The sequence below is a fragment of the Hyaena hyaena genome, unplaced genomic scaffold (genome assembly GCF_003009895.1).
Source record: "Hyaena hyaena isolate Hyena2069 unplaced genomic scaffold, ASM300989v1 scaffold_41, whole genome shotgun sequence".
NCBI lineage: Eukaryota > Metazoa > Chordata > Mammalia > Carnivora > Hyaenidae > Hyaena > Hyaena hyaena.
Genome location: NW_024080673.1, coordinates 1,696,770 through 1,840,948, shown reverse-complemented (window position 1 = coordinate 1,840,948; position 144,179 = coordinate 1,696,770). Strand labels below are relative to the sequence as shown.

The window sequence follows — 144,179 nt, the reverse complement described above, 5'->3', positions numbered from 1 at the left end:
CCCTCTCTTTCTGCCCCTCCCCTGCTCACACTCTGTCACTTAAAAACAAATAAACGTTAAAATTTTTTTAAAAAATAAAAAATAAATAAAATAAACATTTAAAATTGGAAAAAAAAAAGATTGATCAGATGTGGGGCACCTGGGTGGCTTAGTCGAGTAAGCATCCAGCTCTTGGTTTCAGTTCAGGTCATGATCTCACGGTTTGTGGGTTTGAGCCGTGCATTGGTCTCCGCACTGGCAATGAAGAGCCTGCTTGGGACCCTCTCTCTCTCTGCCCTTTCCTCACTTGTGCACGCATGCATGTGCTTGAGCACTCTCTCCCTCTCTCAAGATAAATAAACTTTAATAAAAGATTGATCAGATATAAACATTAGGTAGCAGAGTCCTGGGAAATTTGTAAGAAGCTAAATTGCATGGAAATCTCTAGATATCTTTTATTTCTATGGATTTGAAATCTCCCATTATTCTATGTGATATAAAGCATTCCTAAACCTGTAAAATGAAGAATTTGAAGGTAAGAATGTTTGAGAGGCTCCTGGCTGGCTCAGTCTGTGAAGTGTGCAATTCTTGATCTCAGGGTTGTGGGTTTGAGCCCCATGTTGGGCATAGAGATTATTTAAAAAATGTTTGAAAACTTAATACTCCCTTCTTCCCATTTTAGCCATGGTAATTCTAACCACCACCACCCCCACTCCAGGTTTCCCATCTCAGCAACATCTAAAAACCCTGAAGCATCCTGATTTGGGTTTTTCACACCTGTATGCCTATGCTATCAGAAAATCCTGTTGGTGAGACCTTAACGTTGTATTCCTAGTCTGACTTCCCCCTTCCCCCCCAACAGTGTTTTCTAAACCACTGTCATCTCTTTCCTGCATCTGGCTCTAGCACCCACTTGCTCTGTGACCCAAAAAAGGAGGGGTTGGCACAGCTAACCTCTAAGGTCCCCGTTACTACTAAGAGTTTGGTCTAACTTATAGAAGGGAGTAAACTGAGCTCACTATGTCCCAGTTGATCTACCTTTATTATTTCATTTCATCCTCATACCAGCCTCGTGAGGCAGGTATATTCTTCTCCCTTTGAAGAGATGAGGCCATTGACACTCAGACATTGCTGACTGCTCACCCAGGGCTGTTCTCCCCTGCCTCCTTGTTAACAGCCTGACTTCATTGAGCAGTGACATTGAGCCCAGCTCACAGGGAATCAGTGAATCAGAACTAGTAAAAGCCAGTTTGGGTAGCCATATTCCACTTTACCCATGATTGCTACCGACATGGACACAAGATATATAAGGGAAATTCTGCTGAGAGTTCCTAGGAAGGTGTTTTCTCCCTGATGAAAGAGGAGAACCCCTTCATGCCTTGTCGCTGTTGCTTCATGCTTTGGATATTATCAGGAGAAGAGGTGTGCCCGGCAGGTTTGTCAGTCTTGTGGCAGTCATGAAGTGGGGGGATGGGATGTGCCTGAGGATGGAAGAAGGAAAAGATGAGAAAGGTTTAGTCCTTGAGGGTCTCACTGAGCCTGGTACTGACTACCTCTGAGCTTCTTCTCAAGGAAATCATAATGTCCTTCTAAATTAAGCCAGGCTAGCTGAGAATCCTGTTGCATGGAACCCAAAGTGTCCTAACACAGAAATAACTCACCTGAGGACATGCAGCCAGGAAGTGGCAGCACAAGGCTGCGAAGCCACCTGTCTGTCCATAAAGCCAGAGTGGACAGACTCTTGCCTCTGCCCCACCCCTAGTTTAATTCCAACTCTACATCCCTCGAATTGCATGGGCTTAAACAAGCATGCTAGCATTTATCCTCTGCCACAGCTGCTACTGAACCCTGATCTGAACACAGCTGCCCTCCTCCCCTTTCTCAGTGGGGCTTCCTGAATGTCATGCCTGTCACGCCAGGTTCCCCCTCAGCATTGTGGAGACAGTTGTCAGATGAATACACAATGAAACTCATAGAAAGCCACTGGCATCCTCACTCATCTGCCTTCAGAACACCCCCTTCATTTGACTATGCTTATGTCTGGAGCTTGGTTGACTCCATTTGGCCTGTTTTCAGGAGTTAAGTCTCAACAGGTAGATCCTTTACCCAAATGAGCATGTTTATATCAGAGGCCTCAGAAATCAAGCCACTCATTTTTGTACTGGACTCAGAGAGCTTGGTGGGGGAACAATAATTGGAATCGTTATTATACTGGATTCAGAAGGTTTGGAGGGGAGGCGCTATAATTGGAATGTCTTCTCTTCCCACTCCTGGCCTACCCCTGCACCAGAATAAGTTGACCTATAGATGTTCAAGCAGATAGTTCCAAGAGATGCCAAAAGGTCGAGCTACCCTCCAATGTCTTTCCTACTTACCTGCTCCACGGTGAGAAATTCCTACCCTTATACCTAGGAAACAGAGTATTTCCAGAGTGTATCTTTTGTAAAACAAATATATTGCTTAGAAGGGATAGCACGTCATCTCCCTTGCTATACATAAGACTCTCATATATTGCCTCCATTTATGTGGACATAAAACCCATCTCGATTTGGAACTATGTACTTTTTAAATATGACTTATTATTATCTGTTTCTCTTTCTCATATTCTGTGAGCTTTATGAGTGTGAGGGGCCTCATTTGTGTTTACTTGCTACTGGAGTCTGAGCATCTAGGATGCCACTTGGCATTTAATAGGTATTTAATAAATCTAGATGGAAAGAATAAATGAACTGAAGCACAAGAGGGAGTGAAAAGAGAGTAAGAAAGTGGAGATGAGTATAAATAATTCTTTTAAGGAAAGAGAAAAAGAGACAATAGTTGGTAAAGTGGGGCACAGAGAGAAGGGAGATTGTTGTTTATGGCAGACCGGGAAGAAGGGGATGTAGGGAAGTAAGACTTTCAGATCCACGCTGTCCACTGCCAACTCTGGGTGGCATAATTTGCGTCACATTGGATGTGATTGGCACCTCCTATGGCTGTACAATGCAGTGGCCCATTTATGTATGATAGAAGTAATTAACTGATGGAAAAGACAGGGCAGAATAGAGAGCATAGGCTGGCTTTAATGGGGCGTCATCCTTTGAGACTGGGCATGTGAATACATTAGGGGTAAAGTGGGAGGCAGGAAATTAGGGCAGTTCTTGCCCAATGTAAGACATTTTTTGTTTTGGTCATATAGGAGATAAAGCCATCCAACTATGAGAGAATTGGAGCTGTGTGAAAGGCTTAAGGAAATTAACGAGGGTTTGGAAGGGAAGAGAGAGTGGACTAAAGACAAGTAAAAGGATGTAACTAAACCACAAGGAATGTTCTAGGGATCACAGTCCTATTCTGGCACCAATACAGGAATGGGAGATCTGGGGTCACCCAAGAGAAAGAAGAGAAGACTGGGAAATACGGTGGGAGTAGGGGAGGAAGTAGTCAAGGCTGGAGCGATGTCTTCAATGCACAGCCTCTAACTGACAAATGTTTGTAAAACTCATTAAGTAAGTTGTCTAGACCCAGGAAACATATTCCTATTGGAACTACAGTTTACAATGGTTTGATTCTCCAGCCAGTAGCCTGTCAAAATCCATATTCTTCTGAGTCCCTGAAGTCATGAACTAATGCTGTATTAATCCTTCAATGTCATCTCCTACTATTAGTTAATTATAACCTTTCTATGCGAAAATGCATTCCGGGTTACAGATCTGTAGACCAGGAACACCTCTCCCTACCACCATCCATCTCTGAGGCTCTCCCCTAGTTTCTCTGTCCAACACGTGGTCAGAGTTCAGAGCCAGCCTCTTCAGTGGGACCAAAACTCTATACACCATCATTAGTTGCAAAACTTTATACACCATTGTTAGCTGCATTTACTGAATCAGGCACTGGACCCATATGCATTTGGGTCCAAGAGTTCCCCTAGGAAACCCAAATTCCACACTCCTGGCAGTCCCACCACTTGTGCTTGGGGGAAGGCCGTGTTAGGGAAGGGCACATTCTCACACAAGTCTCCCTCTGATGGAGCAGTCATTCCTGGTCATAACACTTCACCACTGAAAGGGCCTTGAGAGTTTGACTCAGCAGATCTATTTCTAGGACTATATCTGGTTGAAATGCCTGCAAAAAGGTGCAAAAATAATGCTCAAAGCTGTTCACTGTAGCATTTTTTGTAATTTTTTAAAAGGTAGAAACAATGCAAACATTCGTCTGGGGGAGAATGGGTAAATTAACTGTGGTATCCTTGTCCCACCATATGGTGGGCCACCATGTGACCTTTAGAAGGATATGGTAGATGGAATACTACATGGCAATGAGAAAGAATGAAATCTGGCCATGTGTAGCAACATGGATGGACCTCGAGGGTGTTATGCTGAGCGAAATAAGTCAGGCAAAGAAAGAAAAATACCATGTTTGCACGTATAGGAGGATTAGGAGGAACTTAACGGAGGACCAAGGGGGAAGAAGGGGGGAAATGGTGGGGGAAAGGGAGAGAGGCAAACCATGAGAGACTCTTGAATGCTGACAAAAACTGAGAACTGATGGATGGAGCGGGGAGGGGGGTTGGGCATGGAGGAGGGCACTTGTGGGGATGAGCACTGGGTGTTATGTGGAAACTAATTTGACAATAAACTATTTGTAAAAAAAAAAAAAAGAAGGATATGGTAGATCTACAAGTATTAACATAGTATATGACTGATATATTCATGATACAGAATTGATTTTAAAAAGGAGATTACAAACAGTGTTATATGAAGTTAGCTACAGCTTTATAACAAAACATACCCATGTTAAAATATATATGTATATGCATGATTTACACATCTACCTATTAAAAATGAACATCTCATCATTAGCAGTGGTTACCTCTAGGGGACGGATTGAAGTAAGGGGCAGGAAGAGAAATGGAACTTTCATACTCTACTTCATATGTTACAGAATTGGCAGAACTTTTTTTACAATGAAAATGTATTATTTCTATGATAAAAACAGCATTTGAACTAATTTTTAAAGGATATTAGACATTGTAAATATGTCAGTGCACCACAAATTAATCTATAAATAGAATGTTTTTCCAATGAAAATACCACAAAGGCTTTGTTTGGGAATATAACCAGCTGATTCTAAAGTTCATATGGAAAAATAAACATACTGGAATAACCAGAAATTTTATGAAAAACAAGAGAAATGAGAGGAGACAAAACCTAGGTATTAAAATGCACTATCAGGGGCCTCTGGGTGGCTTACTTGGTTAAGCATCTGACTCTTGGTTTTGGTTTGGTCATGATCTCATGATTCCTGAGATTGAGCCCTGTAAGGGGGCTCCATGCTGTCAGCTCAGAGCCTGCTTGGGATTCTTTCTCTCCCTCCCTCTTTGCCTCTCCCTCTCCCTCTCTCTCTCTCCATCTCTGTCTCTGTCTTTCTCTCTCTCAAAACAAATAAACATTAAAATATATTATTTTTTTAATGTTTATTTGTTTTGAGAGAGAGACAGAGACAGAGTACATGAATGGGAGAAGAGAGAGAAAATCCAAGCAGGCTCCACACTGTCAGCACAGAGCCCAATGCAGGGCTCAAACTCATGAATCATGAGATCATGACCTGAGCTGAAACCACTTGTCAATGCTTAACTGAATGAGCCACCCAGAAGCCTGTAAAAAGATTTATTTTTTAAAAATGTCCTATCAAAAATTAAACATAAAAATAACTAACTAAATAAGTAAATAAATAAAATGCATTATCAAAGCCACAATAATTAATAGAATTACCTGGGTAGTGGCCTGTGATTAGACAGGCAGCTCAATTCAATAGAAAAGATCCCCAAAATAGACACAAATACTTATGAAAATTTGTTAATGGATAAAGATGGCACTCCAAACCAGTGAGGACAACTCCTTCATGACATGGTATCGGGACAACAAGGTTACCAGCTCTGAGGGAGAAAGAAAACTGAATCCCTCCTTTGATCCATATGCCTAATAATTTCCAGGTAAATCTAGATATGAACATCAAAGATAAAACCTGTAAAAGTATTAGAATAAAGTATGAGAGGCTATAAGAATATTTCACACTATAGGAATGGAGAGTGTGTTTCTAAGCAATATGCAAAGCCCAAAAGCCATAGAAAAAATCACTGATGTATTTGACTTGATAAAATTAAAAATTTTCTACATGGCAACAAATATCATGAGCAAAGTAAAAACAGGCAAACTATAGACTGAAAAAAACACTTGCATAATAAATGTCAGGAGGTTAACTTCCTTAATATATACAGTGATTCTAAATTAACTTTTTAAAAGTTCAATGAACCAATAGAAAATGAGCAGAACTATGAATAGGAAATTCACATAAATATAAATACTGGGGCACCTGGGTGGCTCAGTTGGTTAAGCATCCAACTCGTGATTTCGGCTCAGGGCATGATCTCACGGTTCATGAAATCAAGCCCCATGCTTGGGGTTCTCCCTCCCTCTCTCTCTGTCCCCCCCCACATATGCTCTCTCAAGTGCATGCTCTCCCTCCTCTCTCTCAAAAATAAACTTCAACTATTTTATATATATATATATACATACATATATATGCATATATATACATACATATATATATATATACACATATGGCTATACCTATATATGTATAGATATATATAGACACACACACACACACAAAGGGCTCATGACCACATAAAAAGATGGTCAACCTTGCATGAAACAGTATCATTTTTCATCTATTATCTTGATAAAGACCTTAAGTTCAGTAATAACGTTTTAGTAAGGCCATGAATAAGCAGAGACCCCTACGTGTCAGTGAGAAGGGGAACATCCTCTTTGGAAGGGCACTTGGCAGTACCAGAATACAATAGCCATCCATCCCTTGATACTGCATTCCACTTCTAAAAGTTCAGCCTTTAGATATGCATGTGTGCAAAGATGTACATCTAAAGACTATAGGAGCTAAGACAAGACACAACTAACCTACAGTCACTAGGGGAACTGGTTAAATAGACTGCAGTACACCCAGGTCAGGGAATGAAACATTACACAGCTCTAGGAAAGAATGAGGGAGTTTTATGTTTGCAAATATGGAATAATCTTCACACAATATTCTTTAGTGAAAAAGCAGTGAGCAAAGCAATGTGTGTAATATACTGTCATTTGTGGGCAAAGGGAGAGATGATATCTGCATTCATAGAGATTCTGGAAGCATGCATAAGAAAGCAGTTGCAGTGTTTGCGTCTGGGGAGAGAGACCAAGGACTACAAGTTTGGGGTAGAAGAGAAACTTACTGTGCCTACACTTTACTCAGACTATTTAAATTGTTTCCCAAGCACATTCATTCATTTTTCAGCTAAACAAACAAAATGTCTTAAAATACAGCAGGAGAGATCATTAACTAAGTCCAAGCCTTCCATTCCACAAAGAAAAGGAAGCCCAGCCCATTCATGCATTTCCTCAACAGACGTTTTTGAGTGCCATATTAGGTTTCTATTGCTGCCTAGCAAATTACCACAAACTCAGTGGCTGAAAACAACATAAATTTATTCTTTTATAGTTCTTGAGATCAGAAATCTAAAACAAGGTGCCAGGTCTGTATTCCTTCTAGACCATCGAGAGGAGAATCAATTTCCTTGCCTTTCTCAGTTTAAAGAGGCTGCCCACATTCCTTGGCTCATGGACTTTCCAGCAAACTGCATCATTCTAGCCTTTGCTTCCCTCACTGAATCTCCTTCTCTGACTCTGCCCTCCTCTTCCCTTGCTTATGATGCGCCTCATGATTATGTTAATCCAGATAATCCAGGACAATTTCCCCATCTCAAAACCCTTAATCACATCAGCAAAGCCCAAAAGGCAAAAGGGCCAGGTAAGGTAAGATATACCCCGGTTTTGGAGATTAGCACTTGGACATCTTTGGGGGTCCTTGTTCTGCCCACCACAAGTTCCTTCTGTGAGCAGCTGCCAATTGAGGATACAGCAGCAAAAACAGACACACAATTCCTGCCTCATGGAACTCACATTCCACTGGTGTCAGGGGAGATATGGAAGCAATATCCATAAGTAAAATGAGTAACATTAGATGGTGACTGGTGCTTTTGAGAGAGAGAGGGAGAGAGTAGGAAAGGGGTAAATCAGAGTTGGGACTTGGTGGAGGTGTTTTTAAACTAGGAAGCTCTCCCTGGGAAGAGGACATTGGTGGGAAGATGTGGAGGAGGTGAGGGAGAGGCCGTTCTGTCATCTGCAGGAAGAATGTTCCAGGTAGAAAGGACAGCAGATTCAAAGACCCTGTGGCTAGAGTGCATCTGCCACGTTCATGGAGAAGGTGATACATGTGGCTGGAGAAGGTAAGGGAGATGGTAAGAGAAGAGGCTAGAAAGTCAGAAGGGCACACATGGTGCAGGGTCTTCCAGCCCCCTGCGAGGGCTGCCTTTTCCTTGGAATGAGATGGAGCTTCTAGAGGAATTTCAGCAGAAACAGTAACAAAATCCATCTTTTAAAAATGTTTATTTATTTTGAGAGAGAGCGAGAGCATGCATGCATGAGTGAGCAGGGGAGAGAATGAGGGAGAGAATCTGTCAGCATAGAGCCACTCTTGGGGCTCAGTCCCATGAACCACGACATCATGACCCAAGCTGAAATCAAGAGTCAGACGGTCATCCAATTGAGCCAGCCAGGTGCGCCAAAACAGGGACAGGATCCATCTTAACTAAAATTCTGTTCAAATGCAAGGGAGGAAGCCAGGAGGCTACTGCGGCAATCTGGGCATCAGACAGTTGGTAGTGTGTTCACAGCACTACCGGTGGAGGTGAAGAGAAGTGATTTGCTTTTATGATATGACAGGATGTGACATATATGCTAGCCAGATTTACAGACAGATTGTTTGTGGGATGTGAGAGAAACTGGTAAGTCAAGAGTGATTCTAAGGATTTTGGCCTGAGCAGTTGGAAAGATGAAACTGCCATTATTAGAGAAGCAGGTTTTCAAGAGTAGTGGACTTGAGGGTGATTATTAGTTGAGTTTTGGAAATGTGAATTTGGAAATTCTATTGAATGTTGATGTGGAGCTGCTGAATGCGCAGCTGTGAATGCAAATCTCAAATTCAGAAAAGAGGGCCAATCACAGATTAAAATGGGGGTCAGAGAAATGTCATTTAAAAACGTGAGATTTCAGTTCGTGTGTTCAAGCCCCACACCGGGTTCTGTGCTGGCAGCTCAGAGCCTAGAGCCGGTTTCGGATTCTGTGTCTCCCTTTCTCTCTGCCCTTCGCCTGCTCATGTTCTGACTCTCTCTGCCTCAAAAATAAATAAACTATTAATAATTAAAAAAAAATAAAAATAAAAACGTGAGATTGAACAATGGGCCATCTGTTGTCAAAGCCAAAGCTTGAACCCAGATCCCCGTGCTCCTGCCCTTCTGCATTGGTGATATGAGGTAGAGACTGACTACATTCCTTATTTTTCCATTATAAAAGACCTAATTTCTATTTTTTAACAGAAAAGTATTTCATGTTCAGCTTATAGACTGAAAGCCAGATAATAAACATCAAAAATGCAAAAGACCTATAATCCCACTAACTGTAAATAATCACTCTTAACCACCTGACACATCTCCCTTTCAGACTCTTACCCATGGAAAGGACACATGTTGCATGTTACAAAATGCCCAAAAAGGATTCATCGATTTAGCTTTTTTTTTTTTTTTACCTTGTAAAAAAATATGAAAAAGGAAATGAAGGGCCGCTTGGGAAGCTCACCTGGTGAATATCCATCCCTAAAATGGTCATCACCATCCTAAATGCAGGCTTTCTGCCCAGGGTGCTTCATTTGGCAGGAGGACAGCCAGTGCCTCATCCTGGGCTATGTGGGCACTCAGCTCTGCTGTCTGTTGAGCAGACAAGGGAGCCTGGTTTCCTCACATGCACCCCTGGCACCTGGTGATAAATACATAAATGGGCACTTGGCTGATACGATTGCCTTTTGTATAATATGCCTCACCGCCACAGAGCTCCTACCCTACACCATAGTTGAGTAAGTTAGAGGCTGTTTCTGTGGCAGCAGGAAATTTATTTCTTTACCCAAACTGTGAGGTTCAGGAAAGGTTATTGAGCAGCAGTTTCACAGTGGAAAGAGAAAATTGTCACAGACAAAAGAGGGGGAAAAACCCTTGGGAATTCATTTTGTCTTTTCAGCTCCCAGAACATCTTATTCAGACAGGAACTGTCACCTTTCTATTTCAGACCTGGTATGACACTCAGAACTAATGGCCTGCCTGCCTTTCTCCCGAATTTCTTTGAAAATGTGAGGCCCAAAGAGAGAGTCCCCAGGGAGCATCTGCTCCAAATACTAAATGGCAAAAGGGACAGAGGGTGTGGGGCAAAATTTGTTGGCTCTGTCTCCTGCACGCCCCCCCACCACCACACACACTTTCCCCACTCCCCGCCCCATCCCCTCCCAGCTGCTCCCACTGGGACAAGGCAAAACTGCACCATGACCACTGGGGCCCCACAGCGTTTTCCTCCTCTCTTATCACAATGACTTTAGGACATTAAGTGTCACTCACCCCTGCCAAGAGCCCGGCACATTGCCCTGGTAAAAGCATAAATTGTAGAGGCAACACAACTGTGCTCAAACCCTACCTTGAACAAGTTACACTCAGTCTCTCTCTGACTCCGTGTCCACACCCGCAAACTGGGGATGATAATACCCACCTTTCAGGTCTGTGGGGCAAGACTAAATAAGATGTCTGCAAAGCCTCTCCTCATATAGGGTCACAGAAAACATTACATTCCTTCCCTCCCCTTCACTGAGGCCAGCCTTGTTGATATAGTTTCCCCTTCTGAATCTTCCTTTTAGAGACCTTAGAAGGTCATCTGGTGACACACTTCTCCGTTAGCATCTCCAATGTGTTCCAGAAAAGGAATCACACGTCATTACCTCGACATTTACAGTTGATACTAAAATAGATGTGATATGAAGTGCAAAGATTCAAAGTCACAGTTCGGGGCCTAAAAAGGGTTCAAAATAAAACTGACCTGGGGCAAGACGTTTAATTTGGGAGAATGTGAGTAACTCTCTTTGAGGAAGTATATAGAAGCTCTCCAAAGCTGCCTCAACAGCAAAGTCAGTAGGAGGGAGGCGTGTGGGTGGCCTACGTACAGAAAAGAAATTCCTGTCCTGTCGTCTGAGGGGTGTCCTAAGATTAGAACTGCTACTCTGGTCCAGGTGAGGTCGTCAGAAGATTGTGCACGTGGGTCTCGAGTGGAATGACCGAGCCCTGCTATTGTGGATGGTTTCCTCAGACAATCTTGTTGACACTTTACAGCGAGTCCTCCCCAGAGGAAATGGAAAAGCAGGAGATAAACGATCTCATCCTTTCCTACTCAGGCATCATGAGAAGACACGCAGAGGACAGCAGTGGTGAATAAAAAACAATTTTGATTTAAAGTAAAGATCTATTTTTAAGATAATTCATACAAATGAGTATTAAATGCATAGGGTGTGACAGGTAAGATAGAGACCAGCTCCTGAACTTGGCGGGCTATGCCCCTGCATCCTTCCTCTGCTTGCTCCCTACGCATTGTCCTGCACTTCATTCACTCCCTCGAACACACGTGTCTCACACACTTGTGCACCTGCACAAAAACCCTTCATTCTTCCTATCTCAGCTCCAGGGGTGAATAGCGGTTGCATCCAAGGCCAGTCTTGGTGGATCCATCTCTCACACAAGTCATTGGTTTGGGTGTCGCCCTGAAACACAGTTGGCAAAGAGATGGAAGGGAAATGTGTTAAAGGGGAGAGAGGATTCAGGAAAGAATTTTCTTCACTGATTAAACAAACTGGCACATTAAACAAAAAATTCTTCTTATTCTGCCAGACATTGTCATACCTGTGTGTGAAACTTTGGAAGCATGGCAGTCATTTTGTGACAGGGAGGGTGATAAGCAGATGTGATGAGGACTGCAAAGTGGGAAGATGGAAAGAATGTGGGCTTTTGACATCGAGTCACTGTACTAATAAGCCCAGCAGCTGCCTTATTTCAGGACATCTTGCTAAGTAAGAGCATACATTTCCCTTACAGTTGTAGCCATCTTGGATTTTCTATCCCTTGCTACAAAAAGAATCCTGATACATGTCTTGAAGTCAATTTTTAATCACATAAGTTTTAGTAATATATATAGTTGCAAGGCTAATTAGTCTCTCTCTAAATTTTCTAGTTTGTTTTTTGAGGGCGTGGGGGAAATTGAGGGCACAATGAGGGAGGGAAAGCCCAATCTTTCTTGTCTGTCTATAAACTAGTGTTTGCATTTCCCTGAATGTTCCTGAGGAGATGAACAGTTACTTTTCTACATTGTATTAGCATGTGTGTACGTGTGTGCTTTAAGATGAGGATACACTTGAATAATAATTTATAAAAGCTGAGGAGCTGAGGATGAAGGGAAAATGGGCTTTTTTGGTGAGAGGTTTTATGGGAATCTACACTTGAACAGTCAAGGCCCTCCCTCTGCCTGGCAAAAAAACACCTGACCAAAGTGTCTAGCCCACTCTGTTCAGTTAGTCAAGTGCCCTGGAAGAGGCTGCATCTACCTGGAAAAAGAGGTACATTTTTCCAATCTACACAAAAGTATCATAAGGGCTAGTGGTAGCCTATGGGAAATATTGTTTCAAGGCCAGTAACTAAGTGTGACATAGAGTTCACAGAGCAAGAAAGAGGATCTATGTCCATATTTTGCCCAAGAATGTTCAAGAAGTCCAGAAGTAGGGAATTTGGCAATAGCAGAAGAGAGATCCTTGAAAGAGATGTTCTTGATAACTCCAGGAACATGCTAATGTTTCTTTAAATAGCTTTAAATATTTCATCATAGATCAGGTGTGATTACATATGTGCTAGTTAGTTCAAGTACCATCTCTAAGACTATCAGCTGTCCAAATCAAGAATATGTGTTTTAAGGATGATCACTTGTCTTTATATCAGGAGGGCCACAACAAGCGCTTCTGAAATCAGTATTTCCATCAATGCTTCAATTGTTAAAATAGTGAATGTCAGAAATTGCTTTTCAGAAAAAGAAGGAAGCATGCTCCTGCGAGTGACCAGCTCTTCCTCCAACTGCTTCCAGATAGTTCAATTTGGCAGCATACAAAGACCCTGACCTCACCTCCCAGGGACACATCAAATCTATACCTACATATACAGGAATTCCTCCTGAAGAAGACCCATGGGCTGAATGAACAGCTTCTGAACAACAAATGATAGAAAGACCACATAGAGAAAGGTAGGAGAGACTGAAACACAGTAAAAACAAGAATCCCATCCCTGACACAGTAACCTACAGTAAGAAGGAATATCACTAAAGGTCTGCATGTAGACTCACCTACCCTGGGACACAACAAAAAAGTTGCATTTTTTAAAGTATTTTTTTTTTCTTTTTTCTTTTTTTTTTTTTTTTAACAAATAGTTTATTGTCAAATTAGTTTCTACATAACACTCAGTGCTCATCCCCAAAGTGCCCTCCTTCAGACGTGTGCTCTTCCGATCTGCCCATCCCCCCCTCCCCCCCACATCCATCAGTCCTCAGTTTTTGTCAGCATTCAAGAGTCTCTCATGGTTTGCCTCTCTCCCTTTCCCCCACCATTTCCGCCCTTCTACTCCCCCTTGGTCCTCTGTCAAGTTCCTCCTAATCCTCCTATTTAAAGTATTTTTTAATGTTTATTTATTGATTTTGAAAGGGAGAGAGTGGGGGGGGGCGGAGGAAGGGGCAGAGAGGGAGAGAGAATCCCAACCAGGCTCTGCACTGTCAGCACAGAGCCTGACATAGGGCTCCATCTCACAAACTGTGAGGTCATGACCTCACCAAGATCAAGAGTTAGACGCTTATGGACTAAACCACTCAGGTGCCCCAAAATAGCATTTCAAAAGACAACTAGACCATAAGTGAAAGAAATGGGCAGGAAAATGCTGGAACTCTCTCCAAGATCAGAAGCACCAGTGAGAACCATTTTTTACATTCCGCACTCTCCTCACCTTGATAATGTGGACAGGACCAGGACCAGGCACTCTAATTTATCTGTAAAGAGTTCAAAGTAATGGTCATAAAGATGTTCACGTTGGGAGAAAAAAGAAAGACTATAGTGAGAACATCAACAAAGAGTTAAAAAATATAAGAAAGAGCCAATCAGAGCTGAAAAATATAATAAGTGAAATAAAAATAAATGCACTAGAGGTAATCAATAGCAGATTAGATGGCACAGAAGAATGGATCAGTGATCTTAAAGACAAAGTAGTGGAAATTATCCAATTAGAACAGCAAAAGGAAAAAGGAATTTTTAAAAATGAGGGTAGTTTAAGGAACCTCTGAGACAGCATCAAGCATAATAACATTTGTATTGTGGGGGTTCCAGAAGAAGAGAAAGAAAGAGGCAGAAAATTTATTCAAGAAATAAACAGCTGAAAACTTCCCTAATCTGGGAAGGGAAGAGACATCTAGGACCAGAAAGTATGGAGTCACAAACAAGATGAACTAGAAGAGACCCACACCAAGGCATGCTATAATTAAGATGGCAAAAGTTAAAGATAAAATCTTAAACGCAGCAAGAGAAAAAGAAATTCACATACAAAAGAACCCTCATCAGACTATCAGCTGATTTTTCAGCAGAAATTTTGTAGCCCAGAAGGAAGTGGTAAAATATATGTAAAATGCTGAAAGGGAAAAACTTAAAACCAAGAACACTCTACTCTGCCAGACTATCTTTCAGAAATGAAAAAGAGATAAAGAGCTTTCAAGAAAGCAAAAACTAAAGAGGTTCATCACCAATAAACTGGCCTTACAAGAAATGTTAAGGTATCTTCTAATGTCTTTTTGTAACTTTAAATGTTTATTTATTTTTGAGAATGAGAGAGATAGCATAAGCAGGGGGAAACGCAGAAAGAGAGGGAGACACAGAATCTGAAGTGGGCTCCAGGCTCCAAGCTGTCAGCACAGAGCCTGATGCGGGGCACAAACCCATGAACCATGAGATCATGACCTGAGCTAAAGTCCAATGCATAACCAACTGAGCCACCCAGGCACCCCTTAGGTATCTTCTTTAAGCAGAAAAGGACATAACTGAAATAAGAAAATATACGTAAGAAAACAAATCTAATTGGTGAAAGGAAAATACATAGTAAGGCAGTGGATCAGTCACTTAAAAAGCTAGTATGAGGGGCGCTTGGGTGGCTGAATCGGTTAAATGTCTGACTTTGGCTCAGGTCATGATCTTGTGGTTCATGAGTTAGAGCCCCATGTCTGGCTCTGTGCTGACAGCTCAGAGCCTGGAAGCTGCTTCAGATTCTGTGTCTCCATCTCTCTCTTCCCCTTCCCCACTTACACTCTGTCTCTCTCTGTCTCAAAATAAATAAACATTTTTAAAAAATTTTAAAAGCTAGCACAAGGGTGAAAATAGTAATATACATTACAACTATAATAAGTAGTTAAGGGATATATGAAATAAAAAGATATAAAATATGATGTGAAAAACCAAAAGTTAGGGGGAGTAAAGACGTAATGGTTTTATTTTTTTAATTAAAAAAAACTTTTTTTTTAATTTCTGAGAGAGAGAGAGAGAGACAGCGTGAGCAGGGGAGGGTCAGAGAGAAAGGGAGATACAAAATCTGAAACAGGCTCCAGGCTCTGAGCTGGCTGTCTGCACAGAGCCCATTGCGGGGCTCAAACCAACGAACCGTGAGATCATGACCTGAGCCGAAGTCGGACGCTTAACTGACTGAGCCACCCACGTGCCCCAGATGTAATGTATCTAGAAAGCATTTGAACTTATGCAACTATCAGCTTAAAACAGACAGCTACATATATAGGCCAATATATATGAACTTCATGGTAACCATAAGCAAAACCTCACAAGACACTCAGAAAATAAAGAGAAAAAAATTCCAAACATAACATCAAGAAAGCCATCAAATCACAAGGGAAGACACCAAGAGAAGAAGGGAACAGAAGAGAACCACAAAAAGAAGCAGAAAACAGTTAATAAAATGGTGACACCTATCACTAATTACATTATGTGTGGGGCACCTGGATGACTCAGTTAAGCGTCCTACTTCAGCTCAGGGCCTGCTCTCACAGTCCGTGGGTTCGAGCCCCGTGTCGGGCTCTGTGCTGACAGCTCAGAGCCTGGAGCCTATTTTAGATTCTGTGTCTCTCTCTCTTTCTGTCCCTCCCTCACTTACGCTCTGTCTCTCTCTCAAAAATAAACAAACGTTAAGACAATTTTAAATAATAATTAAATTAACGTAACTGGACCAAATACTCCAATCAAAAGACATAGAGTGGCTGAATGGATAAAAAAAAAAAAAAATCTATGTGCTATCTAGAAGAGATTCACTTCAGATCTAAAGACACACATAGATTAAAAGTAAAGAGATAGAAAAAGCTATTCAATGAAAATGGGAACAAAAAGAAAGCTGGAGTAGCAATATACTCATATCAGACAAAATAGAATTTAAAACAAAGACATTAAGGAAAGGAATTATGTAATGACACAGGGGTCAATTCCAAGAAGAGGATATAACATTCATAAATATTTGTATTTCCAACTTAGGAGTGCCTAAATACATAAAGCAAATATTGACAGACAATAAAGTGAAAAATTGACAGCAATTCAATAACAATAGGGGAAATTTATTAATGGACAGATCATCCAGAGAGACAATCAATAAGGAAACACTGACCTTTAATGACACATTAGACCAAATGGATTTAATAGCTATATACAGAACATTTCAACCCAAAACTGCAGACTACACATTCTTATCAAGTGCACATGGAGCATTCCCCAGGCTATATCACGTTAGGCCACAAAATCAATCTCCATAAATTCAGAAGATTGAAATCCTATCAAGCACCTTTTCCAACCAAAAGAATATGAAACTAGAAATCAATTATAAGAAGAAAACTGGAAAAACACAAACATGGAGACTAAGGAACATGTAACTAAACAATCAATAGCTCAACAAAGAAATCACAGAGGAAATTAAAAATACATTGAAACAAATGAAATTGGAAACACATGCTCCAAAATCTGTGGAATGCAGCAAAAGTAGTTCTAAGAGGAAAGTTCATATTGATACAGGCCTTTCTCAACAAACAAGAAAAATCCCAAGTAAATGATCAAATTTTGCATCTAAAAATTTAGAAAAAAGAAGAAAAAACAAAGCCTAAAGCTAGTAGGAGGAAGAAAATAATAAAGATTAGAGCAGAGATATATTAAATGGAGAATTTTAAAAATAGAAACGATCAATGAAACTAAAGACTGATTTTTCGCAAAGATAAACAAAATCAGTAAACCTCTAGCACAAGATTCATTGTAACAACAACAACAAAAGAAGGCCCAAATACATAAAATCCGAAATGAAAGAAGTTAAAACTGACACCACAGAAATACAAAGCGTCATAAAAATTTACTATAGGGGCTCCTGGGTGGCTCAGTTGGCTAAGCATCCAACTCTTTATTTTGCCTCAGGTCATAATCTCATGGTTTGTGACTTTTAAGCCCCACATTGGGCCATGCACTGTCAGTGCAGAGTCTGCTTGAGATCTTCTCTCCCTCTCTCTCTGCCTCTCCCCTCCTCTCAAAATAAATAAATAAATAGTTTTAAAAAAAAGAATTTACTACAAATACTAATAAGCCAACAAATTGGACAACCTAGAAGAAATGAGTAAATTCGTAGAAACACACAACTTTATATCATGAAGAAATACAAAATCTGAATAGACCAACTACTAGATATGAAATTGTATCAGTAATTGAAAAACACCCACCAAACAAAAGTCCAGGGCATGACAGCTTTGTAGGTGAATTCTACCAAATATTTAAACAAAAGTTAGTACCTATTCTCAAATTATTTCAAAAAATTGAAAAAAAAAAAAAAGAAATGCTTCCAAACTCATTTTAAGAAACCAGCATTATCCTAATATCAAAACCAGACAAAGACATCACAAGAGAAGAAAATTACAGGCCATTATCCCTGATAAACATAGATGTAAAAATCCTCCACAAAACATTAACAAGCTGAATTCAACAATCCGTTAAAATGATTATACATCATGATCAAATGGGATTTATTCAAGGAATGTAGGGATGATTCAACATCTGCAAATCAATCAATGTAATATATCACATTAACAAAACAATAAAGATTATATAATCAGGGTGCCTGGGTGGCTCAGTCAGTTAAGTGTCCAACTTCGGCCCAGGTCATGACCTGATCTCACAGTTCATGTGTTCCAGCCATGTCAGGCTCTCTGCTGTCAGTGGAGCCCACTTTGGATCTTCTGTCCCTCTCTCTCTCTCTCTCCCTCCTACCCCACTCTTACACTCTCTAACTCTCGAAAATAAACATTAAAAAAATCTTTTAAAAATGCTTTTAAAAATCATATGATCACCAATAGATGCAGAAGAAGCATATGAAAAATTCAACATCCATTTGCAATACAAACTAAACAAAGTGAATATAGAGGGGATATACCTTACTATAATAAAGGCCGTATATGACAAGCCCACAGCAAGCATCATACTCAATGGTGAAAAGCTGAAAGCTTTTTCCTCTAAGATCAGGAACAAGATAAGAGTGCCCGGTCTTTCCACTTTAATTCAACACAGTATTGGCAGTCCTAGCCAGAACAATTAGGCAAGAAAAAGAAATAAAAGTCACCCAAATTTGAAAGGAAAAAGTAAGATTGTCACTATTTGCAAATGATACCATTTTATATATAGAAAACTTTAAAGACTCCATCAAAAAACTGTTATAACTAACGAATGAGTTCAGTAAAATTGTAGGATACAAAATCAATATACAGAAATCTGTTGCACTTCTGTACACTAAGAACCATCAGAAAAAGAAATAAAGAAAACAGTCCCACTTACAACTGCATCAAAATGAATAAAACACCTAGGAATAAATTTAATAAAGGAGATGAAAGAACTGTATATTGAAAACTATAAGACACTAAGGAAAGAGATTGAAGAAGACACAAATGAATGGAAAGATACACTGTTCTCATGACTGAAAGAATTAACATTAGTAAAATACCCATATTACCCAAAGTGATACACAGATTTGATGCAGTCCCTATCAAAACACCAACAACATTTTTAAAAAATAGTTTATTGTCAAGTTGGTTTCCATATAACACCCAGTGCTCATCCCCACAAGTGCCCTCCTCCATGCCCATCTCCCCCCTTCCCCTCTCCCCCATACCCATCAGTCCTCAGTTTGTTGTCAACATTCAAAAGTCTCTCATGGTTTGCCTCCCTCCCTCTCCCTCCCTATTTCCCCCTCTTCTTCTCCCCCACGGTCCTCCATTAAGTTCCTACTAATCCACCTATACGTACAAACATATGGTAGCTGTCCTTCTCTGCCTGACTTATTTCGCTCAGCATAACACCCTCAAGTTCCATCCATGTCGCTACGCATGGCCAGATTTCATTCTTTCTCATTGCCATGTAGTATTCCATTGTATAGATAAACCACATCTTCTTGATCCATTCGTCCCTCTGTTGATGGACACTTAGGCTCTTTCCATGTTTTGGCTATTACCAACAACATTTTTTAAAGAACCATAACAAATAATACTAAAATTTGTATGGAACCTCAAAAGATCCTGAAGAACAAAAGCAATCTTGAGAAAGAAGAACAAAGCTGGAGATATCACTCTCCCTGACTTCAAACTATACTACAAAGCTATACTAATCAAAACAGTATGGTACTGGCACAAAAATAGACACCTAGATCAATAGAACAGAATAAAGAACCCAGAAATAAACCCATGCATACTTACTTCATGACAAAGGAGCCAAGAATATACAATGGGGAAAGGACAGTCTCTTCAATCAGTGGTGTTGGGAAAACTGGACAGCCACATGCAGAAGAATGAAACTGGACTCCTATCTTACATCATACACAAAAATCAACTCAAAAAGAATTAAAGACTTGAACATAAGACCTGAAACCATAAAACTCCTAGAAGAAAATATAGGCAGTAAGCTTTTGACATTGGTCTTTTTATTTTTTAATGTTTTTATTTATTTTTCAGAGAGTGAGAGAGAGAGAGCAGGGGAGAGGCAGAGAGGGAGACACAGAATCTGAAGCAGGCTCCATAATCCAAGCTGTTAGCACAGAGCCCAACACAGGGCCAGAACTTATAAACTGTGAGACCATAACCTGAGCCAGAGTCAGACACTGAACAGACTGAGCCACCTAGGCACCCCAACATTGGTCTTTTTTTAAGTTTATTAATTTTTCTTTTGAGAGAGAGAGAGAGAGAGAGAGAGAGAGAAAGCACAATCTGGGGAGGAGCAGAGAGAGAGAGAGAGAGAGAGAGAGAGAATCCCAAGCAACCTCTGCACTGTAGCACAGAGCCCAATGTGGGGCTCGAATCCACAAACCAGAGCCAAAACCAAAAGTCAGATGCTTAACTTCTGAGCCACCCAGGCAACCCTTGACATTAGTCTTATTGATATTTTTTGGGGGATGAGTCTCCTCAGGTGAGAGTAATAAAAGCTAAAATAAACAAATGGACTTAAATAAACTAAAAAGCTTTTGCACAGGAAAGGAAACCATCAACAAAACAAAAAGGCAACCTACTGAATGAGAGAAGACATTTGCAAATCACACATCCGATAAGGGGTTAATGTCCAAAATATGTAAAGAACTTATACAACTAAATATTTAAAAAGCACAAAACAACCCAATTAAAAAATGGACTTGAATAGATGTTTTTCCAAAGAAGACATACAGATGGCCAACAGGCCCTAATAAGATGCTCAACACCATGAATAGTTGCAGAAATGCAAATCAAAGCCACAATAGCCATCATTTCATATCATCTGTCAAAATGGCTAGGGTCAAAAAGATAAGAAATGAGAAGTGTTGACAAGGATGTGCAGAAAATAGAACTCTCATGCACTGTTGGTGGGGAGTGCTCTCTCTCTCTCTCTCTCTCTCTCTCACTCTCTGAAAAATAAATAAAAACATTAAAAAATAAAAAGACCAATGTCAAAAGCTTACTGCCTATATTTTCTTCTAGAAGTTTTATGGTTTCAGGTCTTATATTCGAGTCTTTAATTCATTTTGAGTTGATTTGTGTGTGATGTAAGATAGGAGTCCAGTTTCATTCTTCTGCATGTGGCTGTCCAGTTTTCCCAACACCACTGATTGAAGAGACTGTCCTTTCCCCATTGTATATTCTTGGCTCCTTTGTCATGAAGTAAGTATGCATGGGTTTATTTCTGGGTTCTTTATTCTGTTCTATTGACCTAGGTGTTTGTTTTTGTGCCAGTACCATACTGTTTTGATTACTATAGCTTTGTAAACTCATGCAGCCACTATTGAAAATAGTGTAGAGGCTACTCAAAAAATTAAAAAATAGAAATACCATATGATCTAGAAATTCCAATTCTGGGTATATATCTGACAAAATGAAAACACTAATTTCAAGAGATACATGCACCTCTATATTCACTGAAGCATTATTTACAATAGCCAAGATATAGAAGCAACCTATGTCCCCACTAGTACATGAATGGAAAAAGAAGATGTGATACACACACACACATGCGTGTACACATGTACACAATGAAATATTACTCAGCCATAAAAAGGAATGAAATCTTGGCATTTGTAACAATATGCCAAGGTATTAGGCTAAGTAAGTCAGAATGAGAAAGACAAGTAGAACCTGAAAAATAAAACAAGCAAATGAACAAAATAAAACAGAAATTGACTCACAGATCCACGGGGAAAAATGCTGGTTACCAAAGCAGGATGGGTTGGGGGAGTGAAATAGGAGGAATGGATTAAAAGGTACAAACTTCCAGATATAAAACAAATAATTCATGGGGGTGTAATGTACAACATAGTGAATAAAGTCAATATTACAACAACTTCATATGGTGACAGAGGATAACTAGACTTGTTGTAGGGATAATCTCTTCATGTATAAAAATATTGAATCCTGGTGTACCTGGGTGGCTCAGTCAGTTGAGCATCCGATTCTTGATTTTGGCTCAGGTCATGATCCAGTGGTTTGTGGGATCAAGCCCCACGTTGGGCTCTGTGCTGACAGTGCAGGGTCTGCTTAGGATTCTCTCTCTTCTTCTCTTTCTGCCCCTCCACTGCTTGCTCTCTATCTCTTATCTCTTTCAAAATATTTCATTTTTTTATTTATTTTTTATTTTTTTTTATTTCTAGGAGAGAGAGAGAGACAGCGTGAGCAGGGGAGGGTCAGAGAGAGAGGGAGTCACAGACTCTGAAACAGGCTCCAGGCTCTGAGATGGCAGTTAGCACAGAGCCTGACGCGGGGCTCGGACCCACAAACCGCGAGATCATGACCCAAGCGAAAGTCGGACGCTTAACCGACTAAGCCACCCAGGCGCCCCTATCTCTTTCAAAATAAATAAACATTTTTAAAATATCGAATACTGAATTTAATAGTATATTGTATGTTGATCATACCTCAATTAAAAAGAAGTTGCTTTTCAATGATGACTTTAGTGACTTGTTAATTAACATGACTCACAGTTAGAAACACATTCTCATTAGTGAAAAAAATGGTATTTAAGATATGCAGGCTGGATAAAATATTTCAGTGACATTTCCCATCTTTCATAATCAAGAAGTAAGAATCCTGCACTCTGAGGAAGAATTGTGCCTAATTGGTGTCATATCCAGTCAATGTTTCAGAGTTTCTGGTTGCCAAAGTCAACCCTAACCCTAGCTGAATTTAGCCTCTATAATGTTGGAGTGACTTTCTTGATTGAACTTTTGGTTGAGGATGTGGTCAGAGTAACCTACAAGACAGAGAGCTAGAGCTTCACTGAAATTGCACAAGAGGTTTTAGGGACCTTTATAGTACCTGTGGCTTGCAAATGAAAGTCTGTGTAATAAATGTCTCCAGGGGTGGCAGAGTTTGGTCTCAGGTTTGTTTTTATTACAACAATATTGTGGGGGCCCACTGAAATCTCCCATAACCATCCCTGAGGTGAGTTTGCAATAGAACACCATCATCAATGGCAATATTCAGTGAGGTTACTTTAAGAAGTTTCTAGATCAGTGGATATTGGCCTGTGGGAAGCCAGAACATAATAGAATGTGGAAGGTAAGACAAAGAACAGGGGTGCCTGGGTGGCTCAGCTGGTTAAGCATCCAACTCTTGATTTTGGTTCAGGTCATGATCTTACAGTTCATGGAATCAAGTCCCTTGTCAGGCTCTGTGCTTGGGTCTCTCTCTCTCTCTCAAAATACATAAACTTCAAAAAAGAAGAGAGAGAGAAAGAACGTGGTGATGCTGCACGGTAACTAGTAGACAAATAGGTTTGTAAGCACTTGTGAGGCATCCCTTTAGAGACTTCCAGAAATAAATAGGAGGTTCCTGGTAAGAGACTGCTGAGATTTTAGAGCACAGCTGGTTAAGGCTTGAATCATCTTAGTTTGGGTACAAAGCAAATGTTAACTTCAAACATACCTACTTAAATTTAAAAACTGTACTGGAAAAGCCTGAAATATTAATTACACCCAGGGAAATTAAGCATAGTTATAGAGAATAAATCATTTTAAATGTGCAGTGATTTTGGTTATAAGCTATCCTAGGGGGAAAAAAACAGCTGAGATAATCCAAGAGTGGAGCTTTTGATCCAAGCAATGGCTTCTATAAGGTTTAATGGGGACATAGTGCCTTTTCCTCTACTAGACTTATAAAGAATTTTTATCAACTACTTCCAATAACTTTACATGTATATTCCTGGAGGGTTGAGGAGTGGAGTGGGTGGTAAACATTCTAACAAAGGCTTGTCATGGGAACTTTCTAGCTGATAGTATCAAATAATAATTACTGAGAAGACTGAGAGATTTGGGAGTGTCTTGGATTTTCTTTTCACCTCAAGAGGACATTTTGATAGGGTGACTCTTCAGGAATATGGGCACCCCACAGAAAGAGGAATTTTTTTTTAATTTTTTAATGTTTATTTATTTTTGAGACAGAGAGAGACAGAGCACAAGCTGGGGAGGGGCAGAGAGAGAGGGATACACGGAATCTGAAACAGGCTCCAGGCTCTGAGCTGTCAGCACAGAGCCTGATGTGAGGCTCGAACCCACGGACCATGAGATCATTACCTGAGCCAGAGTCAGACGCTTAACTGACTGAGCCACCCAGGCACCCCAGAAAGAGGAAATTTAGATGCAGTTTTAAGATGGGTGCTTCACTACCACAGGTTAACAAGACTTAGCTGACCTTAGTTGACTGTATCCAAGAAAACAAAATGGAAAGTTGAACTAGTACATTAGCAAATAGGTTTTGTGCTCTTGTTAGGTGCCAAACCCCATGCTAGGGACTGTGACCCAGTCCTGCTATGAATAGTCTTGTTAATACCAAAGACAAAATAAGGCATGTCAGTAGTTGCAAAGCAAGTAAGGAACAAAAGCCTATCCATTTAGAAGTCATTCTGATTGATTTGTTAGTACCAATAAAAAGGACATCTTTAGGGATAAAACTTACTTCAACTGAGCCTTAACATGCAGCACTCTAGACTCTCTCCTCCTCCCTTCCTTTCTTCTAGTAATGGAAGAGTTTTGAGCATCTTAAGATTCTGATGACACAGAGAAGAAAACACAGGTTATGGCCTTTTGGAATTCATAACCTTATGTGTGTGTCTACGGGAAGACTGTGATTTAAAAAAAAAACACCAAAATATTAGCTTCATAAAACAATAAAAATACAGCTTGAAAAACACAGCGAGAATAGTGTGGCCACAGGAAGCTCAGAGGAGATGCATCAAACTCAGAAAATATGTTGAGGCTATAAAGACAATCTCCTTGGTGGCAATACCACTTGAGCCAAGTCTTAAAGGACGAGCCAAGTGCCCAGGGCAAAGGACCAGAATGAAAGACACTCAAGTCATTTGGCAGCATGTGCAAGATTTGTCATTATAACTGTGGGAGGTTGAGGGGGGACAGCTGGGGTACAGGATGCACTAGGGGAAGAGGAATGTGAGGAGAGGAGTGGCATCAGATAAAACCAAAGCTTTAGGCGATCAAAGAGGAAATTCAACTTAATCCAGATGTGCTAGAAAGTCAAGGATTTAAAACAGAGAAAGAACAAAAAAATTTTTGATGATGGAAGAAGACAGAGTAGAGAATAGAGACAGTGCCATGGGAGCGGTTTACATTGCAATTTTTTTATGAGCCCATGCAGGTGTATTTACCCATATCAGTCTCCTCCTATAGGCAGTCTATAAGTAAGATTTTTAAGTTGATGTCTCATTACTCTCTAATACTGGTATTTGAATCAAAGAAATTGCTGGTTACCAGTAAATCTGGTAAATCGCCTGTTTCTTCAGCAGTTCTTCAATGGTTCCTTGCTTTAGAGACAATCAAGAAATCATAGCTCAGCTTTAAGTTTCAAATCAATTTGAGGGCCATAGTGAAGACAATAGTCTTTTTTTTTTTTTTTTTACAAATAGTTTATTGTCAAATTAGTTTCCACATAACACTCAGTGCTCATCCCCAAAGTGCCCTCCTCCATGCCCATTCCCCCCTCCCCCCCACATCCATCAGTCCTCAGTTTTTGTCAGCATTCAAGAGTCTCTCACGGTTTGCCTCTCTCCCTTTCCCCCACCATTAGTCTTAAGAGCTAGGTTTTACAGAGTAATAAGTTTTTTTTCCAAATTCTGAAACTTTCTCTTTAAATAACAAGAAGCAAAGCTTGGATCATAAAGACAAGAACTTGGATAAAGCAAAACATTTGAAAGGGGAAAGGAAGAAAAAGCAAAGGGTTAAATGCTAATGTCCTGGCTTGTCTTGTGGGGTGGAAACTTCCAAATGTGTGTAAGGAGCGAACCGTTATATTTTGAGGAAACTGAGAACACTACAGTTCTGTGCCAGAGGAGACTGCAGGGCATTCAAAGAAGTCCCACAGTGGACAATGGTACTGCATCTGAAGTCTCACAAGGAGTGATGGGGCAGCTTCATTCAAGTGCAGCTACTGACCTCAGTGGACCACAGCCTATATGCCACATGTAGGGCTCCAGGAGGACCCACAAGTACTGATGGTGGATGTGGGGGTGCAAGGAGAACTGGTAGACCAGTGGAGGCCTGGGCTTTGAGAAGAGGAGGCCACAGAGCACAGGGCTGTGTGACTGAAGGCTGTAGCAAGGGCTCTCAACTTCAGCAGTAACATCAAAATTCCAGCCAGGACCCAATACTCCTCAGAATCATGGGTAGTGATGGCCCACAGACCCTGAAGGATGGGGTCATCTCATGAAAGGCAGGGGAAACCTAGAGTCCCCTTTGCTCCCAAGTATCCAAGGAGGGGGGAGATAGAGCCCTGAGGCAGAATGTGAATTAGAATCCACTATTTACTCCGAACTGACAATTTTAAATTGGAATACAGAGTTAAATATAATAAACAATTTTAAGTGTCTTCGTTAGCATAGGTAAGAAAGGGAGCAGTCTCTAGGAGAAGGGCTCAGTTTTGGAATATAAAGTTACTTTTAAAAAAAAATCTGAGTTGTGGTGGGCAAACTTCTATTGTGCTTCATTTATATACCATACACACACACACACACACACACACACACACACACACACACAGGCTTTTGAGTTCTTTCTCTAACAAAATCATCATGTCCAAAAACATGATCCAAAATATCAGACAACCCAAGATCCTGGGGAAGGCTGGCTTTCAAATGAAAGGGCTGAGGACTCACTTATCAGGAGGAAACAGAGTATTAATTAAGACAATGGAGCCTAATGTGTTGTATTCAAACCTTGGTTTTACCACTTATTAGCTGTGACCTTTAGCAAGTCATTTTTATCTCAGTGCCTCAGTTTATTCATCAGTAAAATGGAAATAATAATCATACCGTCTTAATGGGCTCGTTATAAATACTGAGTTCATATCTGGAAAGCACTTCGAATAGTTCCTGGCATACAAGTGATTCCATGTAAATGTTTAACAAACTAACTTTGGTGTCAGAACCTCCTATGCTTGAGGGACTTGTGACTGACAACAGCACCGTGTATAAGATGGTGATTTAGATTAAGATCCATAAGTTTTTTGTCCAGACTTGTGAAACTGGGCAGTTGTTCTGGCCATAGCCCTTCTTTTCACATTAAGTCTCTCTGTCTATACAGTGGATAGATTACTTTGTCTGTTACAGACACTGAAGGACTGTGAAAATTAATGAGGGAGATGTCTGTAAAGTGCTTTGGATTTCTTAAAGGAAAAGTGAATAATAAAGAAAAGGTAAAAGGAAAGATAGCAGTGGAGTAGGAGGACCCTAGGCTTGCCTCATCCCATGAATACCAATAAATAACTATCAGATAATCCTCAATACCTGAGAAATGGATCTGAAGACTGGCAGAACAAATTCCACAATTAAAGGTAGAGAAGAGGCCACATCAAAGAAGGCAGGAAGTGTGGACACATGGTTTGGGAAAGAAATGGATCAACAGCTATTGTGGTGGGGAGGGAGCTGCAGCTGTGGAGAAGGGCAAGAGACAGACAAGTACATAGGGGAGCACCAGGAAGACAATCCTCCGAGCAATTAACTTGGAAAGTGAGACGACCCCATTTTCAAGGGTTTTTGCAGCCAGTGGGGCTTACAGCCTGAGGTTTTAGAGGGTAGCATGCTTGGCTCTGGGAGAGCTCATCTGGGAGAGCTCTGAGGACATTGGGGCTGCTGTGGAAATAGCTATCTGAAGAGGGCTTGGGACCCACGTGGAGAGGTCAGTTGCTTTTCTTGGCGTGTGTCCCAGAAGGCACCATTCACAGAGAGACTCCTCCAGCAACAAAGGAAGTGGTAGAAAAGACCAAAAATGGCAGTACGAAGGTAGAAAACACAGAGGCAGTAAAAATGAATATTTCTGCAAGAAATTAGTCAAGAAACTCACAAAACAAAAGGATGGAAAATATGACACCATTACCTAAAATGTGGGGAGGAAAGGAGTAAAGAATAGACTCTCAATATAGATCCCTCTATGCAGAAGAGTTTATATACAAATCTAGTGGTAACCACAAATAAAAACCACCAATAAATATGCAAAAAATAAAGAGAAAGAAGGCCAAAATATGATTAAAGAAAACCAGCAAACCATGAAAGAAAGAAAGACAAGAAAGGATCAGAGAAAATATTCAGAAGTAACTACACAACAAATAATAAAATGGTAATAAATACATACCAATCAATTATTACTTTGACTAAATGGACTAAATCTCCCAATCAAAAGACATAGGGTGACAGAATGGATAAAAAATAAGCATCCATATGCTGCCTACAAGAGACTTATTTTAGACCTAAAGTCACCTGCAGATTTTACTGAAAGTAAGGGGATGGACTGTCATTTCTCTCTTTGTATATGCTCTTCCATCAGCACTGCATACACCCGGCTCTTTATTTGTAGTTGGGAATTCTGGTTTTATGTTTTTAGACTGTCCTTTGTCTTTTGCATTTTTCTTTTTTCTTTTTCTTTTTTCTTTTTTTATTTTCTTTTTTAATTTTTTTAATTTTTATTATTTGTTTTTCTTGCTTCCACTATTTTTTCTTTTTTCCTTCTCTTTTTCTTTTTCCCTTTCAGTTTGCATTTTTGTTGGATTTGTCTGTGTTTGTGTGCCTTTGTTCTCTGTGTGTTTGTCTATTTTCTTTTCCAGGGCTACCTCAAGAAACAAGCCAAAGTACACATGGTGGAGAGTCCCAAATACCACTACAAGTAGGGAAATAAATAACCAAAGCCTCAACAAGAGAGACCAAGAGACACCATTCAAAGAAAACTTCCTGAACAGACAGGCCCTGGACAGTCAAAGAGCCTTCTTTATTTAATACAGCATTACTCGCAGGTACAAAGTTCATAACAAGCTTTTAAAACTAACAAGAGACAGAAAGCTAACCAAAATGATGAAATGGAAGAACTCTTCTCCAAAGAAATTCCAGGAAGAAATGACAGCTAAAGAACTGCTCAAAACAGATATAAACAACATAACTGCATAAGAATTTAGAACAATAGTAAGAAAATTAATCGCTGGGCTTGAAAAAGGCATGGAGACATCAGAGAAACTATTGCTACAAAGACTATGGAGCTTAAAAATAGTTGTGATGAATTAAAAAATGCTATAAATGAGATGCATAATAAAATGGAGGCATACAATGCACAGATTGAAGAGGCAGAGAGGAGAATAGGTGAATTAGAATACACAATTATAGAAAAAAAGGAAGCTGAGAAAAAGAGCGATAAACTGATCCAGGAACACTAAAGGACAGTTTGAGAGCTGAGTAATACAATCAAACGGAACAATATCTGTATCATAGGGAAGACAGAGGGAAAGGCACTGAAGGAGTCTTGAACAAATTATAGCAGAGAACTTCCCCAATCTGGGGAAGGAAACAGACATTGAAACTCAAGAGGTACAGAGAACTCCCCTCAGACATAACTTGAATCGATCTTCTGCATGACATATCATAGTGAAACTGGCAAAATATAAGGACAAAGAGAGATTTCTGAAAGCAGCTAGGGATAAAAGGGCCCTAACGTACAAAGGGAAAGCTATGAGAGTGGTGACAGACCTATCTACTGAAACTTGGCAGGCCAGAAAGGAATGGCAGGAAATCTTCAATGTGATGAACAGAAAAAATATGCAGCCAAGAATCCTTTATCCAGCAAGCCTGTCATTCAGAATAGAAGGATAGATAAAAGTCTTCCCAAGTAAACAAAAATTGAAAGAATTTGTCACCACTAAACCAGCCCTACAAGAAATCCTGCGGGGCACCCTAGGAGAGAAATGTTACAAGGGATGCAAGGTACCAGAGAAGCCACCACAAGCATGAATCCTACAAAGAACACAGTGACTTTAAATCCATATTTTTTAATAATAACACTGAATATAAATGGATGAAATGCTCCAATCAAAAGACAGAGGTAGCAGAATGGATAAAAAAACAAAATCCATCTATTTGTTGTCTACAAGAAACTCATTTCAGAACGGAAGACACCTTCCGATTGAAAGTAAGGGGATGGAGAAATATATATCATGCTACTCGAAGTCAAAAGAAAGCTGGAGTAGCTATATGTATATCAGACAAACTGGACTTTAAAGTAAAGGCAGTAACAAGGGATGAAGAAGGGTGTTATATAATAATTACAGGGTCTATCCTTCAGGCAGAGCTAATAATTATAAATGTCTATGCACCAAATAGGTTTAGCACTGAAATACATAAAACAATTAATCACAAACAGAAACAATCTTATGGANCAAGAGGTACAGAGAACTCCCCTCAGACATAACTTGAATCGATCTTCTGCATGACATATCATAGTGAAACTGGCAAAATATAAGGACAAAGAGAGATTTCTGAAAGCAGCTAGGGATAAAAGGGCCCTAACGTACAAAGGGAAAGCTATGAGAGTGGTGACAGACCTATCTACTGAAACTTGGCAGGCCAGAAAGGAATGGCAGGAAATCTTCATTGTGATGAACAGAAAAAATATGCAGCCAAGAATCCTTTATCCAGCAAGCCTGTCATTCAGAATAGAAGGATAGATAAAAGTCTTCCCAAGTAAACAAAAATTGAAAGAATTTGTCACCACTAAACCAGCCCTACAAGAAATCCTGCGGGGCACCCTAGGAGAGAAATGTTACAAGGGATGCAAGGTACCAGAGAAGCCACCACAAGCATGAATCCTACAAAGAACACAGTGACTTTAAATCCATATTTTTTAATAATAACACTGAATATAAATGGATGAAATGCTCCAATCAAAAGACAGAGGTAGCAGAATGGATAAAAAAACAAAATCCATCTATTTGTTGTCTACAAGAAACTCATTTCAGAACGGAAGACACCTTCCGATTGAAAGTAAGGGGATGGAGAAATATATATCATGCTACTCGAAGTCAAAAGAAAGCTGGAGTAGCTATATGTATATCAGACAAACTGGACTTTAAAGTAAAGGCAGTAACAAGGGATGAAGAAGGGTGTTATATAATAATTACAGGGTCTATCCTTCAGGCAGAGCTAATAATTATAAATGTCTATGCACCAAATAGGTTTAGCACTGAAATACATAAAACAATTAATCACAAACAGAAACAATCTTATGGACAAGAATGTGCTAATAGCAGGGGACTTTAATACTCTACTTACAGCAATGGATAGATCAACTAGGCAGAAAATCTCGAAAGAAACGATGGACTTGAAGGACATATTGGACCAGATGGATTTGACAGATATATTTAAGACTCTACATCCTGGGGGTATGGAATTCACTTTCTTCTCAAGTGAGCATGGCACATTCTCCAAGATAGATCACATACTGGGACATAAAGCAGCCCTCAATAAATATAAAAGAATTGAGATCATATGATGCATACTTTCAGATCACAATGCTATGAAACTTGAAATCAACCACAGGAAGAAGTCTGGAAAACCTCTAAAAAATGGAGGTTAAAGAACACCTTACTAAAGAACGAATGGGCCAATTAGACAATTAGAGAAGAAATTTAAAAATGTATGGACTGATGAAAATGAAAATACAACAATTCAAACTCTATGGTATGCAGCAAAGGCAGTCCTAAGAGGAAAGTACATTGCACTCCAGGACTATTTCAAGAAATTAGAAAAAGCACAAGTACAAAATCAAACAATGCACCCTAAAGGAACTAGAAGGAGAGCAACAAGAGCACCCCAAACCCAGTAGGAGAAGAGAAATAATAAAAATCAGGGCAGAAATAAACAACATAAAGACCAAAGAAACAATTGAACAGATCAATGAAACCAAGAGTTGGTTTGCTGAAAAATAAACAAAATTGACAAACCTCTAGCCAGGCTTCTCAAAAAGAAGTGAGAGAGCACCCAAATAGACAAAATCATGAATAAAAATGGAATTATTACAACCAACCTCTCAGAAATACAAGCAATTATCAGGGAATACTATGAAAAATTAGATGCCAACAAACTAGACAACTTAGAGGAAATGAACAAATTCCTAAACACACACTCACTACCAAAATTCACACGGGAAGAGAGAGAAAATCTGAACAGACCCATAACTAGTGAAGAAATTAAACCAGTTATCAAAAATCTCCCAACAAATAAGAGCTCTGGACCAGATGGCTTCCCTGGGGAATTCTACCAGACATTTAAAACAGAGTTAATACCCATTCTTCTCAAGCTATTCCAAAAAAAACGGAAGTCGAAGGAAAACTTCTAGACTCATTCTACGAAGCCACCATCACTATGATTCCCAAGCCAGACAGAGACCCAGCAAAAAAAGAGAACTACAGGCCACTATCCTTGATGAATACGGATGCAAACATCCTCAACAAGATACTTGCAAATCGAATCCAACAGCACATAAAAAGAATTATCCACCAAGATCAAGTGGGATTCATTCCTGGGTTACAGGGCTGGTTCAATATTTGCAAATCAATCAATGTGATACATCACATTAACAAAAGAAAAGATAAAAGCCATATGATCCTATCGATAGATACAGAAAGAGCATTTGACAAAATACAGCATCCCTTCTTAATAAAGACCCTCGAGAAAGTCAGGATAGAAGGAATTTACTTAAACATCATAAAAGCCATCTATGAGAAGTGCTCAGCTAACATCATCCTCAATGGGGAAAAACTGAGAGCTTTCCCCCTGAGATCAGGAACACGACAGGGACATCCACTCTCACCACTGTTGTTTAACATAGTGCTGGAAGTCCTAGAATCAGCCATCAGACAACAAAAGGAAATAAAAAGCATCAGAATTGGCAAAGAAGAAGTCAAACTTCAACTCTTCACAGATGACATGATACTCTACGTAGAAAACCCGACAGACTCCACCAGAAGCTTACTAGAACTGATCCAAGAATTCAGCAAAGTCGCACGGTACAAAATCAACGTATAGAAATCGGTTACATTTTTATACACCAATAATGAAGCAACAGAAGGAGAAATCAAGAAACTGGTCCAATTCACAATGCCACATAAAAACCATAAAATACCTAGTAATAAACCTAACCAATGATATATGAGATCCGCATAATGAAAACTATAGAAAACTTATGAAGGAAATTGAAGACACAAAGAAATGGAAAAACATTCCATGCTCATGGATCCAAAGAATAAATATTGTTAAAATGTCATTGCTAGCCAAAGCACTCTACACGTTCAATGCAATTCCAATCAAAATTGCACTAGCATTCTTCTCAAAACTAGAACAAACTATGCTGAAATTTGTATGGAACCACAAAAGACTCTGAATAGCCAAAGTAATATTGAAGAAGAAAACCAAAACGGGAGGCATCACCATCCCAGATTTTAGCCTCTACTACAAATCTGTAATCATCAAGACAGTATGGTATTGACACAAAAACAGATGCATAGACCAATGGAATAGAATTGAGAACTCAGAAGTGGACCCAAAAGTATACAGCCAACTAATCTTTGACAAAGCAGGAAAGAGTACCCAATGGAAAAAAGACAGCCTGTTTAGCAGATGGTGCTGGGAGAACTGGACAGCAACATGCAGAAGAATGAAACTAGAGCATTGTCTCACACCACACACAAAAATAAACTCAAAATGGATAAAGGACCTGAATGTGAGACAGGAAACCATCAAAACCCTAGAGAAGAAAGCAGGAAACAACCTCCTTGACCTCCACCGCAGCAACTTCTTACTTGACACATCCCCAAAAGCAAGGGAATCAAGAGCAAAAATAAACTGTTGGGACCTCATCAAGATTAAAAGCTTCTGCACAGCCAAGGAAACAACCCAGAAAATTAATAGGCAACCAACGGAATGGGAAAAGATAGTTGCAAATGACATATCAGATAAAGGGTTAATATCCAGAATCTATAAGGAACTCACCAAACTACACGCCCGAAAAACAAACAACCCAGTGAAGAAATGGGCAGAAGACATGAACAGACACTTCTCCAAAGAGGACATCCAGATGGCCAACAGACACATGAAACGATGCTCAGCATCCCTCCTCATCAGGGAAATACAAATCAAAACCACACTGAGATACCACCTCACGCCAGTCAGAGTGGCTAAAATGAGCAAATCAGAGAACTCTAGATGCTGGCGAGGATGTGGAGAAACGGGCACCCTCCTACACTGTTGGTGGGAATGTAAACTGGTACAGCCCCTCTGGAAAACAGTGTGGAGGTTCCTCAGGAAACTAACAATAGAACTCCCTTATGACCCAGCAATAGCACTGCTAGGAATTTACCCAAGGGATACAGAAATGCTGAGGCATAGGAGCACATGTACCCCAATGTTCATAGCAGCACTCTCCACAATAGCTAAAACATGGAAAGAGCCTAAGTGTCCATCAACGGCTGAATGGATCAAGAAGATGTGGTTTATCTATACCATGGAATACTACATGGCAATGAGAAACAATGAAATCTGGCCATGTGTAGCAACATGGATGGACCTTGAGGTTGTTGGACTTATTATGCTGAGCAAAATAAGTCAGGCAGAGAAGGACAGATACCATATGTTTGCAAGTAATAGTGGATTAGGAGGAACTTAACTGAGGACCGTGGGGGAGAAGAAGGGGGAAAATAGTTGGAGAGATGGGGGGAGGCAAACCATGAGAGTCTCTTGAATACTGAGAACAAGCTGATGGCTGATGGGGATGGGGGCGAGGGGAATGGGGGTGATAGGCATGGAGGAGGGCACTTGTGGGGATGAGCACTGGGTGTTATACGGAAACCAACTTGACAATAAACTATTTAAGAAAAAAAATGAAAAAATAAAATGAAAAAAAAGAAAGGGGATGGAGAAATTTTTACCATTGAAATGGATGTCAAAAGAAAACCATAGTAGTACTTATATGGGACAAAATAAACTTTATTTTTTTTTTAATTTTTAACGTTTATTTTCGAGAGAGAGAGAGAGAGAGAGAGAGAGAGAGAGAGAGAATGAGTGGGGGAGGGGCAGAGAGAGAGGGAGACATAGAATCTGAAGCAGGATCCAGGCTCTGAGCTGCCAGCACAGAGCCCTATATAGAGCTCTATACCATCAACCATGAGATCATGACCTGAGTCAAAGTTGGATGCTCAACTGACTGAGCCACCCAGGTGCCCCCAAAATAGACTTTAAAACAAGCACTGTAACAAAAGACAAAGAAGGATACTATATAATAATAAAGGGGACAATCCAAAAAGAAGACAAAACATTTTTTTCCCTAAATAGTTTATTGTCAAGTTGTTTTACATTAACTCCCAGTGCTCATCCCAACAAGTGCCCTCCCCCATGCCCATCACCTCCCTTTGCTTCTCCCCCAACCCCCCCTCAGCCCTCAGTTTGTTCTCAGCATTCAAGAGTCTCTCATGGCTTGCCTCCCTCCCTCTCCCCAACTATTTTTCCCCTTCTTCTCCCACTTCATCCTCTGCTAACTTCCTACTAATCCACCTATATGTGCAAACATATGGTATTTGTCCTTCTCTGCCTGACTTATTTTGCTCAGCATAACACCCTCTAGTTCCATCCATGTTGCTACAAATGGCCAAATTTCATTCTTTCTCATTGCCATGTAGTATTCCATTGTGTACATATACCACATCTTCTTGATCCATTTATCAGCTGATGGACACTTAGGCTCTTTCCATGTTTTGGCTATTGTTGTGAGTGCTGCTATGAACATTGGGGTACATGTGCCCCTATGCACCAGCACTCCTGTATCCCTTGGGTAAATTCCTAGCAGTGCTACTGCTGGGTCATAGGGGAGTTCTATTGTTACTTTTTTGAGGAACCTCCACACTGTTTTCCAGAGGGGTTGCACCAGCTTACATTCCCACCAGCAGTGTAGGAGGGTGCCTGGAAGATAAAACAATTTTAATATTTATTTATGCATCCAACTTGGAAGCACCCAAATACATAAAACAGTTAATAACAACCATAAAGTAACTAATCAGTAATAATACAATAATAGTAGAGGACTTTAACAATCATCTAACAAATGGAAGGAAATAATAAAGATTGGAGCAGAAATAATTGAAATAGAAACCAAAAAAAATAGAACAGATCAATAAAACAAGGAGCTGGCTCTTTGAAAAATTAATAAAATGGATAAACCTAGCCAGAATTATCAAGAAAAAAGAGAAAGGACCTAAGTTAATAAAATCACAAATGAGAGAGAAGAAATAATAACAAATACCACAGAAATACAATTATAAAAGAATATTATGAAAAACTATTTTTCAATAAACCAGACAATCTAGAAGTGGATAAGTTCCTAGAAACATATAAGCTACCAAAACTGAAATAGGAAGACATAGAAAATTTGAACAGACTGAAAACCAGCAAAGAAATTGAACCAGTAATCAAAAACTCACAACAAACAAATGTCTAAGACCAGATAGCTTCACAGGCAAATTCTACCAATATTTAAAGAAGTTAGTGCCTATTCTTCTCAAATTATTCCAAAATATAGAAAAGGAAGGAAAATTTCCAAATTTATCTTTGAGACCAGCATTACCCTGACACCAAAACCAGACAATGACACCACTAAAAAAGAGAACAAGAGGCCAATATCTCTGAAAATAGATGCAAAATTCTCAGCAAAATGCTAGCAAACTGAATCCAACAGTACATTAAGAAAATAATTCACCACAATCAAGTGGGATTTAATCCTGGGTTGCAAGGGTGGTTCAATATTCACAAATCAATCAATGTGATACATCACATTGATAAGAGGAGGTATAAGAACCTTGTGATCATTTCATTCATTCAGAAAAAGCATTTAACAAAGTACAACATTCATTCACAATAGAAACCTTCAACAAAGTAGGTTTAGAGTGAACATAACTCAACATAAATGAAAAGCCCACAGCAAACATCATCCTCAGTGAGGAAAAACAGAGAGTCTTTCCCCTAAGGCCAGGAACAAGACAAAGATGTCCACTCTCACCACTTTTATTCAGTGTAGTGCTGGAAGTCCTAGCCACAACAATCAGACAACAAAAAGAAATCAAAGGCTCCAAATCAGTAAGGAGCAAGTAAAACTGTCACTATTTGCAGATGACATGATACTATATATAGAAAACCGAATAGATCCCACCAAAAGGGGGAAAATGCTAGAACTGATCAACAAATTCAATAAATTCACAGGATACAAAATCAATGAACAGAAATCTGTTGATTTCTATATACCAGTAGTAAAGCAGCAGAAAGAGAAATTAAGAAAATGGTCCCATTTAAATTTGCACCAAAAATAATAAGACACCTAGGAATAAACCTAACCAAAAAGGTAAAAGATTTGTACCCTGAAAACTACAAAAGACTGATGATTAAAATTGAAGATGACCTAAAGGAATGGAAAGACATTCCATGCTCATGGATCGGAAGAACAAATATTGTTCAAATGTCTATACTACCCATGCAATCTACACACTTCATGCGATCCCTATCAAAATACAAATAGAACTAGAAAAAACAATCCTAAAATTTGTATGGAACCACAAAAGTCACTGAATAGCTAAAGCCATCTTGAAAAAGAAAATCAAATCTGGAAGCATCAAAATTCCAGACTTCAAAGTTATATTACAAAGCTACAGTAATGAAAACAATATGATACTGGCATAAAAATAGATGTATAGGTCAACAGAACAGAATAGAAAATCCAGAAATTGACCCACAATTAAAGAGTCAATGTATCTTCGAGAAAGCAGGGAAGAATATCCAATGTGAAAAAGACAGTGTCTTCAACAAATGGTGCTGGGAAAACTGGACAGCAACATGCAAAAGAAAGAAACTGCACCACTTTCTTATATCATACACAAAAATAAACTCAAAATGGAGTAAGGAACGAATGTGAGACCTAAAACCATAAAAATTCTGGAGAGAGCACAAGCAGTCATTTCTCTGGCAAGGGAAGCAAAAGCAAAAATAAACTACTGAGACTACTGATAAACTACATACAAAGTTTCTGCACAGTGAAGGAAGCCATCAACAAAACTAAAAGGCAATCTATAGAATGGAATAAGATATTTACAGATGACATACCTGATAAAGTGTTAGTATCTAAAATATAAAAAGAACTTATTAAACTCAACACCCAGAAAACAAATAATCCATTTAAAAAATGGGAAGAAGACATGAACAGACATTTCTCCAACAAAGACATACAGATGGCTAACAGACACATGAAAAGGTGCTCAACATCACTCATCATCAGAGAAATGCAAATCAAAACCTCAATGAGATTATCACCTCACACCTGTCAGAAGGACTAAAATCAACAATACAAGAAACAAGTGTTGGCAGGATGCAGCGAAGGAAGCACTTACAGTGTTGGTGGGAATACAAACTGGTGTAGCCACTGTGGAAGACAGTATAGAGGTTCCTCTAAGAGTTACAAATAGACCTACCCTATGATCCAGCCATTTCCTTACTGAATTTTTACCCAAAGGATACAAAAACACTAGTTCAAAGGGATACATGCACTCCGATGTTTGTAACAGTATTATCCATAATAGCCAATATATGGAAAGAGCCCAGTGTCCATTGACTGAAGATATGGTGTGTGTGTGTATGTGTGTGTGTGTGAGTGTGTGTGTATACACATTATGTATAGTATATACATATATGTACATATGCATGTACATATGAAATATTACTCAGCAATAAAAAAGGATGAAATATTGGCATTTCCAATGACATGAATTGAAATAGAGTATAATGCTAAGTAAAATACATCAGAGAAAGACAAATACCATATGATTTCACTCATCTGTGGAATTTAAGAAACAAAGCAAACAAGCAATGAAGAAAAGAGAGAGAGAGAGAAAGAGAGAGAGACCAATAAACAGACTCTTAATTATAGAGAATAAGCTGATGGTTACCAGAGGGGAGAGTGTGGGGAATGGATGACACTCAGCTGGGTGATGGGGATTCAGGCATACACTTTAATGAGCACCAGGTGATTAACATAAAAACTTGAAAAAAAAAGAGAATGTATAGTACATTACCACAAAAAATAAGGAAAAGGCAATATAATTTTGAGGCATCTTTTTCACAGTCTTTAACATTCAAGTGTTTCACCATTTTTGTCTTTCTTCTAGCATTCTCCATATATTTCCCAGCTCAAAACGAGAGGCAGTAGCAGTCAGAAATATAGTATGTTTCAGGAAATGTTTGCCATTTAAATCTCTTATAAAATTTAGAACTGAATGGCCTACAGTATTGATACATGTGCTGGTAGATTTGTTTTAAATACGTATTTTGTCACAATAGTAGCATTTAGCACATTTCTCTTAGACCTGATTCTAGAAAATTAATATGATGTCTATCTAAAAATAGAGACAGTTTTTCTTCTGTATCTTTTTCTCTATTTTTAAAAGCCCGCTACTTATTCATTCGCCTTTCCCAGATGTTAGCTGGGAAATCTAAATCTCTCTCTCTCTCTCTTTTTTGCAGCCTCGCCAGAAGAGCTCATAAATACACAAAAGTGTGGATAACACCAAAGGTGCAACTTGCATCAAAGTCTCACGGAATTAAGAAAATTTAAGTATCTGTTGTTGCCACTTCATCTTCCATTATTCAACGCATAGAAATCACAAGGTATGTACCTGTGAGAATTTCATAAATTAACAAACATCCAAAATGTAGTACTAATGGGAATGACATTTAGGCTTTGAGGCAGAGCTAAATTCAGATTTCTGAAAGGTTGGTCAGCTGCTCCATGCAGATGTTGTTTTTATCTCGTGTTATGATCATTTCATCACAGAAGCAGGTTTCTGGAAGTGGCAGGAAACTTGGGGTTTGAGACATTTTTAGAAAAGGTAGTTCCTATGATCCTCTTAGATGCGCATATGAATTACACTCAGCTGGGTCCATTCCCATGCTCTAAAACAGTGCTTTTCAAATGGAGTCATAACCCAGTCATAGGTGTTGAAGTCACCTTGGGAATCAAAGCTAACATTTTAAAAAATAGAAGATAATAAAAAAACATACTACCATAGCCATGTATTAAATGTTGAAAGAGGAAGCTTTATTTCAGTGTGTGTGTGTGTTGCGTTGCATTATTTTTCAATTTCTTTATTTTTTTAACATAATTTATTGTCAAATTGGCTAACATACAGTGAGTAAAGTGTGCTCTTGCTTTTGGGGGTAGATTCCTGTTGTTTATCACTTACATACAGCATTCAGTGATCCTCCCAGCAAGTGCCCTCTTCAATGCCCATCACCCACTTTCCCCTCTACCCCACCCCCCATCCACTCTCAGGTTTTTCTCTATATTTAAGGGTTTCTTATGGTTTGCCTTCCTCCCTCTCTGTAACTACTTTTCCCCTTCCTTTCCCCTGTGGTCTTATGTTAAGTTTCTCAAGATCCAGATATGAGTGAAAACGTTATGATAAAAAATATGTTTTGGGGGGAGAGTCAACAAAATGTATTTGAAAGCCACAGATATAATATATGACTATACGCATATTTCCCATCCAACATAAATTACTAATAAGAGGAAATTATTTCAAACTTAATGGAAAATATTATTTCAGAAAGTTTCATAGACCTTGAAATTATCCACCATCTCTAAACCAGTTATTTCATTTTTGACTATGTATTTTAAGGAAATAGTCCAAATTTCAGACAAAGATTTTTACATAAGAATATTCACCACACTGTTACTCCTTGTACTGGAAACCCCAAACAGTTGAAATACTCAATAACAGAACGACCTTAAGTCCATTTTAGAACATGAGACTAATTGAGCACTGTGTCATCTGTGTCATCATTAAAAGCAATATTTTCAGAGGATTTATAATGCAGTGCAAAATGATTATAACATAATATTAAATAAATAGGATTCAAAATTGCTAACACTCTAGAATCTTAACAATTGCGAAAACTTGTTAGAAGAAAAATGCTAAAGGAGTGGTTTTATGAGTGACTGAGTCATGATTTTCATTCTGTTTTTCTATATTTTTCAAGATTTTACAGTGCACGTGTGACATACCCATTGTCTAGGGTAAAGACTGTTTCTTAAAAAAAATAATAATAAAGTTCCCCCTCCCCAGGATAGTTTGTGTTCTGATTAGCTGGGTAATAATGTGCTCATTACTGTTTCCCTTTGCAAAGATACCACCTTGGTTGACTCCCCTGTTGGGCCAGAGAGAGGAAGATTTCCCTTCCTTTAAATGGATTTTTCACAATGTGATGATCTTCAAGGATCTGTTTCACATTCTTCCTGGCTGATTCACACCAAAGCTATAGCACCAGGGTCAGGATCTCAGGCATCCAATCAGAGTGCCCCACACATGCTCTTTTCCTTTCCTCAAGACCCAGTGTGTTAGCTTCTTACCCTTAGTGTAACAATCTACCACTAACCTGGTGGCATAAAACAACGCACATTTATCTTACAGCTCTGGAGGATAGGAACCCAAGATGGTTTCCCTGGGCTAAAACTGAGGTATCAGCAAGCCTCAGGTCTTTCTGAAGACTCTAGAGGAGAAACTGTTTCCTTGCTTTTTCCAGCCTCTAGAGGCCACCTGCAGTCATGGCCTTCCCTCCTTCTTTAAAGCCAGCAGCTTAGCATCTTGACCTCTCTGTCTGCTTCCATTTCCAAATCTCCTTCCCTGACTCTACCCCGCCTGTCCCCCTCTTAATAAGAACCCTTCAGATACACTGAGTCCACCTGGATAATCCAGTCTAGCTCCCCATCTCAATATCCATAAATTAATTAATGGCATCTGCAAAGTCCCTTTTGCCATGTAAGTAATATATTCACAGGTTATGGTGATGAGGACATGGACCTCTTTAGGAGGACCATTATTCTGTCTACCACAACCAGGCTTCACAGAGCAGCTTGAAACTGAGAGTTCATTTCTCTTGCATTGCAGACAGACTGGTCTGAAAACTGCACTATGCCCACTTAGGGGTCCCAAATGTGTATGGCGTTGTGCTTTTCCACTAGAGGGCAACATCCAATAGGAACAGCATCTTAACTCAGTCATTGGCATTGGCCAAAGGTTAAGAAGGAAAGAAGTGATGGTTTCTAGCTTTACTGTTACAATGCAAGTCTACAGCGTCATAAACATGTGGACAAGGTGTGCAAGTGTGCGTCAGTAGATGCTAGAGGACGTGCACTTGCAATCCTAATCACTTTCTATTGTTACCTCTTAGGCTATTGCTGTGTGGAAAGCAAATGAGCCAGAGGAAGGAGATGGGGGGGGAGGGGTCTCAAAAAATTTAGAAATAATCCTAACTTGCTTTTGTTTTTATTTTAGAACTTCTTAAGTTCTTTAAGTAACACCACATTGTAAAAAAAAAAAAAAAAACTGGAAAATACAGTTAAGCAATAACCAAAGTATTGTTTTTATATCTCTTTTGGCTCTTCAAAGCTAGATATAAAACAACTAAGTGTTGGCGTTTTATTTTTTAAGGACTTTTTTACTGAGTTGTAGATTTAGAAGATTAAAAACCATTTAAACAGCTAAATTAAAGCTCAAAGCAGTAAGAACAGTTGGTTATTAGCTTAACTATCTTCACCTACTGTTTTTGGTTTGTCTTAAACTCAATACCACACTATTTAAAAAAATTAACTTCACTGAAATTAATTTAGAGTCATGGAATTCTCCAGGTTTGAGCAGAGCTCTCTGTCCTGCACCTCTTTCTTTAAGATTCCAGTTTGTGCTTTCCCTGCTTTTCTTCAAAGCCGATAAATGAAATAAAATGTCAGCATTCACAACTTCACTTATCATCAGGGAAATACAAATCAAAACCACAATGTGATACCACCTCACACCTGTCAGAATGGCTAACATTAACAACTCAGGCAACAACAGATGTTGGTGAGGATATGGAGAAAGAAGAACTGTTTTACCCTGCTGGTTGGAATGCAGACTGGTGCGGCTACTCTGGAAAATAGTATGAAGGCTCCTCAAAAAATTAAAAACAGAACTACCCTACAACCTAGCAATTGTACTACTAGGTGTTTATCCAAGGGATACAGGTGTGCTGTTTTGAAGGGGCACATGCACCCCAATGTTTATAGTAGCACTATCAACAATAGCCAAAGTATGGAAAGAGCCTAAGTGTCCATCGATGGATGAATGGATAAAGAAGATGTGGTGTGGATATACATATATATATACACACATATATACATACACACACAGACACACACACACACATGCTGGAGTATTACCTGGCAATCAAAAAGAATGAAATCTTGCCATTTGCAACTACATGGATGGAAGTGGAGGATATTATGCTAAGCTAAATTAGTCAAAGAAAGACAAATATCATTCTTTAAGATTCTAAAGAACTTTAAGATACTAAACTGATGAGCATAAGGGAAGGGAAGCAAAAATAATATAAAAACAGGGAGGGGTACAAAAAATAAGAGACTCTTAAATGGAGAAGAAACAGAGGGTTGCTGGAGTGGTTGTGGGAGGGGCGATGGGCTAAATGGGTAAGGGGCATTAAGGAATCTCCAGAAATCATTGTTGCACCATATGCTAAGCAAATTAAACAATAAATAAATTAAAAAAAATAAAATGTCAGCATTCACCAGCCAACAAGACTTTTCTTTTAATTGCTCACTCTGGAAAATAAAGAAATTTGATTCTTTCCTATCTGTCTCTTCATTTCCTTTAAGCTTTTTCTCCTCAAGATATCATCCTGCCTAAAATATTCCAGCTTCCTCCCCGCTCGCCTAATTTCTGCCCACCCTTTCAGAGCTCAGCTCAAACACGGCCTTTTCCATAAAGCCTGAGGGAACACAAAAGCCAAAGCTGACTTCTTCCCTCTCAGTTTCTCTAGACCTGACAACATTCTACCCCACATCTGACACTTAATCACTAATGTGTTTATCCTGCACTTGGATGCAACCCGGCATTAGTTTCCTCATCTCTTACAGCTAAGGGATCTCACCTCAGAGAGGTTAGATACCTGTCCCAGAGTCTAACAGGACACTCAGCGGTAGCCTGGGCGCTCCAGACAGGTCTCCTGAACCTTTCTCAAGGCTTGATTGAGTCACGACCCTATGCCACCTCTTGGGCCCACTAATTTGCCAAAAACAGATCTTTACATTTTTTTTTTTTTTTACAAATAGTTTATTGTCAAATTAGTTTCTACATAACACTCAGTGCTCATCCCCAAAGTGCCCTCCTTCATGCCCATCCCCCCCTCCCCCCCACATCCATCAGTCCTCAGTTTTTGTCAGCATTCAAGAGTCTCTCATGGTTTGCCTCTCTCCCTTTCCCCCACCATTTCCGCCCTTCTTCTCCCCCTTGGTCCTCCGTCAAGTTCCTCCTAATCCTCCTATACGTGCAAACATATGGTATTTGTCCTTCTCTGCCTGACTTATTTCGCTCAGCATAACACCCTCAAGGTCCATCCATGTTGCTACACATGGCCAGATTTCATTGTTTCTCATTGCCATGGAGTATTCCATGGTATAGATAAACCACATCTTCTTGATCCATTCGTCTGTTGATGGACACTTAGGCTCTTTCCATGTTTTAGCTATTGTGGAGAGTGCTGCTATGAACATTGGGGTACATGTGCTCCTATGCCTCAGCATTTCTGTATCCCTTGGGTAAATTCCTAGCAGTGCTATTGCTGGGTCATAAGGGAGTTCTATTGTTAGTTTCCTGAGGAACCTCCACACTGTTTTCCAGAGGGGCTGTACCAGTTTACATTCCCACCAACAGTGCGGGAGGGTGCCCGTTTCTCCACATCCTTGCCAGCATCTAGAGTTCTCTGATTTGCTCATTTTAGCCACTCTGACTGGCGTGAGGTGGTATCTCAGTGTGGTTTTGATTTGTATTTCCCTGATGAGGAGGGATGCTGAGCATCGTTTCATGTGTCTGTTGGCCAAACAGATCTTTACATTTGATGATAGGATTAAACTTTCAAATATTTGTATCTTGTCCCCCTATACACATTACAACCTGCTCGAAGGTGGAGATCACATTCATTCATGCCAAGTACAGTGAACACAGATGAAGGTCCCGCTCTTTGCCAGGCCCTTTGCCAAGTGCTAGGAATGTAAGGTTAAAGTAAGATAATCTTTACCTGGAAAGTTGTTACAGTCCGGTGCAGAACAGAGAAGGACACTGCAGTGCGAAAAGTGTCCCAATATAGGAAAATGCAGGGGGTGGCAGAGACAGCCTAGAGGTCAGGAAAGCCTTTCCAAAGGAAAAGTCCTCAAACTGACGTTCAAAAGGCAAGGAAGTAGAAGGGAGGGGAATTTGCATTTATTCAGCAGGCACTACGTGCTCCATATGGACCAGGTGCCATTCATATGTTACCTGATTTAATCCTTACAGCAAGCCTGGGAACTATGTGGGGAGGGCAGAGGAAACCATACAGGTATTACCACATTTCACCATCTGTTACTAAACCAGCAAACTCTGATGTAACACTTCCTATATACCAGCACCATTCCAAATACTTCACATGCATTACTCCTTTGATCATTACAACAACCCTGCAAGGTAAATATTGTGGCTACCCTTATTTTACAAACCAGTAGAGTGGCTACAGTTCCCACAGTCATCCAGCAACTAAGTGGGTGAGCTGGATTTAACTCAGGAGGTCCTGCTCCAAAGTCTGTGCTCATAAACCACCACACTATGCGACCTCTACCAGACTCTTTTATCACCCCTTGAATATTTTTCTTAGTAAAAGTAAAAAGTCAACAACCCAAAATTGTATAAAATGTCATTTTCCACTCTTCTCCTGATTCCATTTCCAGTATTAATGGCGAGTTTTGAAGCTAAATCTTATTAATCCCATTTTACAGATGGGAAAAGTGAGTCTCGGACACGTTAAGTGATTTGCCTGGTGTCACATAGCTAGTAGGTGGAAAACTGGGATTCAGAACCCAAATCTATCTAGCTTCAGCAACTGTGAGGGAGCTACCAAGCAAACTAGGGGGTCTGAAGAAGAGCCCCCAAGCAACTACTAACATGCACTCTGTCGGCAACATCAGAAGGGCTGCACATGCCATGCTGATGTAACTGGGCTCTTCTCACTGGTGATGCACAAGGTGGGGGATGTGAGCCTACCGCCCCTTTATTTATTTATTTTTTAATGTTTTATTTATTTTTGAGAGAGAAAGAGAGAGAGACAGCATGAGAAGGGGAAGGTCAGAGACAGAGGGAGACACAGAATCTGAAGACAGGCTCCAGGCTCTGAGCTGGCTGTCAGCACAGAGCCCGACGCGGGGCTCGAACCCACGAACCGTGAGATCATGACGGAGCTGAAGTTGGCCCCCCAACCGACTGAGCCACCCAGGCGCCCCGCCTACCGCCCTTTTAGGAAGGTCTTTCTGGTGACAGTGTGGAGGGTAGAAGATCAGAAACCACAACTTGGAATGAGGCAGGGAAAGGATTGACAAATACTCATGATACTAGTGGGCAGAGTGATGGACTTGATGACATATCTGTCGTGGGGACTGAGTGAAAAGGACATGTCTGTCATGCATCCCTGGCTTCTGGCCTGGCTGACTAGGAAGTGGGCACTGGTACCATCCCCAGAGGTAGGGAGGAAACTTTTTCCCCATGAGGAGTTTGCTTGTTGCCGAAGTTGAGGCATGCTCAAATTCCATGTTCTGTTCTAGGTAAAAAAAAAAAAAAAAAAAAAAAAAAGTCTATGTTATCCTGCTTGTGGAGCTGCTAGGAAATTTACTTTCCTCAAAGTAACATCTCATTAAAAATTATAAAAAACTGCTTCAGATGGTTTGGGCTTTCTGAAGTTCCTGTCCTGGTACCTTCCTTCCCTAGCCACCTAGGGAAAAGCCTGCCTCCTCTGTAATCTTCTGCCTGTTGAGTTTTCCTTTCCCACCGATTTATTTACCTCTGAGCAACGAACTTAATTCTGGGATACAGTTTACCAGCTGCACAGTAACAACCCATCTCTCTGTCCAGGGGCACCAACCTCAACACTTAGACTGCAAGGTAAGTGAGTAGTGAAGAAAAGAATGCCCACAGAGCCTGTGCTGGCTGAAAGTTGTGTTGTGAAGTTTGTCAATCAGCTTGTAAAGACCACCGTGTGGTAAACCTGAGCGCTCTTGCCCCCGGGAGACCAAGAGTAGGGCAAATAGGAGTAACAGGTCTTTGCCTCAGAGTCCCAAGTCCTGACCAAACCACAGGACAGACTGAGTCAAGGAGGGCCACTAATGTACTAGTCCTTCAGAACTCTCTAGAACTCCGCGTCAGCAAACAGATCTATTACAGTATCTATTCTGGGGTTTCCAGATTCCACCCACTCCCCGCTTTTGTAGGCTTAAACAACGCAGGTCTACCCTGCTAAGTCTGACCCTGACATTTTTCTGGACTCCATGAGAACACTGATAGCACTGATAGTAAGCACTGATCAGCTAAAAGATCTGAAAATCCAACAAATGATGTACAAAGTGATCTACAAAAGGAAAATAAGTGAGGGTGTTCAGTGTAGGAGTCTGCATCCTAAGAAAATCACTAGTGCAAAACTATACCATATTAAGGCTAATGCTATGGTCATTTATATACAATATCATCATTTCCCCTGGTGGTAAAGCAAATTTATTATCAAAAAATAAAATTCCCTTGAGATGGCTAGAAATTTAAATCTGTGTGCACAAAGGGTACATTTCAGGTCCTTGGAAAACTCACTCCTCATGGCTGTGAATAGATAATGGGAACCTGTCTGACTCACCATCCTTCCCACCACACCCCTAGTTTGGATGGTCCAAGGAGAAACCACTCATCTGAAACTACAGGGAAATGTCCTTAGGGTGGAACAAGAAGGTATCTGGCTTTGGCCCCACCTCAGTGGCCTGCAGAGAAGGGGTGGGAGTTCTGGGGCAGGCAGAACCTTCCACGGTGGGTTACTTGAGAGAACTGAAGTTCAGGATCTGAATCCACAACCAGACCCCACCAGGAGCCAAAAGAACATCTCTGCCATCCCCTCCTTTAAGCTGCCCCTGTTTCCTGTGATTTCCTTCCCCTTCAAGTCTCATTTAAACCATTTCCCTTGGACAAATATAACCCAGTGGATGGTTTCTCAGACTTGCTCTTGACAGGCAAACCTTTGGCAAACCACATTAAAAGTTCCAGACTCTCATGCCTCTGGGGCCAGATATGTAAGGGAAATGTGTGAAGCAGCCAGCTATACAATGCAAGTGGTGGAAAATGTGGCAAGTTCAAGGATACATTTCTGCAAGTCTAATCATTCCAGTTGTTTTTTATTTTTCTTTGAATCACCATTCTGGTCAAACAAAATACAGCCAATCTTCATTATTTGGGGATTCTGAATTTGCAAATTTGCCTGCTCACCAAAATATATTTATATCCCTGAAATTAATACTTGTAGCACTTTTGTAGTCATTTGTGGACATGCACAGAGTGGTGAAAAATTTGAGTCTCCTGGTGCACATGTTACCAGCTGATACCGAAATTGCCAACGCTCTGTGCCTTCTTGTCTCAGCTCTCATACTGTTAACAAGCATTCATCTCCCTGATCTATTTAGTGCCACAGTTTTCTCATTTTTATGCTCTTTTGTTGGTGTTTCGCTGCTTAAAATGCCCCCCAGTGTAGTACAGAAAAGCTGTCTACTGTTCCTAAGTGCAAAAAGGCTGTGATGCGTGTTATGGAAGAACCACATGTATTAGATAAGCTTTGTTCAGGCACTGTAAGTGCTGCTGGCTGTGAGTTCAATGCTAATGAATCAACAATATATATTAAACAAGGGGTCTTTAAATGGAAACACACATTAAACAAGGTTATGTATTGACTAGTTGACGAAAATACTGTAATCAGAGGCTCACAGGAACTGAAACCTGTATTTCCCTTGAGAACACTGGTTCAGTTTCTGCTACAACTTTATAGAATGTAACTGCCTGTAATATCGACTGTCATCTCTATCCAAGAGCTGTTCATTCTGCTGTCAGTTTGAGAGCTCCTATTCCACGACCTTATCCTGGTGCTCAACCTGCTCAGAGTTCTGTCATGGGACTTCTAGAGTATGGTGGGTTGTCACTTGGGACTCATAATCAAGTCCTGGAGTCTGTTCATCTCCCTAATCTATTTTTTAATTATTTAATTTTTTTAATTTATTTTTAAATTATTAAGCAAAAGTTGAGGTTCTCTCTCTAATAATATCACTTAAAATTCTGGAATGCTTTCTAGAATGGGAAGACATACCAGTCAGACCTACTGGTCTGACCATACCAGTCCCTGAAAAATTGTGGACACAGCTCTCAGATCTCCTGCCAGAGGCTTCCCATTAACCAAACACAGCTGGAAGCCAGCCAACAAAGGACCTGGGGTTGACCTCTAAAGCAAAAAGTAGGACAAAGAATGGGTCTGGGGGAGGGGTAAGTGGAGAATTAAACCCGCATGGGGAGCCGGATATTAATCAGGCAATCCTATAATTAATGTATAGATACACACTAAGTGCTCTGAACAAAAAGAACTTGGTGTTCTGACTGACAGCTTAGGACACAGGAGCATGACCCAGACAGGGAGTGAGGGAAGACTCCACAAAATAAAGCTTAGTCCCGTTTGAACTGAGATCTGAAAGATGAGTAAGGAACAAGCATCTTAGTTACAGGAATAGCATGTGCAAAGGTCCTTAGAAGACAGGGAGCAGGGTGCCCACACGGAGCTCTTGGTAAGATTTAAAACCAATAGGATTCTGAGGGGTAATTTGGCAACTGTTATAAATTTTTGAATGTGTATACTCTTCAACACAGCAAATCTCGTTTAGGTTTCTATCAGAGAAGAACTATTTGCACATAGGCACAGAATAGCATTTAACTCGATGTTGAGGACAACAGGCTTTATCATAACAAAACTCTGGAAAACCGCTTAAGTGCCCATAAATAAGGGAATGGTGAAATAAAATATAGAACATCATCTTTTGAAACATCAGACAACGATTAAGAGAAGTGAAGTAATATAAGATATGATAGTTTGGAAATACCAAAAGACTTAATGACTAAGAAAAATACTACAAAATTTGAAAACAATATAAATAACATAATCACATTTATGTAAAAAAATCTACGTTTAAAATACATATACAAATATATTCATAATGGGAAAGTCTGAATAGCTACACCCCATACCAACAAGGAGATTATCTCTGGAGTGGGGGCAAGAAAGAACAGTTTTTTGTTTTTATTTTTAAAGTTTATTTTTATTTGGGTGGCGAGGAAGCACACAGGGGAGGGGCAGAGAGAAACAGAGACAGAGAGAGAGAGAGAGAGAGAGAGAGAGAGAGAGAGAGAGAATCTTAAGCAGGCTCCACGCCATCAGCCTGGTGCCCATGCTGTCATCCCGGAGCCCAACACATAACTCCATCTCACTAACTGTAAGATCATGACCTGAGCCAAAATCATGAGTCAGACACAATTGACTGATCCAGTGAGCTTCTTATAAATGCTGATGATCAGGCCCATATCCAGTGATTCTGGGTTAACTGGTCAGGGTGGGGGCTGAGCATCACTTCTTAAAGCTCCTCAAGTGTTTCCAATGTGCAGCCAAGGCTGAGAAAACCTGCTCTGTGACATCTTTATCCTATGGGTTCTTAGAATCAAAATCTGCCTGAGAGAGGTTTAGTCCCCTTGGAATTAGCACTCTCTCATACCAACTAGTGGCTGGAAAGGGTATTGCTAAAGCTGGCATCATCCAACACTATGAGTTATTATGGAAGCCAATAGGCACACACCTTGGCCTTGGAGTTGAGAATCTACCACTGACTCCCATAAGATTGTAAAAGATGCACAGTCAAGAAATAACTTTGAAGACAAACATAATTACAGATGCCTTTACTCACGTAATTATTTACTGAGCACTTACTATGTTCTAGGTCCTTTAGAACAGAACACAGATTCTATGCTCAATGAGAGGTGAGAGGGTCAAGAGATATTTCTTAGAGCAAAGGAAGCTTCAGGTGTGTTTGAGGCTGTGTTTACAAGGTGGACAAGATATTTATTTTAGCTCTGATATTTCATTCTTTTCTTATTGCTGGCACTTCATATTAATGGGCATAAACCAAAGAACTTGAGGATTTTAGCTCCAATGATTTTAATTTTATATGCAAGCAGTTAAATGTCCATTTGAGGTTTAGTCAAAGTGGGCAGAGTCTGCCAGAAATTCAAAAGAGAAACTAACATCTGTAGGATCTCTATTCTAAGAAATCTGAAGATGGGGGAGGTGGGTCACCCATGGGTGACCAACTGTCCCTGTTTGCCTGAAGCTATGGATTGAATTTTTGTGTGCCCCAAAAGACATATGTCAAAGCCCTACTAGTGGGGCTTCTAAGAGAAGGACTCTTCTAGTGCCCTTCTAAGAGATCAGAGATCTTGAACTCTCTCACGTGCTCACACACTCTCTCTCCACCAAGTGAGGACCCAGCAGGAAGGGCAGAGAAGAGGGTGCTCACTGGAACCGAACTCTGCTGCCAACTTGATCTTTGACTCCCCAGACTCTAGAACCATCAGAAACAAATGTCTATGGTTTAAGCCACTCAGTCTCTAGTATTTTGCTACAGCGGCTGAGCTGCCTAAGACAGACACCCAGGATGCAAGATTTTCACTTTTAAAACACAGACAGTCCTGGCCAACCATTCCATATTGCTTGGGACTGAGAAGTTCCCTGGGACTTGCACGTTCGGTGATAACACCAGGGAAGTCTAAGCAAGCCAGGACAAGTTGGTCACCCCAGTCACCACATACAAAACCCCTCTTTCCACATGAAGTTTTTCTCCCTTTATTGGACAAGGGACGAATTGTTGGCAACTCTGCTCCAGAAGGTATCCCAGATTCCATCACTCCCATGATCTGGCCCCTGGGTGGAGGAATTTACAAACAAAAACTAACCCCCCCCCCCCCCACCTCGACCTGGACATGCCGCTTTCACAAAACTAAAGTGGAAGGCTCCTTCATGAATAAAACCTCCATTTCAGGACTCATTTGATTGAGAAAGCACTGTATTTATTTTCTATTAATAAATCTGGGCTTCTCTCAGGGCACCAAGGTAAGCTTGATTAAAGTTCCCTTTGAAATGATCCTGGAGTGGTAGCTTCCTTGCCTATTATTGAAAGTCAAGTGTGGCTCCTTGTCAAATGGTTGCCAGGAGATAGCACAAGAGCCAACTCCCCACCTCCTCTGCCATGGCAACGCGCCTTTATTTCCTAATCCAGCTTCTTTCTGCGGGAGTCTGGATCTCTGAGAGTAGTATGTTACCCTTGATTATTTAGTTAGTCTTGCAGACAGAAAACAACCCTTCTAACCTTCCTTCTGCACAGAGAGCTCCTCGTGTGGTAGCAGCCTACTACTGACTTCTCTTTTGCGATGGTGCGCTGTAGCTGCCATCATTCTTTCCTATCCTCTCAAGCAAGGCCTCTTGGAAGCAGAAATAGACTTTGAACCCTTAAAATGATGATAGTTCACTTAAATGGTGACTTCACAAATAGGAGGCGAGGTCTTTGTAATATTTTCTTACAAGCAGAAAGTGAGTTGAACATGGAGCTGATGGAAATGGGGGGCTTACTAGTGCCTCAGTTTACCCATCTGTAAAATAGGAATATATTCCCTTGTAGGTTACTGTGAGAATGAAATGATAGACTGTATTTAAAGCTCCTAGAACAGTGCCTGGCACACTTTAAGTGCTCAGTAATGTTACTATTATATCATTGTAAGATTTGTTCCCATCTGTTTTTACCAGGAGCTTTAACCAAATCTACAGATAAAAGAACTAAATGTGAATTGTTAGTTAGGACCATTTTGTTTGTGAGTGATTACTCAAGTTAGCCTATGTGAAAACGGCATTGTACTGGCTCCAAGTGCATTCATTCATTTGTTCCCCTTTTACTCCCTACTTGGTGTGAGGGATACAGTGATCAAAGATACCACTTCCTGCCCCTGAGAAGTTCTTAGATCACCAGAGAGAAGACAAAGAAAGAACCCGGATATTGACAAGACAACACGGTAAGGGTTGTGACATATAATTCTTGTGTGGGGTGATATGAGACACAGAAAAGGTTGTGGAGGGCTGTGGGAGGCTGCCAGTATTTACCTGAATGTATCTCCCTACTAGACTCTAAGCCCCTTGAGGGCAGGGATTTGTGTGTTTTCATCTTACAATTCCTTAGGTCCAAGGGAGGATGGGCAAGAGGTTTAGTGGGGCCCAAAGCTTATATCTTTTGGAGGCTCTCTTTAAGAAAATACACAATTACAAATATATAATTAGATATAAGTATGAATATGTATTTAGAATGAGAAAAGAAATCAGAACAAACTACTTTTCCTTTAATATGAGGTCTCTTAGGACAATTTATCAAACATGCTTAGAGAACATTCCATTCGCTAGCTGGTTTTGCTATCTCACACAGTGTACTTTACAACTCCCATCAGCAATTGGTCCCCAGGGGCCCATGTGAATGACGGGACTTCAGGCTTCAATTTCAAGAGCTTCAGGATAAATGCACTTCTGATGGAGCATTCCCCAACCCCCTTCTCCACTGAAGATTACAACTCCACACAGCTCTCTCTCTGCCTCTGGGCTCTGCGAACTACCCCCTCCGCTATCCCTTCAGAGAAGTAGCTATACTCCACTGTTTTCCAGCTTTGGGGTATTGCACTATCCAAGCAGCTTCCCTATTCCCTGTTCACTACTTTGTAAATAGTCCCTTAATTAAAGACTCTCAAATTTTCTAATTTGAACATCCGTTTCTGCCAGGACCCTTGTTTGATACAGAAGATTAAAAGTATTCATTTTATGGCCCAAACACTCTCTAAGTATTATTACATTATGTGCACCCCGTATTATGTTCTGCATCCCATATTCTACATGATTGTCATTATGATGAGTATACATACCATTGCCCCAAAGTCAAATAGGGACTTGGTGGCAACCGACATCACCTACAGTTCAGGGGCTTTGGCTGCTCCGGGAGCAAGTGCATGAGATCTTCAATTCCAGCGGACACAATCCATCAACAGGTTCCAGTGGGGGGCCTCACATACCAAATCACCCCCAGCAACTAGAACTTTTTCAATGTGCCAAAAGAGGAAGCAAGTAGAATGAACAGGAGAGTCATCCTGAAGCTCCAAACTTTAGCCAATAAGCAGGATTTTAGCATACCTAAGAAACCAAGTTTCTCTCTCTCTGTCTCTCCCCCTCTCCCCTTTTTTTTTTTCTTTAAGAAACCAAGTTTCAATAGCAAGTAAGAGATATCAACTCGAAGTGCCTTAAGACAAAAAGAAATGTATTGGCTCATGTCACAAAAAAACTCCAGGGATAGATCTTGCTTCAAATGCAATGGGATTCAGATGCACAAAGGGTATCATCAGAAATCTCAGTCTCTCCCTCTGTCCATCTTTCCTTCTCTTCCTCTCTCCCCCTCTCCTCTCCCTGTCTCCCTCTCTCCCTCCCCATTGCTCACTCCTCTCGCTGCTCTTCTCTCACTGTTTCTCAGCTCTGCTTTCCACAGAGTTTGTTTGCTTCTTGGTCAGGCTTTTCCCAAGTGGTAGCAAAATGAACATAAATACCTCCAGCATTACATTGGACCAAATAATCACTATCCTTCTCCATAGCAGTGAAGACCTGAGGTTGAATCTGATTGGCCAGATTTGGGTCACATGTTCATATCTCTACCAATCATCTTGACCACTATCCAGGCTGGAACAAGGGACTTAGTCCCACTGAAACCAGAAGAACAGAGTGGGTAAAGAGTAGATGCTGTTAGGTAGAGGAAAGAAATCCTAAGTAGGAAAACACCACAAATGTCCATCAAACCATGGCTACAGTAGCACCAGGCTGCAGCTAAATGACCCAAATTTAGGAGCTAGAGATATTTACTCTGAGGCCCCTGTAGTTGTAAGGTGGTAAAAAGAAGAGATGACCACTGTATGACCCTGCGCTCTCAATTCACTTTGCTTCTCTGGCTTCGGTGTTCTCAGCAGCAAATGATGCTGTGGGACCAGCTCTCTGAGAATCCTCCTGGATCTAAACAAAGTAATGCCTGTTTAGGGGCACCTAGTTGGCTCAGTCAGTTTAGCACGCAGTTGTTGATTTCCGCTCAGGTCATGATCTCATGGTTTGTGGGATCCAGCCCCCTGTCAGGCTCTGTGCAGACACTGTGAAGCCAGCTTGGGATTCTCTCTGCCCACCTCTCTTTCTGCCCCTCCCCTACTCACGCTGTCTCTCTGTCAAAATAAATAAACATTAAAAAAATGATGCCTGTTAAACATGGAAAGAGCCTAAGTGTCCATCATCGGACGAATGGATCAAAAAGATGTGGTTTATCTATACCATGGAATACTACATGGAAATGAGAAACAATGAAATCTGGCCATGTGTAGCAACATGAATGGACCTTGAGTGTGTTATGCTGAGTGAAATAGGTCAGGCAGAGAAGGACAAATATCATATGTTTGCACGTATAGGAGGATTAGGAGGAACTTAACTGAGGAACAAGGGGGAGAAGAAGGGGGAAATGGTGGGGGAAAGGGAGAGAGGCAAACCATGAGAGACTCTTGAATGCTGACAAAAAAAAAAAAAAAACCTGAGGACTGATGGATGTGGGGGGGAGGAGGGATGGGTATGGAGGAGGGCACTTGTGGGGATGAGCACTGGGTGTTATGTGGAAACTGATTTGACAATAAACTGTTTGTAAAAAAAAAAAATGATGCCTGTTTATATTCACCAGATACTTAAAAATCCCCAGATCTCTGAGGAGAACAAAGCAAAATCCACCACCAGAATAGAAGTCAAAACTACAAATACTTTTTCATTTTCTTCTCTAGCTGCAGCATCAAATTAGCATCCTCAGGCAACCACTAAGTCACCCCTCCTGAGGTCTCACCAAGGCCGTTGACGGGCAGACATTAGTGACTCCAACACCTATTTCTCTGTCACATGCTGACTTTAACAAAGCCACCAGAGACATTTTCAGTGAAGGATCTGATTTGGGGTTGGCAAAACTGGATGCAAAAACAAACACACACAGGAAAATAAAGGAGACCTTGCAAAAAACAAATGGGGTGATACAATCTGACATTCTATTACATTTTGGTAATATAAATTAAAGACCAGATCTTCCATAGTTTGAAACTGATATCCTATATTAACTACCAACAAACACAGGAAAGAAAAATGACCAAATGAAGACTGCTTGCAAACAGCAGTATATAAACCTTGATGTGATGTTGACTTTGATTTCACCAGGCATGCCACCCTTGGATCACTGTCTTTGGTTTTGAGGGTAGGGCTGGCCCATTGGCCAGATGACAACTGATAGTGCGAAATCAAAGCTGAGAAGGAGTAAGTTTATATCAAAGTTTATACCAATATCAATGATGGACAGAATTTGGAATTTCAGTCTATCAAAAGTATGTAAAAACCTTGATATCCATCTGAACCTTTTAGGCACCAATTGAATTCCATTTGCTGTGGAAGCTAAATATCCATTAATCTCACTGCTTCCTCTTCTATAGAAGTACAATTTCTGCACTTAGATCGGGACAGACCCCACTGAAACCCTGAGGACTCTTTGGGTGATCTGGAGTTGGAGCCTGTGCATGGACAGCAGAAGATCTGGTCTTAATACTTCCAATTTGGTTTTTCCCAAAAGGGTAATAAAATCAAGGGATAGTCAGAACAAGTGTATTTAGACAATTACTTGCCTGCTGGTTTCTGGTTAAATTGATTATCTGCTTAGTTACCAATAGAGTTAACTACATATTATTTACATGTATTTATCTCTGAAATGCTGGCCACCAATAAGGAAAATGACCCTAACTACAACCACTCTTCATTGCTTTAACTATGCTCTGACTTTCTGGGTAAGGGTTATATTATCAGTCTTGCAGTGGTTCTCAAACATTTTGGTCTCAGCGCCTCTTTTCATACTTAAAAACTGTTAAAGCCCTCAAAATGTTTGTTTGTGTGCATTATGTCTATGAATATTTACTATGTTAGAAACTGAAACTAAGACTTTTAAATTTTAATTTCAGTATAATTAACAGACAGTGTTATATTTTTCAGGTATAGAAACTAAGATGTTTTATAAATATTTAATATGTTATTAATTTAACTCTTATTCTATATATGGTATTATATATTATTAATATGCTAATTTAAATACTTAACTCACATTTTATTTCCATGTTATGTTAACATAACATTTTATGAAAAATAACCATTATAAAGGGCAGTGAAAGCAGTATGGCAGTATCTTTTCATTTTTCAAATCTCCTTACTACATAGCATAGTGAAACACTCCTGGATTCTTACATCTGTTTCCACACTCAATTTGTTATGATATGTAGTCTTGGTTGAAGGATATGAAGATTATCAGGGCACATATAGTGGGAAAAGAGAGGACCACTGCCATAGCTTTTTCAGGTAACTTTGGATAGTCTTGGATAGTAGACTTAAACTTGACAAGTGGTAGTTTCTTATTTCATTGTTTATTTATTTATTTTGAGAGAGAGAGAGAGCAGAGGAGGCACAGAGAGAAAGGGAGACAGAGAATTCCAAGCAGGCTCCATGCTATGAGCGCTGCTCACAACACAGAGCTCAATCCCACAACCGTGAGATCATGACCTGAGCTGAAACCAAGTCTGACGTTTAACCAACTGGGCCACAACAAATACCCCAACAAGTGGTAGCTTCTTAAAAGGTAGTTGCAGTGTGGAATCTGAAACCATATCAATGAATTTTTTGTAATCCATTACATTAAAATTCATTGGTCTATCTTGCTTTTGAAACGATTTTATAATGCATGCATTCCAATACCGGGAAAATATTGTTTCTCTGAATAAAGCAGATTTCCCAAATGCTGACACATTTCATTACATAGCATTTTAAAAGTCACATTCACTTAGGGGCACCTGAATGGCTTAGTCAGTTAACTGTATGACTCTAGCTCAGGTCATGATAACACAGTTTGTGAGTTTGAGCCTCGTGTGGGGCTCTGCACTGACAGCACAGAGTCTGGAGACTGCTTTGAATCCTGTGTCTCTTTCTTTCTCTGCCCTCCCCAGCTCATACTCTGTCTCACTCTGTCTCTCAAAAATAAATACATGTTAAAAAAATTTTTTTAAGTCACATTCCTTTATACCACTATCAATCTCATCAGAAAATTCTTTTAAGTATTGGGAAGTTATTAACTTCATGGATGTGCATGCAAGTTTTCCAAAATTAGAATTTTGGAAAGCTTGCCAGAATTTTATCATTGGTTAAAAAAAATTGCTGGTTGTTTTCTTTAAAACAACAGATTCATTTTGTTAATTTTCAAGAAAATGTCAGCTATCTAAGTCTACAATGGCTACAATTTATCTGCCACTCATTTTTTTAAGTAAAAATGATATTCCATGAAAAAGATTCAGCTCATAACTCAAATAATCACTAAAGTACTTTCCTCAAGATATGAATTCTTCAGTATGCAGCATAAGCATGCAAACATCCTATTTTGCCACACAAGATTAAAAAGACATATAATCACAATTTGAGATTTCATGAAATTAATCATCTCTACTGCCTCATCAAGGACATGCTTAAGTTAAACTGGCTTTTCCTTTAGACTGCTAGCGTGTAACGGTGAAAATATCACTGCTAGTGCAGTTCCCTGCCTTGCCTTGATTCCAGCTAAGGCATCAGCAGTCTTATCCATCATTGCTTTGGCACTTCAATGCACATGTCAACACAGTGGAAAAGGCAAATGACACTTTGGTATGATTAATGAGATAGTTTTGATGTGCACTGCTGTGTGATCTTTCTAGTTCTTATCAACTGCTAGGGAGGCAAGTAGTTGGGTATAAGCGAGGCTAGGATTCTGACAGGCAGGTACAAGAGAAAGAAAGAGGACCAAGTAAGTTAAGGGTTATTTATTTATTTATTTATTATTACTTATTATTTAAATTATTTTTTAACAAATTGACTTTTTTTTCATTTTGGAGAGAGAGAGAGAGAGAGAGAGAGAGAGAAAGTTCACAAGCAGGGGAGAGGGGCAGAGGGAAAGAGGACCTTAAGCAGGCTCCACACACTCAGGTCAGTGCCCACGATCCCACAACCCTGGGATCATAACTTGAACCAAAATCAAGAGTTGGATGCGCAACTGACTGAGGTGCCCCAAGTTAAGGGTCTTTTAAAGGGAAGGTATATAGTATGTATTTGTAATCTGAATTAAGAAAAAAAGGTAGCTGAGAACCTAGAGGGTGAGAACCTAGAAAGTGGAATGGTCAATGGAAGGACGTAGATGATGGTCCAAGTGGGAGGGATGCCATTGAGATGTACAGGTACTATGGTAACTGATGACTTCAAGCCTCAGTTTTGACTCTATGACAGAAAATAAAAATGACATTTGATAATAAGAACAACAGACTGGTACAGGCACCTGGGTATCTCAGTCGGTTAAGCATCTAACTCTTGATATCAGCTCAGGTCATGGTCCCTTGGTTTGTGGGATTGAGCCTCACATTGGGCTCTGCACTGACAGTGCAGAGCCTGTTTGGGATTCTCTCTCTCCCTCTCTCTCTGCTCTCCCCCCCACCCCCACCCGCTGGCACTCTATCTCTTTCTCTCAAAATAAATAAATAAACATAAAAAAAAACAACAACAATAGCTGGCATTTACTGAGGAACTATGCAAAGTAGTTAATAAAGGTTGTATCACTTAATCTTTATGTCAGTTCCATGAGAGAGGTACTATCATTATCCACATTTTACTGGACAAAAAATGGTGGGATTAGGGAAGTCATATTCTCTAGTCAAGATCATTTTGTATTGGAATTGGGTTTCAAGCCCAGGTATGCTGACCCAGAGCCCATCTTTTTCATCACTATGCAATAGTTTTCTATCCCCAAGAAAGCTCAGGCATTTGGAAGTCAGGCTTGGTCATCTTTTGCTTTATAATTAAAGAATATTTGTATCTGTGAGGTGATGAGAGTTCAGAAAACACTATGGTGAAGACCTAGACAGACAAATAAGAACATATGATGTTTTTCTTAGAGGTGACATTACCTCTAATTTCTCCTGGAATAGTTGCTTCCACTTAATGCACAGAAAGTGAGTTCTTCCCTGCTCATATATTTGAACCTTTATTATAGTCTGTTCCTTAGTCTGTGGGCATGTGACTCAGTAACATGAGTCTAGAAAAAGTGGGACAGACTATTTGCATGTTAATTTGAAATTGAATATCCTTTTTTATATATGGGCAGATGCATTTTCTTCATTGAGATATACAACATATGCTTTGAATAAGAACAGATTGTATTACTGATTTGCAAACGTTGACAAAATAATGGCTCAAGAGTTCACAGTTGTCTTTGCCATGATTCTCTATCTAATGAGACAAGTTTTTTTCCAACTGGGATAACAGAGATCCCCTTTTGAAAAAAAAATAATAATGGCTTTTTTGCATAACGCTTTATATTTTTCCAAAAATTTCATTCATTCTTTGACATGTTAAAACTTAAATATAAATATAAAAAATAGAAAATAATTATGTAGAAGGTCTATTCTGTGACCAAATGGTACCAGGCTTAAACACAGACTAAGCTGAACCAAACACACACTTCTATTATTATAGTCTAGTTGCGGATACGTTCAAGGAAACAGCAAACTATATACTTTTCTACAAGTAATTTCTCTATCTCAACCCTCTCAACATCCTGTCCAGTAGGCAGTTGTGGTAGGCAGAATAATGACTCTCCACAGAACTCCACATCCTCATCCCCAACACCGGTGAATATGTTACTTTACATGGCAAAGCCAATTTTACAGATGTGGTTAAGCTAGTGATCTGGAAATAGGGAAACCACCCTGGATTATATGGGTGAACCCAAAGTAATCACCAAGGTCCATCTAAGAGGGAGACAGGGGAGTCAAGAGATGTGACATTGGAAGAAGATGTGACAATGGAAGCAGAAGTGGGAGTGATACAGGACCACAGATCAAGAAATTTGGGAACCTCAAAATGCTGAAAAAGGGAGGGAAGCAAATTATCTCCCATACATCCAGAAGGAATGCAACCCTGGAAATATCTCCATTTTAGCCCACTGAGACCCATCTTGGACTTCTAACCTCTGAATAATAAATTTGTGTTGTTTATAGTTGCCAGAGGGGAGAAGGTGGGAGGGTTGGGTAAAATGGGTAAAAGGAAGAAGGAAGTGTAGGCTTCCAGTTATGGAATGAGTCACAGGTGGAAAAGTACAACATAGGGAATACAGTCAATGGTGTCGTAAATGTGTTGTATGGGGACAGATGGCAGCTACACTTATGGTAAGCATACAAAATGTACAGACTTGTCAAATTGCTATGTTGTACACCTGAAACTAATGTGTAACATTGTGTGTCAACTATACTTCAATTTAAAAATTGTGATAATTTATTATACCAGCAACAGGAAACTAATACAGTTGGATATCATTATTGATCCAGTTTAAAAAGAAAAAAAATGATTGAAAAGTTCACATGACTTAAAACTCATACATTCTGGAGGCAGTACAAAACAGTATAACAAGCATGGAGGATACTTTGGCATTATGTATCAAAATTACCAATGCGTTTACTCCACTTATCCCAATGCTACAGATATACATGCTTGCATGAAATGGCACATGTTCAAGTTCATTCACAGCAGCATTATTCATTACAGCAAAATATTGTAAACAATCCAATTGTTTATCTCCAGATAAGTATGGAAATAAACTTCACAGTGGTACACTATGCAGCTGTGAAAAGTAATGAGGCAACTCTATATATACTGATATGAAAAGATCTCCAAGATTTACTGTTAAGTGAAAAAAGCATATAGTGTGCTACATTTTTTTGTGTATGAAGAGGGAGAAAATCAGAATATGTATTCATACTTACTGATACTTGAATAAAGAAATATTGAAAGGATACACCTAAAGCTAACAAAAGTGGTTATTACCTATAGAAGACATAATTGTGTGGGATGAGGTAGATGGAGATAGGGGTGGTGGAAAGATTTTTCAGTGTACATTTTTCCATGTCTGATTTTTTAACTATATGAATGTACCACACTATTTTTTTAAACTCATTTTAAAATGAGTTTAAGTAACTTAGTGCTCTCAGGTTGCACAATCAACAATAACGAGTAGGAATAAGAGCAGTACTGGCAGCAGCTACCCCTTATTGAGCATGCCGTGTGCCGGACTCCTTTGGGTCTTTCTCATTAAATCCTTACAAATACCTCAGCAAAGCAGGGATCATTGTCTTATTTACCATAGATGAAGAAACTGAAGCTCAGAGAAGGTGAGGCTTGCCTGAGGTCACTGCTTATGAGCAGAGGAATTGACCTCTTAGCTTAGGTCTCTCTGATTCCAAAGCTCATGCTCCTGGCCACCAAGTTATAGTGCCAGTGTTAGTGCTTTCAATATGCAAGGCTTCTCACATACAAGCTGTTGGTGGCCTAAGGTGAAAACCAAGTTGGCTAAGTGAAACATGAGGGAGTTATATTTTGGGGGGGAGGGGGAGGGACCAGGGGATAGCCAGGCTGTTCTGTGAAGCTCTGGAGAGCTTGATTTGGGAACAATCTATTGTAAATCTGTAAAATTAGATAGTCAAAATGGTATCATTAGTGGTTACTTTATGAAATTAAATTGACAGTTTCTCCCTTACTCTTCTAGGCCAATATCTGGGCACTGCCCTTTTGAATCCTCCACCTGCTCCACTCCCCGGCCCAGACTCCAACATTTATGTAGTCGAGGGCAAGGATATAAATGGAGATCTGTGTACCATATTTATGACTATTGTAAGTTATAAGCCAAGCTAAGAAACTGTCAGATAGAATATATTCTATCTGTCCACCCACCTTAACAAACATACTTGCAGAACCATGTGAAAAGCCATGTCTGAAGTTAAATTTCTTAGGCTCCTAAAAGTTCTGAGCCCAAAATGCTATTGCAGAGAGTTCTAGTTTCTGCCCCATGAACTATGCATTCTCTTTTCCCATCCCTAGATCCCCCTCCATGCCACGATCAGCCTCAAAATCCCAGCCTGCATGTCCAAACTCCATTTACACACCTACAAACAGCCACCTTTAGGCCATCCTTTGGACCTAGGGGTATATATTCAGCAGCACATTCTGTCTTTGGGAAAATGGACCCAGAGACAGCTCACATAAATCCTGCAAGCAGGCTCAGGGCCATTGGGAATTCCATTTCCAAAAACATAGTCTAAATGGTTAGAGAGAGGGCTACAAAGTCAGAAGACAAGCAGAGCCAAAGTCTACTAGGTTATGGGGCCCAGAGAAGGCAGCCTTCTTTCTCAGGTCAGGTAGAAATGTTGCCTGCCCCTATAAGTGTTCACAAAAGTGATCCTGTGAGGTGGACAAAATACAGGGCTCAAGCCCAATCAATCACTTAGTGAACAGGAGAAAACAGAGAGGAAGGGAAAAAAATCACACGGTTCATGGTAAATTCATGTGTTACACAAGTAAATATGGGGGAAAACAACTAGATTAGACTCAAAATTCTGGTGCGGTGATGACGTTTCAGACATGTCTAAGCTTGATTTTAAAACAGGAGCAATTTATTAAAAAAAAAAATAGAAAAGACCAGTGAAACCTGGTTTTTGAAGAGATAAACAAAACTGATAAGTCTTTAGCTAGACTCATCAAGAAAAAGGGAAAGAGGGCTCAAATAAATAAAATTGGAAACAAGAAAGAAAAAGTGATAACCAAGACCACAGAAAGTGTTTTAAGAGATTAGTATGAAAAATTATACGTCAACAAATTGGACAACTTAGGAGAAATGTATAAATTCCTAGAAACAGACAATCTTCCAAAACCAAATCAGGAAGAAATAGAAAATCTGAACAGTCCAAATGCTAGTAACAAAACCAAATCAGTAATTATAAAAAACTCCCAACAAACAAAAGTCCAGGACCATATGGATTCACAGGTGAATTGTACCAAACATTTAAGGTACAATTAGTACCTCTTTTCAGACTATTCCAAAAAAACAGAAAGAAGAGGAAAGCTTCCAAATACATTCAATGAGCCAGAATACCCTAATACCAAAACCAGACAAAGACACTATAAAAAAAAGAAAACTACAGGCCAATATCCTTGATAAACATACCTGCAAAAGTCCTCCACAAAATATTAGCAAGCCACATTCAAAAATACACCAAAAGGATCACTGACCACGACCAAGTAGGATTTATTCCAGGGATATAAGGATAGTTCAATATTTGCATATTAATCACATGATAAACCACACTAACAAAGCAAATATAAAAATCATATGATCATCTGAATAGATGCAGAAAAGGCATTTGACAAAGTATAACATCCATTCGTGATAAAAAAAAAGAAATCTTTCAACAAAGTGAGTTCAGAGGGAACATATCTCAACATAATAAAGGCCATATATAAAAACCCCACAGTTAACATCATACTCAATAGTGAAAAACGTTGAGCATTTCCTCTAAGATCAGGAACAAGATAAGATGTCCACCCTTGTCATTTTTATTCACACAGTACTGGAAGTTCTAGTCATAGCAATCAGACAAGAAAAAGAAATAACAGGCACCCAAATTGGTAAAGAAGAAGTTAACTGTCACTATGTGCAGATGGCATGATACCATACATAGAAAACTCTAAAGACTCCATCAAAAAACTGGTATAAGTAATGAATTCAGCAAAGTTTCAAAATACAAAATTAATACACAGAAATCAATGTGTTTCTAATACTAACACCAAAGCAACAGAAAGAGAAATTAAGAAAACAGTTCCATTTACAAATGCACCAAAAAGAATAAAATATCTAGGAATAAATTTAACCAAGGAGGTGAAAGACCTGTTCTCTAAAAACTATACAATTTTGATAAAAATGAATTGCAGATAACATAAAAAAATGGAAAAATATTCCATGCTGATGAACTGTACGAATCTATATTGTTAAAATGTCTATACTACTCAAAGCAATCTACAGATTCAGTGTGATCCGCATCAAAACACCAACAGCACTATTCACTGAACTAGAACAAATAATACTAAAATTTCTGTAAAACCACAAAAGACCCTACATAGCCAAAGCAATCCTGAGAAAGAAGAACAAAGTGGGGGAATATCACAATCCCAGATTTCAAGATATACTACAAAGCTGTAGTGATGAAAACAGAACGGTACTGGCACAAAAACAGACACATAGATCAATAGAACAAAATAGAGAGCCCACAAATAAGCCCCTGCTTATATGGTCAATTAATTTTCGACAAAGGAGGCAAGAATGTACAATGAAGATAAGACAGTCTCTTCAATAAAGAGTAGTGAGAAAACTGGACAGAAACATGCAAAAGAATGAAACTGGACCACTTTCTTACACCATACACAAAAATAAACTTAAAGTGGATTAAAGACCGAAATGTGACCTGAAACCATAAAAATGCTGGGAGAACAAAGGCAGTAACTTCTCTGACACTGGCTATGTCATCATTTTTCTAGATATGCCTCCTGAGGCAAGGGAAACAAAGGCAAAAGTAAACTACTGGAACTACATCAAAATAAAATGCTTTTGCGCAGTAAAAGAAACCTTCAACAAAATGAAAATCCAACCTACTGAATGGGAGAAGATATTTGCAAATGATATATCTGATAAGGAGTTACTACCCAAAATATATAAAGAACTTATGCAACTCAACTCTGGAAAAAAATAACAATCAAATTAAAAAGCAGGCAGAAGACCTTAATACACATGTTTCCAAAGAAGACATACAGAGGACCAACAGACACATAAAAAGATGCTCAACATCACGCATCATCAGGAAAACGCAAGTCAAAAACACAATGAGATACCACATCATACTTGTCATAGTGACTAAAATAAAAAAGGTAAGAAAAAACAAGTGTTGGAGAGGATGTGAATAAAAAGGAACCCTCGTGCATTGTTGGTAGGAATGTAAACTTGTGAAGCCACTGTGGAAACTGGTATGGAGGTTTCTCAAAAAATAAAATAGAATTACCATATGATCCAGTAATCCCACTATTGGGTATTTACCCAGGGAAAGCAAAAACACTAATTCAAAAAGATATATGCACCCCTATGTTTATTGCAGCATTATTTATCACATCCAAGCTATGGAAGCAACCTAAGTGACCATCAGTAGATGAACGGAAAAGGGAGAGGTGGTATACAATGGAAAATTACTCAGTCATAAAAAATAATGAGATCTTGCCATTTGCAACCACATGGATGGACCTGCAGGGTATTATGATAAGTGAAATAAATCAGAGAAAGAGAAATATCATAAAATTTCACTTATATGTGGAATCTAAAAACAAAACAAACAACAAAAAACAGAAATACAGATCCATAAATACAGACAACATACTGATGGTTGCCAGAGAGGAGAGATGGGGAGAGGGGCAAAATGGGTGAAGAGGAGAGAGAGAGATGCAGGCTTCCAGTTATGGAATGAGTAAGTTACAGGGCTAATATGTGGAATATAGTCAGTAGTATTGTAACAGAGTTGTATGGTGACAGATGGAAGCCACACATGTGGTGAGCACAGCATAATGTACAGACTTGTCAAATCACCATGTTGTACCCCTGAAAGTAATGTAATATTGTATGTCAACTACATTTCAATTAAAAAAATAAATAATTCTCCCCAAAATATCCAAATAACTTACTTTAAAGAAATCATCTTATCAATTTTAAACCTGTACTCCCTATTTAGCAAACAATAAATGTCAGTACTTAGGGAAAATAAGTAAATAAAAGATGAGCAGCTGAGCATTGATGAAAATGTACCATTTTTCCTTGCTAATGTCAAAATATTTAAGCTCCACACACACATTTTTTACCTTAGAAATCATTCACTCTTGGTATCAAAGTCCCTATTTAAGTTTGGACTCTGTTGATTACAAAGAACTGAATGTCCCTCAGGTGCGTAAAGTTATGGGGGTTTGTTGCTAGCCCATAGTCGGTTAGATTATTTACTTTACTTTTTAATGTTTATTTATTTTTGAGAGAGAGACAGAGTACAAGCTGAGAGAGGGGCAGAGAGAGAGGGAGAGGGTCAGAGAGAGAGAGGGATACACAGAATGAGAAGCAGGATCCAGGCTCTGAGCTGTCAGCACAGAGCCCAGCGCGGGGCTCAAAGCCACAAACTGTGAGGTCATGACTTGAGCCAAAGTCATGACACTTACCTGACTGAGCCACTCAGGCACCCCGTGGTGGGTCAGATTATTAACTTACTCATATCTTTTAGACTTTCCCCCTCCCACCACCACAGAGAAGTCTCCTGGGGCTGCTCAGGCTGATCCTACTCGTTGTGGTAAATTGGACCTTTGGGATTCATAATGCACAATTCAGAGTAAAGGGAAAGGAGAATAAAAACTAGAAATCCAAAGGGCAGGGCTAGAAATGAATTGGGGGCATGGAGCTTTCTGCAGAAAATAACACATATAAAGAAATTTTACAATGTTTTATTTTAGTCTACGTGTCCCCTTCATAATGTTTGAGCAATATAAGTTGCAAATTAGTCTGCAATTACATTTAATTGCCAGGATACACTCTGTTGGTGGTGACTTGGTACTGTAACTCAGTGAAGGCTTTAGGCCTTGCAGGTGGTTGTAGGAACAAGGACCTTGGGAATTTCATAGAGATGTAGGAACAACCCTGTTAACACATTTCATGGTGACCAGAACATGATGCAACAACTAAATGTGGGTCAGGACCAAAAGCAGTTTTGTCCATTGTCAACCATTATGTCACTGTATCTCTAATTACTCCTGCCACTACCAACCAAGCATCCAGGGTTTTCCTCAGTTCATGGCTCTGATGGTCTCACACCCTGTGCAAACTATTCTCTTCCTGTGTGTCATTTTTAGTGGCAGCCTCTAAGTGGGCATTAGAAAGCAGTCTGAAAATCTTTTGGAGCTCTCTCCTTCTAAGCAAATGCTCAGATTTTATTTATCTGCCCTACTAGAAGTTATGTGTGTCCACAGGACTGTCTTTCAACAGTGAAACTGAATAGAAGTGACATTTCTATTCAGGGGGAAAACTTTAAGAGCCAGGGCATGCTTCATCACAGCCAGTATGGTCCAGACAGTGGCTGCTCCATCAGTCTGGGTCTCTGATGAGAAGGCTAACATTGCAGAGCAGGGTACCTAGCAAACTTACTACAAACATGTGGCCCAAACAAGAAATAAACCTTTGTTTCCTTCATTCCCTGAGATTTGGAACTTGTTTGTTACTACCACATAAGCTAACCCAGTAATTTTCAAAACGTGGTCCCTGAATCTAAAGTAGCAGCATCACCTAGAAATTTGTTAGAAATGCAAATTTAGGGGCTGCAGCCCAGACCTACTGAATCAGAAACTCTGGAGATGGGGCCCAGAATTCTGTCTTCTTTTTATTTTTTATTTTTTTTAATTCTTTTTTAAACATTTATTTTATTTTATTTTTTACAAACAGTTTATTGTCAAGTCGGTTTCCATATAACACCCAGTGCTCATCCCCACAAGTGCCCTCCTCCATGCCCATCTCCCCTCTCCCCCCCACACCCATCAGTCCTCAGTTTGTTCTCAACATTCAAGAGTCTCTCATGGTTTGCCTCTCTCCCTCTCCCCTACTATTTCCCCGCTTCTTCTCCCCCATGGTCCTCCGTTAAGTTCCTCCTAATCCTCCTATACGTGCAAACATATGGTATTTGTCCTTCTCTGCCTGACTTATTTCGCTCAGCATAACACCCTCAAGTTCCATCCACGTTGCTACACATGGCCAGATTTCATTGTTTCTCACTGCCATGTAGTATTCCATGGTATAGATAAACCACATCTTCTTGATTCATTCGTCCATTGATGGACACTTAGGCTCTTTCCATGTTTTGGCTATTGTTGAGAGTGCTGCTATGAACACTGGGGTACATGTGCTCCTATGCATCGGCACTCCTGTATCCCTTGGGTAAATTCCTAGCAGTGCTATTGCTGAGTCATAGGGGAGTTCTATTGTAAATTTTTTGAGGAACCTCCACACTTTATTTTTGAGACACAGAGTATGAGCAGGGGAGGGCAAAGAGAGAGGGAGACACGGAATCCGAAGCAGGCTCCAGGCTCCAAGCTGTCAGCCCAGAGCCCTACATGAGGCAGAAACCCATGAACCACGAGATCATGACCTGAGCCGAAGTCAGCCACTTAACCAACTGAGGCACCCAGATGCCCCTCTGTCTTCTTTTTAAATGTTTATTTATTTTTGAGAAAGAGAAAGAGAGCCAGCAGGGGAGGGGCAAAGAGAGAGAGAGACAGAATCCCAAGCAGTCTCCATGCTGTTAGCACAGAGCCTGATGGGGGGCTTGAACCCACAAACCATGAGATCATGACCTGAGCCAAAACCAAAAGTCAGACACTTACCCATCTGAGACACCCAGGTGCCCCTGGAATTCTGTCTTTTAATAAGTCGTGCAGAATATTCTAAGCTCATTAAAGTATGAGAGCCACTGACCTAACCTATCCTGAATGATTCTGCTTCCATTGCCTATAAACTGAAATTCTGTACCCGAGAATAAAATGCCCAAAGAAAGATTCTGGTCTAATCTAATCATCATCAGCTCATTGGGTGGAACTCTTGTACCACAGCACCTCATAGGCCATCGTCCAGACATCAACTAACAATCTTGTGCCTTCCTCAGGTTCAGTCAACCCTGGCCCCAGGAGCCAAAGTTTGGGAGGGGGTAGAAAGGGTCACTGACACAGAGCATGGCTACACATGTCTGCACAGCCACCTAGTAATACCCACTCAACAGCAGCTGATGGTATAGTAGTTCAGAGGGGGCTGTGGATGCAGCAGACACCATGACTGTTCTCCTCAATAAGTTATAACAAACACAGAATAATATACAGAATATAGGGCAACAAAATAGAACACTCTAAAGGAGTTGCAGTGGGTTCTACTGATCTGTCAAGAAACGTTTCCCATCCTTTTTTCCTGTTTCTGTCAATGTTAGTCTACAGAGGGGACCTCGGAAGCTTTAGCCAGTGTTTCTGAATCTTGGTGAACATTGGAAACACCTGAGGAACTTTAAAAAGTACCAAAACTGTTCATTCTGAATCTGGGTGGGACGTGGTGGCAAGGAAGCTGCCAGATATAGCAACTAAAAATATAGGAAGTATGGTTAAATATGGATTTTGGATAAATAATGTTTTTTTTAGTATAAGGGTGTCCTATGCAATAGTTGAGATATACCTATAATAAAAAACATTATTTATTGCTTATGAGTTTAGACTTAATCAGGCCACCCCAGACAGAAGGAGCAGGAATACAGGCAGGAGGAGGGGGCAGGCGATCAATATTTTTAACGTTCCTCAAGTGATTACCATTTGCTGTTTAAGATAGGGAATCTCTAATTTTGTTCAGCCCATCCTTAACCCCACAGGATAAAAGTTATTATTATTCTCTGTCATCAGGGCTTTGAGTAAGAATAGAGTAGAATTCATTCTTTTCTAAACACACTTCAGGTAATGGATTTCACATTCATTTATTTTTGCTTCTCCCTCCATAGCACTGCAAGAAGGTGCAATGATTGACAACCCTACCATTGCTATTATGAGTGAACAGCACATAATCCCCCATTATGCAAATGCCTACCACCTCATTTCTGAATTAGGCATCAATTATTGCAATAGCCAGTGAAGGGAGTTAGAGAGAGAGCTGATCTCTGACTCAAAGTTGCAGGGAAAAAGATGAATAAAATTCAAGTGTACAACTAGCTTTTAGGTTGCCGCCCATAAATCTCATTAGAGTAAGCCTTTCACTTTACCTGAGCTCCAGTAGCCATAGCTCTTTCCAGGAGTATAGAATGATATCAAGTTATTCTGATCTGGTGAAAGCTAATGTAATCAGAGGAGATCCTGGATTGGATTATAATTTGTGGTTCCTGCAGTTGATTGAAAAAAATACTTCAGGGTGAAACCACAGTAGAATGTATATTGCTGTAGGATTACTGACTCAATCATTGGAACAAACAGGTAGGCTGTATCATATCTAGGTTATCATAGTGAAATAAGAATATCGGACTAACCTATGATAAAAAAGGTGAAGGGGATTAAGAGATACAAACTTTCTGTTAAGAAATATATAAGTTATGGGGATGAAAGCCACAGCATAGTCAGTACTATCGTGTATTAACTTGTATATTATATATTGAATATTACTGAATGTAGTCAGTAGCATTGTAAAAACTTTGTATGGTAAGAGATGGTAACTACACTTAGTGTGGTGAGATCTGTGCAACGTATTGAATTGTCATATCACTATACTGTATGTCTGAAAACAATATAATATCATCTGTCAACTATATATTTCATTAGAAAAGAAAATTGCTTGGAGAAGACAAACCATTATGATTCATAGCCAAGGATGACTTTTGAGAACACTGCCAACGTGACATGTCATACATTCTTTTAATATTGTATATTTAATATATATATGTATTAACGTTTTGTTTTGTTTTTGAAAGAGAAAGAGCTTGAGCAGGGAAGGGGCAGAGAGAGAGGGAGACAGAGAATCTTAAGCATGCTCCACACTGTCAGCGCAAAGTCTGGCATGGGGCTCGAACCCATGAACCATGAGATCATGACCTGAGCCGAAGTCAGATGCTCAACCAGGTGCCCCTAAATGTATTTTTATACACATTTCCAATGATCTGAATATTATAACTTACTATAAAATACTTGAAAATGTAGAGATAAGTCATTCAGAATATCACTAATAGAACCATAATGTGCACTTGGCTCCATTTTCTTCTATTTTTTTTTTAAGTTTATTTTTATTTATTTCAAGGGAGAGATAGAGAGCAACCAGGGGAGGGGCAGAGAGACAGACAGACAGAATCCCAAGCAACCTCCATGCTGTCAGCACAGAGCCCGATGCGAGGCTTGAACTTAACAAACCATGAGATCACGACCTGAGCCAAAATCAAGAGTCTGATGCCTAGTTTAACTGCCTGAGCCACCCAGCAACCCCAGCTACATTTTCACATGTTTGTCTAGACTAGAAATTCTTTTGTGTGTTTTCAAGTGGTTGTCCATCAGAGATTCTTAAAATCTGACTACACTGTAGCCTCAATGCTTCTCTTCATCACACAGCAAGCAACTCAAACACCATTTTAAAACTATTCCTTTCTTTCCTTTCTTTTTAAGTCTCTAACCCTATCTCAGTGGATGACCTCACGTGCTATCTCAAAAAGACCATAGATACTAATAATTCTTGAGAGTTGATTACCTTCAGTTCAATACTCATGGCCCCCTCACATTTTCCCCTTTACCCTCTAAAGAGAGACAATCCTTCCTCTCCTAAGCTAACATTCTACCTGGTCTCCATCACTTGGTGTCTCCCTGAGTCAATCTTTCCCCTGTTCCCTGGTCCCCAACACTCCATGCTCCCTCCCCTGCAGTAAACTAACCCCCCAACTATACTCTGATTTCCGTTGCTCCATGTTTCCTCAAGTGGCTCACATTCATTGATAATATGATTTATACATGGTGGGATTATCAGTCCTAACCTCCCCCCAAAAACCTCCTCACCATATAATAATACCTGGAATTCCTAGTTGAGCTTGCAAAAATTTCAGATGTGTCATTGTACAAATGCATGTAAAATGTAATTGTTTCTAATTTTCTGGAATACCTCTCAACTGTTAATACAATTCTTTATGCCATCAGATGGCAGAAACAATCTCAATTACATCAGGATTTCTCTTGCTCACACACTTCTTTTGAGGTTTTATCTAAATTCTGGCAGGCCTATGTGATAACAATACTATGAAAAACAATGACTGACCCTTACATGCCATTACTCTGTGCTAGGCATTGTTTTACATGCCTTCCGTGTCTTAACTCATTTGATTCTTACAACAGCCCAAGGTAGGATCTATTCTTCTATTTTATGCATGGGAAGATGAGTACATAGGAAATTAGTTATTTGCTCGAGGAAACAATTTTTTAAATTTTTATTATTTTTGAGAGAGAGAGACAGTGAAAATGGGAGAGGGGCAGAGAGAGAGGGAGACAGAGAATCCAAAGCAAGCTCCAGGCTCCAAGTGGTCCAAACAGAGACCAACCCCAGGCTTGAACTCATGAACCACAAGATCATGACCTGAGCAGAAGTCAGATGCTTAACCAACTGAGCTACGCAGGCACCTATCAAGGAAACAAAGTTTTATAAGTCATGCTATAGTCCATGCTCTAAACCATTACCCCAGGGACCCCTTAGTCACTTTTGTATCCCAAGGAATTAGCAGGCAGAATATGTGGTTTGGACCACTGTCTATGTTGGTATCCACTGAAACATCTTCCTTCCATGCAGTTGCCTGCTTACTCAACCTCATCCTTCATTCCAAGGCGCCTTCATGATTGGCTTGCTTTCAGCTACTTCTACCCTCCCTTTGGGATCACTCTGTAGCTCTCTTGCCTTATTGAGCCTCAGCCACTCTGTTTATGTACCTAAAGCTGCCTCTAACTTGGTACAACATTTCAACCATATTTCTTTGCTACCTTCTTAGGCAATGCTTGGGAATGAAGGCAAAGGTCCCTTCTACTACAGATCAAGATCTCATGAACTCTCTAGAATTTCTTCTCCCACTCAACCCCAAGGTTTAGCCATGGAAGGCAGGACATAAGGATGTCCTCCTCAGGGATCTATAGTATTGAACACACTTTCTTCTCCTTGACTCCCCACTTTCTGGTCTGGGAGGTCTTTACATAGTCAGGAATAGGTGAAAATTTGATCACATCCCTGGTCCCCCAAAATTTCAAAGTTTATGGGTCAGTCTTTCTATCAAATCAGTGGGACTAACTAAGGCCTTTAAAACTCAAAATCCAAGAATTGGCCTCTGTTTTTAGTCTTGAATACCTAGTCTTCCAAATACAAAAAGGGCCACAGCACTCACAGAAACACTAAGAAAGGCACCTGTTGCTGCATGATATTGAGTAAAGGTTAAATTTTTCACGTAACAATTCCATATGAGGTTTGGATAGAAATGTTCCTGAAAAACATTTTATCCACATATTCATGTTTATTTACTTACATATTATTTAGTTTGTTATTTATGAAACATTTATTAAGCACTATATTAAAGTTTCCAGACAAATAGAACCAATAAGATGTATATAGATAAATTTATTTTAAGGAATTAGTTCACACAATTGTGGAGGATGACAAGTTCCAATCTGCAAGACAGGCTGACAGGTTGGAGACCCAGAGTAGACTTGACATTGCAGTTAGAATCTGACGGCAGCAGAATTCCCTCTTCATGTGAAGGGGTCAGCTTTTTTAGATTAAGGCCTTCAAATGAGTGAAGAAGTTCCATCCATATTAAAAATCTGCTTTTCTCAAAGTCTATTCGTTCAAATGTTAATCCCATCCTCCCCAAAAACCTTTACAGAAACATCTAGAATAATGTTCAACCAAATATCTGGAGACTGTGGCCTAGACAGGGTGACAGATAAAATTAACCATCACAAGCACCTCCTCAGCTGTTTTTCACTGGGGATATAACAGACAGAACATACATGGTCCCTGGCCCCATGATGTTTACTCAAAAATTCATTAACTCAACAGTGCGTGGATGTAAATAAATTCAAACTCAAGTGCAAAAGGTTGAAACTAGCCTTTTTTGAAGTAGCAATATTGATAAGGAAGAGAAAGAGATAAACAGGTCTCTGGGTGCCAGAAGCTAGACTCCAGGGAAAAGGTAGTAGAAGGCGATTCTGTTATCCTTAAAGATGAACCTGAAATCACTCACAGTTTGTTCAGGGTCATTCTACTCATTCCCCCAGCTAATTCTTCCAGAAGGAGGTAGTCCCCTTTTGCCATTTGGAGATGGGTATTGTCAGGAGAGGCTTCTTAGAGGAGGTGATGTTTCAGTTAAATGTTCAGTGATGGATAGATGTACATTTGTCAGGAAGGACAGGAAAGGGTTATGCCAAGCATTAGAGGTCAAAGAAACCATAAATAAAGTCTAAAAGGGGACTATGTCATATTTAGGGAGGCACAGATATTCTTTGGCTAGAGCACAGGGCACAATGGCAAAGCACAGAGACAAAAGAGGTGGAGAATTACCCATGGGGCTTTGTTTCCCATGCATGCTTGGACTTAGCAGTGAGAAACCATGACAAGTGTTACATTGAAGCAGAGGTGATTGTTTTGTGCTTTAGAAAGATAATTCTGGTCAAGAGTCTTGGGATGGATTACAGTGGGCCAGGACTGGAGCCAGAACCATTAGTGGGCAATTAAACAATCTTGAGAGAAATGGGGAGGGCCTCAAAGTGAGCCTGGAGAGAAGAGAACAAAGGTTGGAAGATACAATGGGATTAGATTAAAAAGACTTGTTGATTTATTGATGGGGGTGGGGAGTTGGGGAGAGGAGTGGTCCTTTCAACCAGTGGAGCTTCACACCTTCAAATGGAACACACAAGCTTGGCCAAGGAAAAACATAATCATGGTGACCATAGTAGAGGGCACACCCCTACGCATAGTCCTGGATGACATAAACCCAGGGTTCTTATATAATCTAAGAAAGGGGGAGTAAGGTCCCTCAAATTGACTAATAATATCAGACTTCCTGCCAATCTTCACATATGGTAGACTAAGAAATAATTGGATTAGGTGTCATGGTATAATTCACAGCCGGTCATTTTATATTACTCAAGTTAACACTTACAATAACTCTATGAGATCAATCTATTATCATCCCTATTTGGCAAAGACCTTATAACCTTCCCAAGACCATCCAACTGATAAGCAGTAGTCATGAGTCAAACCTTGGTATTTAAGCTGATTCATAGCCATCAGATTAGGGCCAGGAGAAAGGAGCTACCTGGACTTAGTCTAAGCCATTTTTTTATTTGTATACAATCCAGTACTGAATAATTTAAGGATCTCTTGCCTCTTTCCACAAAGGAATGCCAATATAAATGAGTATAAAGCTCATCTGATTTATAATTCATTTTCTTAAATGTGAAGATGCGATCTTATACAATTTCCCTTTTTGTTGTTACTTTCCTCAGTACCGTAGTGGCAAATGAGAGGGTGTAATGTGTTTGTTTGAGGACCCTATAACCTCTTGCCCATTTAGCCAAAAAGCGTGCCTGTCTTTATAAAATAAAAGCATTGCCCTCTTCTGTTATAGGTACTCCAAACACACAGGACTCACTGGATGTCATTACATACACATCATTTTAAATCTTCCACTTTCCCTTTAATACTGCTTGGTGAAGGCAGTCTTCCTCCTCCCTCCGGATGAAAACCTATGCAACCTACTCACTTTTAGGTAACAAACATTCCTAAGATCATTTTAAATTGCAAACCCGGTCTTAGCTGGAAAAGTAAAAATACTCACTGAAATATAATGATAATCTCTTCAATCCTTATTGAAAGGTAAGGCTTCTCCCCCTGAAGCAGGCACATGCATCTTTCTTCTCCTTTCCCAAATGGCGATTCTCCTCTTCCTTGAGCTTGACCTCCTTCCCCAGCAGGACCAAAGCACAGAGAGAGAAGGAATGTTAGAACTACAGGACAAATGTGAATTAAATGACCCTGTGGTAAAATGGCTTTGAGTTCTGTGGGCAGGCTGGAGCTTCACATGTTCTCTTTCCTCTTCTCTTGTGAAACATTCCTAAGGTCCTCAGTGGTTCCCCAGCATTGGGGTCTCTCTCTGTAGCTTCCTGTATATGATGTTTATTTGACTTATCAATGATTAAGAGACATGTTGGAAGATTTTTCAAATATATATATATATATATTTGCAATGCATGTGTGCATTGCATATTTTGAGGCAATCTGGTATGCCAAATTTAGAATTATTACGGCTTTGTACTTAGCTGAGCCTTTTATTATTATCATGATCCTCCTTTGCCTTAACAATGCTTTTTGTATTGTATTGTATTGTATTGTATTGTAGTCTCTTTCATTTGGACTAATTTGAAGTGTTCATGACAGACATGGCTATCATGATTTTCTTTTGATTAGAATTTACTTCTTTTATTTTCTCTTTCCTTTTTACTTTCAAACTGTCTCTAGCCTTATAATTTAAACCTGTTTCTAATAAACAACATTTAGCTGGATTTGGTTATTTCTGAAATTTTATTTTGTGCTTTCTACTTACCTATTTTTTCTTTGTTTCTTTTTTCCTCTCTATTGCCTTCTTTTAAGTTGATTTTTTTGGTGGGCATCTGGGTGGCTCAGTCAGTTAAGTCCCTGACTTCAGCTCAGGTCATGATCTTTCTGTCCATGGGCTTGAGCCCCACGTCAGGCTCTGTGCTGACAGCTCAGAGCTTGGAGCCTGTTTCAGATTCTGTCCCTCTCTCTCTCTATCTCTCTCTCTGCAGTCCCCACCCCCACTTGTGCTCTGTCTCCCTCTCTCTCAAAAATAAACATTGAAATTTTTTTAAAGAAATAAAGTATCTTTACATTGATTTTTTTTTCTTACTCTAATTTCTATTTAATGGGGCTGAAAGTTATATACTCTGTGTATATTCTTTTAGTACTTGCTTTGGAAATTTTACCATGCCTAATTGCTTTGGTTGAATAATGCTCCCCACTCAAAGATTTCCATGTCCTATTCCCAGAACCTGTGAAAATGCTATTTTATATTGTTAAAAGGACTTTGAAAATGTGATTATGTTAAAGATTTTAAGATGGGGAAATAATCTTAGGTAATCTGGATGGGTCCAATGTAATTACATGGGTTTTTTAAAAATAGTTTTTAAAATTTTAATACAGTTCAAATCACTGTGCTGGGTTCATTTCAGCTCCTTTACTGCCAAACTTGGGGCCAGGGACTGCTTCAGTTTCTCTGCCTTCTCTTTGTCTGTGATGACCAAAGTGTAAAGGTATCTGCTGTATCAGACTTTAAACTTATCCTTATTTTTCTTGATCTTGATGGACTCGGCATCCTTTCGTCTGGCCATGAGCAGAAAATCCTTGATTTCTTTAATTTTGCAAAGCATGGTTATAAAGGGCACAGGCAAGTACATGGCAGGCAGCTGGTCATGGTTTACCCCGGATTACCTGTCAGAGCCCACATGAATCCTTCCAAGAGGGAGATAAAAGGGTTAGAGTAAAAAAAAATGGTGGTGTGGTGACAGAAATTGAGAGAGGGATTGCAAGATGCTACACTGCTGGCTTTGAAGATGCAGGAAGGGGCCTGAGCCAAGGATACAGACAGTCTCTAGAAGGCAGATAAAGCAAGGAAACAGATTCTTTCTTAGAGCTCTCAGTAGTAACATAACCCTTTTAGACATCTGATTTTCAAAACTATAAGAGAATAAATTTGTGTTGGTTTAAACCAGAAAGGATGTAATCTTTGTTATAGCAGCAATTGAAAACTAGTACAGTTTTCAGGGGCGCCCGGGTGGCTTAGTCGGTTAAGCGTCCGACTTTCGCTCAGGTCATGATCTCGCGGTTCGTGGGTTCGGGCCCCGCGTCGGGCTCTGTGCTGACTGCCAGCTCAGAGTCTGGGGCCTGTTTCAGTCTGTTACTCCCTCTCTCTCTGACCCTCCCCTGCTCATGCTGTCTCTCTCTCTCTCCTAGAAATAAATAAAAAACATTAAATAAAAAAAAAAAGAAAAAGAAAACTAGTACAGTTTTCAAAAAGAGGGTAACAAATACAACAAAAACAACAAAATGTGAGAGTGGCTTTGGAACTGAGTTAAGGAAGGGGTAGATGGTGAAAGAGACTTGAGGTGTGTAATAGAAAAAAATCCTAAATTGCCTTGAATGGACTGTTAAAGAAAATGTAGACGTAAATTTCACTTTCTGCCAGTGAAAGCTCAGAAAGAAATGAGGAGTATGGTAGAGAAAGCCTGTATTAGCTTAGAGAATATGTAAACCATCATTATTAGATCATTGAGAGAAAGATGGTGACAGGTCAGAGGGAAATGAGGAGCATGATAGAAAGTGAAGGAAAGGAGATCCTTGTTATACAGTGGCAGAAAACATAACTCAATTGTGTGTTCTATAGTTGTGTAGAAATAAGAATTTGTAAGTGATAAAAGCAGATATTTGGCTGAAGAAATTTCCAAGCAACATGTTAAAAGTTCTACCTGGTTCCTTCTTGGTGCTTATAGTAAAATGCAAGAATATAAAGATTGAAAAACTAGTAAGAGGGACACCTGGATGGCTCAGTCAGTTGAGCATCTGACTCTTGACTTTGGCTCAGGTCATGATTCCAGGGTGGTGGGATCAAACCCTGTGTCGGGCTCCATACTGACCATGGAGGTTTCTTAAGATTTTCTCTCTCTCACGCTCTGCCACTCATGCTCTCTCTCTCTCTGAAAAAAAAAAGAAAAAGAAAAAAGGAATCAGGATTGGGTGATTTAGGAAATTTTCAGTCTACCCATATTGCAAAAGATGTTAAAATTAGGAGATTGGCCGCCAGGAGAGCATACCTTGGAGAGAAAGCCAAAAGTATGGTTGGACAACCTTTAGCAAGTAATAGAATTCTGAAATGAAGCCACTATCATTGTTATTACTGGCATTATTTTAAACATTTAATATTATTTGGATTTACTTATATGATTACAAGCTTCTCTCCTTCACACTCATTCTTCTATTTCAGACCTTCTTTCCAGAGTCTTTTTCCTCCTTTCTTACATCATTAGGAATTCCTTGAGACAGGGTCTGTCAGTAGCAAACTCCGTTTTAACCTGAAGATATCTTTACTTCTCCTTCACTGTTAAAATTAAATTTTACAAAGTATGTGATTCTAGGTTGACAGTTCATGCATATCAGCCTTTTGACCACATTTTCTATTGTCTTATGGCTCCCATTATCGCTGTGAGAAGTTGGCTGTCAGTCTAATTGCTGACTTTTTAAGGAATTATTTTTCTGTCAGCAGTTCATAGGATCTAATCTTTATTATTAGTACTTTGTAGTTTCACTACAAGGTTTCTAGAAATGAAGTTCTTTCTGTCAATCTTTCTTGATTAGTTTCTGATAGTTTTTGATTCTTGGATCTGTTGGCTCATCAGTTCTGGAAAATGTTTGGCTATTATCTCCTGCGTTATCTTCTCCTAAGGGAAATCAAAGAGTTATGTCTGGGTTAGGAGATTATAGGGAATGCATTGCAAAGCAGAAAACAGCCTTCTGGCCTTGCTGAAAGCAGCAACCATGCTTCACTTATCTAATTAATGTATATCTAGGGATTAGGTCCTACCTATACTCACAAATTCCTTAGGCCATGTTATCACATGGAATATTTTACTCTGTCTTAACTTGTTTTTCTGCACATTTTCTATACATTCTTACTGGCACGTAACCCACCAATGTATTGCTTTTTGTTTCCCTAGGTGTATGCTCAATAAATACAGGAGCATGAGAGCAGCTTAGGGAGACTTCCCTTAGCCTCTCTCTTACCTCTCTTGACTTGCATGGAGTTCTTTCTGCCATCCTCAGCTTTATTGGACAAAGCCAAAAGCCAAACCCACATCCTCCAACTTCTCTATCCTCTCTTATAGCACTTCTGTTAGATTCCTTCTAGACTTTCTTATTCTACCCTTTGTATTCTGTGACACTTTTAAATATGTTCAACATTCTCATCTCTCTGCAGAAGTTTCTCCTCCAGTTCATTAATTCTCTATTCAACTATGTCTATTTTGCTGTTTAATCCACCCATTGAGTTTTTTACTGAAATTATGATGTTTTAATTTACAGAAGTTTTATTTTGTCCCCTTTTTTAAACATTTATTTACTTATTCTGAGAGAGAGAGAGCAGGAGTGGGGAAGGGGGGTGCAGAGAGAGAGGGAGAGAATCCCAAGCAGGCTCTATGTTGTTAGTGCAGAGCCTGATGTGGGGCTCAAACCCACGAACAATGAGATCATGACCTGAGCCAAAATCAAAAGTCAGATGTTTAATTGACTGAGCCACCAGGTGCCCCTATTTTGTCCCTTTTCAAATATGGTCAATCATTTGAGAGTCTGTCAATTTTTCTTTAAACATTTCATATATAATAAATTTATATTCTATGCTTAACGATTCCAATATATATGTCCTTAGAGGCTTAAATATATTATTTATTATTTCTGTGGACATTCCCTCATGGTAGCTTTTTTCCTAATGTGTGTAGAATTTTTTATTATGAGCTAATATTTTCTTGACCTTAATCTGTGGCATACTGAAGGAGCTAACTTGATATGCTCTCCTCAAGAAAGGTGTCTATTTTCTCTTTCTGGGCATGGGTAGAAATAGAGTAGTCAAGGATTATCAACCAGGTACCACTTTAATTAAAGCCTTCAGGGGCACCTCAGTTGAGCATCCAACTCTTGATTTTGACTCAGATCATGATCTCATAGTTTGTGAGCTTGAGCCCTGCATCAGCTCTGAACTGACAGCATAGAGCCTGCTTGGGATTTTCTCTCTCCCTCTCTCTCTGCCCCTCCCTGGCTTATGCTCTCAGTCTTTCTCAAAATAAACATAAAAAATAAAAATAAACTTTCAATAGCTATATTTGGATAATACTTCTCAAAGGAATTCTCAAAGAAAACTGTTATTTAATCTCTTCTTTTTCTTCCCTTTTTCTCATCACGACAACAGATATCTTTACAGACTCCCTTTGTTGACCAGTGGATTTTTTTTTTCTTTTAGTCTATTTATTTGCTAGGGGTCTAGCCCCTTCAAGAATTCTAGTTTAATGAAGGGGTCTCATTTTTGTACAACTCATGGTATGATATCCTACTAATCTGTGGGGTATTATTAATCTTCAAAGCTCTGTAATTCTGAATCTACACTGCCAAGGTTCAAATTCTGTCTCTACCACTTACTGTATGATGATGGACACGCTACTTAACTTCTCTGTGCTTCACTTTCCTCTTCTATAAAATGCATATTGGTAATAGTTCCTCTTTCATAGGACTGTTACAAGGAATAAATGAACTGATATGAGTAAAATGCTTAGAACAGTACCTGAAGCCATAGAAAGTGCTCAAAAAGTGCTTCTACTTACTTTTGGTATTAGCATGTGCCTCCATGTTGATTTAAGGCTCATTTACTCAGTTTTAGCTCATTGAACTATTTAAAAATGATCTTGAGGATTTGCTCATTTTCTTTCAAGCTGAGCAGCATTTAAAAGAATGTTTGTTATAATTTATCCAGAATCTAGTTTAACTTGTTATAATTTACCCAGAATCTAGTTGAAAAGAGTGTTACAGTTTATCTGGAATCTGGTTGAAAATCCTAGTAGGAAGGCTTTTTTGATGACTTAGTCCCTGTGTTGTAGAGACTGAAATGAAGGAAGCATCTCAAAGGAGTTTCAAGGCTGTGCCAGGGACCTCAGGTCCTTGAACATTTTAAGCTTTCCATGAATAGGAAAGGATAACATAAAATAACAAAGGGCTGCTTTGTTCCAGGTTCTCTTCAGAGGCATGGCCATGAGCCCTCCTTTCTGCTCCAGTGGAAACCCTTTCCCAGCTGCTTTGACAGCTCCCAGTGGAATGGCTACTTTCTTCTTTCCTCTGTACTTAGGCAGCGTACAATTACCTATTACAACATATGGATTATTTTACCTCATTCAACCTTATGTCCTTAGCACATAGTAGTTCTCAATAAATGTTAAATGCATGAGTGAACAAATGAAAGAAAAAGACAATGGAAGAAATAATGTATGAAGAATGAGCTCTTTCTCTGATTTAAAAGTAAAGGTGGGGGCACCTGGCTGACTCAGTCAGGAGAGCATGTGACTCTTGATCTTGCAGTCATGAGTTCAAGGCCCACATTGGGTGCAGAGATTACTTAAATAAGTAAAACTTTTAAAAAACAATTAAAAAATAAAAGTAAAGGTGAAACTTCCCCCACAACTTTTCAACATGCTAAATCTTCATCCACAAGCCAATAGATCAATATTGTTTAAAGACATAAAGATAAATAGCTGAACAAAAAGCAAAAGCATTAAAATTGGTTGCTTCTGAGGAATTAAATCAATAAAAAGTGAGTCAGTGATCTATTTTTCTTTAAAAACCCTCTGTACTATTTGCTTTTTAACAATGTCCTATTTTATTTTTTAGTATGTACATCTTGAAAACAATTGAAATATTTAAAAACAAAGATTAGCCGATTTTGGACCTGCTGTAAAAAAAAAAAAAAAAAAAAAAAAAGCACCCAGCAGTGCATTTGACTTATGAGATTTATTACAATCCTTTTTTATTTTTTAATTTAGTACCCAGAGTCCCAATTTCCAAAGAGTTGTTGACTCAAAGCCAAGTTGACAAATAAGCAGAATACTGAACTTTAATAGGGCAGCTCCAGTGGACCTAGACCGAGTTGAGTAGGCCTACTGACTGGTGCCAGACGGGGCGAAGTAAATTAATTAACTCCATGGTTTTTATGGAGATCTCTTGATACTGAAACTTCTTTCTTCTTTACTGATCCTGTGGAGATGAAAATTGACATCCATAGTCATATTCTACCAAAAGAATGGCCAGATCTAAAAAAGGTAATGGTGATTAATTTACTAAATTTTTTCTGGAACTTCTCCAGGGTTTCTCACTGCCTCTATTACAGATTTATCTCTTCTTTGGGGAATTAGATGTTAAGTTTCTCTGCTGTAGGGGTGATGTAAAATTATTTGCTATCTCTGATTTCTTACTTTTTAAAAATGACTTTTATATTTGTTTTGAAAGAATACTGATCAAAGAAATAGTGCTTCTTAAAATCCCCTTTTCCCCTCAAATGAAGCATTCTTTAAAATTTCTGGACAATTTAAGTCAGGCAGTTTTACTTCCATTTAAATCACATATTCAGCTGCTGGGAGATATGTGCCAACTACAGAATTTAAAGTTACGGCTTCAAGTAAAAGACTATTAAAAATGGAATGTGATAGGCTTCCAGGACTTCTAAAACACATCTCCTTTCCAAAACGTTTAAAATAAGTTTTAGAAGCACCAAGAGATAGCTTTGTGGAATTTTTTTTAGGTCTATTTTAGGACACTGTCTGAAACCTTTCCTTTTGATGTTCTTTAAGCTGTAAATCCTTGTTATGAACTAGAGAGTAGAACATCAAAAAACCCTAGAGAAAATGACATGAAGTCTTTGTACAATGAGTGTCTCTTTCTCTGGATTTCTCAAAAGAGGGAAATTTCCTTTTGTCATTAAAAACTCTTGAATGAATACTAAAAAAAGGAGGCGGGGAACATGAAAGAAATTTACAATTGGCTTGAGTTTTATTTGGGCTAAGTATCAGGTTTTATTCAATCTTCAGCCTTCTCTCGTATTTTCATGCTACTGATAATGTTTCATGTTTTTTATCCCAAGTGGGGGAAAATGAATTAACCCAATCTCTAATTAAAATATGGTTTATTTTGCAAGTAAGTGAAACTATTTTCTTCTCATAGTTGTCTCCTGCGAGAAAGTTAATCTTGTTCCTTTGTCCATTGGCATTTTAAGTAAGATAGATGGTAGACATTTTAGACTAAAAATACAAATGATGCTGAACCATCTTTGAAAGGTTTTTCTGCTATAGCAAGTAGTGAAAACTAACTGCACCAACTGACCCCTCCAGAAGGGGTCTAAGTGCCTATGAGGGGAACTTGCTGCTCTGAATGCTACTGTCTTCATGATGCTTTATTAAAGTGTAAACACCACTTCAAAAGGTTAGTGATGAAGCCCATAGCAGCCTAAAAAGGTGTCTCTTCTTTGCTGAAAGGGGAAAACTTGCTACCTAGTATCCTGTGCCATGATTCCACTTCTTCTTATCTGCCTCCTACTGGGAAGCCTGTCTCTAGTTTGAGCAAAGAAGTTCTCACCAATAGCTAGCCATTTCTAGGTGCCCCCACCTAATGCAGAGCCCTTAAGGCAATGTTAAAACTCTAAGAAACTGAAAGATGCAGAGCTTAGGGAGGCTATAACCATAAATGTGTGCTCTGGAAGCTTCCCAAGCACATGTGCTCCTGGCTCTTTGTCTCCCTTCTCCTTCTTAGCATCTAGCTGTCATCTCAAAAGAGGGGAGGGGCATTTGTCCCAATAAACCAGGCTTCTATCTAGTAGTCTCACATGCTGCAGGCAGATAACTGATACACTTACTAACACTGATGATATAATGAGAGTAATCATAGCCATTATACTCATTACACTTCCAGGGAGCAATATATATATTTGATTCATATAAAATCATATGAATTGCAGGTAAGATTTCTATTATTAACCTCACTGGACTGATGAGGTACCTGAGACTCAGAAATGAGCCTAGAATCCCAGAGCTATATGGGACCTTGGTGGTCCCTCTGTCCCCCAGTACCTCCCTCAACACCAGCCTGTTCCCCAATTCCCCACACTCAGGTAAACCCACTGAGGGCCTTGTCACAGGGTCATTGGAGCCCGACTTCAACTCACAGGTCAAGCAAGTGGATCTGATATGTGGTAGAATTTTTCATTTGATTGCAGGAAAGCCACTGATGAAATAACCAGCAGAAAACAGTTCTATGTTTTCAAACTGGGAGGAGTGAGATAAATAAACAGACATGTAAATAGTACTAGTATCTTTCTCTCTCTCTCCCCACATCCAGTCTGTATTGTTACAGTAAAGTGAGGATTAAAGTGATGTCAGTCAAAAGCAGATTTTCCTTGGTGTTCATGTAGTTCAATAATTACAGTAGATTTTCCTTTGTCTTCAAATTATTTCTTAATGGGTGAAATGTTATTTCAAAACATCAGCCTCTGATCTTTTCTCATCATGTTTTCAAACTTTCCAATAAAAGAATGAAAAGAAGCCAGTACTAGTTTTATTGTAGAAGATGAAGCCCCTTTGGAAGAGCTAATATCTGTTTTCCAACCTGCCTTTCCTTATCAAACATTAATGGACACACCTCAATAACCTTGACCTCTTAATGCAGTGAAGAAACAGAAAAGCAGAATCAACATGCCTGGATTGATAATTAACTAATGATTACAAAGGACTGGGATTTGAGAAATGTTTCCATTTTCACTTGCTAATGAGGATTTTAATCAGACTTATAGTTAAGATCCTTAGGGGGGGAATCTATCTGAGGTGTAAAGAGAGCAGATTCAGGGGGCACTTGATTAAACTGAATGAATCAAGACACCCACTATCTGCTGTCATAAAGAGGAGGATGGTGGCCTAATGAACCATGGTGAAAGTTGTTTCCGATTTATCCACAATGAGATTATTCACAGCAACAACGATGATGATAAGGTCAGGGCTTTTTCTTTCAGAAAGATTTATGGACCACCCATTCTGTGCCCAATAGTAGGATTTACAAAGATTCTTCTAGTTTTAAATGGGGTCAAAAGTTCTGGCCTTCACTTAAAAACTTATATATTTCCATCTTTTTTCATTAGCAATGATTTAATTGCACTTGATCATTGTAAGGTTATAGGTGTCAAAATCCCAGATATAGCCTGACTTTCAAATAACTCCTCTGAGGAAATAGATACCTGGTTTTATCACACAAGAGTTCCTTACTCACCTCATAGAAGTGTGAGGTCCCCAAGACAGTAAATATGCCATTCAGTTCATCTACCTCTGATTCAAATAAACCAATTTCAGAAACATACCTCTTATATATAGAACTGAATTCCCTTGGTTTTTCTAGTTTGTTTTTTATTGTCATGCCCATGTCGTGTCTATGGGACATGGGTCATTGTCTGTCAAACATTTTCAGACTGTAAAAGCCTCCTGGCATATGCTCTCACCAAAATTCTCAAGGTCATAAATTTCAGCCCCCAAGCTTGGTTCAACCTAGGGGAACTATGTAGAGCCTGGACTTGGAGCATTTGCCCTAAATAGGTTAGGCCTTTGCAGGGGGCTTAGGAGAAGCACAAAGTGTTCAAATTTTGTGCTTTCCAAGAATAGGGAAGGAGAAGCACAGGGTGACAAAGAGCTCCTTCCTTCAGAATACTTCTTAATGTCTGACACTAGGGTATGCCTTCTTCTAACACCTATGGATAAAATAGGCTGTCACCACTATGCTACCCCCAGTGCTGCCCTTGTCTGCCATCCCTATTGCCACCAAGCTCAATAGCACAACCATCACCACTACTACCTCACAACCTCTCCCATTGCCAAATACTGCCACTGCCATCCCTACAAACACCACAACCATCACCATCACCACCTTTGTCACCACCTCCTCCACTTCCAGCACCACCAAAGCCACTGTCACCATCATCATGATCACTGTTAGCATTGATAAGGCCCTTTTAATAATCAGGGTCTGGTATCAATAGCTTTCTATGAATTCCCATAAAAGCCTATGCCACAGCTACAGCTATCAGCCTCATTTTACACATAAGGAAACAGTGACTTAGAGATGCTAAGTTACACCAACAAAGTTAAGGATCTTATAAGTGGTTTGTCACGTGTGACAAGATCCCTTTGTTCTGCCTCCCTCTGCCTCTCTGCCCTTCCTCCAATGGAATACTTTAGCTTATGGGTTCATGTTCCTTAGTGAATTAACAAAACATAAGAAAGAGAGTGAGGGAAGAAGGAATAGAGAAGGAAAGAAGAAAAGGAGAGAAGGAAACAAAAAACAAAAACTTCTTCTACAGTAAAGTAAAATTTCAATGGCAAATTTTAATTTGAGAGAAAGTTTGTTTACTCTAAAGTGTAACTGGTTGAGGCCTTATTCTACCCCCTCCTCCAATATACAACTCTCAGCAGCTTTAGCGAGGAAAAGAGAATGAGGAATGCACAATGGTATCAAATGCATGAAAGGAGGAGAGGAGGGTGGAGGAGTGTAGGCAAAGGAGAAACTGGGTCCAGGGAGGAGAAGCTAAGGCCCCTGGTAAATAGTGTCTTCTGCATGCCTACCCTACTACTCCATGTCCCCTGATGTCACTTAGGAAGGAGGCAGGTAGATTTTCAGAGCTAAAATGATTATTTGGAGTTAGAACTCAAGAAAAGACCTTATGCCAAGGTAGAATAAAGCTTGTACAGAATTGGCCAAATCTTAAATCTGACAGGTAGTCCGCAATGACAGACACAGAGACATGCTCTGCTGCAGGCCCAGACCTCCCTCTCTCAGTCTAGAGGTGAGAGGGCTGCTAGGAAGAGGGACTTGCCAAGACCTGGCTCCCTCAAGACAACTTCCCTGTAGCATGGCATGAGAACCAACCACTGTTACCACGTCTCATCCAACTACAACAAGCAAGAAGTTGAGCTGATGTTTAACTTCTCTACTCATAACTACTGACCAGAGCTGTTGATGATATCTTCACATCACTACTTCTAGACCAATACTTTCCCTTCCTCCATCACACTGTGAGAGGCTCTGATCTGAAGCATGGAAATGCAGAACACTGGAAGTTCTTCTCCAATATGACCCCAGACTTTCTTTTCAACCTCCCTCCTCAGACACCATCTAACCCAATAAGTGCTTTTCAAGACTCCCCAGAGATCTTGTGTGTTACTTAACCACAGCATGTCTCCCACACCATTACCCTTTAGTGCTTGCCAGCCCAGCCCCACATGCGAAAGACTGTGCTTCACACAGTCTGGAAGTGTCCTTCACTTTTATTTTCTCTGCCCTAGTAAGGCTGGTTAAGGGTAGGATTCCATGAGTGTCTGAAGAATGAGTGAACAAAATGAGATTTTATTTATTTGTTTGTTTGTTTTATAATAGGGGATGTTTTAACTTTATTTATTTTGAGAGAGAGAGAGAAAGAGTGAGAGAGCATAGACGAGAGAGTGGCAGAAAGAAAGGGAGAGAGAGAATCCCAAACAGACTCTACACTGTCAGCACAGAGCCCAAGGTGGGGCTCAACCCCACCAGCTGCAAGATCATGACCTGAGCTCCTGAGCTGAAATCAAGAGTCAGACACTTAACCAACTGAGCTATGCAGGTGCCCCTCAAATACATTATTCTAAACTATCCTATCCTATCCTTCTATTCTATTCTATTCTATTCTATTCTATTCTATTCTATTCTATTCTATTCTATTCTATTCTATTCCACTCTCCTCCATTCCATTCCATTCCATTCCTTTACTATTTTTAGCTTGGTTTTCCAAGAAGCAGACCCTGAAACAAGGATTCAAATACAAATAGTTTACTTCAAGGGGCACCTAGGTGGCTCAGTTGGTTAAGCATCCAACGTCGGCTCAGGTCATGATCTTACCCTTTCTGAGTTCAAACCCTGCATCAGGCTCTGTGCTGACAGCTCAGAGCCTAGAGCTTTTTTCAGATTCTGTGTCTCCCTCTATCTCTCTGTTCCTCCCCCACTCACACTCTGTCTCTCTCTCTCAAAAATAAATATAACATAAAAAAAAAAATACAAGTCATTTACTTCAGAGGTAATCCCACAAAATGCCAGTAGAAAGGAAAAATGAGACAGGGGAAGCAAGGCAGCCAGTGAAAAGTATAGAATGTGTGCCTCATCTCACAGTCATCACGTCCAAGGGGTGGGGAAAGCAGTGTGTTCAGTGTACTTATATACAGACAACCTCAGTCACTGGTTGAGGAATTTGGAGGCTGGTGGGGGACCAGGAATGGGGACACTAATTTCCTGGGACTTCTGACCTTCTGTAAGGGTGCGATCAAAACTGGCTTCAGTGACAGTAGAGAAACTCTTGTCAAAGAAATGCCGGGGCTGGTAGGTGAAGGAGGGCTGCCATGCACAGGAATGTTAAGGGGAAGGAAGACAGGTGGGACATTGACAGTTGACAGCATCTGCTACACAAACTATTTTGTGTTTTAGAATGTCTGGGTCACTATCCCCTAAACTGACTTCCTGATCTACTACTACTCATGGACTGCAACCTATGGTTTGAAGAGCAGTTCAAGATGGTGTTTCCTAGAGAGCAGTCCTTATGGTCCATGTATTGCTGGTGATCCGTGAAATGACTTTAGGTGGTACATGAACAAGTATGTTTTTTAAATTTTATTTTACAGAGAGACAGTGGCAGGGGGAGGGGGGGGAAGCAGAAAGAGAAAGAGAAAGACAATAATCCCAAGCAGGCTCCACACTCAATGTGAAGCTTGATCCCACAACCCTGGGATCATGACCTGAGCTGAAATCAAGAGTTCAACTGACTGAGTCACCCAGGCATTCCATGAACAAGTATCTTGTAATGTTAATCCTCATTTATTTATTTAAAAATTTTTTAATAATTTTTTTCCATTTTATTTATTTTTGAGACAGAGAAAGACAGAGCACAAGCTGGGGAGGGGCAGAGAGAGAGGCAGACACAGAATCTGAAACAGGCTCCAGGCTCTGAGCTGTCAGCACAGAGCCTGATGTGAGGCTCGAACCCACGGACCATGAGATCATTACCTGAGCCAAAGTCGGAAGTTTAACTGGCTGACCCACCCAGGCACCCCATAAAAAATTTTTTTTAATGTTTATTTATATTTGAGAGAGAGAGAGAGATGGAGAGAGAGATAGAGCACAAGCAGGAGAAGGGCAGAGAGAGAAGGAAATATAGAATCTGAGGCAGGCTCCAAGCTCCAAGATGTCAGCATAGAGCTTGAAGCAGAACTCAGACCCAGGAACCGCAAGATCATGATCTGTGCCAAAGTTGGACATTCAACCGACTGAGCCACCCAGTCACCCCAATGTTAATCTTCATTTAAAAACTGCAACCTACATAAAACTAACATTTCTATGATACAGATTTTTCTTCCTAAATTAATATATTTGAGGAAAAAAAGTAAATTTACTTAAATATCAATATTGAAAAAGTGATACATAGGCGTTGGGGGAGAAAATGAGAAGGTGATAACCTGAAAGGATGGACCTCAGGATCCTTTGCCAGGATCAAAAAAATCCTTTGTTTTGTTCCTCCAGCCTAATTGTGCTTCTCCTCCACAGAGATTCGGCTATGGAGGCTGGGTGCAGCTCCAACATCACAGCAAGGTGAGTTTCTCCCAAAGTGTGTATATACTTTGGACCAGGGACATCCTGAGCCTGAGATGTTCTTGCAGAAAGGCCTCCATGGAGCTCAACTCAGGTCCTCTTGTTGACTTTGTAGTAGGCAAGGGAGCAGCACCGAGTTCCTCAAAATTACTAGGAAAAATGAGGGTGACTTCAAAAAGCAGCATTTAGGAAGTTAAAATTGCAACTTGAGAAGCCATTAAGAAATCTTTTTTTTCTTTTTTTCCTGCCCTAGAATCAATTTTAGCATTTATTGCTCTGCCTCAAGGAAGTGACCTGGGCTCCTTCCACAGGTTATTACAGTATATTAAAGTCAACCAAATAAACAGCATAGTTTAGGTTTGAGCACAAGCTGGAGAAATTAAACACTGGAGACAAGGAGGAGAAAAAGCCATCACTATTAAGAGTTGAGTTTGATAAGAGGAAAAGCAAGAGGAGGAAGGGCTGGGGCAAAGCATTCTGCAAATAACGAGGCCTAAGAGTGAGCTGAAGTCTAGCACTGCACAGAGGCCAGGTCTGACTTCACTTTCAGAGGCATCTTCTGCTCTGGAGGAGTTCAGAGGGAACATTCCTGAGCTTCCCATTGGACACAGACAGGCCCTGGGGGACAGGCCCTGGAGGACTTGTGGTCTGGGGAGGCACAGTTACCATGCGCAGGGGTAACTTGGGAGAAATGCAGATTTGGGGGTCTCAGCCCAGATCTACCAACTCAGGGACTCTGAGGGTCAGGACAGCAATCTGTGTTTTGACAGGTCTTGGTTGATTCTGATGCTTACTCAAGTTTGAGAACCACTGGCTCAGACATTCATTCACTTACTCAGTGATTTATATCAACACCTATTTTGTGGTAGGCCCACCAGTCTAGACACCAGAAATATGATGGTGAGCCAGTCTGAGATACTTGCTGCCCTCATGGTGCTCAAATTCTAGGGGTCAAGATCTGATCACTAGAGAGAATGGAATGAAAAACAGTGTTGTGGTTGGGAGTGAGTGAGGAAGATTCACTAGGCTGGCTGCTCAGGGAGCCAGCTAAGACTTAGATGACGGGAAGGAAAAGGCTGGGCAAGTGTCCCTGGATGAGGAATAGCAGTTGCAAAGCCCACCAACTGAGAAAGAGTTTTGTTCGAGGAACAGAAAGGAAGGGAATGTGGCTGAAATGTAGTGAAAGAAGGAGACGATAGAAGATGAGACTGGTGAGGTAGGCAGGGGCCAGATCATGGAGGGAGGCTGGGGATGTGCTACAGAGTCCAGATTTATTCTCAACACAACACAACTTCTCTGAGGGTCTTAATGGCTTAAAAAGACAATCTTGACTGCTCTGTGGAAAGTGAACAGAGACCAGTAGAGTTTAGGGAGCCAAGGTGGTGTGAAGAAGCTAGAGAGGTGGGCAGAAGCCTCATCAGATGGGGCCTCGAAGGACAGGTTTAGGTCTTTGTACTTGATCCTGAAGGCAGTGGAGAACAAAGAGTTTTGAACACCAGAATCTCTGGAGCAACTCGTTTTCACCTTCATTAAAGAATGCCCACTAAGTGCTGGTTTAGACACTGTGCTACACTTCTCCCATTAAAAGTGCTAGTCCTAGTCCAGGAGCTGATGATCTCAGCTAACCTTAAATCTCCCTAAGGAAGAGAAGAGTCTGAGTGGAGCTGATCACAAGGCTACTGGGAAGCCCCAAGTGCAGGACTGGACAGTCTGTGATGGATGTTGAAGTCCAGTTTGTAACCTTGGTGCTGCATTTGAATGACTTTCATTTCATTTTGTTTTCATGTCAAGAGATTGCATAAACAGTAAATCTCCTAAAGAGAACAGGAATTAAAACATTTCATATCTACTACCTACATATTTCCGGCAAAACTGGATACAATTAAATAGAACAAAACAGGGACACTCTTCCCTCTCTCTCAAAAACAAGTCAAAACACAACAGAACTGGATCCGTATTTATCATAATTATAGTGGTCAGGGATTACAGTCACTGGAAAAACACCATGCAAATGTATATAAATACGGAAGTTAGGCTAAGCAATGAGAAAATCCAGAATTTGGGGGTAGAAATTTCTCTTTGTTCTACTACATTTCTTTGAACAAATATTTTGTAGCCTCCATGACTGATTTACCTCGGAGACTCTTATCCTCTGAAAAATCTTTCCAAAGCATTTCTCTGGTCTTCCCCATGTATTTCTCTTCTTAGCCTTTGGTTTTTCATTGTTCTTAGAATGAATTAAGCTTTGTTCAGAACTAAAACACACAATTTGTATTTATAAAAGTATAGGTAGCAAGCCATTTTGTATGGTCTCCTTTAAGAGCTGTGGGTAGGGGGAGAACACCTGTGGGCATTTCAGAGGGTAGACACAGGGTCCTTTACAAATCCATGGGTGAGAAGCATCGAGAAACATCCACTGAGTGCTCTTCAGGCCCTTGGGAATACAAATACAGACCTATGTGTGCATGTGCACATAAACATATGCATGTGTATGCCTCCATACACACATACACATGATTTCTATCTGTTTAGCATTTTCACACATTCTATTCTACATGATCTCATCAGGTTCCTGCTCTCAAAATTATTTCCCTTATAAAGAAAAACCTGGAGCACCTGGGTGGCTAAGTCAGTTGAGGGTCTGACTTTGGCTCAGGTCATGACCTTGAAGTTCTTGAGTTTGAACCCAACATTGGGCTCTGCTGTCAGCACAGAACCTGCTTTGGGTCCTGTCCCCCTCTCTCTCTGCCCCTCCCCTGCTCATGCTCTATCTCAAAAATAAATAAACATGAAAAAGAAAGAAAGAAAGAAAGAAAGAAAGAAAGAAAGAAAGAAAGAAAGAAAGAAAGAACGAACGAACCTACCCAGTTTTTCATCTGTGTCCCAAGCACAGGACCTTCCATCCCCATAGAGTTGATGCATTCATCCTCCCTTTGTGGATGTGTTCTCCATCCTGGAAGCTCCCAGAACCCCATGCTATTGGGATTTTATGGAGGCTTTCTAATGTAGGCATGTTCAATTATTAACTCTATTTCTAGAAGTGGTGGGAGGACTGGAAATTCTAAGCTTCTCATTATGGCTTGGTCTTTCTGATGACTAGCCCCCATCCAGAAGCCATCCAGAAGTCTACTCAGAGTCACGTCAATAGAACAAAAGATGCTCCTAGTGCTCTACCACTTAGGAATTTACAAGGGTTTTAGCAGCGTATGTCAGGGGTCCAAAGACCAAATACTAAATTAAGAGATGCTCCTAGGGTTCTTATCACTTAAGACATTACAAAAGTTTCAGGAGCTTTGTGCCAGGAACTAGGGGCAGAGACCAATAAATATTTTTTCTATTATCTCTCATTTCATCACTGGGGAGCCAGGAAGCCACTCAAGTGGATAAAGAACACACAGACTGCAATAATTTTGTGCTAACTGAGCAAAAGAAACAAAAATAGTACGGGACTTTAGGAGAGGTGGAAAGCCCAAGACAAGGGGCAATTTTCATGAAATCAAAGAATTGTACAACCATAGGACTAGTGATCATCTAGTCAGTGTTTGAAAATATGGGCTGCAACACAATAGTGAGTCATGATATCAACGCAGTGGGTTAGAGAAGCTTAAAAATAAAATAGACTACAAAAGAGAATAGCAGAATGCATTCATTGTAAGAGTAAATATTGTTTCATGAAACTTTTGTCTCAGTTTGTATCTATATAAATAGATATATTTGGGTGTAATAGGTCACAATGGAAAATACATTTCTTAATGTAGGATCATGGCCAAAACTGATTAGAGCCATTAATCAAATATGACCAGCTCAGAAGCTTGTGTGGTGCAGAGGGATAGCCTGATGGCATTGGGGTTAAGGGGAGAATGGGAATCTGGTGGTGAAACACTGAATCTGAAAGCACATTTCTAGGGGAGTCTGAATGGCTCAGTCAGTTGAGCATCCAACTTTAGCTCTTGTCATGATCTCGAGGTTCTCACAGGTCATATGTTCAAGCCCTATGTTGGGTTCTGTGCTGACAGCTCAGCCTGCTTCAGATTCTCTGAGTGTGTCCTTCTCTCTGCCCCTCCCTAGCTTGTGCTCTCTTCCTCTGTCTCAAGATTAAAAAAATAAACTTTAAAAAAAAAGAAAACACACTTTTAATGATACATGCAATACCAGTCATTGGAAATACCAGCCATATTTGAACTTATTTGTGGATAGTATTAGAATTAGGATGTGAAGAGCACCTGGGTGGCTCTATCAGTTAAGCATCTGACTTTGGCTCAGGTCATGATCTCGAGGTTCTTGAGTTTGAGCCCCACATTGGGCTCTGTGCTGACAGCCTGGTCTCTCTCTGCCCCTTCCTCACTCACTCTCTCTCTCAAAAATTTAAAAAAAAAATTTTTTTTAATTAAAAAAAAGAATTAGAATGTGAAAACCAGAAGTGTCACAGATTAGGGTCTCTGGAAATCAGACTCTGAGGCAGAAATTAGCATGCAGGAGGTTTATCAGGAAATGTCGGACAATGGACACCAGTGGTGGGGTGGGGGTGGTGGTGAAGAGGATGAAGCAGGATAGAACAGAAGGCAATGTTGAGCTGTGATGTTTCAGTGGAGCCTCAGCCAACCCTACAACGAGCTCTGAAGCTAACCTTCAGAATTGTCCCAAGTTGGGGGTGCAGGAGGACAAAAGAGAGGGGCCTTTATACCTCTGTGTCAATCAGTCATTGGAAGTGGGCTGCCCTGGAAATGAAGGAGGACCTGGAGGGAGGGAGGTGACTCTTTTCAGCTGAGGCAATCTTCCTATCTCCCCATAGGGGCTGATAGCCCAGAGCTGTTGGCAACACTCCCAGAAGCTGGGAGAAAAGTTCTTTTATTCCTGCAGGAGGATGTGAGCAGCACATCACACCATCCTGGGAAGAGACCTTAGACATCACTTACTCTAAACCCTTATTTTATAGTTAGAGTCTGAGGTTCTGGGAGGTTAAGTGTTTACACATAGGATCCTGGTCTCCTGACTCCTGCAATACCATGATTTCTATTATGACATTGTGCTCTAGCTTTAAAAATATTAGAGGTATATTTGAAATGGTTTTTCCTGGTGGCGGTTGTTGGTTGGGGAACTCTTTAAAAAAAAGAAAGAAAGAAAATTTGTTTTCTTTTGACAGTTTAGAAAAATGAAATTTTTTGTGGGGGGGGAGGAAGGGAGGAAATGAATAAATTAGAGCAGCTGACTTGGTTATTAGTTTAGTTTAAGATCTTGGTTGATACTGATGTTAATGTTAAAAACATAACCCAAGAGACTCCTCTGTCCCACCCCCAGCACCAAGTGCTGCCTTCTGAGGCACATTTGCAGCTCTGAAAGGATACTAGGTCACCAAATGTAAAGTGAGAGGGATCAGGAATTGATTCTTTACAAGGGCTGTCAGGTCTCAAAATTCTGGCTGAAGAAACAATGAGAATTAGGAGCCTACTATGACACACCACTGCTTCTCTGTGGTACTTTACAGTCGGAAAGCGTTCTATTGACAGATGCTGTCATTCATTAGCCCCACCATGGATCCAACAGTAAGAAAGTGGAGGAGAAGTTTAGTAAGTCTGATTCTCCTGCCATGCAATGAGTACAATCCCCTCAAAAGATCAGAATGTTTAGGAAATGATAGTAACTAACCTTTGCCTACTAGATAGACACAAATTACCAATGTCAGTGTGGTGGTGTGGAAAATGGTTCCATAAACTTGGGTCTTATCCCCACTCTAAACCAACTCAGTGTATGATAAGTCCTTGCATCTATAAGACACAAGTGTTGAACTAAATGACTCATTTCTGCTTTAATGTGCTCTGCTTTGTCTGTAACCAAAACTTACTCATGCATCTCCCAGAGAAACCCAGTTTCTTCCCCTGCCATTGATAATATACAGTAAAATTTCATCCAAAATAATTGAGCATGTGTTCTGACCTGGTGCTAAGTTCTTTACAAACATTCTATTATTGGGACACTTGGGTGGCTCAGTTGGTTAAGGCTCAGGTCGTGATCTCACAGTTCATAAGTTCAAGGCCTGCACTGGGCTCTCTGCTGTCAGCCCAGAACCCACTTCAGATCCTCTGTCTCCCTCTCTCTTTGCCCTTAACCAACACACAATAAAAAAATAAACATCAAAAAAATTTTTTAAACATTCTATTATTGAATCTTCTGTTTCACTCAGTGTTCTCAGCTGCAAACCACAGAACCCACTCTAGCTTGTTTAAGTGGAAAGACCTCCTGGGAGGACACAAGGGCGATCCCAGAGGGTGTGCTAACATGCACAATGTCCAATCATACGGGGGGGGGAGGGGCGGGGGGGGGAGGAGGCTGCCCCAACAAAGATGCAAATGCTGCCTCTTCTGGCCACAGACAGGAAGCTCACACTCATGCTGATTCTGCTGAGACTAGAGACCAAAGTGCTGCCATTTCTGCTCTTGCCATGGCTGATACCTCAGATAGCATCCATGCCAGAAGGTAGCTTTTGCATGCATGTTAGTACCCTTGCTACAAGGAAGGCTGGGAAAGTGAAGCCTAGAATCTCCCTCATAAACTTTCTTCACACACAAAAGTGTTCCAAGGATGCTGGGTGGCCATAAGCATGACAAATATAAGTGTCTACATTTTGCAGATAGAAAAAGTGAGTCTTTGGCCCAGAAATCCCCTAACTTGGCCAATTCCACTGCTAGTAAGTATTTTCATGAGATTTAAACCCAGGTCTGTCAGAATGCATGCTCTTCTAGCACTCTGCTATTCTGGTTACTTTATGGTGTTTAAGCTTTCCTATTTAGGATTTTAGAAAAAGCCTCTAATTTGCCAAATAAAAGTTTATTTTTTGATTTTTTTTCTTTTACCATCATTCCTCTCCCCTCCCTTCTTCACCAAATGGAAAGACATGTGTTCCTATATTCTATTTGTGCAATCAGTATCATTCAAGATTCTTTGTGGCAAACAACAAAACCCAACAATGGTTAGTTTAAGCATAAAAGAAACTTGTTGCAAGTATTTTAAGCCCCTCAAGAATTGCATATGCCTGAGAGAAGGACAAATACCATATGTTTGCACGTATAGGAGGATTAGGAGGAACCTGACGGAGTAACAAGGGGGAGAAGAAGGGGGGAAATGGTAGGGGAAAGGGAGAGAAGCAAACCATGAGAGACTCTTGAATGATGACAAAAACTGAGGACTGATGGATGTGAGGGGGAGAGGGGATGGGCATGGAGGAGGGCAATTGTGGGGATGAGCACTGAGTGTTATGTGGAAACTAATTAACAATAAACTATTAGAAAAAAAAAAAGAATTGCATATGCCTGGGGAACCACACTCATAAGATGTGCAGGTGATTGAAGCCATAGCCAATACCACACCACAGGACTAGCCTGGCGAGGGCTGCTGGCTCCCAGCTGGACACTGGACACTGCCAATGGTACCAGTGCCAACGGACACAGCATGTCACCACTGCTGGCACCACTGGCAGAATAAATTCACTGATCCTGTCTTTTTGCATCACTTGCTCTTGATTAAAACCCAAGCATTGACAGGTCAAGCTTGGGGCACGGAGAGCAAGTATCGTAGCTTTGGGGCTTTATCAAAGGCAGCCTGGGACCTGCCTCCACCAAGATTCTCAGAGGAGATTCCCCAATCTGGGAAGGTTGTTCAGGTGCTGCCAATGTCAGCAAGGGGTGGGAACTGAAATCAATTTTGATGTCCAGAGACTCAACTCTGCCAAGGTATAGACATCTATCTCAGTTAAGTCACTTGCTCAATGACCGTTCCCACAGCCATCAGAAATGAAAACAAAGGGGCACCTGGTTGGCTCAGTCAGTTAAATGTCTGACTTCAGCTCAGGTCATGATCTCATGGTTCATGGATTTGAGCCCCACATTAGGCTCTGTGCTGACAGCTAGCTCAGAGCCTGCAGCCTATTTCAGATTCTGTGTGTTTCTCTCTCTCTGTCCCTCCGATGCTCACACTCTGTCCCTCTCTCTCTCTCAAAAATAAGTAAACATTAAAAATTTTAAAAAAAGAAATGAAAACATGGATGTGAGGTCTTACTTACGCATGCCAGATATGAATGAGCTGCCAGTAAAAAGTAGTTGGCTTTCTCCAGGGAGGAGGCAGGGAAGGTCTTATCCATGGAATAGAAGAGTGGAGAAGGAAGCTGTGGCAAAACTTGTATGCAACTCATGATCAAGCCAAGACCAAGATCATGCCAAGATCAAGGAGGGCAGAGGACTCCACCAAGCAGAGCATAAGGCCTTTGATCACCACATGCCCACTAGGTGATATCATATAGGGCCCAAAGGCAAGCCCGAGGCCCTGAAGCAGCACAGAGGTGGTGTAACCTCAAAGCAGGGGAATATCAGGAGATAGCCTAGTCTCTAACTAGCCATACATCATTAATAGCAAATACTCAAAATAACTAACACTTAACATGTGACAGATACTCCACTGAGTACCTTATATGGATTATCCATTCCATGCTTACAACATCCCTTTAAGGTAAGTACCATTATTATTCCTATTTTAAAGATAAGCAAACTGAGTCTCACAGATGGTTTTTACTTGCTCAAAGCTACAGAGTAAGTGGTAGAATGGCAATTTGTACCTGATCACTCTAATTTTAGAGGCCTGGATCAGACCTTTCCCTTTTTTTAGGCATCATTAAGTGGAAGTCCAATTTAGAGGACCCCCTGCACTGAGTATTAAACATAGTGTACACAGGTAGACATGATGCCTGGTGGAAGCCAGCAGCTCAGCACCAAATTTCATACATGCTACTAAAGTGATTCACTTCATTGCCCACCTCCTACTGCAGGTGTTGATATCAGTGAGCCCTGCTCTGTTAGATAAATCATTTACTGTCACTATCCATCTGTTGCTTCTCTATAAAACAAAACAGTTGGACTAGATGTCTATCTTAGAGGCCCTTTCCAAATCTAAAATGTTATGCATCTGGAGTTTTCCAGACACTGGCCCATCCTCTCAGGTCTTGTAGCCAGTAGTTCAGATCAGCAAGGTAACCAGGCATCCTCAGTATGCAGCCCCAAAAGGCTATGGCCATGAACTTGTTCTCTCTGTGCCCAGCCACAGACACTCACAGAACACACCTCTTTGATTCAAAGACAACATTAAGACATGAGGATGAAAAGCTGAGGCCTGTTAAATGAACAGACTTCTACTTCTTTGAGGATTAAGTAAAAACCCCTAAAAACATTAGGGGAGAACCATGTTCCAAAGCATACAAGGAAGAATAAGCAAGCTTAGGTCACCTTTTGCTGATGTGAGTTTTCGGTCCTAGGGAGAAGCAAAGATGCTGAAAGATGGGAAGGTCTTCAGAGTGGTCCAAGAGAACTGCTGGGATCCAGAGGTTCGTATTAGAGAAATGGACCAAACAGGTACTTAAAACAAGAAATGCTACCAATGTTTGCATCTGATGTAAAAGGAATGTCTGTCTCTAAAACCCATTGACCACCACTTTGTGTGATTTATGTGATAACAGCTTCTGATTGCCTTTTCTCCATGAGCCAGCCTATTACAGCTTTGTTGGAGTAGGTATGGGACCTTCCACTTACAATGTTTTTAGAGTGTGGATTTAAAATTTTTTTAATTAGATATACCCTGTTTTAAAGTAGAATGCTATATCATCAAAAAGGTAAAAGTGTTATTTTATTATTTTAAATTGTTTAAGTTCAAATGTCTTTACTTACTATAAAGTCAACTAAAACAGTAAAAATTAGAATGTACAGATTAAGGACGCCAATTGCTTGCTTAGTCAGATTCAGGATCCATTTTCTTTCTATAGTTTATCTCAGTATACAGTACACAGAACATCCTCACTGATATGTAAGGGCGGAAAGGGTAAGAGTTTAAAAGAAAGTTAATTGTATAGTCTCAGAATACTTTACAATGAAACTAATCCAGAACTCCAAAAGAGAAGAATTAGGAAATTCTTATTTCAAAGCTGAATCACTAACAATTTCTAAGAACTGCTTGATTTTCCTTTTCTCATGTTTAAAAAGCAAATAAGTCCCCCAAATTTAAAAGAATTTCAGGGCCACCTGGGTGGCTCAGTCAGTTAAGCATCCAGCTCTTGATTTTGGCTCAGGTCCTGGTCTCACAGTTAGTGAGATCAGGCTCCATGTCAGGCTCTACGCTGACAGCATGGAGCTTGCTTGGCACTCTCTTCCCTCCCTTTCTTTCTGACCCTCCCACACTCTCTTTCTCTGTCTCAAAATAAATAAACTTAAAAAAAAAAGAATTTCAAAGACTATCTAAGAAAGGTATGATGGCCATGTTGTGCTTTCACTTATTACTACCCGGTTGACTGAGCCACCTGAGGAACTATGCTTCAAGAAGCTGCACTTAGCCTTCTGGACATGTGAGAGCCGTGTCTCTAGGCTGTGACGGGGAACTCACCACCATAACATTATCAGGCCTAAATTTTGTCATTGGTGGTCTAGATTTAAACCAGAAAACAAAAAAATATATATACACAAATAAAAGAGCAGCTTAGAACTATCACTTTCTTTATCAAAGACAAATTTATAAGAACTTCAAATATATACAGAGAGAGCAGAAGAAGTTTTATCCAAAATCTGCAGAAAATGAGTAACCTGCCAACCGCAAATGAGGAGGTAGTCTCTAGCATGTTTGATTTTGGTTTGATTTGGTGCAGGATGGGGGTTCCTGGGTCGCTCAATATGTTCAGTGTCCAACTTCGGCTCAGGTCATGGTCTCATGGCTCATGGGTTCGGGCCCCACATCTGGCTCTGTGCTGACAGCTCAGAGTCTACAGCCTGCTTCGTATTCTGAGTCTCATTCTGTCCCTCCCCTGCTCGTTCTTTCTTTCTCTTTCTCTCTCCCTCTCTCTCTCCCAAGAATAAATAAACATTAAAAAAAATTTTTTTTTAAGAATTTGGTCTAGAATACTTTTGACCAGGTACTGCTTTACACATGTTTTTAAACAATTAAAAGTATATTTAGATGGCATTCAGGGGTGCTTGGGTGACTCAGTTGGTTAAGCATCCAACTGCTGGTTTTGGCTCAGGTCATGATGTCACAGGCTTGTGAGTTCGAACCCCACACTGGGCTCTAAGCTAGCAGTGCAGAGCCTGCTTGGAATTCTCTCTCTCTCTCTCTCTCTCTCTCTCTGTCCCGCCCCACATGCTCCCTCTTTCTCTCTCTCCCTCTCTCAAAATAAATAAAGTTAAAAAAAATTTTTTTAAATGACATTCAAATTGAACTTTGCAGAAAGTCTGAAGGACTTCTGTAGACCATTCCACAGAACACAAGAGTACATTCCCCTATTCTAGAAGTATATGGGGTGGAAGGGGAGCAAGACAGAAAAGGCTTCCCAGACCTAGAGCAAAGAGCAAGGTTTTGCTCTAAATGTGAAGCTTGAGGGGCACCTGGGTGGCTCGGTTGGTTAAGTGTCTGACTTCGGCTCAGGTCATGATCTCGCAGTCCATGAAGGAGGCTAAAAGCCCCAGAGAAGTCAGAGGGATGTGACCACATACCCGCTCACATTTAATCTTCCCTGAACATCCCACACAGTACCTTTGTTACTTAAGGGGTGCAAGGAGGTTAAGCAATTTGCTCAGGATCACACAGCTAGTAAATAGCAGAACTAGGATTGTATCTAGAGCTGTTTCTCTGATTCCACCACAGAAGCTTTGCCCAAACCTCTTTCAGGATAAGGATCGCCTGTGGCACTTGCTGAAATTCTTTTTCAGGCCCTATTCCACTGAATATTCCACTATTTCCCATTCCACTGAATCAGAATGTCCAAAGGAGAGCCTAGGCATTTGTTTCTATAACAACATCCCTCACCATTTTAATCAACAGGTAAATTTGGGGAACATCATGCTATGTCATAGGGTTAAAAACCCCTCTTTTAAAATGTATAAGCTCCAATTGGATTAGACTTGTTTTTTTCCCCCTTTCAGTTCCCAGAGACCGAAGAATACGTATCCAAACCAACCAACTCACAAATTGTGCAATTTACTATGCTAATATGAGATATATGCTATGTAATGGCCACTGGGGTGTAGAGATGGAGTAACATTGGACAGAAGCCTCATTCCACCACTTTTAAGCCATGTGACCTTACATCTAAACTACAAACTGCAGAAATGAAATAGAGCAATGTAAGCAAAAATACTCAGGGAAATTGTAAAGATGTTACAATTGAAAGGAGCTCATCTATTTTCTACTAATCAATGAACATAAACACTAATCTTGTGACAATGTTTTGACAGTGTTGTCTAATCAAACACTGTCAGCTCTAGTCCTCGCTACATAATGGTTTATTCTTTCATTCATCGGGTCTGCTCAACATGCCAGACACCTCTCTGGATGCTAGAGATATAGACAGGCTCATGTGGGTTATATCTTCAAGGTGAGGAAACCACAGAGTGAGCCACTAAACACAGTAGTAACAGACTGCATAGAAAAGGAAAGGAATGGAACAATGGGCTAGAGAGTGGCTGGAGTTAGGGAAGGTCTCTGAGGAGCTTACATTTCAATTAAGAACTAAGGGTGAAAAGGAGCTCATCCTATGATAAGCCAAAAGAAGAGCATTCCAGGCAGGTGGAACAACAGGGCAGGAAAGCACTCCAATGAACAGGCAGTTGGCCAACAAAGAGCAAGAGCAATGGGAGCCCTGGGAGAGCCTGTGTGGGGCCTCCTACACCGTGTTCAAATCTAGATTTTACCCTAAGTGTGATGAAAAGTCCTTGGAAGTTTTAGGCAAGGAAGTGACTTGATCTGGGTTTTAACCCTTACTCTGATTTTCAAGTGGAGAACAAACTGTAGGAGAACAAGAATGATGGTAGGAGACCAGTTTGGAGCTTCTGCAATGGACCACGTATGCTTGTGGCTTGGACCAGGTAGTAGCAGGAAATGGGAAAGATGGGCAATGAAAGGAATTGGAGAAGCACTAACAGGACTGGCTAGGGGTTGGATGTGGGTAAGGCAGAAAGAGGAACCAGCTCAGTTTGGCAGCATCTCTCCTAATAACCTCAGCTCCAGGAGCTTGACGACAAGAGATTTTAAAGGCATTCTGGTTGCTGGATTCTGGGGCCAAACCCAGAGACCCATGCTGGGCATTCCATTTCAGACAGTGGGACTCCAACCAGGAGGCTCACTTAGGAAATGAATTAAAGGGGAAGGTGGCTGAGAAAGTCTCTGTCATTCATGGCCTAAAATGAAAAGCTCTGAAAGAATTAATGGAGAAATGTCTTCCTTAAATAAAACTTCACAGGAAGGAGGGTAAAAATAGCCCTTGACAAATGGGGCAAATTAATTTTTTCTCGAATGATGTCCTTTTTGTCCAGCCTTCATCCGTCCCCCTAGACTTGGGACTGAGGGAGAAGGGAGGCCTGCGGCAGAAAGCCTGAAAGGAGGGAGACAGAGAGGAAGAGCAGGGGAGGGGAGACTGAGATGGAGACTTGCTGGGCCTGGGGAAAGGCAGGAGGAGTGCCTAGACTATTCTTCTCATGGTCTTTGCCTTTCTTTGTGTCTGTGTCTAGGGGTGACCGTGCAAGCTCTTTCCACAGTTCCTGTCATGTTTAGTTACTGGGTGAGTGTGAAACCTGAAACCATCTCCTTGGTGGGGAGAGGCTGAGTCAGTCTCACTAGAAGTAGACAGATGCCTCAAGTCTTGATATCACCCCACCACCACCAACTCTCCTCCTCTTTAGAGACCAGCAGGGACCCCGCCCCCCCCCCAGCTTCTCACACTGCAGCATCACCTCCCAGGCCTTCTCCCTAGTCATGTTCTTTCTCTAAACCTACACCATCCAGAACAGTAGTTAGGGGCCACGTGTCAAAATGTGACTCACATTACATTTCCACTGATCAGGGAAGTTGCAGACTCAATCTTAATCCCATCAGAACTTGCCTGTCTCATGATTCACTCCTGCAGTGTCTTGCTGAGTAATTGACAAGCCAGTTTATTCTGAGATGACAATGATTGGGGAGTGAGAGAGATAATAATGACCTCGTAGTTGCCTCTCGCAGGGAAATATGCAGTTCAAAATGGGATTCCTGCAGTTGGATGCTTTTCCCCAAGTGATTAAGTCTCAAATGCTGTGTTTCAGGCATAATCACAAGCCTGTTGAAGGTCATTTTTGTACACAGTTGGGGGTGCACTAAGTATCTACTCAACGAAGTAAATATTCATTTGTGTTGTGATTTAAGGAGCAATGGAAATAGCACCTGCTCCCAAATACTTCCCATACCTGTGCTCATAGTTCAGCATTAGTGTTTAGTCTTTATCTGTTCCTGTGATTAGACTCATTCTTTAAAATAAAAATGCCCTGTAGTATTCCATGAATACTACATGGCAATGAGAAACAATGAAATCTGGCCATGTGTAGCAACATGGATGGACCTTGAGGGTGTTATGCTGAGCGAAATAAGTCAGGCAGAGAAGGACAAATATCATATGTTTGCACGTATAGGAGGATTAGGAGGAACTTGACGGAGGAACAAGGGGGAGAAGGGCGGAAATGGTGGGGGAAAGGGAGAGAGGCAAACCATGAGAGACCCTTGAATGCTGACAAAAACTGAGGACTGATGGATGTTGGGGGGGGGGATGGGCATGGAGGAGGACACTTGTGGGGATGAGCACTGAGTGTTATGTGGAAACTAATTTGACAATAAACTATTTGTAAAAAAAAAAAAATGCCCTAAGATTTCAATATGCCCAAACTTAAAAGATTGCATGCCATTTTGACTGTGCAACTGGAATTTCAGGAGAGTACAAATTCCTGGCAGTGGGGGGAAGTTAAAAGGAAAGAGGATAATGAAGAAGGGAGAGTTAGGGGAACAGAGAGCCAACCATCTGCATTTAGCATTTTGCTAAGGTAACTTTTGAGTGTCACCACCAACGGGAAGGATGGGGAGGAACACAGACAGAGACAGGAAAGGATCCATGATGAGGCATGAGAGGGAGGTGTACTGCTGGTGGTGTCCTGCTTGGAGGAGCTGTAGTGCTCTGTGTTCAGCCTTTCAGGCCTTTTCTGAGCTGTGGTGGGTGGGGGAGTGTGGCCCATCCTCATTCCATCTCTTCTACAGAATGACAGCAGGCCCAGTAATTGTGTCCATCCCTCCCAATGATAGTTTCAATTTTTCTCATTAATCAGCAATATACTAGCTGTTTTCTGCTTCAGGGCCCCTTGCAGCCAGTGCCTATCTGAATCTGTGCCCCAGCTTGCTGAGTGGTAAAGCCATGGAGAGTGACAAATAGTTCAGCCCAAGGGAGGGGTTTCTCAGAGCAAATAACTAAAGAAGTAGGTCTTGAACAATATGGTTCTCCCTTACCTGTTTCTTCCAGGCCAAACCTCAGGACACTTTAGACCTGTGCCAGCTTTTAAACAATGACCTAGCTGCCACCGTTGCGAAGCACCCCAAGAGGTTTGTGGGTCTGGGGACATTGCCCATGCAGGCCCCTGAGCTGGCCGTCAAGGAGATGGAGCGCTGTGTCAAGGAGCTGGGTTTTCCCGGGGTCCAGATTGGCTCCCACATCAACGAGTGGGACCTGAATGCACAGGAACTCTTCCCCGTCTACACAGTGAGTATGCAATGCTTGCTCAGCCACCGTGCAGCCAGGCCAGGTACTGTGCTCAGTGCTGGGGGACAGAACATCAGTGTGCCACTCCCCTGGCAGAGGGAGAGAAAGATGCCTGATGGCATGCTACACATAGCAAAAAATGTGGACAGTTCCCCAAAAGGAATGGGCCATCCCACTAGAAGCGGGCCAAGTAGAAATACTTCCCTGATCAGCCCAGAGTTGGTTCAGGGAAATCTCTTTTACTTTCCATCACCCATGCTCTCTTCCTACTCTTTTATTTGGAAGCTGAAATATGCTTATTTCATAATAATGCATTCAATACCCTTATCACTGCCATGGTGTAAAAGACCATGTTAGTGACATGCAAAAAAAAATTATTTTGCCTTAGGAAAAAAAAAAACTTTTTCAAATTATGAAGTGATTTTGAAGAAATTCTGGAAAATACAGAAAAGCATAAAGAGAAAAACAAAAATAACCCATAATCCCACTACCCAAAGGTAAATGACCACTGTTATTATATATTTCATTTGATTCTTTGCTTGCATGTTTCTGCAAATATCTATATTTTGAAGAAATCTGAATTCTACTACACATGTGATTTTTATCCTAACCAAAAATTTCCAATATAAATAAAAATCTGTTAATGTGTGGTTTTTAAATAACTGCATAATATTCCAACATACAGATATGTTTTCATTTATTTAACCAGTCTGCAATTAAGATACTTCTAAGCCATATATTTTGAAAGTGTAATTAAAATGTGTAATACAAAACAAAGCCACCAAAATGCTAACGTTTGATGAAACTCCCTGGTGAGTATATGGAAGTTCATGGTACTATTGCTTACAACTTTCTATTTTTGAAATATTGCATTATAAAATATATTTTTAGGAACTCAGAGCCATTTTCATCTCTTTAGTATCCACCTAGAGTGCCCACAGTCCCACGGTCCTCTCTACCAGTCTTCCTCACCCTGCTGTTCTTTCCGCAAATAAATCTGCTTTTCTTAGTATCATAAATCAAGGTGCATACTTCTATATTCAATTGCACTTTCTTATTTCTTCTCTCCTAGAATTATAACAATATTGTTTTCTATCCTTTTCATTGTAAATGGAAAATTTTCAATAATGCATTAAATAGATGTAGGTGGACTCATCAGGCACTGTAATCACTGATCATCTATGTATTCCTTTGATATTTATTGAACTCTGAGACATGCAAAAATGTTTCCATGTCTTTTATCTATGAATGCTGCCCACCAACTGGGGAGTGGGGTATCTGTTAAATTGCCTCCTAAGTAACCTGAAAGATTTAATGTTCCTCTAAATACTGAACTCCCTGAAGATTTCTGGCGACAGTGACTGAGCTGATGCAGTGAATGTTTTCTATAAACTTTAATGGGCTTTGAAAGAGGATTTATTTACTTGTTCACACTTGTGTGTTTCAACACAGTGTGAGCAAGCCTTCAGCTGCAAGTCATTTTATTATTCACTAGGATTGGGTTTATGAATTACTAAGGAGCTCAAAAAGCAAGAGCTGCCAGTTGCCTTCCAAATGGATATTTTCCATATGACTAGCTCAATCCATCATTCATTCTAAATAAGCTGTTTTGGGCTCTGCTGGTCTCCCAGGGGATTCAGAAGAGCATCCCGGCCCCAGCTGACTTGTGACGTCCTAGGGATGGCAGCACATGTCCTTGGTTAGCAAGACTTGGCAGCTTCACTGGTCTCTAGCTAGTGTCAATAACATGGCTGAAGCAAATGAGAGGAGTCACCATGAGCCAAGTTGACTTTGTCACTTCAAGGGTATCCTGGAGTTCCAAAGTGTTTAACCATCCCCTTCATCTCCTAGACCACCCTTCTTAGTGAGTGAACCCAACCATACGTGCTCAGGTCAGTTTTCAAGCACAAAAATGACCTTGTTACAAGTATGAGGCAGACAGACATAGTAGCAGATCACCTGCCTCTCCCATTTATCAGCCACAAGACCTGAGTGAGTTACCTAGCCTCTATTTGTCTTAGTTTCTTTCTCTGTAAAATGACAGAAATAACAATGCTGATCCCAGAAAGTGTAATGTTAAGTGAAATAAGTCAGAGGAAGACAAATGCCATACGATTTGACTTATATGTGGAACCTAAAAGACAAATGAACAAACCAAAACAGTAACAGACCCAATAAACACAGCTGACAAACTAGTGGCTGACAGAGAGGAAGAGGGTACAGGATAGGCAAACTGGGTGAAGGGGCGGAGGAGGTACAGGCTTCCAGTTATGGAATGAATAAGTCACGAGGGCAAAAGGTACAGCACAGGAAATATAGTCAATGATATTATAATAGACTTGTATTGTAACAGAAGGTGGCTAGCTCGTTTGAGCACAGTGTAACATACAAAGTTGTTCAAATTGCCATATTGTACACCTGAAAGTCATGTAACATCGTGTGTCAACTATATTTCAATTTTTCAAAACATTCATCTTATAAAGGATTAAATTAATCAATAATTGTAAAATTCTTATAGCAGCTTTGGCACATGGTAAGTTCTCAGTTAATGTGAGTTATCATGATTTTGAGAGTTTAAGTGTCTTTTTGTGTTCTCTACAATGCCTCACATACAGAAGGGATCAAAAATATTTACTAATTTGAATTGAATAGAAATGTACTGTCATAGGCACATAAAGTTACATCCTAATGAGGAGTCAAATCCCACAGAGATACCATGATTTTGTAATTTTGTCAAGTCAGCCCATCCCAAGAAGATGACCCCGACTACACCCATTATCAGAAACTAATTAGCTCCTTTCCCTTCTGCCCCCAGAACCTGATGAATTAGAAACGCTTTCTCCAACCTACTCTTTATCTGCTACTTCCAGAATCCCTTATTGTCCAAGAATTGCTTCCCCATTTTATTTTTTTATTTATTTCATGTTTATTTATTTATTTTGAGAGAGAGAAAACATTTGCATGAACAGAGGAGGGGCAGAGAGAGAGAGAGAGAGAGAGAGAGGAAAGAGGGAGAATCCCAAGCAGGCTCTGCGCTGTCAGCACAGAGCCTGATACAGACCTCAGTCTCATGACTGTAAGATTACAACCTGAGCGGAAATCAAGAGTTGGACACTTAACCAACCCAGCCACCCAGGCACCATGCTTTTCATTTTAAAAATGCTGAAGTCCAGAACTCACATTGCATCAGCCCATTTAACCCACATATTAATATGTAAAAGTAGGATGAATCACTCCAGCACCTCAATATATTTGGGAAAGATGCATTACGGAAAATCTGTTTTGAACCTTGTTAAGTACTCATACTTAATGCCTACTCAGGGGACTTTTTTAAATTAAACATTTTGTTGCATAAAGATCATTCTATCCAGATAGGATTTCTACTTCCAAGAAGGCCCTGGAACAAGTTTGCCCATGACAGTCATCTCAGTACCTGCCCAGCTGAGGCACTGAGAGCGCTTGACTTTCTAAAGTCATCTCATTCTCAACAGACTATTCAGGGACTCAGCTGGGCTCCTAAGGCTTCGTGAGTATCCAAAGGTCCCCAGAAATTCCCATCTGGTGTCAGGCTCTGAGTGGCTGATGGCTTGGGTCAGGCCAGCCTGCTCCAGCCCAGTCAGGAGCCTCTGGCCACCAGTGCATCACTTCTTCACTTTCCACATCCTCAGGTTTCTAAGTGAGGAGAAATCAGGGGAACACACTAGTCCTGACTGTAGGGATACAATATGAACAGTCCTTCTAAAAGAATGGATAAGTAGGAAGTAGCAGGGGGAATTTCTCTTGCATTTGAGATGTTGGATCAGTCCCTAAGCATTTTGCTCTCAGCCAAAACAGCTGAATGATGGATGCTTCCTGTGACTTTTTTTGCCAAACAACATACTAAATTCATCAACCTCAAAGGTAAATCCACCAACCCCCTTATTAATTTTAAGCGACATTTTTATTTTCTAAGCAGGAGCAGAATTTCTCAATGACTCTTTTATATAGATCAAGAAACAACTTCAAAAATATTTTAGCTTATTGGGGCACCTGGGTGGCTTAGTCGGTTGAGTTTCCAACTTCAGCTCTGGTCATGAACTCATGGTCCATGGATTTGAGCTGCGTGTCAGGCTTTGTACTGACAGCTCAGAGCCTGGAGCCTGCTTTAGATTCTGTCTCTCCCTCTCTCTCTGCCCCTTCCCCACTCGTGCTCTATCTCTCGCTCCCTCAAAAACAAATAAATAAATAAAAACAAGGGGCGCCTGGGTGGCTTAGTCGGTTAAGCGTCCGACTTTCGCTTAGGTCATGATCTCGCCATTCGTGGGTTCGGGCCCCGCGTCGGGCTCTGTGCTGACAGCCAGCTCAGAGCCCGGAGCCTGTTTCAGTCTGTGACTCCCTCTCTCTCTGACCCTCCCCTGTTCACACTGTCTCTCTCTCTCTCTCTCTCCTAGAAATAAATAAAACATTTAAAAAAATAGATTAAAAAAATAAAATAAAAATAAATAAAAACAAAATTAAAAATATTTTAGCTTATTTACTCAGATCAATATAGACACAGAGAAAAATAATTTTCCTAAAATAGTACCCTATATTTGCTGGTTCACCCAAATAACTCTCCCCTTCTCTCTCTCTCTCATTGCTTCTTTAAAGGTAGCTGAAAAGCTGAATTGTTCCCTATTTGTCCACCCCTGGGACATGCAGATGGACGGACGAATGGCCAAATACTGGCTCCCTTGGCTTGTAGGTCTGTGTCAGCTCAGAGTCTGGAAAAGAGAATAAAGCCTTTGGTTTTTTTTCCAGTTATCTCTGGAACACTAATATGTCAAAAAGAGTAGTGTGAATAATGAACAGGATTGTGAGTTGTTGAGCTTTTAGATAAGTGATATATATATTATCTTATTTAATTTTACTCAGATCCACACAAAATTCTTGAGGTTAACATCATAATAACCACTTTATAGGTAGAGAAACTGAGTCTTGGAGTGGTTAGATAAGTTGTCCAAGTCATACAGTTAATAAGCAAAAATGGAATTTACACAACTCTGTCTGACTTCAAAGCTACCTCACTACACAGACTCCCAAAAAGGTCCCCAAAATAAGTAACCATGCCTATCTAATAGATTTTTTTAAGGAACCAATAATAGCATCAGCTCTTACAAATGAGAACCCTGGAGTTACAAGTACAAGGTCAATTTCGAACACCGAAGGATCTGAGGCCCTAGATCGTAGATGACCCAGGCTTTTAATTTTCCTGTTATCTGCGCCTCTCTTCTGCTCTTTGTTCCTGCACTATTCATTCACAGTTCTACATGAGCAGGAAAGGAGAGGGAAAAAGGAGAGACCTCTACTTGGCCTATCCAATTTCTTCTTATTATCTCTGATAACAAGAAATGGAGACAGGTGTGACTGTGGCCACAAGTAAAAAGTGCAGCTCATCTATAAACCCAATGAATAGTGGGGTTCCCAGATGAACAACCCTGGGTTTTCTTTAGGGAGGCCATTATCCATTCTCCCCTCAGCCCAATTAGTACAAGTAATTATAAAGGAATCACCACAAAAAATTAAATGAAGCAATATATTGAAAGTAAGAAAACTGAATTTCAGTTCCAGCCAGTCTCTATGTCTCTGTATAACATGTGGCAAATCATTTTACCTTCTTAGGCTCATTTCTCATGTTAAAATGGGAGAAGCTGGTCTGGATTATCTTTCTGCTCTGACATTTTATGCCTCTGTGATTTTTTTTTTTGGAGACCAATGTATCTAGTAAGGCAGCTTCCTACCCATCCCCCACCAAATTCTCGAGCAACAATAAAAAAGAATAGATAACCTAAGGGGCACCAATGCTGTCCAGCTCCAAAGAAAATCTTATCCTAATGCAACATAACACTTTGACAAGTCCCACAAACTTATTTACATTACAACCTCCCACATGAAAAACAGAGAGAACATATGCATAACGAGACATTTCATCATTCATTTATGCAACAGATAAATGTTGATCCTCTCTAGCATGATGGGCCCTGTACCTGGCACTATGGATACTGACATGGACAAAACCTCTGCCCTAAAGCCTGTGTTCTGGTTAGACGAAAGAGCTGACAAGCAAATGTATAGACCATAAATAAACAAACAGGCTAATTTCAGAATTCTATTGTGGATGGAGAAGTGGTCATTAGCAGATTAAAGAATTGCCAGCAGGGAAGGGCCAAGATGCAACGGACGCTGAAAATATTCCACTTTGGCTCCTGTATGGAGAATGGATTATGCAATTATGGTCCAAGTAATTCATGGAAAGCAGAATTACAGGACCAAAAGGAAGTGATGCTGTCCATCTCCATCCCCCAGCTTCAGGAAGCTCTGCCCACAAACTCCTCCCCTGTGGACATGAATCCATTGTGCTTCCAGAATTCCCAGAAGGTCGGGAAGCCAGAGACGTCTCTGTCCATAGAGCAATGAGACGCTTGGAGCAGGATGAGCATCTAGTAAAGCCCCATTTGGCGGCCAGAGAGTCAGTCTTCCCCAGAAGGTACAGATTTGCATGTGGATCTCCCAGAGATTTTTTTAAGTCACAGTCTGAATAGCAGTTGCCTGGAAATGTAAACCAGACTAACTGTGGAGATAAAGCTGTCAGCATGGAAAAGCTGCTTCTTCTAGGAGCACAAAGTGCTTGAAATAATTCATTTTAATCTAGTTATTTTCAACCTCATCTCTAAGAAGCAGCAAAGATTTGGCAGGAATTATAGTTTTAGTTAATATTTATCGAGCACTAAGGAGCAAGAACAAACCCATTCTACATATGAAGAAACTGAAGCACAGAAAAGCAACTAATAATTGTTGTGCACCTCTCATGTGAAGCTCTGGCTGGAAACTTTCCCAACATCATCGTTTGCAAGGTTCCAAATAGTCTTGCAACATGGGCAACAGTGTCCCCATTTTATAGGTGAAGAAGCACAAGTCGGAGGATGTTAAATAATTTGTCAAAGGGCCAGGAAGCAGCACTGGGTGTTATATGGAAACCAACTTGACAATAAACTACATTAAAAATAAATAAATAAATAAAAATAATACAAAAAATAAAAATAATACAAAAAATAAAAATAATACAAAAAATAAAAATAATACAAAAAATAAAATAAAATAAAATAAAATAAAATAAAATAAAATAAAATAAAATAGAATACAATAAAAAGAAATTCTGTAGGGACACCTGGGCGGCTCAGTCGGTTGAGCATCTCACTCTTGATCTCAGCTCAGGTGATGATCTCAAGTTTGTGAAATCAAGCCCTGCCTCAGACTCTGCAAGCTTTCCTTCTCTCTCTGCCCCTCCCCCACAAAATAAATAAATAAATAAACCTTAGAAAAAAAGGGGAAAAAAAGGCCAGGAAGCAGAAGATTGGAAGGGTTAGGGTTCAACCCAGACTCATTTACTCTGCTTGCTCTACCACATCCGAAAGTGAAGCTGGAGGAATCAGGACAAAAGCTGGGTCTTCTGGCTCCTTGACTGTGTTGGCCATTAAATGACTCCCCCTGCAAGGGGCACACAGGAAGCTTCAGATGGTCTGCTTGCCAAAGTAAAGGCTTGTCCACAACCAAGCCATGCTGAGGCAGCAGGACCTCATGTTTGTCACAACCACAGCAAGCTGCCATTCCCCAACCACTAGCATCACCGAGCTTCTCGCTTGAGATGACAAGCCCTGTGTCCTGTGACTGTTTCCTCTTTTAGGAATGCCAGCAGAGACCACCATGGCCATCTGCTCCATGATCATGGGAGGAGTGTTTGAGAAATTTCCTAAACTCAAAGTGTGTTTTGCACATGGAGGTAAGACCCTATCTGTATTACTCAGCTCGAACTACCATAACAAAATACCACTGACTTGGTGGCTTAAGCAACAGGACCTTATTTACTCACAGTCCAGGAGTCTAGAAGTCCAAAATCAAAGAGCCGGCAGGTTTGGTTTCTGGTGAGACCTGTCTTCCGGGATGACACGAGGCTACTTTCTCACTGTGTCCTCACATGGCCTTTCCTCTGTGCATGCACAGAGAGACAAAGATTTCTGGGGTCTCTTCCTCTTCTAACAAGAACACTAATCCTATCAGATTAAACTTATTAAACCTTATGACTTCATTTAACCTTAATTACCTCCTTAAAGGGCCTGTGTCCAAATACAGTTATATTGGGGGTTAGGGCTTCAACATATTAATTTGAGGGACATAATGCAACCCATAACACGCTTGCAGCTATCATTCTAGTCATAAAATATATGATGGTTTGGGGACTAAATTCCATTTTTGTAGTTGGTCAAGTTAGTTTCGTTGGCATAGTTTTTATTTTGTTTAAATCCCTCTCGTCAGACTACAGGCTCTCCAGTTTGCAATAGCCCCTACCATTCACTATTATTTACAAATTGGCCTATTTCAGTCATTTACATTTCCTGCTTGGTCCTTGTAGGAACTGGAGTTTGTGACTCTTGGGCACACACACACACATACCCCCACAACCACCACTTTTGATGGTTGCATACAGGGCAATACATTTTATGGATAGGCCATCATTATTTGGACATTCCCAGCTGATAGGTTGCCTCTGTATTTTGCTATTTTAAGCATGCTACATTTGAAAACCTTGACCACATATCTTTACACACTGGTCTTCTTTCTTTAGAATAAAGTCCTCAAACATGAATTCATAGATGAGCTCATATCATTTGTTTTGGGTCATCTCCCAGCATTTGGGTCCCCATAGATTCTTTGTAAATAAAGACTACAGTAACTTCTCTTTGCATACAATATGACGGTTGAAAAATATCCTTTCCAATTGACACTAACCCCTCACTAATGGGTTTTACTCGCAGGTGGTGCCTTCCCTTTCACAGTAGGAAGAATTTCCCATGGATTCAACATGCGCCCAGATCTGTGTGCCCAGGACAATCCAACCAACCCAAAGAAATACCTAGGATCCTTTTACACAGACTCCTTGGTTCACGACCCTCTGGCACTCAAACTGTTAACAGATATCATAGGAAAGGTAAGTCAGGTCTGCCATGTGGATGGCTTATGGGAGCAGAGTGTAGGATCAGCAACTAGTTACTTGGCCTCTCTCTGAAAAAGGGATAGAAGAAAAGGCATTAGAAGAAAGGGGAAGGACAGTGATGTTTGGGATTAAATTTACTTGCACACAAGATCCTCTCCAGAACCTCCTTCAACATAGAGTGTGTTTCACCAGGGAATCATTATATATGCCAGAGAAATCCCAAATAATCTTCACAAGCTGGGTAGTTCCCTTAGATCAGCTCCTGCTCCTTAGGGTCATCTCTATACCCATCCAAAATGACATGTCGCAATATGGTAAGCAGGAAAGAGCTACAAGTTTTGAAGTCGAATTGACCTGGGTCAATTCTAGGCTCTACCTCTTACTGATTTGGTAAATTATAAACCCAACTGTCCTCATCCACTAAATGAAAATTGGAACATTAAAGAAGAAGGAAATGACACTTTCCAGGGAGGCAGGGGAAGATGGTGAAGGGTCTGTGTACCACCTGAAATTTCTTTCTGGAATAACATGACCTTCATTTTTAAAACACTTCTCTTATTTGGCCGAAAAGCTTCTCTAAGCTTCACAAGAACACATCTGTCTTTTGTTGTCATCTGCATATCTCCCTGTTGGTGGCATTTCCACTTTTAAGTATTTTTGAAAATGCTAATTCATTACCCAAGGGATACAGGAGTGCTGATGCATAGGGGCACATGTACCACAATGTTCATAGCAGCACCCTCAACAATAGCCAAAACGGAAAGAGCCTAAATGTCCATCAACTGACGAATGGATCAAGAAGATGTGGTTTATCTATATAATGGAATACTACATGGCAATGAGAAAGAATGAAATCTGGTCATATGTAGCAACACGGATGGAACTTGAGGGTGTTATGCTGAGTGAAATAAGTCAGGCAAAGAAAGACAGATATCATATGCTTCCACTTATAGGAGGATTAGGAGAAACTTAATGGAGGACCATGGGGGAGAAGAAGGGGAAAAACAGTTGGGGAGAGGGAAGGAGGCAAACCATAAGAGACTCTTGAATGCTGAGAACAAACTGAGGGCTAATGGGAGTGGGAGGGGAAGGAGGGGGTGATGGGCATGGAGGAGGGCAATTGTGGGGATGAGTACTGGGTGTTATATGGAAACCAACTTGACAATAAACTATTTAAGAAAAAAAAAAGAAAATGCTAAGTCATCAAGTTACATGATTTTTAGGGCAAAGTCCAGTTTGAATTAGAGAAAAGTCTGAAAAATTTACTATTTCAATTCAAAATTATTTCTAAATATCTATAGACAGTTTCCAAATTCTCCTCAGGAAAAAAAAATAAGTTTTTCTTTAAAAATATGGGCATATTTAAAGATTTGCAATATGGCACTTGGATGGAGAGTAGATGCTAAGGTATTTAAAATGTTGCCTAGCAGAAAAAGAGGTCCATCATTTCAAAGTTGCAAGAAGTTCTCTGTCTCTAGAATGGGGACTTCATCCTACTTTAAAGCTCACTGTTTCTGTGGCTTAAGAAACTCACTAGACTATAAATGTTAAACATTCTGGTTTGGTAATAAATTATATAGTTGAGCTGTGCTTCTGAGCCTTCTAGCTTTTATGTTGTTCCTGACAAAATTAGTGCTGAATGGATTGTGAATGTTGATGATCATTGGTTTGGACAGAGGGGTGATGGGGAGGAAATTACAAAAAGGAGAAACTAGAACAGACTGTGAGTTCTAGACTGTGAGCAGTAGAGAAGGGGGTGTGGAGAAGTGGAGTGGATTTGGGAAAAGAGTCATTCTAATGACCTCCCATCAAATCTAATACCCCTTGTATTCTCAGAAATAGTAACATCAGGAGAAAATGCCCCTGACAAATACAACATCCATTTTATGAGGGATACTATCCTCACCTTCAAACAACATTCAGGGCAAATTGCCGAGGAATCAGAGCAAAAGAAGAACATGGCACATGCCTTGTGGTAACCAGCAGATGGACTAGCGAGCACACGTGAGCATAGTTCTTTTAGAGATCTCCAGAAAAACTCAGAGGGCACTTTGCAGTTAGTGGTGTGCAGACCTTGCATTCAAACTGTGAAGGCTTGAGCCATTATAGCTTGGGCATCAAAAGCAAATGCGACCTCATTTTATGTGACCTCGCTGGCTGGTGAATCCAGGACATGGAAGCTGCATATATTAATAATTTGTATCCTCTCTAAAATATTAATGCTTCTTCATTCTAGTTATATTCACATTAGCAAAATGTCTCAAACACAATCCCCAAACTAAAATGCTAAGGAAAGTCCTAGCATGACACTCAGTCAAGAGAGAAACCTGTCCACATTAGAACACAAGGACAGAATGCTGTGAAAGGGAGGTCTCCAGGAAAGCAAAACTGGAACTCATAGATTATTTCATGGGCTTATGAGTTTGAAACAATGATTACCAGGCATTCAACAGATCTGTTAATGTATTAGGAACAAACAGTATGTAAATAGAAAATTAAGCAAATGAAAGAAAAGGAAATAATTTACTCCAAGAAAACAAACACCCATATGAGGGTAGGTAATCATTGTGAATTACTTGACTCATCAGTGAACAATATTTACAGTCGTAATAGTTTAAATACGATGTACTGGTTTAAGTGAAAATTCTAATTCTACTGGGAAAATGGAGGGGAGAAATTGGGGTAACAAAGCAATTCTCAAAGATCATGAAAGGAAGTCAGTAAATATTCTCTAAAGCTAATAAATTGAGAATAGAATAAGCTAATTACAGAAGAATGAAGGTAATTATCAGAAGATGCAAAGTTAAATACTGAAACTGGCTGTCTTGGAGGTTAAGAGGTAGGAAAGTAGGCACAAGACTGCTTTTAAAGATATTTCAATAATATCTGATTGTTTGACTATGTATAGGAATTACTTCGATAAATCAAAATTTTACATAATACCCTAAGAACAAATAGAGAGAACACATACAGACTGAATAGAATAATAAATATTTATATAAATAATATATTATGAATAAATATATAATATGTATTATAAATATATATATACCAAATATAAATATATATATACCAACACTATTTGAGTTCCTACTATTCCTAAAACACTGTGCTAAGTGGAGGACCTAAATTAAATAATCTCTGACAGGTGTGAGGTGATATCTTATTGTAGTCTTGATTTGTATTTCCCTGATGAGGAGTGATGTTGAGCATCCTTTCTTGTGTCTGTTAGTCATCTTTATGTCTTCTTTGGAAAAATGTCTCTTCATATCTTCTGCCTATTTTTTAATTGGATTATTCATTTTTGAGGTGTTTAGTTTTATAAGTTCCTTATATATTTCAGATAATAAGCCTTTAGCGGATACATCATTTGCAAATATCTTCTCTCATTCTGGAGGTTGCCTTTGAGCTTTGTCGATTGTTTCCTTCAGTGTGCAGAAAGTTTTTATTTTGATGCAGTCCCAATAGTTTATTTTTGCTTCTGTTTCCCTTGCCTCTGGGAATATATCTAGAAAAGCGGTGTTATAGCCCATGTCAAAGACGTTACTGCCTGTACTCTCTTCTAGGATTTTGGTGGTTTCAGGTCTCACATTTACATCTTTCATCCATTTTTAATTGATTTTTGTGTATGATTTAAGAAAGTGGCGTAGTTTCATTCTTTTGCATGTTGCTGTCCAGTTTTCCTAACACCATCTGTTGAACAGATTGTCTTTTTCCCACTGGATATTCTTTCCTGCTTTTTAATTGACCATATAATTGTGGATTCATTTCTGGGTTTTCTATTCTGTTCGAGTGATCTTGTGTCTATTTTTGTGCCAGTACCACATTGCTCTGATCACTACAGCTTTGTAATATAACTTGAAGTCTGATATTCTGAAGCCCCCAGCTTTGCTTTGCTTTTCTGAGGTTAATTTGGCTATTTAGTGTCTTTTGTGGTCCCATACAAACTTTAGGATGGTTCATTCTAGTTCTGTGAAAAATGTTATTGGTATTTTTATAGGAATTGCATTAAATGTGTACTTTGTTTTGGGTAGTATAGACATTTTAACAATATTTGTTCCAATCCATGAGCACTGAATGTCTTCACATTTCTTTGTGTCATCTTCAATTTCTTTCATCATTTTTTCATAGTTTTCAGAATACAGGTCTTTCACCTCTTTGATTAGGTTTATTCCTAGGTATGGTATTGTTTTTGGTGCAATTGTAAAGAAGACTGATTCCTTAATTTCTCTTCCTGCTACTTCATTATTGGTGTATAGAAATGCAACAGATTTCTATACATTGATTTTATATCCTGCTACTTTACTGAATTCATGTATCAGTTCTAGCAATATTTTGTAGAGTTTTGTATTCTTTATATAGAGTATCATGTCATCTGCAAATAGTGAAAGTTTTGTATCTTCCTTGCCAATTTGGATCCCTTTTATTTCTTTGTGTTGTTTGATTGCATTGACTTACAGTACTATGTTGAATAAAAGTGGTGAGAGTGAACATTCCTGTCCTGTTTCTGACAAAGAGGAAGAGTTCTGTTTTTCCCCACTGAGGATGATGTTAGTGTGGGTTCTTCACATATGGCTTTTACTGCATTGGGGTGTGTTGCCTCTAAACGTACTTTGTTGACTCTGAGGTTTTATCATGAATGGGAATTGTACTTTGTTGAATGCTTTTTCTGCATCTATTGAAATGATCTTATAGTTCTTATCCTTCCTCTTATTAATGTGATGTATCACACTGATTGATCTGTGAATATTGAACCACCTTGCACCCAGGAATAAATCCCACTTAATTGGGGTGCATAATTTTTTCAATGTATTATTGGATTCGGTTTGCTGTATATTTTATTGAGAATTTTTGCATCCATGTTCATCAGAGATACTGACTTATAGTTCTCTTTTTTAGTGGAATCTTTATTTGTGCTTGGTATCAGCGTAATGCTGTCCTTATAAGATGAATTTGGAACTTTTTCTTCGTTTTCTATTTTTTGGAATAGTTTGAGAATAGGCATTAACTCTTCTTTAAATGTTTGGTAGAATTCACTTTTGAAGCCATCTAGCCATGGACTTTTGTTTTTTAGGAGTCTTGATTATTGATTTCATTTCTCTGCTGGTTATCAGTCTGCTCAAAATTTCTACTTCTTCCTGTTTCAGTTTTGGTAGGTTATATGTTTTTAGGAATTTATCCATTTCTTCTAAGTTGTCTAGTTTGTTGGCATATAGTTTTCCATAATATTCTTTCATAACTGTATTTCTGTGGTGTTGGTTGTTATTTCACATTTGTGATTTTATTTATTTGGTCCTTTCTCTTCTCTTTTTGATAAGTCTGATTAGAAGTTTATTGATTTTACTGATTTTTTTTCAAAGAACCAGCTCCTGGTTTCATTGACTTGTTCTGTAGCTTTTTTTAGGTTTCTACTTCATTTGTTTCTGCTCTAATCTGTATGATTTCCTTCCTTTTGCTGGCCTTAGGCTTCATTTTTTGTTCTTTTACTAGCCCCTCTAGGTATAAGTTTAGGTAGTTTATTTGAGATTTTTGTTGCCTCTTCAGGTAGGCTTGTATAACTATATACTTCCATCTTAGGACAGTTTTGCTGCATCCCAAAGATTTTTTTAAAAACTTTAATGTTTATTTATTTTTGAGAGAGAGAAAGAGTGCAAGTGGGGGAAGGTCAGAAAGAGAGGGAGACACAGAATCAGAAGCAGGCTCAAGGCTCTGAGCTGTCAGCACAGAGCCCAATGCAGAGCTCAAACTCACAAGTCATGAGATCATGACCTGAGCCAAAGTTGGACACTTAACTGACTGAGCCACCCCTGCATCCCAAAGATTTTGATGTTGTGTTTTCATTTTCTTTGCTTCATGTATGTTAGAATTTCTTATTTGACTTCCTAGCTGACCCAACCATTGTTTAGTACCATGATGTTTAACCTCCATCTATTTGTGGTCTTTCCAGATTTCTTCTTGTGGTCTACTTCTAGTTTCGTAGCATTGTACTTAGAAAAGATACATGGTATGACTTCATTCTTTTTGTATTTGTTGAGCCCTGTTTTGTAACCTAATATGTGATCTATTGTGAAGAATGTTCCATGTGCATTTGAAAAAAATGTATATTCTGGGTCACTTGAGTGGCTCAGTCAGTTAAGTGTCTGACTCTTTACTTTGGTGATTGTTTTGTATATTTGGTGGTCGTCCCATTATTATTATGTCCCATATTTGGGTGCATAAGTATTTACAATTATTCTATCTTCTTGTTGGATTGTCCCTTTTATTATTTTATAATGCCCTTCTTTGTCTCTTGTTACAGTTTTTCTTTTGAAGTCTAGTTTCTCCAATATAAATATTGGTACTCTGGCTTTCTTTTGACATTGATTTGCATTATAAATTTTTCTCCATCGCCTCACTCTCAATCTGTAGGTGTCATTAGGTCCAAAATGAGTCTCAAGGCATAATATAGATGGGTCTTGATTTTTATCCATTCTGACACCCTATGCATTTAGTCCATTTACATTCAAAGTAATTACTGATAGATCTTATTTATTGCCATTTTATTATTTATTTTGTGGTTGTTTCTGGATATTTTCTCTGATCCTTTCTTGTCTTCTTTCTTTCATGGTGTGCTAATTTTCTTTAGTGATATATTCAAATTTCTTTATCTGTATTCTTTGCATGATTATTAGTGGTTTTAATATATAGTTACCATTAGGGTGTATTTAACCTCTTCTGCAAATAGCAGTCTATATTAAGTAGGTAGTTGCTTAGGTCTGAACCCATTATCTTCTCCTCTCCTCCCCATATTTTAGATATATGTAATTATATATTATATCCTTTTTGTGCATTTGAGTTCCTTGACTGACTTTTACAGAAATATTCATTTTTTCTGCTTTGTGTTTCCTGCCTTTATCACTTTTGGTCTCTCCTTACCACTCAGAGAATCCCCTTTAATATTTCTTGCAAGGCTGGTTTAGGGTCATGAACTCCTTTAGTGTTTGTTCATCTAGGAAACTATCTCTCCTTCTATTCTGAATTATAAGCTTGCTGGATAGAGTATTACTTGCTGCAGATTTTTCCCATTCAGCACTTTGAATATATCAAGCCCTTCTGGCTTGCCATGGGTTTGTTGAAAAATCTCCAGCTAGATTTGTGAGTCTTCCCTTGTAAGTTAATGACTTCTTTTGTCTTTAAGTTTTTTTTCTTTGTTGCTATATTGTGCAAATTTAATTATATGTCTTGGTATTGGCCTGGTTTGTTGGCTTTTTTTTAAAAAAGTGTTTATTTTTTGAGAGAGCGAGAGCACAAGCAGGGGAGGGACAGAGAGAGATGGAGACAGAGGATCTGAAGCAAGCTCTGCACTGGCAGCAGAAGCCTGATGCAGGGCTCAAACTTATGAACTGGGAGATCATGACCTGAGCTGAAGTCAGATGCTTAACTGACTGTGCCACCCAGACACCCCTGGTTTTGTTGATTTTGACGGGAGTTCTGTTTCCTGGATCTGATGGTCTGTTTCCTTCCCCAGAATAGGGAAGTTTTCAGCTATTATTTCTGCAAAAAATTTTCTGTCCCCTTTTCTCTCTCTTCTTATGGGACTCCTACAATATGTATGTTATTACATTTGAAAGAGTCACTGAGCTCTCTAAGTCTATTTTCATTTTGCATGGTTCTTTCTTTTGTTCAACTCCACTGTTTCCCATTACTTTGTCTTCTCGGTCATAATTTGTTCTTCTGCTTCTTCCAGTCTGCTGTTCATTGTGTCAAGTGTGTTTCTAATCTCATTTATTGCTCTTGATCTCTGATTCTTTTTTAACTCTTTTATCTCTGTGGTAAGGATCTCATAATGTCTTTTCTCAAACCCAGTGAGTATCCTTATGATCATTATTTCAAATTGTCAATCAGGCATGTTACTCATATATGTTTCACTTAGATCTGACTGTGGCCTTATCTTGTTCTTTCATTTGTGATACATTTTTCTCTGTCTTTGCATTTTGTCTAAGTCTCTGTGTTCTCTTAGAAAAGCCAGTTAGGTCTACTGCTCTGGAAAGTAATAGCGTTATGAAAAAGAGGTCATATAGTGCCCAGAGCCTGGCACTTCAGGGAGTGTCTCTGGTGTGTGCTACATACACTCTGCTATTGGTTATTCTGGCTGCTCTGTCCTTCATGCTAGCCATCTGCAAAGGTTCTACTTGCCAGCTACGAGCAGCGTTTAGTCCCTGACCTGAATGTGAGGAGTTTTAGCTAGGTGTTCTCTGGTCTGCTTGTGAAAGGAGATCTATTACCACCTCCACTAGAACTAAAGCCGTGCAAAACTCTCTGGCCAGGTAATATGGTCTGTGCTGGTCTTATGAAGGAAGGGCCATTAGGCTGTAACTGAGGCAAGCATGACTAATAAGGGTGGTTCTTCCAGAGTGTGTGGGTGCAGGGCTTGGTGTAAGCAAGTTAGGCAGCCAGTGTATGTACTGTGCTGCCTCCCACAGCTGGCTCTGTGTTTATGCTGAGGGGCAAGGAAGGAAAATGGCATGGGGTTGCTCCTTTGCTCCTGGAGAAGTGTCTCTGTGAACACTGCCACTCACGGATGCACTCCAAGAAGAGCAAATAACCTTCTCTTGTGTGTCCCTGGAGCTTTTCAGATCAGTGTTTCCATGCTGTCTGCCCCTGGGTTGTTTGCCTGACTTCTCCTCAGGAGCAGTGCAGTCCTCTCCTGGCTCTATCCCAGCCAAGCCTCCTGACCTTTAAAACTCCAGGCTTTGGGGAACGCGGGTAGCTCAGTTGGTTAAGCATCCGACTTCGGCTCAGGTCATGATCTCACAGTCTTTGGTTCAAGCTCCATGTCGGGCTCTGTGCTGACAACTCAGAGCCTGGAGTCTGCTTCAGATTCTGTGTCCCCCTCTCTGCCCCTCCCCTGCTCGCTCTCTGTCTCTGTTTCTCAAAATAAAATAAAGACATTAAGAAAAACACCTATAAAAAAATAAATAAATAAAACTCCAGGCTTTAAGCCTTGACGGTTGTAGAACTAAAAAAATTCGGTCCCTCTCATTTTCCAGTGTTTTGGGGTAACATTCTCCTTGTGTGTTCCCCTGTGTGCTCCTCTCTCTCTCACCCGTCTCTATGGCAGCAGCTCCCCTCCACAGCAGCCATGAACTGTTTCTCCCCTAAACCACGTCTCCTCACTTAGCTTCTTCAGTGTGGCCTCTTCTCTCCCTTTAATTGTGGAGTTTGTTCTGTCAGTTTCAAGGTCAATTTCTGGGGTATTTAGAATGATTTAATAGTTATCTAGCTGTGTTCATGGGATAAGGCAAGCCTAGCATTCTCCTATTCCACAACCCTCTTCCTCTCCTCTCCTGCTCAGGTGACATTTCATATTAAGTCACTTATCCCTCTTACCTTCAGGTTCCTCAAATGTAAAATGGAAATGATAACCATGCAGAGTTGATGAGAGGAGCTGACATAATACTATGCCAAAAGACTATACAAATGTCAGCAATTTATATCACCTATTCTAGTGCCTTCCAGGTAGGAGGTGTTAAGTTAATGTCTGTTTAATTGAGATTTTATAATGGTTTTGCAGATATGAGGCTAATCTTACTTTGCATTGATTAAATTAAACCAGGCTCCTCCTCTGGGAAATTATGTCTCAGGGAACAAACTGATTCCTTTGCAAGGTAGAATTTTTGTAGTAAGCTACACTATAATAGAGTTATGTTGTATTTACTGCATATGCTACTAATGGAAGAGGCTAATGAGATTATAGCTAATTGTTCCTTTTCTAGAAGACAAATGAACTCTCTTCTGTTTGAATTTATTTAGCAAGCCACATCTTTCAGTGTTCACAGCATTCCCTGAAAATGTGAAAAAGTTAGTACAATCCCAGCAGGTGAGCAGTTTATTTCTTTTCCCTGGCAGGAATATTAATCATTAATATTATCCTCTCCGTAAGTCTTTGACCTCATAGGGAATGTGTGTTGCCAGCTTTCAAGAGGGAAAAGTATGTTGGGGCAGAGTGTTGGTGCTGAGACATCAATCAGGATTATCCACTGCCTAAGAAAGAAAGCCAGTGTCTATGTAGACAGTATAATTTCAGGATCCCAGAAGCGGCAACCATGGTAACTAAAAGGCCCACCATTAGAATTATTCCTTTGGGTTTACAGAGTCTTTAGAAAAGCCCTGTAAAATGTAGATGTTGTCAAATGTTACACTAGCACAGATATCCTTAAAAATTGGCTCATGAGCATGGTGAATCCCACAGGAATAGAATCCTGGATCAAAGAAGACAGAAGAAAGTTCTAGCTTTGGGGAAGACAGAATCTGGTGCGTTACTTAGGAACCTGAGCTATCACAAGAGCTTAAGTTTCCCTGATCTTGGAAATGGGGTAACAGTCATCCAAGTCCATATTCTATGCCTCCTTAATCAGGATTCGCCACGTAGTCCGTTTAAAACACAATCAATTTGTAGTTATGAGATACCAGGTGGTAAAAATAGCAATACAAAAAGTATTTTTAACTCAAGAAGTATTTATTAAGCATCTATCAACTGGAGATTGCTATTAAGCAATGGAGTATGTGACCTTCATCATACAAGACTATACCTTGAGGAATTTCTTCTCCCCACCTCTTCCTTGCTATCTCTTTTTCCTCTGAACAAAAAATCCCATTAATAAGAACTTCATTTCCATTTATTTCATGCCTACTTCATTCTTCCTTATGAAATTTGTAACAAGTTAGAAATGGTCAAAAATTTACCAGAAAGTATCAATAAAAGTTTTACAGATAAAGGGTATGAAAAAATAGCAAACCAGATTGTCATAAATGGATAATTAACCTCCTACAGAGAGGAACTGTGAACAATAGTTACTAAATAATAATTGAATACTGCCAAAACATGAGTTTGGAGTTTGGCAAAAGGCATCCATAATCAAGTTAGCTAGGAGAGCAGGGAAATATCCTAACTAGGAAGGATAAACTGCAGAAAAGTGTTTTTTATTTCTGCTTTAAAATCCTTTGCTCTCTCCATATTAAAATGGAACAGACACATCCCTCCCCCCCCCAACCCCTCCCCCAGCCACCCAAAATGTATTTATATCCAAGAAGGCCATAATACTGAGAATGGAAGAATTCCTGACTAGGAAGCAAAATAAATTTCTAAATTTCGATTTCATGTTAGTGTAGTTAACAAATGTAATATAGCATGGGACTTTTTAAAATTATGTTGTGTTTTAGAATTGTAAACAGCTTTAGCAACAGGAGCCGAAATAAGGACAAATGAAGCTCCAGTGAATACAAAGCAGGCAGCTCAGAAGGAGATCAGCTGTTAGCACAGATGTGAGTAGACATAACTTTGGGTCTTTAGGGCTTCCATCAGCAGGTGCATTTGCTTGTTTTTTTACAGTAATGAATACGAGAATCTAGAAATACAGTTGTTAGTCCATCATGACCTTCCTCTAACCTTCTCATACACTTTCCCATATCATTTTGTGTAAATGTATTCATAAAACCCAGGAAAATCTCTTCTTTTCTGGTAAAACTCAAAGTGCATTTATTCTTACAAGAGGCTGAATTTAGCATATTTAAAATATGTTTAAGGGGCACCTGGTAGCTCAGTCGGTTGAACATCTGACTCTTGCTTTCAGCTTAGGTTATGATCTCATGGTTTGTGAGTTCAAGCCCCACATCAGGCTCTGCACTGGCAGTGAGGAGACTGCTTGAGATTCTCTCTCTCCTCTTCTCTGGCCCTACCATACTCGTGCTTGCTCTCTCTCTCAAAATAAATAAATTTTTAAAAACTTAAATATATTTAATATTTCAGGTGTAGTAACAATCAAGCAAGCCTCCCTCTTTCATACATTCAAGTATTCATTCCATCAACACACAAAACCACTTTCAGATTGATTATAAGCATATATCAGAGTTTTATTAAAAAAAAAAAAGACTTTCTGAAAAGTCCAATTCAAATAATTCTGACAGAGATATTTTATAGGGGAAAAGATGGTTAGTTAATTTTAGACTGGATTTTAAAAAAGAAGACAGCTATCTAGTTAAGGACAATTAGCTTCTTTACATTATTGGTTAAAAATCTTAAGACTAGTTTGAAGACTAATAGTCAATGGATGGGATCTCCTAGAAGCTCTTAAACTCATTAAAGTCTAACAGAAAATTACTCAAGTACTTTATCAAGAATGCTAATCTATGTTTGGTGACAAATGTTAACTAAATTTATTGTGGTGATCATTTTCATAATATATGCAAGTATCAAACCATTATGCAAGACAGCTGAAACTAACATAATGTTATACATCAATTATGCCTCAATTTTAAAAAAAGAATGCTTATTATTCTCCAGGAAGAACAGATAGCCATATCAGGTCACAAAATTCTGCCCCAGTTCAGTTTAGGACAACTTTTTTTCTCTTATTTACTGGGAACATTTTGTTCCTTGCTAAGAAATTTGGGTTGCACCTTCTGGACAAAAGGAAATTATTGAAAGATGTTGAGCAGGGATGTGGCATGATCATATTTATATTCAAAACAGCACTCTCTCCAGTGTTAGATATTGATTAAAATGGATGAGACTGGAATCAGTTAGAAAACTATAGTAATGCTCCAATTTAATTTAATAAACATCCACTCTGTACCAGGCTTTTTGCTCAGAGCTGAACACAGTTTATGTCCCACTTCTTAGCTGAGTGGAGAAGATGGAGATACAAGCCTGGCTCTACCACATACTAGCTGTGCAACTCTAAGCAAGTTAGTTTTCATCTGTGCTTCCTCATCTGTTGAATGGGGACAATGAGAGGATCCTTCTCATAGAAAGATTGTAATGAGGGGCATTTGTGCAGCTCAGTCAGTTGAACGTCTGACTCTTGATTTTGGCCCAGGTCACGATCTCATAGTTTGTGAGTTCAAGCACCACATCACGTTCTGCGCTGGCAGAGTGGAGCCTGCATGGGATCCTCTCTCTCCCACTCTCTCTCTGACCCTCCTCTGTTCTCACTCTCAAAAATGAATGAATAAACGTTAAAAAAAAAAAAGACTTAAAAAATCTTAAAATTGGACAGGAGAGGCCATTACTACAGCTCTTACAGAAATAGAAAGAATTATATGAAAAAAGTATGAGCAATTATATGCTAACAAATTAGATAACCTAAATGAAATGGAGAGATTCCTAGAAAGATGAGAGAAACTGACTCAAGAAGAAAAAGAACATGTGAAAACACCTGTAACAAGAGGTTAAAGTAGTAATTTTAAAATTTCTCACAAAGAAAAGCCCAGGACCAGATGACTTCACTGGTGAATTTTACCAAAAATTTTAAAAAGAATTACAACCACTTCCATCACATATTGTCTGAAAAAATACATATTAAGGAAACATTTCCTAACTTATCCTGTGAAGCCAGCATTACACTGACAACAAAATCAGACCAAGTAATCACAAGAAAACTACTAGCTAATAACCCTTTGAATATCCATGCAAATTTCTCCAATGATATTTATTTAAACTCAATCTAGCAACGTATAAAAAGAATTATACACTATGACCTGGGATTTATCCCAGGAACACAAGGTTTTCCAACATGCGAAAAAAAAAAAATCAATCAATATAAAATGCCATATTAACAGAATAAAGAACAAAAACTACAAAATCATCTCAATAGATTCAGGAAAAGTACTAAACAAGATCCAACAGCCTTTAATGATAAAAATTCTCAACAACTAGAAGAAGAGATGTTCCTCAACCTGATAGGGAGCATCTATGAAAAAATCCACAACTAACTAACAATGATACACTTAATGGTAAACTGAAAGGTTCTGCTCTCACCATTTCCATTCAGTGATGCACTGGAGATTCTGGCCATGGCAATTAGGGAAGAAAAAAAAATTAAAAGGATCCATACTGGAAAGGAAGAAGCATAATTATTTCAGATGGCATGATCCTATACATAGAAAATCCTAAAGAATCTACAAATAAGCTATTAGGGCTAATAAACAGATTCAGCAAGATTGTAGGTAACAAAATAAATATATACAAATTAGTTATATTTCTATATACTAGCAATGAAAAATCAATAAAAATAATCCACATTATAAATTTCATTTCATTTATAATAGCATTCATAAGAATGAAATACTTAGGAATAAATTCAACCAAAGAAGTGCAAGACTTGGACACCAGACTATAAAACATTGCTAAAGGAGGGGCGCCTGGGTGGCTTAGTCGGTTAAGTGTCCGACTTTCGCTTAGGTCATGATCTCGCAGTTCGTGGGTTTGAGCCCCGCGTCGGGCTCTGTGCTGACTGCCAGCTCAGAACCTGGAGCCTGTTTCAGAGTCTGTGACTCCCTCTCTCTCTGACCCTCCCCTGCTCAAGCTGTCTCTCTCTCTCTCTCCTAGAAATAAATAAAAATATTTAAAAAATAAAAAATAAAAAAAAAAAAACATTGCTAAAGGAAATTAAAGACCTACATAAATGAAAAGACATCCCAGGGTGCCTGGGTGGCTCAGTCACTTAAGTGTTTGACATTGGCTCAGGTCATGTTCTCATTGCTCCTGAGTTTGAGCCCCGCATTGGCTCTGACAACTCAGAGCCTGGAGCCTGCTTCAGATTCTGTGTCTCCCTTTCTCTTTGTCCCTTCCCCACTGACACTGTCTCCCTCTTTCTCTCAAAAATAAACAAACACTTACAAAAAGATGAAAAGACATCCCACGTTCATCAAAGAGTGAACTTGTTGTGATGAGCAGTGGGCAATGCATGGAAGTGTTAAATCACTATACTGGACACCTGAAACTAATATTACACTGTATGTGGACTAACTGGAATTTAAATAAAAACTTTTTAAAAGATATCCCATGTTATACCGGTGAAATAAATAAATGAATAAATAAAAGATATCCCATGTTCATTGACTGGAAAACTCCATACTGTTCAATGGCAATAGTCCCCACATTGACCTACCGAGTCAATGCAATCCCTATCAAAAATTCAGGTGCCTTTTTTTTCTATTGCAGAAATTGACAAGCTGATCCTAAAATTCATATATAAAAGCAACAGACCCAGAATAGCCAAAGCCAATGTAAAAAGAAGAAGAAAGTTGAAGGACTCACATTTCTAATTTCAAAACTTTCTACAGAGCTACAGTAATCAAAACTGTGTAGTAGTGGCAAACGCCAGACATAAAGATCACCCAATTTTTTTTTTTAAGGATAAATTCCTCTTGTGAATTTTATTTTATTATTTTTTTTTTACAAATAGTTTATTGTCAAATTAGTTTCCACATAACACTCAGTGCTCATCCCCACAAGTGTCCTCCTCCATGCCCATCCCCCCCTCCCCCCCACATCCATCAGTCCTCAGTTTTTGTCAGCATTCAAGAGTCTCTCATGGTTTGCCTCTCTCCCTTTCCCCCACCATTTCCGCCCTTCTTCTCCCCCTTGTTCCTCCGTCAAGTTCCTCCTAATCCTCCTATACGTGCAAACATATGATATTTGTCCTTCTCTGCCTGACTTATTTCGCTCAGCATAACACCCTCAAGGTCCATCCATGTTGCTACACATGGCCAGATTTCATTGTTTCTCATTGCCATGTAGTATTCCATGGTATAGATAAACCACATCTTCTTGATCCATTCATCTGTTGATGGACACTTAGGCTCTTTCCATGTTTTAGCTATTGTGGAGAGTGCTGCTATGAACATTGGGGTACACGTGCTCCTATGCCTCAGCATTTCTGTATCCCCTGGGTAAATTCCTAGCAGTGCTATTGCTGGGTCATAAGGGAGTTCTATTGTTAGTTTCCTGAGGAACCTCCACACTGTTTTCCAGAGGGGCTGTACCAGTTTACATTCCCACCAACAGTGTAGGACGGTGTCCGTTTCTCCACATCCTCGCCAGCATCTAGAGTTCTCTGATTTGCTCATTTTAGCCACTCTGACTGGCGTGAGGTGGTATCTCAGTGTGGTTTTGATTTGTATTTCCCTGATGAGGAGGGATGCTGAGCATCGTTTCATGGGTCTGTTGGCCATCTGGATGTCCTCTTTGGAGAAGTGTCTGTTCATGTCTTCTGCCCATTTCTTCACTGGGTTGTTTGTTTTTCAGGCGTGTAGTTTGGTGAGTTCCTTATAGATTCTGGATATTAACCCTTTATCTGATATGTTATTTGCAACTATCTTTTCCCATTCCGTTGGTTGCCTATTAATTTTCTGGGTTGTTTCCTTGGCTGTGCAGAAGCTTTTAATCTTGATGAGGTCCCAACAGTTTATTTTTGCTCTCGATTCCCTTGCTTTTGGGGATGTGTCAAGTAAGAAGTTGCTGCGGTGGAGGTCAAGGAGGTTGTTTCCTGCTTTCTCCTCTAGGGTGTTGATAGTTTCCTGTCTCACGTTCAGGTCCTTTATCCATTTTGAGTTTATTTTTGTGCATGGTGTGAGATAATGATCTAGTTTCATTCTTCTGCATGTTGCTGTCCAATTCTCCCAACACCATCTGTTAAAAAGGCTGTCTTTTTTCCATTGGATACTCTTTCCTGCTTTGTCAAAGATCAGTTGGCTGTATACTTTTGGGTCCACTTCTGAGTTCTCAATTCTGTTCCATTGGTCTATGGGTCTGTTTTTGTGCCAATACCATACTGTCTTGAGGATGACAGCTTTGTAGTAGAGGCTGAAGTCTGGGATGGTGATACCTCCCGTTTTGGTTTTATTTTTCAGTATTACTTTGGCTATTCGGGGTCTTTTGTGGTTCCATACAAATTTTTGGATAGTTTGTTCTAGTTTTGAGAAGTATGCTGGTGCAATTTTGATTGGAATTGCATTGAATGTGTAGAGTGCTTTGGGTAGTAATGACATCTTAACTATATTTATTCTTCCTATCCATGAGCATGGAATGTTTTTCCATTTCTTTGTGTCTTCTTCAATTTCCTTCATAAGTTTTCTATAGTTTTCATCATACAGATCTCTTGTATCCTTGGTTAGGTTTATTCCGAGGTATTTTATGGTTTTTTGTGCAATTGTGAATGGGATCAGTTTCTTGATTTCTCTTTCTGTTGCTTCATTATTGGTGTATAAAAATGCAACCGATTTCTGTACGTTGATTTTGTACCCTGCAACTTGGCTGAATTCTTGGATCAGTTCTAGTAGGCTTCTGGTGGAGTCTGTCGGGTTTTCTATGTAGACTATCATGTCATCTGCGAAGAGTGAAAGTTTGACTTCCTCTTTGCCAATTCTGATGCCTTTGATTTCCTTTTGTTGTCTGATGGCTGATGCTAGGACTTCCAGCACTATGTTAAACAACAGTGGTGAGAGTGGACATCCCTGTCGTGTTCCTGATCTCAGGGGGAAAGCTCTCAGTTTTTCCCCATTGAGGAAAAGATCACCCAATTTTAAGCAGAGGTGCCAATGCAATTAAATGAGGAAAGAACAATCTTTTCAACTTATAGCAGGGAAATAACTGGATAAACACATGCAAAAAAAAATTAAGTTGTACTGCTTATTTATACCCAACATAAAAATTAACCCCAAAAGATCAAAGACCTAAGTGGAAAAATGAAAATTACAACAACTTAGGAAAAAATAGAGTTGAAAATCTTTGTGACCTTGGATTAGGCAATAATTTCTTAAATGTGACACCAAAAGCATAAGGAACCAAAGTTCCTTAGATAAATTGGACGTCATCAAAATTAAAAACTTTTGTACTTCATATATACTTCTAGTAAAATGAAAAGACAACCCACAGAATGAAGAAAATATCTGTAAATATATGTCTGATAAACCTCTAATATTCAGAAAATATTTTAAAAGACTTACAATTCAACTATATAAAGAAAATACATGGGCTTGAATAGACAAAAGATTCTGAATATATATTTCTCCAAAGACATAAAATGGCCAATGAACACACAAAAAGATGTTCCAGATAATTATTCATTAGAGAAATGTAAATTAAAACCACAGTGAGATATTATTTTATATCCACTATGATGGCTATAATTAAAAAGACAGACAATAACAAGTGTTGATGAGGATTGGGAGAAATTGGAACCCCCAAACATTTCTGGTATGAAGCAGAACGCTGCAACCACTGTGAAAAGTAGCTCCTTAAAATGTTAAGTGTGGACTTACCAAATGACCCGGCAATTCCACTGCTAAGTGTATATCCAGGAGAAGTGAAAAGATGTTCATACAAAAACTTGTACAAAAATGTTCAGAGGAGCAGTACCTAGGTAGTTAAGCATTGGCTCTTGATTTCTATTCTGGTCATGATCTCACAGCCATGAGATCTGCGCTGACAGAACAGAGCCTGCTTGGGATTCTCTCTCACCCACTCGCTTTCTGCCCCTCCTCAACTCATGCTTTCTCTAGCTCTCAAAATAAGTAAATAAACGTTTTTTTAAAAAGTGTTCAGAGCAGCATTATCACAATAGCCAAAAAGTAGAAACAACCCTTGGGGCGCCCGGGTGGCTCAGTCAGTTGAGCATCCGACTTCGGCTCAGGTCATGATCTCACAGTTTGTGGGTTCAAGCCCTGCATCGGGCTCTGTGCTGATTGCCAACTCAGAGCCTGGAGCCTGTTTCAGATTCTGTATCTCCCTCTCTCTCTGACCCTCCCCGCTCAAGCTGTCTCTCTCTCTCTCTCTCTCTCAGAAATAAAACATTAAAAAAATTTTTTTAAAGTAGAAACAACCCAATGTCCATCATCTGGTAAGTGGATAAACAAATAAGGTACATCTATACAATGGAATATTATTTCACTTAAAGAGGAAAGTACTGATTTAGGCTATGACATGGATGACCTTGAAAACAGTGCACTAAATGAAAGATGGGAACATGTTACATGATTCCATTTACATAAAATGTCCAAAACAGGTAATTCCATAGGCACAGTGGGTAAATTAGTTTACCCTAGGAAGGGAAGAGAGAATGGCGAGTGCCTGCTAATGGGTATGGGATTAACTTTGGTATGATAAAAATGTTATGGAGTTAGATGATGGGAATGATTACACAAATTCATAAATATATTAAAACCCATTGAATTACACACTTTTAAAAGGTATATTTTGTATTATGTGATTTACAGCTCAAAAAGGGGTGAAGGGATCTCCTCCATCCCCAAACCCTAATCTTCTTTTCCAGAGGCTAGTAATGTTATTTGTTTCTTGGGTACAATTCCTGAATAGACCATATACATAGAGACATTCATTTGAGTGTCTATACATTCCTTGTTAAAAACAGAAATATGAGCATCGCAAATACATTGTCCTAGACTTTTTTCTCTTTACAATGTAACTTCAGCATCATTCCACTTTACAATATAACTCAGTGCTTATTCTATTTCAACATACATAAGTGTTCCTCATTCCTCTTTATTTGTTAGAAATCCTATAATTTAGTTTGCTAGTCTTTTGCTTTTATAAATAATGTTGCAAGTAATTTTCTTATATATATTTCCATTACAAGTGTATTAGTGGGACACAGTTCTAAAAGTAAAACTTCTGGTTGAAAATGTGTTTTTCTTATTTTATTTTAATTGACTGCCATTATTGATTTCACATCTCTCTTTCTTAATAAATTATGAATTCTCTGAGGACAGAGAACGTTTCTGCTTGTTGGCCACGGTAATCTAGATTCTAACACATTGCTTGACATACTGCATTATATATTTATAGATGGACCAGCCTTTGTAATTTGTTGTACAAAGTATCAAATAGAGATTCAAAGCTACATCATTAAAAACAAAAACAAAAACAGATAACAGTTTAGTTTATACAGACAGGAATTATTTGGGGATTGGTTTTTGTTTGTCTTTACTTTTCATCCAGCTGTTTTTTAGTTTTTCCCTTTCAACTCTAATATGTTTTCAAAAATTATGGGATTGGGGCACCTGGCTAGCTCAGTCATGGAGCCTACAACTCTTAGTCTCAGGGTTGTGAGTTCAAGCCCCACATTGAATGTAGAGATTACTGAAAAATAAAATCTCTAAAATATATATATGGGATCAATTGTAACATGTCATTCTATGAAATACAGAATCCTTAATTTTATCTAAATATATCAGTACTCTTTACTAAATAAATACTTGCTTCTTATATTTAAAGGAGGATGGGAGTTGATTTGCAACATTAAGAAACCCAATAGCGACACCTGCTGGAGAAAATGTCAGAATACGTTTTGCATTCATTAAATCTTTTAACATTTTAGATCAGTTTGTTTCTATTAACTGGAAGGAACTTGTTATTTTATCACAGGAGTGCTTGTAATAAGTTAATATAATTGTGTTTAGAGGAGGTTCTTTGATGCTCTATTAATAATTTTTTTCAGGACAAAGTCATTTTGGGAACGGATTACCCCTTTCCACTAGGAGAGCTAGAACCTGGGAAACTGATAGAGTCCATAGAAGAATTTGATGCAGAAACAAAGGTATATGCCTTTTACTCCATGGTCTTCCTGAGTTTTCCTGCTCTAATTCTTTAGTTTCAAAGTATGTACTTTGATACCTGACAACAAAGAACAAGGGAAACTTTATTCTTAATTTTCCTAGAATTATTACTGGAAATAGCAAAACTATTAAACATCAAAGGAAGATATGGTCTATATGTGTGTGTGTGTGTGTGTGTGTGTGTGTATAATATACATAAAACATATATATATATATATATATAACTCAGCCATAAAAAAGAATGAAATCTTGCCAATTGCAATAACATGGATGGATCTACAGTATAAGGCTAAATGAAATAAGTCAGTCAAAGACAAACACCATATGATTTTAGTCATATATGGAATTTAAGAAACAAAACAAATGAACCAAAAAGAAACCAAAAAACAGACTCTTAAATATAGAGAATAAACAGATGGTTACCACAGGGAGGTAGGCTGGTAGATGCGTGAAACAGGTAAAGGGGATTAAGAGTACAATATCTTGATAAGAACTGAGTAAAACTATTGAATCACTATATTATGCACCTGAAATTAGTATAACAATCTATGTTAACTAACTGGAATTTAAATTTTTAATTACTCTTTTAAAAAGTTGAAAGCCAACCTAGTACAACTAAATTCATAAAGCGGGGAAAGAAAACTGTTAAGGAGCATATCACAATAACATATTTATGTTTACATGTTAGATGAATAAGAAAATGCCTAAGTTTTTCCTTTAATATTTCTGTAACAAATCTACCAATCTCAAAAATTGTAATGATTCCAGTTACTTGGATCTTAAGACTAAAGCCTTGATTAACAGGACTCAAAGAACCAGAACTTTCAAGTAACATTTTTCTTTTGGCATTTGACTCGTAGGGTGGGTAAATGATACTAAAATGTGCTAAAATAATGCCACTGCCTATTTTGCCCCTTACGGTTATGAAGTAAGCATATAATGAGAGGTTGTATCCTCGGATCCCCTCTCCTTTGTCATCCCCCTCCAGTCCCACCCATATCCTTCAACATATCAAGTTCTTCCTAAGGTCCTCACCATCAATCACAACTGGTGTGGCCAAAGATGAAGACATAGGGACAATTATTAACTGGAAAACTTCAGACTGCTTTATACAGGAAGTTTCCCCTTTGCCACGTACCCATCTTAAGCCACTAAAAGCCCTGGACTGTTAAATATTTACTTATTTAAAGTAAGAAGCATGGTACCTATGTGGCTCAGTCGGCTAAGTGTCTAAGTCTTGATTTTAGCTTAGTTCATGATCTCACGCTTGATGGGGTTGAGCCCCATGTTGGGCTCTACACTCACAGTGTTGGAGTCTGCTTGGGATTCTCTCTCTCCCTGTCTCTCTGCCCCTCCCCCACTCATGCACGTGCATTCTCTCTCTCTCAGAATAAACATTTAAGCTAGCTTAAAAATAAATAGATAGGTAGATAGACAGATAGACAGGTAGATAGATAAAGTAGGAACCTACAGTAAGGGTTTTTTTAAATTTTCCTTTCTGCAACAAACATTGAAAATGAAAAACTTTCTATAAAGTTAACCAAAATTAAACTGAAATCAAATTACCCTAAGTATCCCAATTAAACCTTTAATGGAGGGGCATCTGGGTGGTGTAATCGGTTAAGCATCTGACTCTTGATTTAAGCTCAGGTCATGATCTCACAGTTTGTGGGTTCAAGCCCCAAATCTGGCTCTGTATTGACAGTGCAGAGTCTGCTTGGGATTCTGTCTCCCTCTCTCTCTGCCTCTCCCCTGCTTGTGTTCTCTTCCTCTCTCCAAAAAAGTTTTTTAAAAAAGAATTTATAAAACTTTAATGGAATAATAACTATTATTATTTTATGCCTCTAGTTACTTAATTTCATGTGCTATGATTTTTTTTTAATATTTATTTATTTTGAGAGAGAGAATGTGAGCAGCGGTAGAGGCAGAAAGAGTGGAGAGAATTTCAAGCAGGCTCTGCACTGTTAGCATGGAGCCCAACATGGGGCTCAATCTCCTAACTGCAAGATCATGACCTTAGCCAAAATCAAGAAGCAGTCACTTAACCAACTGAGCTACCCAGGTGCCCCTATGCCTATGACTTTTAAGGTCAAAGTTTTTTAAAACTCTTGCATGAAAATTTCACACTGTTACAAATTCATGACATTCCTTAAAAGGTTGCTGACTGTAACACTGTTTATAATAAAAAACTGAAAAGAATCTATAGGGGAATAATTAAATAAAATATATCCATACAATGGAATGTATAAAAAAATAAAAATCAATTTCCAAGATATATTAAATTTTAAAAGCAAGGTACAAAACAACACATATAGTGTACTTCCATTTGTGTATAATATACTATCCATTTATGAAAAAAATCTATATACCTAAATTTAAGTATTTGCTTATATATGCACAAATACTTCTGGGAAAACAGACAAGAAACTAATACGTCTGGGAAGAAAAAGTACTGGCTGGGTGACAGTAGTGAAAGGAAGCATCCATTTTACATCTTTTGAATTTTGAGCCATGTGAAGGTAAATTTCACTTAAAAAATTTTTAAATGAGGGATGCCTGGGTGGCTCAGTCAATTAAGTGTCTGACTTTGGCTCAGGTCATGACCTCACGGTTTGTGAGTTCCAGCCCTGCATGAGGCTCTGTGCTGACAGCTCAGAGCCTGGAGCCTGCTTCGGATTCTTTGTCTCCCTCTCTCTCTGCCCCTCCCCTGCTGATGCTTTGTCTCTCTCTGTCTCTCAAAAATAAATAAATGTTAAAAGAAAGTTAAAAACTTTACAAAAAAAAATTTTAATGAAATAAACCCATTTGATGACCACAACAACACTGGGAGGCAGTTGCATTCCACCATGTAGATGTAGAGGCAGATGTAGGTGTAGATGTAGACAGAGGAGGAAAACAAGATTCAGGTGCTGGGTGATTTACCAAAGGCAATATTAACCGTTGGATTACAGCACATGGTACCAACCTATTTGTACAGGTAAAGCACATAGTTTCTGAATGCAGCAATAGTCACTCTAAAAGCTTTCTTTAGAGGGGGATGGCCCAAGTGCAGATCAAGGAACAACCCCGAGTAAGAGGTCCCTGCTTAAATCACCCGCTTTCCAAGGCTGTGAGAACCCTGAGGTGGTCAAGACACACTGAAATGCATTAATATCCACAGATGTTACACAAGCCCACACGTTTCCTTCTACTCTTGCCTGCCCTCTGCAAGCTGGACGTATATCAATTAGGATATCACGAAAGTTACCCCTTACGTCACAGGAGTTCCTTTGTGGAGCAGACCTAGTCTATAACTTGGAAGAAAGTGAAGAAAAAATTCGGAGTCCTTTTCTCATCTGAAATCTATAAATATACATACTTGTACCATATTCTGAGGTGCTTCATCTGTCACTTCTCTTGCACCCAAAGAGCATATCTTTTACTCAGGGCCATGTGAAGGGACAACACTTATGCCTAGAAACTGGAAGATGCCTACAAGACTCTGGACACTGTTTCCAGCTTTCTTGTCCCACACACCTAAACCAGACCTCTTCTCCATGCAGTTGACATTTGGACAACAATGAGTTAGGGGTGCCAACCCCTATATCGAAATCCATGCATAACCTTTGACTCCCCAAAACCTTAACTACAAATAGCCTCCTGTTGACCACAAGCCTTACCAATAACATAGTCAATCAACACATATTTTGTATATTACATGTATTTTACACTGCAATGTTAGAATAACACCTAACTTTTAAAAAAAAATACTTTTCGGTACTTCTAGGTTACACAATTTGCAAGATTTTCCAAACTGTCATAAATCTCCAAAAAATTTTCTAACATATTTATTGAAAAAAATCCAAATGTAAGCAGACCTACACAGTTCAAACTCATGTTATTCAAGGGTCAACTGTATTTGCCTCTAAATAGTCCTTGAAACCCATTTGAGGTCTCCAAAGAAGGGCATTTTCTCCTAAGAGGGCTCTCCCCACTAATAATTCTCCTTTGTTCCCATGACCAAGTTTCAAACTTAGATTTCAAATAGTGGGGCAAAACAGGGGTCAAGAGATTCATTGTTTAACTGGCTAAAATTTTTCTCTCACAATGAAAATTCAGCTTTTAAAAACCTGATGAAGACACTCAGTAAAGTATTTTTAAATTTTTTTTTATGTTTTATTATTTCTAGGAGGGAGAGAGAGACAGCATGAGCAGGGGAGGGTCAGAGAGAGAGGGAGTCACAGACCGAAACAGGCTCCAGGCTCCGAGCCGGCAGTCAGCACAGAGCCCGACGCGGGGCTCGAACCCACAAACCGCGAGATCATGACCTAAGCAAAAGTCGGACGCTTAACCGACTAAGCCACCCAGGCGCCCCAGTAAAGTATTTTTAAACAACCATTAAATGATGCTTTAAAATAAAACCTGAGCATTCCACTTTTTTTTTTTTAAATATGTATTTATCTTGAGAGACAGAGACAGAGTGTGAGCAGGGCACAGAGAGGGAGACACAGAATCCGAAGCAGGCTCCAGGCTCTGAGCTGTCAGCACAGAGCCTAACGTGGGGCTTGAACTCACAAACTGTGAGATCATGACCTGAACTGAAGTCAGACACCCAACCGACTGAGCCACCCAGGTGCCCCGAACATCCCATTCTTGACATCAGCTCAGGTCATGATACCAGGGTCATGGGATTGAACCCCACATAGGGCTTCTGGCTGAGTGTGGAGCCTGCTTAAGATTCTCTCTCTCTCTCTCTCTCTCTCTCTCTCTCTCTCTGCCCCTCTCCTCCACTTACACTATCTCGCTAAAAAATGAAATGAAATGAAGTGAAATGAAGTGAAATGAAGTGAAATGAAGTGAAATGAAATGAAATGAAATGAAATGAAGTGAAGTGAAATAAAATAAAATAAAACCTTTTCTTTTCCTTTGCAGGATAAACTCAAAGCTGGAAATGCTCTAGCATTTTTGGGTCTTGAGAGAAACCAATTCGAATGACTGAATTTACTACAAAGTCAAACATTCAAGAAGATATTTTATTTTTGTTTTTGAATATGTATCACACGTGCATTACTAAAATCTTATTTTGAACTATTTTATCCAGAAATAGGATATCCACAAATGTTCTATATTATTCACAACAAAAATGACTCACAGAATTTTTCATTCTGAAAGGCAATACATTATTTCATGTGCAAATCAAAATGATTTTCCCAGCACTTTTTAACTTAATGGCAGAAATAAAAAGCAAAATGCCATTCATTCATGATTTATATGGAGAAAGGCCAATCCAGACTCATCCTGTAGGGCTCAGGTAGGTTCTCCACTTTGAGCAAATATATGTGAATGGGGCCCAAAGAACCTGTTTTCATTCACTTTTAACACCTCCCATTAGTCCACAACTGGGCTGGAAATGCTTTAGATTCCAAAAAAGATAAGTGATATATGTGTATGTCTGTATATATTCCATAATCTCTAGAGAGTTTATAGCTCAATTAAAGAGGCAAGACACATGTTCCTGGAATAATTACTAAGCAATACTTTAGGAATCACAGAAGTTTCAGTAAGAAAAATTCATTTGGATTCAAACTGGGGCAGATCTTCATAGAAGTTGGGCTGAGTCTCTAAGGATAGACAGGCTTGTTCAGAATTGGAAGATGGGAAATAGACAAAGGGGCAAAACTATAAGAACAGAGATTTCAAACTGAATGAGAACTTAACCTATTCTGGAGAAAAGTTCCAGAAAAAGGTCATTTATCTTTACCAGAAGCACTTTTAATTTTAAAATACTGAGCAAAGTGAGGAAAGCTAGTTCTGGAGATTGAGCGGGGTGATTCCAGGGTAGCCTTGTTCTACTTACTTCATTTATGGTGGTCCCATCGGAGATGCTGAAAATGAACTTGGTCCTGGGAGGGGTGATGAACATCTGTGGTTCATGTGCCTCTGGCTAAATTCTAAAAACCAAATATAATTTTTCAAAATTACTCTCTTGCCTTGGACTCATTCATAGTTCTTTTCCCTTCCATTAGCCCAGAAAACCAAGAGTTCAGTATTGGCATGTAATTTTTAAGTTTTTTTGAAAAGTCGATACGTGAATATAATAGAAGAGTTCGAATAGGTCAAATTCAACCTGTCCCAGAAGGAAACGTTTTTACCTGTTCTTTTGAGTATTCTTGCAGAGATCATCTAGGACTATACAAGTACTTACAGGTACAGATTCCTCTGTTCATTTTACCCAGACAGTGGCATCTTGCTTTGTCTTTTTCTGCTTAATATGTTAGTGATCATTCCACATTTAAGCTGCCTTCTTTTTATAACAGTCTATCTTAAGTTGGTAACTTAAGTTTGGATGCATTCTAAAGCTCTACAATTGAACTTAGCCCTCACATTTTACATCTTTCATATCACAATTTTCATCTTTTTATCTTATGTGTCCATTGACAAATTATTGTAGTTACAGTTAATAATGCTTTTTTTTTTAACCTTCACACAAGCTTTATAAGTGATTAACCCAACACCTTTGCAACATTAGATTATTCTACATATTTACCTTTACCGGTGAGACTTATATTTTCATGTTTTCCTGTTCCTAATTAGTACCCTTTAATTTCAGCTTAAATAAGTCCCTTTAACATTTCGTGTAAGGCCAGTCTAGGGGTGATGAGCATCTTTAGATGTTCTTTGTCCGGAAAACTCTTTATCTTTCAATTCTGAAGGAACTTTGCCAGGCATTCTTTGTTGGCCAGTTTTGTTTTCTTTCAACACTTTGATGCCTTCTTCCTTTAAATAACTGAACAGTATTATGTTGCGATTCAATTCAAGGACAGTCATGCTTCTACTCTTTTGCAGTGTTAAACTACTCCTAAGAACATCCTTATGACATAAAATGTTGAAAATCCTTTCATATGCTTATTTGCTATCTGTATATCTTCTTTGTGAGGTGTGAGTTCAGGTCTTTTACCTAGTTTAAAAGTGGAATGTTTTCCTCTCAACAAAGTGGGCTTAGAGGAAACATACCTCAACATACTAAGAGCCAGATATGAAAAACCCATACTCAACATCATACTCAATGGTGAAAAACTGAAAGAATTTCCCCAGGGTCAGTCTCAAGACAAGGATATCCACTCTCACCACTTTTAATTCAATATAGTCCTCAAAGTCCTAGCCACAGCTCAGACAGCAAAAAGAAGTAAAAGGCATGGAAATTGGTAAGGAAGAAGTAAAACTCACTATTTGCAGATGCTATATACAGAAAACCCTAAAGACTCCACCAAAAAAAAAAAAAATTAGAACTGATAAATCAATTCAGTGAAGTTGCAGAATACAAAATCAATATACAGAAATCTGTTGCATTTCTATAAATTAATAAAGAAGCAGAAAGAGAAATTAAGACAATTCCATTTATAACTACACCAACACACACACACACACACACACACACACACACACACACACACACACCAAGAATAAGCTTAACCAAGAGGTAAAAGACCTGTACTCTGAAAACTATAAAACATTGACGTAAACAAATGGAAATCTATTCCATGCTGATAGACTGAAAGAATCAACACTGTTAAAATGTACATGCTTCCCAAAGCAATCTGCAGATTTAATAAATCCCCTTCAATATGTAACAGCACTCCAGCTGATCCTCTTTCTCCCTCTCTCTACTCCTGCCCTGTTCTCACACACACACACACACACACACACACACACACACTCTCTCTCTAAATAAATAAATAAATAAATAAATAAATAAATAAATTTTTATAAAAAAATTTGCTCTTGAGTAATGGCCTTTCAAGCAGTGGGCAGCTGAACTTGGGTGCAGTAACAAAAATACCAATGGCATTTCTCACAGAACTAGAACAAATAATACTACAATTTGTATAAAACCACAAAACACTTCAAATAGTTAAGGCAGTCTTGAGAAAGAACAAAGCTAGAAGTAACATAATCCCAAATTTCAAGAAATACTACAAAGTTGTAGCCATCAAAGCAGTATAAAAAATAGACACATCGATCAATAGAACAGAACAGAACACAGATATAAACATGCTTACATGGTCAACTAATACATGACAAAAGAGCAAGAATATGCAATGAGGAAAAGACAATCTCTTCAATAACGGTGCTAGAGAAACTGGACAGCTGCATGCCAAAGAATGAAACTGGACAACTTTCTCACACCATACACAAATGATGTGAACTCAAAATGGATTTAAGAACCGATACGACAAAACTCATAGAAGAAAATATAGGCACTAATCTCCTGGACATCAATCTTAGCAACATCTTCCTAGATATGTCTCCTCAGGGAGAGGAAACAAAAGCAAAAATAAACAAACTACTGGGACCACATCAAAATAAAAAGCCTTTGCATTGTGAAGGAAACCATCAACAAAACAAAATGAAGATATTTGCAAATGATATATCCAATAAGGAGT

General features: G+C 39.6%; 1 protein-coding gene and 1 pseudogene across 2 annotated transcripts; one reads left to right on the top strand and one right to left on the bottom strand.

Moving 5' to 3' along the window:
• Positions 1–77,700: 77,700 nt before the first annotated feature.
• LOC120230359 lies at positions 77,701–77,922 on the bottom strand (annotated as a pseudogene).
• A 5,421-nt stretch (positions 77,923–83,343) lies between these two features.
• ACMSD (aminocarboxymuconate semialdehyde decarboxylase) lies at positions 83,344–140,730 on the top strand. 2 transcript variants are annotated; one of them, XM_039229957.1, is made up of 10 exons: positions 83,344–83,400; positions 90,731–90,775; positions 100,074–100,170; positions 104,305–104,354; positions 106,113–106,349; positions 110,979–111,072; positions 114,052–114,147; positions 115,181–115,353; positions 135,639–135,737; positions 140,668–140,730. In XM_039229957.1, the coding sequence occupies exons 1-10, from the start codon at positions 83,344–83,346 to the stop codon at positions 140,728–140,730; spliced, it is 1,011 nt and encodes a 336-aa protein (XP_039085888.1). The 2 variants fall into 2 exon arrangements, with proteins under 2 accessions (XP_039085888.1, XP_039085889.1); XM_039229958.1 differs by lacking the exons at positions 83,344–83,400; positions 90,731–90,775; positions 104,305–104,354 and having other exon boundaries at positions 100,037–100,170.
• Positions 140,731–144,179: the final 3,449 nt, after the last annotated feature.

Excerpts from the sequence above, each read along its gene's own strand:
- ACMSD (XM_039229957.1), top strand. The coding sequence starts at position 83,344 with ATGAAAATTGACATCCATAGTCATATTCTACCAAAAGAATGGCCAGAT. Across the intron at positions 100,171-104,304 it reads TAGAGAAATGGACCAAACAG|GGGTGACCGTGCAAGCTCTT; the intron begins GTACTTAAAACA and ends GTCTGTGTCTAG. Across the intron at positions 111,073-114,051 it reads CTGGCTCCCTTGGCTTGTAG|GAATGCCAGCAGAGACCACC; the intron begins GTCTGTGTCAGC and ends TTCCTCTTTTAG.